General features: G+C 36.5%; 1 protein-coding gene across 4 annotated transcripts; it reads right to left on the bottom strand.

Moving 5' to 3' along the window:
- Nucleotides 1–2873: 2873 nt before the first annotated feature.
- NAA35 (N-alpha-acetyltransferase 35, NatC auxiliary subunit) lies at nt 2874–97622 on the bottom strand. Of its 4 annotated transcripts, none has more exons than XM_061200558.1 (23): nt 97390–97622; nt 96544–96672; nt 85391–85424; nt 79915–80029; nt 78964–79038; nt 76488–76655; nt 58889–58955; nt 58766–58809; nt 57234–57284; nt 56478–56561; nt 55531–55645; nt 35869–36047; nt 30168–30227; nt 26780–26886; nt 17591–17657; nt 16104–16202; nt 15311–15489; nt 11813–11949; nt 10021–10088; nt 7725–7865; nt 6897–7019; nt 4050–4130; nt 2874–3198 (listed from the first exon to the last, which is right to left on the bottom strand). In XM_061200558.1, the coding sequence occupies exons 2-23, from the start codon at nt 96665–96667 to the stop codon at nt 3139–3141; spliced, it is 2178 nt and encodes a 725-aa protein (XP_061056541.1). In that variant the 5' UTR covers nt 96668–96672; nt 97390–97622; the 3' UTR covers nt 2874–3138. The 4 variants fall into 4 exon arrangements, with proteins under 4 accessions (XP_061056541.1, XP_061056542.1, XP_061056543.1 ...); XM_061200559.1 differs by having other exon boundaries at nt 97521–97622; XM_061200560.1 differs by having other exon boundaries at nt 97525–97622.
- Between the last annotated feature and the right edge of the window lie 13582 nt (nt 97623–111204).

Here is a 111204-nt window from a genome sequence, read left to right as displayed (position 1 = left end):
CTTAGGCCTTTCAGTTGTCTGTGGCCCTGCATTGTTTATTTTCTGGCTAAATCTCCTTTGCAGGCTTTTGCATAGCCGGAGCGGAACTCCCTTAAACTTTGCTAAACAGGGTGCTCTTTGACCAATAACTGAGGTAATGTTTTAGAAAAGTCAAGAGTCTTATGAAAATAGTGACATAAAAACTTTGCCAGAAGGTGGCATGGCAGGATTTTAAGGTGTTCACTTATGTTTCATCTACCTGCTCCCCCCACCTCCGTTCCCTGGCCCACTCTTAGAACTTGGCTGTCCCAACTCTATTCCTTGGGACCAATCTCAGGCTCTTCTACATGCTCCCTGAGCAATTGCAACCCCCAGTCCAGGCTTTAGTTTACATCTTTGCAGCCACTTAGTCCTCAGTTCATGTCTACCCAAGAATGCACCTTTCAGCTCCACACCAGACTACTTGCTGTCTTCACTAGGATGTCTTTCAACGACATCTCAACAGGGACTTCCCTGGTGGTCCAGTGGTTAGGACTCCACGCTTCCACTGCTGGGGGGCCTGGGTTTAACCCCTGGTTGGGGAACTAAAATATCGCAAGCCACGCGGCCAAAAAAAGACATCTCAACATCTAAAACAATCTTTATCCCCAAACCTTGTCTCCTATTTTGCCTATATTAGCAAATGACACCACTCCATCTAGTTATCAAAGCCATAAAACCTACGAATCATCACCCTTGATTCCCACAAACTCACCCAATCATTACCAAGTCCTGTACCTCCTTTATCTTTTGATTCTATTCACTTTCCTCTATTCCCTCTGCCACTACCTTAAGATCAACCATCATTTCCTCTCACCCGAGGAGCTTCCCTGCCTGCAGCCTTGTCCCCTTTTGAACCAGCAGTCTTGAGCAAGCAGATCTGATTTGATCCTGTTGTTTCCCCGAATCAAACCTTTTAGTGCTATCCACCAACATGAGACAGTCAAATTTGTTCACCTGGCTTCCCAGGTTCTGGAGAACTGGCCTCCCCTCACTTCTCAAGCTCATCCCTCCGGCCCCTTGTCCCGCTCTACACTTTAGTCAAACGGCCACCTTCTCATCTCAGGCTTGTGCACATCTGTGTCCCTGTCTAGGACCCCTTTACCAGCTAATAATGCCTCTTTATTGATCTTTGGGACCCAGATGAGATGGAGACTTTCTCCATAAATCTTTTATGTGAGGTGGTTCTCCTACACCAGCATACTGCATTTTCCCCAGGATAAAGACCTGTCTGCTTTTCTGCATTCTTAAGGTTGTTAGATCTGTGAGGGGAGAGGTGGTCTTATTTCCCCCATCATTTTTTTTAGCACCTCGAATGGCAGATATTTTAAAAGTTCTAAAAAAATGTAACTTTCAGCTTTTCTGATTAGAAACCTGCAGTTAAAACTTAGGAACACTCTTTGCTCTTAAGAAGACCCACTCCTGAAAAAACAGCCTTAGGTGCTCTCTAATTACGCAGAACACTTGCTCAGTAACTTTCATTTACATTAGCTGACCTAATTAGACATCATTTAAAAAATGCCAGAGTGCCCTCTTAATCCAAGTTCCTGGTGGCCCTGACCTGCATTCTTCTAGCTTGCCTCAGGCTCTTGGCGGTTTGCAAAATCTTGCTGTTTTTTATCCTCCGTGCATTTTCTTTTGATTCTTTCTTCTACTGCCTCTTTTCTACCATTTCTTTGTCATTTTTGTTTGAAGTGTTCAGAAATTACCAGCCAGAAAGTGTTTCCTTCTCAAAAAACTAACCAAATAGCTAACAACAGGTATATTCTTTATCTCTTCATTGCTCAAGTTTCTACTGTACAGCCTACTTTATTTTTAAAGACTTCTGGATTCTGAGATTTCAGGATGCCTACTGGCTGTTCCTGGATGACACATGTGTCGCCAGTTTACTTCAACAGCCACAAAGGAGGGGGTCAGGAAAGTTCTTACTCTATAGCCGGCAAGATTCGCTCAGGTTAGCTGCTTGCAAATATTTCCAGAAATAAAGTTTCAATAATCACATTTGCAAGAAAGGTGTCAAATAAGAATTAGGATATTTGAAACTCAGAAACCACAGAGCAAATATAAAACGGGTGCTAGTCTTAAGCCAAGCCAAAAGTCAGTGTAAGTTATAGGCGCAGGGTAGCCCATTCTGCTAATAGTAGTGCTTCCTGTGGAGAAGGAAAGGCCCCCAGAGGCCGTGGCAGCTTGACACAGAACAGCAGAGCAGAGACAGGAAGAGGAACTGGCATCAAAGGAAGAAGGGTGAAGCCACTGGCGCTGGGCATTTGTAGGTATAGGTGATTTAAGTCAATTTTCAAAGCCAGAGGATGCTGGAAAGACCCTGATTGAAAATGTCTGATGGGTTAAACTGTGAAGTAGTAAACAAAAAGGAGTATGCCATGTTGAAACCTAACTCTAAAAATGAACAAATCTATACAGTCTTATCTTTTGAATAATGTCACTAGCAAACATGATGTGTAATCTTTTAAAAGTGCCAAATGTAACAGTTAAAGGATTTAAAAAAAAAATCTATATTCTGACAGGTATATAATTTAAGATACCATGACACATAAAATCACAATCCCCATGTAATTTAGTCTCCCTATGTAGCTAGGAGCCCCCCCCAGAATCCCTTTTAAATGTATTTTGCCCAAATCCCATGTGAGTGTTTAAAAAATCCCTTAATTTGAAACTTCTTTTGGATAATTTGTTTGAACTACTCAAACATTAAGAGTAATAAACACCTTCAATTCTTAACATGTATCAACAAAGTGCTATTGTTTTTCATCTCCAGTAGTACATTTTTTGTCAAGAAATTTATTAACCTTTACAAACACTATTTTCACTCAATCATTCATAAAAAATGATTTCTGAGTAAATCTGTAATAAAACCATATAACGTTCATCAATGCATTCAATAAGACCAGTTTCATCCATGGAACATAATAAACCACTTTAAAACAGCAGTTTTCATTCACGTCATGTAAGGCTGTCAAATTAAAAGTATTCCTTATAATGGGTTGTCACCCAAGAAATCCGTCTCACTGCATGTTATGTGGTAAGACTGATGGATAGATCCTCTAAGAGTAGAATCTGAAAGTAGACTCCACCTCTTTGGTCACCTTTTCAGCCTCTCTTTCAAACAAGTTTCACAACAGGAAAATATTTGTGAGCAGAGAAATCAAATTCAGGAGGAACCTGTAAAGAAAACAAAGTCAATTAATGTATCTTATACATATTCAAACAGTAAACAAAATAAAGACTATTATAATTTTAGAGTTTCTCATGTTTTTAGAGACAAGGCAGCTCAAAAGAGATTTAAAAGAAAATGATGTAGCTTATCTCTGGATTTATGAAGGTCATTAGAAAACATGCTGAGCAGCGGTTTTCTAACTTCAGAGAATAGTTAGCAAAGGAAAATGGACTTAAATTACAGGAAAAGGTCATGGGCCAGCAATTTTTTTTTTAGTTCCAGGGTCGCTGATACTCCTGAGCAATGAAATGAATCACTGCTAAAGCAAAGCAGGAGATAAGGAAGAGAGATCACAGAAAAGCAATGGAAGTAAACAAATAGACGTATGTATATAATGGGCAAATGCCACCAAAAATGCCTCGGTGGTTGGCCTCTTACTTCTGCACCGAATGTTGATACAGCACTAATGATACAACAGCATTACCAACGGAAGCTTACAGAATCTTCCATGTCCTGAGCCATTAAAGTCTCTAATTATTGAAGCATTCACTTTTCTAAAGGCAGATGACTTTTTAAATAACTCTCCCATAAATTTGTTTATACACATTTTCTTTTATTACCTTAAGTCATTCAGTAATTTACGTGGAAGCGCAGACTTTAGAGATTTTAAGTCAACAAAATCTTTAAGTTTCAAGGAAAAACGGCAAGCTCTAATTTATTTTCTGCCACTGAATCTCTTTTGAAATAGTTTTTATGAGCGTTTTGACTTTTTTGTAATATTTATTCATCTTACTGAAAAACAAAATGAAGTTTTACAATAAATTAAGACCATTTATTTTCCCTACAATATACTTACCTTAGATTCCTTCTTGTGTCCTCCTGCCAATAACTTCACAACCACAAAGTTGGGTTTGGCAACCTTTAAAATTCTATTGACCTAAATAATGAGCAACATTAAGCTATCAAAACATAAAATTCATAGTCAAAATGTATTGATTTATAGATAATAAGAGGAAATTGGCACGATGTAAGTGTTGATATTTTATTAAAATAAAGGCAATTTAAAAACATGAACACCATCATAAGTCTTTTAGTAACACAGAACTCTAGTAGTCAACCAGGAAAACTTGAAAGGGCTACTGTATTTCGTTTTCATTAAAACAAAAGAACATTACGTTGCAAAGTCCTACAAAGACAATACAATATAGTGTTTGGGGCATGGACTCTGGAGTTAAGCTGTCCGTTTTCAAATTCCAGCTTTGCCACTTACTAGCTATGAAACCTCTGGAAGTTTTCTAACCTCTCTGTTCCTTAGTTTCTTCATCTGTAAAAATAGGGATAATAATTTACCTATCCCACAAAGATGTGTTCTGAGGATTAAGTGAGTTAATACATATTATGAGCTGAGACCCACACCTGGCAGGTAATAAGTGTCCTTTAAGTGTTGACTGTTACTTCTGACAACCATTTGTCTAAAAGGCTTCACCTGAACACATGAATAACAATGAAATGGAATATTCACTTCTCTTAAGAGGAAGTAATGGGCAACTTGAAGGAAAACAAGTTCCCATTGCCCTCTTCTTAGTGACCTCACTTGACACATCACCACAAGTTCAGGAACTGCTTCTCCTCAGCTCCAGATCACACATCCACTTACCTACATGACTACTCCATTTGGACATCCAAAAGCCATGTCCAAAACTGAGCTCCTGACCTTCCCAGCCCTGCCTCCCCCGTGCTCCAGCCTGCAGTCTTCCCTACATGACTCAATCCACCCTGGTGGTGCTCAGGCCAAAAACCTCAAAACCATCCTTGACTCTCTTTCTCTTAACCCACATCCAATCCATCACCATCAATCAATCCCATTGGCTAGACCTTAAAATTCACAGAGGACGCAATCACTTCTGATCCACTGGCACCACCACCTTTCAACTGGATCATAGCTATGGCCTCTAACTGGCTCCCCTGCTTCCACCCTTGGTCCCACCACAGTCTCTTTTCAGCACAGTGGCCAGAGTGATCCTTTAGAACAAAAATCAGATCTGGTCACATCTCTGCTCAAAACTCCCCAACAGCTCACCCCCTTGTTCACCTCACTCCAACACAAAGCCCTTGGCTGTTCTTCAAATACAACAGGGCACACTCCTACCTCTGCACCTTTACACATAGTGGATCCCTCTGCCTATAAGGCTCCATCCCCAGATGGCCACGTGACTTGCTTCTTCACCTTCTTCCAGGACTTGCCCAGAGGCCAACTTATTTAAAAATGTCTAATCCCCTCCACCTGCCTCCTTCTTGTAGCATTCACTATCTCTATTCCCAGCTTGATTTTTCTTCATAGTACTTATGATCTTCTAATACACTATATAACTTATTTATTTACTGCCCCGAGGAGGGCCCAGATTTCTGTGTTTTTTCCCTGCTGGAACCTACCATAGTGCTTAGGACATAGTAGGCACTCAACAATATTTGTTGAGTTAAATAAATGAAGTCCACTAAAAGAAATATTCCATCTATTACAGGCACCTTCCTCTAATTTTTACACTTCCCCTTTTTATTTTCTTTCATTACATGACTATATATGATTTTTTTAAAAAGTCATCTCTCTCCTACCCCTCTTCCCTAAGGCACTTAGCAACCCTAAGAAGCAAACACTGTTATTAATTCTTATGTATCTTTCCAGAGATATGTTATATTCATATAATATTGGCACACATACATGTGGTCTTCCTTTGTTCCTCTTGACTGAAATGGCAGCATACTATACATACAGATTTTAAGCTTGCTTTTTAAACTTCTTATATTCTGAAGAACATTCCATTACAGTAAATAAATATCTTCCTTGTCCTTTTTAGGGCTGCACGGTACTCTACTGCATAATGAAAAATCATGTAACAGTTCCCTTTGATGGACACTAAAGTTTCCTCATTTTTTTACTATTACAAATCCTGCTGTAATAAATACTCTTGTATATTCATCATTTCCCACATGTGCACATGTTATCTATAAGATAAATCCCAAGAAGCAGAATTTCTGGTCCTAAGGACATGTGATTTTTGACAGATTGCTAAAATACCCTTCCATGGAGTTTGTACCAAGATATACTCCACAAAATGGTCTGTGTGTTACAGGTAACTCTAATTTACAGAAAAAATGCATTTCAATAAAATTAGGTATAAATTATGAAACTAACAAAAGGCTGAAACAGTATTTTATATTCTACAAGTTCTAAACTCTAGAATGATACTCAAAATAGTCTTCAAAAACAATAGTCTTTATTTTAAGTGGAATACAGTTGTTTTTACTTCCTGTGATAATTGACCAGATCATTTTTTAGATTTAAGATTTATATATTTTAATACAGTAAACTATAAATTAAAAATTTTTAATTTTAACAACTGAACTGTGGATCAATCTGGATCTTATTTCTATTCTTTCTGCTTACTTTATGGTTCTAAGTCTTAATTTCTCTTTGCATTGATTTCTAAATGTACACAAAGGAGATATTTACATCACTTCATCAAATAATTTTAAGTCTGACAAGGTTAGGTTAGCAAAGCTATTTGAAATCCTTAGCAGAAACATGACAGGCTTCATTTATTAATACTGTGAGGTTCGTTTTATAATTAAACTATCATCCAGTAGTAAGATAGGTACTTCCTGCCAAGCTTTTCCTCTAGAATTACTGTGACTGCAGTCTTACCTCATGGTCTGGGTTTGGGATATTTTCCAATATCATTTTTGCCTGCTGAAAGTGCTTACTAGCTGCTACATACAGTTCTGGAGACTGAGGAGGAGGGCTATATTTATTGAGGTCAGACATTTCCTAAAAAAAAGAAATACTATTATTTAAAACATGCTTAATATGAAAAAACTCTAAAATACCTTTCTTTTTTTAAAATTAATTAATTAATTTATTTATTTTTGGCTGTGTTGGGTCTTCGTTTCTGTGCGAGGGCTTTCGCTAGTTGTAGCAAGTGGGGGCCACTCTTCATCGCGGTGCGCGGGCCTCTCACTATCGCGGCCTCTCTTGTTGCAGAGCACAGGCTCCAGACGCGCAGGCTCAGTAGTTGCGGCTCACGGGCCTAGTTGCTCCGCGGCATGTGGGATCTTCCCAGACCAGGGCTCGAACCCGTGTCCCCTGCATTAGCAGGCAGATTCTCAACCACTGCGCCACCAGGGAAGCCCTAAAATACCTTTTTTAAATTAAAGAATTCTACATTGATTATCCATTCACATACGGACACTAAAGCAAACACCTGGCATGTCCCTATTTTTTTCCTATTCAATTTTCAACCTTCATATACCACACCTCATATTATTCTCATATTTAAATAACTGTTAATGTGATGAGTATATCCAAAGTCAAATAATTTTCATACTATTTAAAACTGCTATTTTATCACTTTATCCCATTGATCCAATAAAAGTTTGACTTGACTATTTTAACAAAATGGCTAGGTACGAACAGCCCATCTCCAGGGAGGTCTAAGGCTAAATATTTTACAATTATTTTAAGGAGCAGGTTCACCTTGAACTGCAGATAGTGCACTGGTGGTGGTGTCATTACACTGTTGAATGGAGCAAATCTGTGCTCATATCGAACTTGTTCACTATCGAGCTCAAACTTGGGTTTTCGTACTTTGCCATCCATGTCAAATGCTACCATGGTCTACAGGAAAAAAAGAACAGATGGTATTAATATGAAAATGTGAACATCCTCATTAATACAGAATAGAAAACAAGAAACAGCTATTTACACACAGTTAATCAAAACAAGGCTCAGAAATCAGAAACAGGAAGAGAAAAACTGGCTTTAGTATTCATTTTGATATCCTGAGCCACCTTTTATACAAAAAATGTTCAAGTTCCAGTGTCTAATATATTACTAATTTTCCTAGTGAAATGATACCACATGCACATTATTCTTCCTAATGCTTTTATAATAGCTTTGAAACCTTCAAGTAAAAGCTCCTGAAGAAAAAGTAGAATATAATTTTTATAAGAAAAGCATTGGTTCTGTTTTTCAAACAGAAGTCCATATTCTGTTTTATGTATTTTAATGTAAGTTGCCTTAAATCATTTCTTGAATTGCCAAGCACAACTTAAGAGTTACTAATTCCTGAAAATGCCTGCTTTGCTTAAACCATTTACTGTGGAGCTTGCCCCATTCCTAATACACTTCTAAAAAAAATCCAGACCCCATCTCTTCCAAGAAACCTTTCCTGATCATCAATCAGAAGTGAACTCTTCATTCTCTTAGTACCTATGACACATATATGTCACCTGGCCTGTCATTAACTAGGCATGTGACACAAGGATCACATCTGATTAGACTTGGTATGCTGCAATGTAGCCAGTACAAGATATCTGACACATGACAAGGGTTCAATATTTGTTAAACAAATTAATATAAACCACTAGACTTGGAAAAAAGGTAATTTTCAAGCAGATAGTAAAAATAAAGGTGAAATTAGAACCTGGAAAGAATCACAGAAGAGAGTTCATTTTATTGGGTTGGCCAAAAAGTGACTTCGGTTTTCAAGAAAAAATAAAAGACACATTCTTCATTTTCACCAAGAACTTCATTGAACAACATATTCACCCTTTTTGTTCCACTACCTTCTGCATTTTTCAGGCAACTTCATAATTCCATCTTCCCAAAACTTTTTATCTTTTTGAGCAAAGAACTGTTCCAGGTGCCTTTCACAGTCTTCCAGGGAATTGAAATTTTTTCCATTAAGAGAATTTTGTAAAGACCGAAATAAACAGAAATCCAAAGGTGCAATGTCTGGTGAATAAGGTGGATGAATCAGAACTTCCCAGCCAAGCTGTACCAGTTTTTGCCTGGTCATCAAAGAAACATGCAGTCTTGCGTTATCCTGATGGAAGATGTTGCGTTTTCTGTTGACTAATTCTGTATGCTTTTCGTTGAGTGCTGTTTTCAGTTGGTCTAACTGGGAGCAGTACTTGTTGAAATTAATCGTTTGGTTTTCCGGAAGGAGCTCATAATAGAGATCTCCCTTCCAATCCCACCGAATACACAACATCACCTTCTTTGGATGAAGACCGGCCTTTGGTGTGGTTGGTGGTGGTTCATTTCACTTGCCCCACGATCTCTTCTGTTCCACATTATTGTACAGTATCCACTTTTCACTGTCGGTCACCATTTGTTTTAAAAACGGAACGCTTTCATTACGTTTAAGTAGAGAATCGCATGCACAAATACGGTCAAGAAGGTTTTTTTCGCTAAACTTATGTGGAACCCAAACATCAAAGCGATTCATATAACCAAGCTGGTACAAATGATTTTCAGCGCTTGATTTGGATATTTTGAGTATGTCGGCTATCTCCCGCATGGTATAACATTGACTGTTCTCAATTAATGTCTCAATTTGATCGCTATCAACTCCAACTGGTCTACCCAACCGTGGAGCATCGTCCAGCGAGAAATCTCCAGCACAAAACTTCGCAAACCACTTTTGACATATTCGATCAGTCACAGCACCTTCTCCATACACTGCACAAATCTTTTTTTGCGCTTTGATTGTGTTTTTACCTTTCTTGAAATAATAAAGCATAATATGCCGAAAATGTTGCTTTTCTTCCATTTCAATATTAAAATGGTTACACAAAAATTCACCAATTTTGATGTCTTTTTTTAAATGCACACTGAATATGACAGCTGTCACATACAATCTAACAAAATTGTTTCGAATGAAGTTAAAGACAACTAAATGCTACCAGAGCCATCTTACAGAAAAAACTGAATGAACCTTTTGGCCAGCCCAAGAATTAAACAATGTAATAGCAATGTAGCAACTTACTTTAAACATTCCAGCACACATATTCTGATATGCCTGGCTCATTGTGATCTCTCGGCTCAATGGGCGAACTGTAATTAGAAAGAAAATCATCCAAACTCTTTCCCTCCTCCTCTTGCATTACTGCAGGAGAAATCTAAATTTAAAAAACCTTCTACCTTGTTTACTAAATTAAAATTTCAAACAGTTTGTTCCTACAGGCTAAATTTTATTTTATGGCCCAAATCTACAAATAATAAAATATAGCATAAAGTTTAAACAATAACTGTGTTCCCAAATAGTTAATACCATAAGATTTTAGTATGAATTGTAATTTCTTCTCAAGTCACAATACAGGGACTTCTTTTATAGGAAAGCCATGGATACAAGTCATTTAATGACCCACCCAAAGTGTTGAAATCTGAAGGCAACACAAAGCACTATTTTGTAACAATTGTAGCCTATCTGTACCCTCCCACGAGTGATTAACAGGGGAGTCCCTTTGAAACATTTCTTTCTCCTCATGGTCCTTGGGCAGTATGCCTAAGTGCTCTGTGATCATCTTTCTGTGCTGACTGTAACAACACACCTCCAGATTTCCTTCCTTCCTGAGCTGTCAGCCTTCTGTCAAAAGAGTATCAAAAGTCTCCTGCTGTCTTGTTCCTTAACCTATCTTATTCCATGTGGCTACTTCTTTTTGTCCTAAGGTCCTTTGACACATGAAATAGCAAAGTAGTAAAAGAAAAGCAAGAAAAGGAACCAAAAGGTTTGTACCAATATTGTGACTCAGTTTCTACCCTTATACCTTCTGAAGAGAAGATGGGCGAGAATTAAAATATAATGACTAATTCACCCATTAAAATGCACAGGTAGCTCACGCCAATGTTACTTATTTCTTAAGTTTAAAAATAATTCACAGTCTCATGCAGCTCAATATTAAAAAAAAGAAACCCAATCAAAAAATGGGCAGAAGACCTAAATAGACATTTCTCCAAAGAAGACATACAGATGGCCACGAAGCACATGACAAGCTGCTCAACATCACTAATTATTAGAGAAATGCAAATGAAAACTACAATGAGGTATCACCTCACACCAGTTAGAATGGGCATCATCAGAAAATCTACAAACAACAAATGCTGGAGAGGGTGTGGAGAAAAGGGAACCCTCTTGCACTGTTGGTGGGAATGTAAATTGATACAGCCACTATGGAGAACAGTATGGAGGTTCCTTAAAAAACTAAAAATAGAATTACCATATGACCCAGCAATCCCACTACTGGGCATATACCCAGAGAAAACCATAATTCAAAAAGACATATGCACCCCAATGTTCACTGCAGCACTATTTACAATAGCCAGGTCATGGAAGCAACCTAAATGCCCATCGACAGATGAATGGATAAAGAAGATGTGGTACATATATATACAATGGAATACTACTCAGCCATAAAAAGGAACAAAATTGGGTCATTTGTAGAGACGTGGATGGATCTAGAGACTGTCATACAGAGTGAAGTAAGTCAGAAAGAGAAAAACAAATATTGTATATTAACACATATTTATGGAATCTAGAAAAATGGTACAGGTGAACCGGTTTGCAAGGCAGAAACAGAGACACAGATGTAGAGAACAAACATATGGACACCAAGGGGGGAAACGGGGGGGGGGTGGTGGTGGGATGAACTGGGAGATTGGGATTGACATATATACACCAATATGTATAAAATAGATAACTAATAAGGACCTGCTGTATAAAAATAAATAAAATTCAAAAAAAATTCACAGCACCTTTCTAACTTTTTTTAATTTTTTACCTTTCTTCTTTTTTTTTGTTTTTTTACTACTACGGCCTTTCTGCTGCTCTTCCATTATCCTTTCCTCTGCCATCTGAGAGCCATCGGCACGACTTAATGTTGACATCAACCATGCATAAAGGAATTCAGAGAGATACCTTAATGGAAAGAAAATGTTAGTTAACGGCAGATGTCTAAATGAGATAGCTTGGTCAACGCAAGTACTAGTATAAATAAAGAGATATTTTTTATAATGCTTTAAAAGTTTTTTTCAAAAACAAAATTATTCAGTTAGATAATTGACAGATTAGATCTTACAAGAAATGGGCATTACAAATGATTAACTTTCCCTTACTTGTTGCCACACAATATGGAAAATTTTGTTTAATTTCCTACAATGATATGAGTTTTACAACTTTTCTAAAGATTTCTGGTGGGGAGGGACAAATTAGTGGTATGGGATTAACAGATACAAACTACTATATATAAAGTAAGATAAGCAACAAGGATTTACTGCATAGCACAGGGAATTATACTCATTATCTTGTAATAACCTATAATGGAATAGAATCTGCAAAAGTACTGAATCATTTTGCTGTACACCAGAAACTAACACAATATTGTAAATCAACTATACTTCAATTAAAGAGATTTCTTGATAATTATGTATATATATGTAAATCAAATGAATGGCCATTAAATTGTTTTTACTATATCAATATAGGTCACATTTCTCCTAAACCTATTAAGTTAATGTCTTATTTTGTTATTAATTACAAAAGGAAACAAATACAGAAAAAATAAAAAATTATAAACATGCAAGCATATAATTTACTTGAGTTTACTCAATAAGGAAATGTGATACAGATTATTCCACCAGATACTAAATTTTCATAAGTTTAAACTAACAAACAATACTTTCTCTTAAGCCAGAAAAGCAGTTTAAATCTAGGATATGAATATATGTTCTTTAAATAAAATTAAGGACCACTACTACATTAATGAAAATCAAAGATTTATAAGAAATTTTATTATGATCAAGTTTGAGTGTATGACACCTATTCCCCAAATTTTTCAAACAGTTATAAGGCAGGTTACAATATTAAAACACATAAAAAAAAATAAAACATAAAAAAAGAACATTTTAAAGCAAAACAAGGGAATTCCCTGGTGGTCCAGTGGTTAGGACCTGGCGCATTCACCGCAGTGGCCCGGGTTCAATCCCTGGTCGGGGACTAACATCCTGCAAGTCATGTGGCATGGGAAAAAAACAAAAAACAAAACAAATGAAAAGATACACCTGGAATGACTTAGGTACTGTATCTTAAAGCTAAACTGAGCACTACGCTTCCTGGCAGTTAAAGCAAACCAGTATATATATATATATATATATATATATATATATATATTTTTTTTTTTTTTTTAAAGTATATAATTTCACATGGAGAGAAAATCATTCCTGGCAATGAATTTAAGAAAAGCATTCAATATAGTATACTTTTATAGGATACAAATGAATTTTTTTCCCCCATCACACTACAAAATGAGGGTTTGTAACCTCTCTTAACTCAATGAGAAGACTTTTTTCTTTTTTCTTTTTTTTTTTTCTGCCGTGCCATGCAGCATGTGGGATCTTAGTTCCCCGACCAGGGATGGAAGGCAGTGCCCCCTGCAATGGAAGCGCAGAGTATTAACCAATGGACCACCAGGGAAGTCCCGAGAAGATTTCTATATGGAACTAATGATACCTTTTACCTTTTAACTATCTAACCGAAGGACAGACAAGGAAAGGGGATAGCTGGCACAATTCAGGACTTTCCTTTCAAATATGATATTTCAATGAGCTTTTATTAAGTGCTTTATCAAAATTAATACACAGTTATATCTAAGGAGAGTCAGAGTGCTAATATTCTATACCAATTCTCAGCTGTGATCTCAGGACCAGCAGCAGTCTCACCAGGAAAGCAGTCAGAAATGCAAATGATTCGGTGGGTCCTACCCTAGAACCTAGTAAACCAGGAACTCTAGGAACAGAGCCCCAGCAAGTTGCTTTCCGAGTGATTACCATGCACGCTAAATTTAAGAATCACTGTTTTCTACTGATTTTAAAAGGGTCCACATGCTTTAGGAATCACATTCATGAAGAACAACAAGTGTATATCTTGTGAAAATACTGGAGCCCAATCTGTAATTTTGAAACTAAAAAGCAGTTAAAACTAACATGAAAGTAGACCAGAAGGGTACTTACAAGCAGAACTAAAATTTCTTTTGTTAACGAGAAGAAATGAATCTGCTCAAGTATTCAGGTAAATTTCTAATGGAGTATTTATCGGAATATCATTTGCCAATCCATTGTGCAAAAAAACATATAAAAATTGTATCTTGAGAAATCAAGAGCACAAAAGCTTCCAATTAGCTCTCTCAAACCACAACACTTGAGCATGTTCCCCTATAAAATGCCTCGTTTGAATAGGGGTGTCTAGTATGAATTAATAATAAAAAAATTCCCAAGTAGCTATAACAACACCTGTTGGTAAGAGTTGTTATCTGTTTTTCATAACCAAGAATTACCTGTTAAGAGCCCTAGCAGCCATGACCACAAAACCATGTTAACAGCGTAGAAAATAATTACTTTCCTGCCTCCACAGCAGTGACTCCAGGGAATATACAATATCTTAAATACCAAGTTAAATAATTTAAATATGAATTAAAAAGATGAACTAAGATCTAATTAGTTATATTAGATATATCTTAGATATATTAAGATCTAATATATTAAACTTAGCTGTTTGTGATGGGCAATAATAGGTCATTACTATTTTAAAATTACCACAACTAAATTACCATACTTTACTAGACTAAGAAAAAGATGCAAGATAACTGAATTCATTAGCTCTCAATTTTCTTATTTTATTTCTGTGACAGCTTTTTCACGCCTAAAATATTCTCAAGCTTCCTCTTACTAGGTTTATCTCAGCTCCAACTGAAAGCAAAGAACTACTCTGCTGAAGATCACCTCTTATCAACTCCTTCAAAGCTCCTGAGACAAATCCTCAAGGCCACAGTTTGCAAGTTATACTCCTAATGATAATCTTAGCCATAATTTCTTCTCAGAAGAAAGATCTGGTTCAAATTTTGAAACTTTAATTCAGTTAAGTACATTCCACAGCTAGTACATAGCATCACTGAAGTCAGTGCAACATGTATGTTAATTTTTCTCTTTGGAAACAGACAAAAGCTCGTCAATTAATCCATTTACTTTGACGCCACTTTTATTAGTGAATTTTAAATAAATATTACAATGGCTAGAAAAAATATATTTGTACATTGTTATGACACTTAAGATGTTTAAGATGATCTAGCTCTAATTTTCAATAGATATTTTTCAATCATCCCACAACTAAATTTCAAATACAGTAAATAAAAAAGTACCTTAAAGTTACACTCTACTTTACAGATACTCTCTCAGATGTTACGTATCCCACCCACCACCAATTTTAACTCCAATCGTTCTCTTACCAATATATGTAATAGTACTCGTGCATGCTGTAGAGTTCCAATTCAAAGCCACTTAGAAGATACTGTATCATAATTCGAAGGTTATGGTAAAGGACCCAGGTACCTAAACAAGCCAAATGTTGCCTTTGGGGCTCCTGTTTCAACAGCATAGTGTGAAGGGCTGCATCAACCTTCTCTGCCTATCACAACAAAATGTCGTAACATTAACTTTCTTTTTAAGGTAATGAGAGAACTACAAAAAAAAAAAACAGCTAAAAATAGCACATGAGCAGAAAATGTAAATCTCACCACCTCAAGAATTCATACTTTCAAATGTACCTTTGGTTAGGTCTACACTCAAACTTCTCATTTCTCAAAGGATCACATTTATCTAAACATTTCCTAAATTAAAAAGATATCCATTTTATAGTACAAAAGTAAAAATAACTGACTTCATATCTTTAGTTATATTATTAATATGGTTCTGCTCACAAATTTACTTGAAGATTAATACATTTTTATTATAATGTAAACTTGCTCTAATTATAACTACAGCTCTACACATATTTTACAATTCATCCCGATTATCAAAAAAAGTAATTTAAGATGTTTCAAGGTTTGGATTATTGTTTTGTTTTGTTCTGTAAACCCTTTCTTTGGTATACGTAACTGTTACATTTTAAGTCAAAAGGAAATTCACCATATTGAAAAATTAAACAGCCAAATTATTGTTCCAAAGAATTGTTTTTGAAAATCTGGTCAAGGTATATGAATTGCTTAATTTTGGAAGGGAGGGCAACTTGTTGGCTCTTACCTCATCCTGCAAGGTGGCAAATTCCTCAAGAATATGACCGAGCTTATCTCTCTGTCGAGCCCTGTTATGTCCATGGATCTGAATAAGACTACAGAATGGCTGCAATACACATACAATTTGTTAACCGTCAATATGAAATACGCTTATACTAAAGAAAATTAACATTCAAAAGTTAACAAGTTTTCAAAATCTTGTTTAAGGGAAAAAAATGTATATAAGAATCATGCTATGCATACTTTTTACATAGATGTTTCTTTTTAAGAAACTCAATACTGGAATTTATCAATAGCTAGAGGAGTGGCTGTTTATGAAACTTGTTTTCATATGGCAAAAACATCTTCCTTCAATCTTTAGATATTTTCCCACAAATTAAAGAGGACAGTTTCTTTTTTGCTTATGTCAAGCCAAAAGCCAATGTCCAAGGCTGACACTTCTCTGCTGCTTTAAATATACCAGAATGTCTAATAATTAGATAATGGCTAATACCTACAAACCCTGAGGTTCTTTATTCCTATTCTTACCTACACAGTATTCTCATATAAAATATTGTAACATTTCATGAATCAGACAATAGATAGGAACAGAAGTTTGTTCTGATTTAAGAAGTATGCATTTTAAGATTCTTTAAGGATAATGTTGTACATTTGTATACTTTGACAGATATCTCATTTAATTGATTAAGTAGCCGATAAGAGGTATAGAGGCAGTATTAACATTTCACTTTTTAAAGATTGAGAAGTTTACAGAAAAGTAAAGTGATCTGCCTAATAACAATAAAATGTTAGTAATAAAAATAAAATCTGGTCTTTTATTGGTTTTCCTTTCATCAAACCATGCTGCCTTTATATCTATACAGATAGATAGATCTATATATATATATATATATATACACACACACACATATAAATATTTAGTAACTGGAATTAGGCAAGAAAGAGCTGTCTATAAAGAGCTTATAATTAAATAAGAATGATTTATAATTAATTTAATCACCTACAAGGTTTTTATTTTTCCAAATTATTTGAGATTTGAAAAAAGTTCATGCTCTCATACAAAAGTGATAATTTTAATTTTACTATAATCCTGTTCTCATTAAGGCAGTACAAAGATAAGTGACTGGGGATGTTACCCATATTCTTTGTTTATAAGGTCAAAAATAAATAAAGTTTTTGTGTCCATTTAAAAAACAAAAAAGTGAACTCCTTTCTTCCCAGATGGGGGTCATAGCTTATTCTGTTTCTGTGGTCCCCAAGGGTTACAGTGAAAGGGCATCAAAAGGTGCCTCAGTATCTAACAACCTTCCAGGAAGACTACAGGTTATGAAGCTATCCACTCGAGTGTAAGAAGAGACAGAAATTTCCTACGAATTTCAGGGAAGATGAATAAGAAATGTCAGATGAAAAAATAGCACAAATTAATGCTACTGAAGATACTGCACACCACGATTTTTAAGTGTCCACCGTAATGATCCAAATTGTAGTTCTTACCCGAACACAGTGAGTAACAAAGGAATCAATACAGTCCTTAGCCTGGTGATTATTATATAGGCAGCACCTGTAAGATAATATAATATTTTTGTTATTAAAATTAAACTATTTGGCCTACAAAAAGAAGTGGTGATTATTGTAGGTGCTACCAACACACAGGGAAAAGTGGAAAAATGAGAAAATGGAACCAAATACATTACTAAGTTGAAGACTGCTAACATTACAGTCTGGGAGGATCTGCTACCTGCCTGGCCCTGGAGGAAATACAGGGCTGAACAGTTGGAAAGATATTTTTTTTCTCTCCCTGAGGGGGGACTGACAGTAGCCTTTGCACCTAAGGAGATGAGAAAAAGTAAACACTTTTCCTGGTGCACTGAAAGGAGCTGACAACTTGGTACTCCTAAGTGTTTGCCATAACTGAGCAATCTGACCAGAACCTCAAAGATAAACAGAGTCATGGTCATGCAACAGATAATGATAGAGCATGCAGCAACCAGGAGAAAGAAAAGGCAGGACACCTGGAACAGGTGGCAGCAAAACAGAGGTGGAAGGCCACTTACTTTGGGTTGGAAGGCCCAAAGTAAGAAAATTACTTAAGATGACAAAAATAAAGCCCTTAAAAAAAAGACTTTCTGGATCTGAAAATTAGGATTTTCAAATTAAAAAATTTAGTAGGTGAAAGACACTCATAGTAGCCTTGAAGTTCTAGGGAATAACTTTCTTACAACACAGCAAAAATAAGAGATAAATGTCATGAGGAATACAGGGGGAAAAAATCTACAAGATAGAGTATATAAGGAGCTCTTTAAAAAAAAAGAAAAAGAAAAAGAAACAGATGAAGGTGAGGCAATAATTAAATAAATAATAAAATAGGAAAAATGATCTGATTTGAAGACTTGAGGCTTTAATGACTGATTTCCAGATAGGAATAGTTGAAAATCACACATGAACATTCTGGTAAAACTCCTGAACTCCTAAAATAAAGAGAAACTCTACAATCCTCCAGAAGAAAGTGTCAAGTCACTCACAAAGGAAAAAAACATTGTAACATCTGTAACATTGGAATTTTTAAAACAGCAGGATAACATCTATAGGTTACCATGCAATGAACTTTCCTATATACACAGTCGATTCTTGGTATTTGTGATAGTTATGGTCTATAAACTTGCTGTGGACCCTGAATAGAGAATACTGAAACACTGCTGCTAGGGTAAAATACAGGGTTAGGTTCCTGCCAGCCTCTGGTCCCAACATTTTAATCAACTGATCAATGTATAACCTTGGTTTACGTGTATTTCTTTTTAAAGACACTATACGTAATGTACATTGTTAATTGATTAGCAATGAACTCACACCTGAGCAAACCTTATCTAACACACATATAATCTCTCTGTAAGGCACACCACAGCCTTCTTGTGCCAGGAACACTAGACAGCACATCACTACACTTGGAGGCCATTAAACTACAAAATCACCAACAAAAAGCACAAAAACAGGGGTATCTAATGGAGTTTACAGTATAAGGCACAAGAAGACAGAGTTGCCTTGTTTGACCTCAGCGTTGGGCGACTTGAATATTTTGCCACTCTGCACGTGTCCATGAATACAGCAGGAGCAGAACGAATATTGATTTGAGGGTTAACAAATACATTTTAGCAAGTAGGCAAATTAACAAATACAGAATCTGCAAGTAATGAGGATCAAACTATAGTTAAATCTAAATGGATAATGATAAGTGTGACAATGTGGAATCTAAGTGTTAAAGATTGTTAAATAGAAAAGACAAAATGCAAATTAAGAGGATGTAGACACTATTTCATATACGTCATATTGTCAAAAATTGAAAAGTCTGATAATGCCTAGACTATGGGGAAACTGGAATCCTTATACACTGTTGGCTGGCATACAAATTGGTTCAATCATTTTGGAAAGCAATTTGGCAAAACTAGTAAAGCTGAAGATGCACATGCCTATGATTGGCAATTATATTTTTAAGTATACAGTCTATGTGCAAAAGGAGACATAATTCAAAGATGTTCACTACAGCACTGATTTCAACAGTGATAAATTAGAAACAAGGTAAATATCCAATTGTAGAGAAAAGCAAAGTAAACGGCAGTACAGTTAAAGGACAGATTTTAACGAATAAAATAAATTTGATGGATAAACTTGGTCAATTTCAAAACGCTAATGTTGAAGGAAAAAATCATGTGGCAAAAGGATATATATATAGTGACAAAATTTATGCAAAGTTTAAAAACATAAAATGAACTGATATTATTTATGGACACATATATTTGGGTAAAGTGTACAAGCATTCATAAAAGTGAAACACATAAACTGTAATGTAGTGGTTACCTCTAGGACCAAAGTAAGAGAAAAGGATGAGGTGAGGGAGGAGGATTTGAAATTATAGTCAGCAGTTCTCAAAATGTGCCCTAGGTTCACCTGGTGGTGATGGTAGGGGTGGCCCTTGAGGGGGTGGCTTTTGGGGAGAACACAAGGTCAAAACTATTTTCATAATAACATTAAGATGTTATTTGCCTTTTGCACTCATTCTCTCACAAGTGTACAGTTGGCTTTTCCAGAGGCTACATGGTGTGTAATATTACAACAGACTGAAAGTAGAAGCAGGTTAAAATAATCCAGCTATCTTCTACTAAGACAGACATGAAAGAGATTTGCAAAAAGGTAAAACAATTCCACTTTTCTTACTAATTTTTCTTAAAAAGTTATTTTCCATAAAAATGTTATTTATGTTAATATGCAATTTATGAATGTTACGTATGTATATTAACATGTAATAGATTTACTGTTTTTCAAAAAGAATAAATATTTTTAAAGTATTGTTTAATTTCTAAAATAGTAGGTATCAATAAACAGGACCCATATAAACAAAAGCTATTTGGGTCCTTAATATCTTTTAAGAATGAATTCATTAAAATTAGCCCACTCCTTGATACTTAAGCTCAGCCCTACTCTTGAGACCTTTCAGTTATTACTTACTGTCAGGAAGCTTCATCCCCTGATTTTGCATAGCTCACTCACTTCATCCCCTGATTTTGCATAGCTCACTCTCTGTTTATTTACATGTATCACCACTTCCAAGAGGCCTCCCATCTAAGAGAACCATCTTACCTTACCTTATCTTTCTATACAGTACTTATGACCTGACATTATATATTTGTCTACTGTTTAGTCTCTCCCACTGCAAGGCAAGCTCCTTGTCAGCAGGAGTGTCCTTTTCTCCAGAACCCAGAAAGATGTCCGGCAATAGTAGATACTAATTTATTATATTTATTAAATAAGGGAATTAATAAAATTTATTAATTCATATTAATATATTTAGTAGTTATAAAATTTTATCAATTTCCTTACCAGTAATGGAATTTATAAAAGCAAAATAAAAACTCTGCTTAAAATGGATGGCGGTACAGGTGTCTGTCAGTTCATACATCTGAATATACGATATATTTAATCACAGAAATTTAAAAATAATTTTTAATGATCTCTATTTGCAGATTACACAATATTACGTATTGAAAACCCTGAAGATTCCACCAAAACTGTTAGAACTAATAAATGAATTCAGTAAAGTTGTAGGATACAAACTCAATATAAAAAACTCTGTCACACTGAACTATCAGAAAGAGAAACTAAGAAAACAATCCCATTTACAATAGCATCAAACAGAATAAAATACCTAGGAATAAATTTAACCAAGGAGATGAAAGATCTGTACACTGAAAATTGTAAGACATTAATGAAAGACACTGAAGATGATACAAATAAATGGAAAGATATTCCAGACACACAGATTGGAAGAATTAATATTGTTAAAATGTCCATACTACTTAAAGTGATCTACAGATTCAATGTAATCCGTATCAAAATTCAAACAGCATTTTTCACATTTTGATGTGACAAAAAATTAAGGAAAAAAATAAATCTGCAATGCCTATCACAGATAAAGGATTAACCTCTCATAATATACAAAGAGTTACTACAAATTTTCTGAAAAAAGTAAACCACTTAATAAAAGTCAATGGGCACAGATGAATGGATAAAGAAGTTGTGGTACATATATACAATGGAATATTACTCAGCCATAAAAAGGAACGAAATTGAGTCATTTGCTGAGACGTGGATGGATCTAAAGACTGTCATACAGAGTGAGGAAGTCAGAAAAACAAATATCGTACATTAACGCATGTATGTGGAACCTAGAAAAATGGTACAGATGAACCAGTTTGCAGGGCAGAAGTTGAGATACAGATGTAGAGAACAAACGTGTGGACACCAAGGGGGGAAAACTGTGGTGGGGTAGGGATGGTGGTGTGCTGAATTGGGCGATTGGGATTGACATGTATACACTGATGTGTATGAAATTGATGACTAATAAGAACCTGCAGTATAAAAAAACAAACAAACAAAAAAAACCAACTAATACTAAACTTTGTTTGGGTTATTTGTATGGAAATATGTTAATATAAATGTTTCAGACATTACATGAAATTTCTAAAAATCTTATATGTTCTGGTATAATGTTATAAGTCATAGTTATTACTTTAAAATATATATCTCAGAAATAACTAAATTTCCTTGTCAATTGCATTATTATGAACTTTCATCAAATCTTTAACCGTGGTCATTTTTAAGTCTTGTCATTTACAGACAGTTCTGGGTGTACTCTGATGCTTTTGCAAAAATGTTCCTATAAAAGGGTTTCATCTTCAAGGAATTCATGGAAAAGACTCTGACAAGTACAGGTTTCCGGTAACTGACTATACTGCTGAACTGAATGAATAAGCATTTTCAGAACTCTAATGGAAAACTGATGAATTCATAAAAGTGCTAACAAAAGATCAAGATGAAAAAAAAGATTAATTACATGGGACTGAGTGAACTGATGAGGATGATTATAATTTTTGTGACTTTCTGTTTGAATAAAAAAAAAAAAATCCCACAAGGACTCAGAGGCAAAAAATATACAAATCAATTTTCACTGCAAAGTAAAGGAGCTGTTACAGTGGAGGATTACTGGACTGAATGTCAATATTATGACATAGTATGAGTGTGTTTTGTGTTTGGTAATTGCAATCATTGTTGCTTTTGTTGTGGTCATCCATTTACAATGCTTGGTGTCGGTTTATTTATCTCTTGTAAAAATAAAATAGTGTGTGAAAAAAAAAAATCCTACAGGAGTAGGAGAGGGGAAAGTCAGGGGAAAGGGAAACAAGTTGGGTCTTGAAATACTTGAAGTAGTAGTTTATCAAGCAAAGGGAAGAGGTCTTCCATTTACACTTTCTTATTTCAAAAACAAGAATACTTTAAAACTGGAAAATTTTTTTTGTAAACAAAAGAGAAAAAGACTATGCTCATTAGGTCTTCTATTTAAAATGTTCTACAGTACTATACTATGCCCTCAAAGAAAAAAAAAAAGTCAATGGGCAAAGGACATAAACAAGCAATTTATAGAAAAACCATTCTAAATGTCCAATGAATATCATATTAAGTGCTAAAATTAAACTAACAATGAGATATCACTTCTCACTCAACATACTGGAAAAAATTAAAGAATGAGGACCCCTACTGCTGGTCAGGATGCAGGGGAAGTGTACTCTCTTGTACTGTTAGTAGAAATATAAATTGTTGAAATCTTTCAGAATACAATCTGCTAATATATATTAAAATTAAAACTACACATGTCCTCCCACCCAGTAACCCCACCCTATAAAATACATTCATATTATGAAACATTTGGCAGCCATTAGAAAGAATTAACTAGGTACTTTGAGACATAAAGTCATGATGTATTTTTGAATGGAAAAAAGATAAAGAAATTTTAAAATAAAAATTTTTAATTTAAAAAAGCAATCCATAAAAAATAATTTAAAAGTTCATGATAAAAAGTTTAATGTGATCCCAAATATATATAAAGTCATAGATGTGTGTGTTCTTTATACACAAAGATATCCACGGTGATGGTCATTGAAATGTAGTTATCTCAGAGGTAAGATTTTGGCTGATTTTTACTGTTTTCCACATATTTTTCTACCATGTTTAAATTTTCAAGTGTGGCCATGTATTATTTATATAATCAGCTTCTGTTTCTTGTTTTAAATCAACTTACTTTCCCCCTGCCTTCCTTCCCCTATTAAATCAGCTTCCTGTTAAATTTTACTACTGAAATGTTTTTCAAATCTGTCTCCTCCTTTATATTCCCAGAGTTTAATCCTTCCTCATCTCTCACCTGTACAACAGAATTAGCCTAGCTAAACATTTTGCCTCCATTATTACTACCAATTTGCCTCCAGTTAAAGAATACATATTTTACTATGCCAATTCCCTCCTAAAAACTCAATCAGTTCTTCACTGACCATAAAATAAAAACCAAACTTTACCAAACCATTCAAAACTTTCTGGACTCTAACTCCAAACTATCCTAACCGTTCAACTTTTATTTGTTTATTCATTCATTCAACAAAGTGTGCTTACTGTGTGACAGACACTGTTCCAGCACCTACTACACAACAGTGAACAAACAGCCAAAACTATCAGCCCTGACCTTGTGGAATCTATACAGTTCTACATATATGGGGGTTGGGATGGGTGGAAATAAACATAAACATAATGAAGACTTATACAGGCTCTTATAGAAGTAAACATAATGAACAAGCAAATTATATAGTGCAATATGATTTATAATAAACATGTATTTTGTCATTCAGATATATATTTCTCAGATATATTTGGGTCTTCATCACAGTTCCTGGCTCACAGCTACAGAAACTCTTGGAATTTCCTAAGAGTTGAGAGTGATAAAGGTGTCTTTCCTTATGTTAATGAGGTGATTGGAGTGCACCTAAGAATGGGGGCTGGTTACCAGAACCTTGTGATTAGAGAGTTCGAACTTTTGGTCCCACCCCCTGATTTCTGGAAGGAGAGAGGGGCTTGAGGTTCAATCAATCACCAATCGCCAATGATTTAGTAATCATGCCCATCTAATGAAACCTCCATAAAAACCAGAAAAGAAAAGCTTTTTGGCCCTTTTCCAAGAGCTTCCACATTGGGGAACATGCTTCCATGTGCCATCATTCAGACTCTATGCATCTCTTCATCTGGCTGTTGATTTGTATCCTTTAATATCTTTTTATAATAAATTGGTAATCTAGTGAGCAAATGGCTTTTCCTGAGCTCTGTGAGTCATTTTCGCAAATTAACTGTACCAGAGGAGGGGTTGGTCAGAACCTCTAATTTGTAGCCAGTCAGTCAGTCAGAAGCACAGGTAACAACCTGGGAAGTAGAGGGTGGTCTTATGGGACCAAGCCCTTTACCTATGGAATCTGATTCTATCTCCAGGTAGACAAGTGTCAGAATTGAGTTGACTTCTTGGGCACCCTGCTGGCATCTGAGAATTGCTTGTTGTAGGGAAGCCTACACACACACACACACACACACACATTCTGGGCGTGGGTCTGGGAACCCCTCTACATATAGTATGTAAGAAGATAATTGTTATGAGAGAGAGAAATGGAGCGCTGGGCAGGTTGGGACAATGGGGAAGGTTTATACTTTTTAAATTGACTGATCAGGGCAGCCCTCACTGAGGTGACACTGAATAGACTTAAGGCAGTGAGAGAGTAAACCTGCGGAGTTTTGAGGAAAATACCCTCTACCCCAGATCGTATGTGAAGGCTGTAGGGTGAGAGAGGGAAAGTATGTTACAAGAATAGCAAGGAGGCCAGTGTGGCTGAAGCAAAGAAGGTGAGGGGACAATGGTAAGAGACGAGGTCAGAGAGGCACCAAGACAGGGGTCTAACCCAGAGCACATGGGGCCTCATGGGTTCAACAATAAGGACTTTGGCCTTTACTGTCAATGAAACTGGAAATGTAACCAACACTGAGGATGCCTCCCAGGGGCAGTCCTTAACTGACAGATGTGTAAATTCTCAAGCTCCCTTGTCCCTGGCCGGACAACTGTGAGGTATAATCCACACAAGTCTCCAGGGCTCCCTGACAGGACCAAACCAAAGTTACCAACTGTGAAGCACACCTTCAAGTGGCTTTCTTCCTCTTTATGTCCCACCTGCCTGCAACCCTGCAAGTTTTCCTGGAATTACTTTCTAAATTACGTTTACATGAATCTTTGTGTCAGGGTCAGCTTCTGGAGAACCAACCTAAGACAGGAAGCTAAAAGAGTTTTATGTGAAATGTGGCATTATTTATTCAACAAATTGAATGCTGAACCACTAACTTTTCTTAAAATATATAATTTCATACACCACGTCTTCACACATCCTGGTTTCTTTCCTAAGAAATAACATCTCCTTTCTTCCTTCCCTGAGGCAAATGCCAATAAAGTTGGCACTGTTTTCCAAAATGCCAACTCAAACGATCCTTTCCAGCATTTTATAGCAGCATGTTTTTGGGGAGGTGACTCTACCAGAATATAATTTAAGGATCGATTATCTACATTTTCTATTTCTATCTAGATCAGATTATTGAGAAGAAATCTTATCTTTTCATAATTATTTCCCCAAAGTGCCTACTTAGCACAGTGCTTTGCACACAGTAAGGGTGAATACAACTTGCTGAATTTCTGACCACTCCCTGTAAGCTTTTCTTCTCATACTGGACCCAATATCAACTTCACAAAAACCTCAACTTAAATCTAAATAATTGGGACTTCCCTGGTGGCACAGTGGTTAAGAATCCGCCTGCCAGTGCAGGGGACAAGGGTTCAAGCCCTGGTCCGGGAAGATCCCACATGCCGTGGAGCAGCTAAGCCCATGCACCACAACTACTACTAAGCTTGTGCTCTAGAGCCTGCGAGCCACAACTACTAAAGCCCGCGTGCCTAGAGCCCTTGCTCTGCAACAGGAGAAGCCACTGCAATGAGAAGCCCGCGCACCGCAACAAACAGTAGCCCCCACTCACCACAACTAGAGAAAGCCTGCGCGCAGCAACAAAGACCCAACGCAGCCAAAAATAAATAAATTTAAATAAATAAATTTTTTAAAAAATCTAAATAATATGTGGCAGAAATCAATTAATTTTAACATGATTGAGTTATTTTTTCATGTGGAGACTTGATTCCAACAGTTTTTACGTCTTTGCTATAAAGGAGCACAGAGAACTTGGGCTTTTAAGAAACACACATACTATACAATGTCTTATGACACTTACTTTGGGGAGAGCACCGGAGGACTGACAAAAGACCGAAGTGCATCTTTCACCATGTCTTGCATGAGATGGGTTCCAAAGACCTTTTTGTTATCCACCAGGAAAGTGGTCTTAAAACAAATGTTATATATATTAGTAATGCTGTCACAATCTTGACATATTGTACATGTAGCTGTCATTACTGTGACATGAACATACTTCTTATAAATGCCACAGAATACAAGAGATTAAAATGTAAAAAGTTGGTGGAAAATTTTTTTTTCCACAATGCCTCTACAATGGGTACTACTTATTAATCCCTATTTAAGGTGTATTCTGATGCAGGAGAACAAAAAATGTGCAGAAAAAAATCTCTCAGGTCAAGAGTAGTAATATTGAACTAGTGAAAATGAACTGATGGGTCTGAATATGTCAAATGAGCTAATATACAAGAAAGGGTTTCATAAATTATGAAATATTTAATGATTATAAATATCAAGTCAATCGATAACCTTATCTCTAATAAACACCTTAGAATACACACAAACTTTCTGAAATTGGAAAAAATATAGTTAAAATAATAAATTATTAAATTGAAATACACTACTATTTAATAATAATTTACATTTAATTTTCTTCCCTTAACAATCTCAATGTATCTGAATATTTACTATACTATACCTTACTTGATTTCCTAACACACTTGAGTTGTTTCCAGTTTTTGGTGATCACAAACCAAACAGCTTTAAACACTGGCATGCATACAGGTTTCTAGGAGAATGTCAGATTCCACTTCTCTTGGGTAAATAAGCAAGAGTAAAGTTTGTATATTTGTTTTTATAACAATCTGCCATCATTTTCCAAAGTGGCATAGCACTTCATATTCCTATCAGTAATACATCCTCTCCAGTGCTTGATATTTTCAGTTTTGTTCTTTTTTCTTGTTTTATTTTAAAGATATTCTGATAGGTGGATAGTGGTATTTCACTGTGGTTTTAATTTACATTTCCCTGTTTTCTTACTGTTACGTTTACAGAATTCTTTTTATGTTCTCGATACAAATCCCTTGTCAGACATGATTTGCAAATATTTTCTCCTACTCTGTAGTCTCTTTTCATTTTCTTAACGGTGTCTTCCACAGAATTAAAGTTTCAAATTTATCAACTTGCCATTTTTTTAAAATGGACTGTGCTTTTGATGTCATACCTAAGAATTCTCTACCTTTCCCAAAGTCACAAAAATTTTCTCCTATCCTTTCTTCTAACAGTTTTATGGTTTCACATATAGTACTACATAATAAAGGACTAATTAAGGAACAGAACTTCTCTGGCCTTTCCCCTTCGTTCCGCTGATCACAAGTCCATCATTCTGCCAACAGCACACCTGTCTCACAGTCAGGTAGTATTGAGTTCCCCAACTTTATCCTTTTTTTTCAAATTTGTTTTGGCTGTACTAGTTCCTATGCCTTTCCATATAAATTTTAGAAGCAGCTTGTTGACATCTACAAAAATTTCTGCTATGATTTTGGGATTGCTCTGAATCTGTAGATCAATTTTGGGGAGAACTGACATCTTAAAAAAATATCAATTCTTCCAATCCACAAACAAGATGTATCTCTCCATTTATTTAAGTCTCCTTTGATGTCTTTCATCAGTACTTTGTAGTTTTTCAGTATACAGGTTCTCCAAACAGGTGTTAGAGATTTATACCTACATATTCCATTCTTGATGTTATTATAAATAGTACTGCTTTAAATTTTTTGATTTGCATTGTTCATTGCAAGTATATAGAAATACAATTGCTTTTTGTAAATTGGCCTCATATCCTGTGAGACTGTTAAACTCATCCATCAGGTCTAGGAACTTCTTTGCAGATTCCTTGGTACTCTACATAGATAATCATGTTGTCTGTAAAGAAACATTATTTCTCAGTTTCTCAACTGTATGCCTTTTATTTCTTTTCCTGCCTTTTTCCACTGGCTAAGATTTCCAGTACTATGTTGAGTGAAAGTGGAGTGATGAGAGTGGACATCCTTGCTTTCCTCCCAGTAGGAAGAAAGAATTTAATCTTTTGTCATTAAGTATGATGTTAGCTATAGGTGTTTGGCACATGCCCTTTATCAGATTAAGGAAGTTACCTTCTATTCCTAGTTTTGCTGAGAGTTTTTATCATGAATGGACGTTGGTTTTGTCAAATGGTTTTCCTGAATCTATTGAGACTTTAGATTATATGGTAAATTACACTTTAAACACTGAACCAACCTTGCATTCCTGGGATAAAACCCACTTGGTCATGATGTATTCTTTTTTTATATATTGCTGGATTTGATCTGATAATACTTTAAGATTTTTATGTCTATGTTCATAAGGAATATAGGTCTATAGTTTTCTAAGCTTGAAATGTCTTTGTTTGGTTTTGGTACTGAGTTAATGCAGGCCTCATATGATGAGTGCCCTTGCCTCTTCTATTTTCTGAAAGAGACTGTGTATAGAACTGGCCTGGAGTTTTGTTGGAAGGCTTTTAACTATGAACACAATTTCTTTGATAGATACAGGATTATTCAAATTTTCTATTTCTTTTTGAGTGAGTTTTGGTAGTGTCCCTCACTGAATTGGTCCATCTCATTTAAGTTTTTGCATTTATGGACATACAGTTGTTTAGAATATTCCCATATTATCATTTTAATTTGTTTAGGGTCTGTAGCAATTCCTGATATTATTCATCTGTATCTTCTTTTTTTCTTGCTCCATCCAGTTAGAGGTTCATCAATTTTAGAACCCGCTTTTGGCTGCAATGATTTTCTCTATTGTTTGCCTCTTTCCTATTTTACTCATTTTTGCTTTTATCTTTGTTATTTCCTTCTGCTTGCTTCTAGTTTGATTTACTCTTCTTTTTCTATTTTTTTAAAATAGAAGCTTAAATTATAATTTCAGACCTTTCTTCCTTTTTTTCATATGAACATTTAATACTATAAATTTCTCTCTAAACGCTGCTTTAATTGTATCCCACAAATTCTGATATTTTCATTTTCATTCAGTTCAACGTATTTTCTGATTACCCTCAATACCTCCTCTTTGACCCATGGGTTCTTTAGAAGTGTGTTAATTTCCAAATATCTGGAGAATTTTCCAGATACTTCTGTTATTGATCCCTAATTTAATTCCAAATTAGTCAGAGAGCATACTTTGTATGATTTCAATTTTTTTTAATTATTAAGGTTTATTTTATGGCCCAGAATATGATCTTGATGAATGTCTAACACTGTAAGTCAATACTTCTATTACAAAAATATACCACTAACTGTGGAATATCCTTTAAAAGTATCTACCTTTTGTTCCATCAATCAATAAAACAATGTCAATACACAGTATTTGATGTTTAAAGACATATTTTGATACTAAGTGGAACTTACTTGTAATAGAGATCTTGAAAGAACACAAGGTGATTGTTCACTAAATTCACAGAAAAAATCCTAATAGATACACAGAAAAAAAGTGTCATTAATAGATTAAATAAAAGCTGAAAATGTTTGTATACAGAGTATAATTTTTACCAGACCTTCTGGGAATGATACACTACCAAAGTTAAAATAAGAAAGATAGCTAAAGATCATTTCTATAAGAATTGTCTAATTGTATGAAAGGAAAAATGGATAATTTTAGAGCCTAAAATTTTTTTTAACAAACTTATCAGTAACAGTATTATGTGGATACTGATATTAAATTTGTACATCATGAAAATAACAGTATCAATAATAATTTACTAACTAATGACAGAGATTTACTTCCTACTTCACAGAAATAAATACCAAGTAACCAGGCTAACTGAATTCACATTCTCTTTTTTTGTAATTAATTTTTACACCTTGCACACACTCCTCAAAGTGAATATTCTCCACCAGAGATTCTACTATTCCACATTACAAAGAAAATTAAAACAATTTACCCCACAGAAAATCCCTCAACTTCAGCCTCTAAACCTCTAGTTGTATCCACATCTGTACACAGATCCTTTCCTTGCCTACTTTAACAATAGATGTATTAAAGACTCCATTCCTTCTGGCTTTTTCACAAACATTACACACTGTCAATTATCCATACTTTGCTCTCCTAGACATTAAAATTCTTCCTCTCTACCAGATCGTTCCCATTTTCATTTAAACAGTCAGGTTTCTCTCATCTTTAAAAAGAAAAGAAGATCATCACATGATATCACATTTACCTCTCAACTGCTGCCTTCTTCTCAGCCAAACTTTCTGAAGAAGTTGGCTGCACCCACTGTCTCTACTCACTCAACTCTCACCCATCTTCAACACATGTAACCTGGCTCTTTGCTCTAGTCACCACTTGTCCCCCATTACTAAATCCAATGGACATTGATTTTGGACCTTATTCATCTCTTTCACTTGACCTCTCAGCAGCGTGACTTCCTTCTTGAAAAACCTTTTAAATGACTTTTCATACGTTTCTTTCTCTGGCTACTTCTCAGTTTATTCTGCAGGTTCAAAGTTTAGTTCCAGAAAACCTTCTTTTCTTAACCTATATATTTTTTCCTCGTAAATTTTGAAGCATAAACACTCATGCTTCGATTACTATCTATACTGTAATAATTATAAAATTTTAACTCTAAGCACAGACCTCTAAACTCTATACATATAGCCAATACTATCCAATATCTCTACTTAAATATATTAAAGGTACCTCAAACTTTACTTCACTAAGACCCTCAAAGGTCCTTTGAGAATATCCCCCTTTGAGTGAACAGCACCAAACGTGCATGTAGACTTACAAGGCAGAAGCCTAGAGACCTTCCTCAGAGCTCTCTCATGCCCCATATTTAATTCATCACCAGTATTCTATCAATTTTAGCTCACACATAGCTCTAACACTGACAACCTCACCATCTCCCTGCCATCCTTTTAGTCCAAGTTACCATCTTCTCCTTCCTTGGACTGCAGTACTGGTTTCCTAATTTATCACACTGTGTTTACTCTGGTCCCTTCCAATCCTTTCTCTACAATGCAGCCACATTTTTGCACATTCTTGATCCTATTATGTCACTGCGCCCCCCACACACTGATCTTTCTTGATAAAAATAATGGTTTTCCTTTGCTCTGTGATAAAGATCGAAATCCTTAATGTGGCTTAAATGGCCTTGTCTGGTCTGCCTACCTCTCTAGCCTCACCAAATCCCCCATTCCCATCACTCAATGTTCCACTCTGCTACTTTTCTTTTAGTTTCTCAAATGTATCATGTTCTTTCCCATCACATGGAGGAGCATTCAGCTTCCTGCACCTGGAACTGTCCCCCTACTGTCCCAAATGACGTTTACCTAACTGTTAGATCTTAGCTTTACCTTCACTTCTTTAAGAAAGACTTCTCTGATCATTTAGGTCAGTTCCTTCATTATATGCTATATGTTCTAGTTCCTTTGCTTCATACTCCCTACACTGGTTTGCAATTCTATAATCATTTTTATGATTATTTGATCGATTTCTATCTCATACTACACTGTAAGCCCCATGACAAGATGGATGATATGCTTTTGCTCATCACTGTATACCAGCCATAGCACAGCACCTAGCACAAAACAAGCATGTTGGCTGAACTGATGAATGTACATATACTGTACTCGCTATCACAGTTCGTCTGTACTCAATTTCTTATTGCTAGTATACACCCCTAACAGGATACAGTCTATAAAGTCCATTATTTACCTCATTTAAACTAGGTATATCTTCTTAATTAATCCACAGCTGTCAAAAGTATCATCTTATGGGTTCCTAAACTATGAGTTTCCCTTTACTAGTGTCACTACCTTCCCCCTTACCATTGGTTTTTGCCCTATATGCAAAATACCAAAAACTTTGAAAATGCAGAAAAATGCAAAAAACAAAACTATCATATAGCATTCCACTACCTATAAATAGTCATAATTAATATTTTAGTATTTGTTATTCTAATCTTTTGAGAAAGAATTTGGTTGAATTTGGCTTTCTCTCTGAATATCTTTTCTGTGTGCAACAACATATATAAAAAATATATTTTAAAACTTTCAACAGGGACTCCCCTGGTGGTGCAGTGGTTAAGAATCTGCCTACCAATGGAGGGGACATGGGTTCAAGCCCTGGTCCGGGAAAATCCCACATGCAACTAAGCCCATGCGCCACAACTACTGAGCCTGAGCTCTAGAGCCCATGAGCCACAACTACTGAGCCCGCGTGCCACAACTACTGAAGCCTGAGTGCCTAGAGCCTGTGCTCCACACAACAAGAGAAGCCACAGCAATGAGAAGCCTATGCACCACAACTAGAGAAAGCCCACGTGCAGCAATGAAGACCCACAAATAAATAAATTTATATTAAAAGAAAAGTTAAACATAACTTGACATTCACAAACATTTCCCAATGTCAATACTTCCCATGTCAATAGTTTTCTATAACATATTTTTTAATGGCTGTGTGACATATATTGTAAACATACCACAGTATGGATATTGTCACCATTCAGTATTTAAACTGTTACTAGTTTTTGAACATTACAAAGGATGATGCAACAAACACCTTTTTTCTTATTCTAAATGTCTAGAAGGAGAGTTTCTGGGCCAAGTATATACATTTTTAAGACTTTTGAGAGACAGCCACTGGAGTATAAGAGAATAACTACTTCCCTTTACCAACATTAAATATTATTATACTTTTCAATCTAGCTGTTATAAATTGCATTTCTTTAATTACTAGTAAGGTTAAGCATCTTTCATGTTTATTTCTTTTTAAATATGTATGCTCGTGTCCTTTCCCAATTTTTCATTGGGATGTTTATTTTTATCTTACTGATATGTAGAAGCACTCTCTAGAACCTGGCACTTTATCTTAATAATAACAGGTTTCCTATGCAGATCCACCAGACTATTTGGTCCCTTATCTTCCATAAAACTTTAATCTTTTTCCCTACTCGTGGTCCCTGCTGCACTCCCCCCCCACTACCACTCTGTCTCAAGTCTGTCAGAGATTCAAATTCTTCCATTACTATGCCTTCTCCATGTCCAGTGACAACAGTCCAGGCCTGGCTCCTCCAGCTCCCCTCTATTATGATGTGTCATTATGCATTCACCCCACCCCTGACAAGGCAATCCATAATCTTTTGCCAGAATATCAAGTTCCAACCGTTGCATTATACTTTCTTATTCCAATTCACATTGATCTTCTCCTTTTCTGAAATCCTACAATTAATCTAGTGAACACAAATATATATTCATATATCAATTAAGGATTAGAAAAGTAGATGCAGCAGAACAATAAAATCTCTATTCTAATTCTCTTATGACACTAACTAACCATCTAATTTGGTTATAAAGCCCTGAAAACCTTAGTTTGTTTAGCTGTACAATAAACTGCAAAATGAACTGGCTTGTGCGTATAATCATTTTTACTTTTAAGATTCTATGATTCTTATGACAGAATAAGGAAAATCTACTATAAAGAAAGGAAACACAAAAGGAGGTAATAAAGGCATAATCAGTGAAAGTTTCACTAAGGAACAAAGACTTAAGCTGGGCTTTAATGGTAAAGAATTAGTGGAGGGCTTCCCTGGTGGCGCAGTGGTTAAGAATCCGCCTGCCAATGCAGGGGACATGGGTTCGAGCCCTGGTCCAGGAAGATCCCACATGCCGCGGAGCAACCAAGCCCGTGCGCCACAACTACTGAGCCTGCACTCTAGAGCCCGCAAGCCACAACTACTGAAGCCCACGTGCCACAACTACTGAAGCCCATGCACCTAGAGCCCATGCTCCACAACAAGAGAAGCCACAGCAATGAGAAACCCGCACACTGCAATGAAGAGTATACCCTGCTCACCACAACTAGAGAAAGCCCACGTGCAGCAACAAAGACCCAACACAGCCAAAAATAAATGAATAAAAAAGAAATAAATGTAAAAAAGAAAAGAAAAAAAATATTTTTAAAAAGGAAAATAAAGTTACTGTAAGAAAGAGCATAACAGAAGCACAAATCTTTATTGACCATTTATCAATTATACCCCAGAGGCTGCTGCTAAATTCTAGGAATATAAACTAGATAATCTGTCATCTCAAGGAACACAGGTACAGAAGCAACCTGAAACCAAACGGGAAGACTTCACAGAGGAAATGACATGGGGCTAGAAATTATGTACCTCAACACTGAGGGGGAGCAACAGTCAAATGCATATATATGTATAGTCATGCAAAATAAATTAGTGTACTTATGTCTAAATAACACTATTATTTTGCCTGTTTTCTACCTTCCTAATTGAAGTATATGTCATTATAGCCTTACCAATTAATAAAACTCCAACTCTGAATGTTTTAACATTCCCCATATAAACCTTGTGTTTCTATATTTTAACCCATAAAAAAGATTAATCCAAAATATGCTAGCTTAAAAATGTACATACTCTTTTACCCAATAACTTCACTGTTTAGCAATTTATCTTAAGGGGTAAGGAAGCACATGATATAAAGATTTACCTACAAAGATGTTCATCTTAGTATTGTTTATAAGTGTAAAACACTGAAAATGACCTAAATGTAATTCAACGTGAATGGACTAAAAAAATCTGTGGTATATACTTACAATGCAATACCATGTAGCCATTAAAATAAGGTAGAAATATGTATATTTGTTGACATGAAAAGATGTTCATGGTATAGAGATTAGTGATGAAAAACCAAGTTACCAAATACCATGATCCAATTTTTGTATGAAAAAATATTTATACATATGCACATATATATGTACGTGTATATGTATACGTGCATGCATAAACACAAATATTTATTTATATAAAAGGTTCTGAACAGAGAATTGACGATTCAAAGCCCCATTCTTAAAACTTGGGTGAATTATCTAACTCCTCCACACTTTAGGTTCTTAATCTCTATAATGGATAGTATAAAATCCTTATGAGGATTAAATACAAAAAGTATATACACACACACACGACTTAATTCTCCAGATATCACAGATAATAGGTGAGCGGCATTATTTATCCTTGGGACAGTCAGTCTCTAAAAAGTAATAAACTATTCTGTTGTTAAATCAAAGTTACATTCCAGAATAGAGATTTGTACTTACCAGGATACAATGTAAATTTGTTAAATTGACCACCTCACAGACTGTTTTTATTCTATCTATTAATCTTGCAAAATAGTTGACCATTTCTTCCCTCTTTATTATTTTTGCGTATCGAGGGAAGGTGGGTGGAAGTAGTCTCTGGTTAACAAGAGGCTCAAAACCCATCATAATGGGATGATCTAAAAAGAAAAAAAGTAACATTTTCAACATTTCTCTGAATTTTAAACCTCAAATACTACTAAATATAAAAAGAAAAAGGCCAGTTTCAAAAGCATCTCTGAATTCTAATCACAATATTCTCTAAATGGATTTTATAATTTACAATTAATGTATCTATACACACACATTTTTAAAATGAGATAAGCAGATTTAATAACCTAAAATTGTACTTCCTCCCTACATGGTGGTGGTAGTGGTGACAGAGAGAGGTTTCTACCTCAAAATTAACTCCAAGCCAAGAATGGGATAAAACAGAGTTAACATATTCTCTCAGAATAAATAAACAAAAGGGCAATGCTGTATTAACCATGAGACTGTGAAGAAACGCTTCAAACGGGAACACAAACATGGGCTTGTCTTCCCTTCAATTTTTGAACTGCAGAATCAATTCACACTCAACTACATAGTAATGTAAAGCGGCAGAGGAAAACAGTCCCCATCCCATCCCCATGAGTTTGGAATGCATCTGGCACTGAGATGTAATTCCAGAAATTCACAATGAAAAGAACATATCACAAGAGACCTGAGGGTGAGTTCCTCTCTCCCATTCTTTGTCCTCTGGTGATCTCACTTTTCACACTAGTACAAAGCTCCAAACTAAGTCTTTCTCAACTTGAAATTTCCTGCCACTTTTATAGAAAAAAATTCTGTACTCCAATGAAGTATGCATTGTCAGACTGACTCTATGGGAGCTATTTTACAAATCTACAAATTGTGGGTAACTGATAAACATGAAATTCTGTTCTGTCTGGTAGAGATTCAACCGACTTCTTCTATACTCTATAGAAAAAAGTTTTGCCTCCATTTATAATTTATTTCAATATTCCACTACTCCATATAAATGTGTGTTTTAAAACTTTTCATGTCTGGTTGTGTCACTGAATGAGTTTAACAAAATCCTTAACACATGTTCACTTTTATATCTGTATAAGAGTCATGGTTTTACCTTTGTCTGAAAATCATCTTTTAATACTCCCTATTCCCTAAGTACTATAAGATATAAGCAAGCACAGTGACTTACAAATATCATATCCTTTTATGCCTCTTTGCTTATACAAACTATTCTCTCTACCAGTAAAACCTACCCCCTTGTTCTTAGCCTGAACTTGAAATAGCTTGAATTCTCTCTCATCACTGGTCCCCCCAATGATGTATATACAATGTTCTTTATATATACACTACTATACTGTCTGTGTGGGATTACATCATTTGTCTCTCTCTCTGAGTTCTTTTGAAAGCAAGAACAGGGTTGGATCCCAAACACCAAATTCCTGGCTCATAACATGCACTGGATACTTGTTTGCTGAATGACAAAATATGCATGCTCAAAATAAAATGAAAGACTGCCACCACTATAATAATTTGAATTTCTGATTTATAATACTTCATTTAGAACTAAGGTAAAAGTAGTAGTAACGATGCTGTAAGAAGCTTCTTTACCATATTAACATGAATACATTTCAGACTTTAATGATAAACGCACAGAATCCAAATACTTAAATAGTCCATTACACTGATTTTCTCTGAAAGTATTCTAATATGCACGGAAAATTATTACCCAGGAATATGCATTTACTCTTAATACATCTATTTTTAGGCTTTAAACCACAAGTAGAAGATAAATACATAATAAGACACTCATGAAAATTTATATTACCATGGAAAGAAGTAAATATTAATGGGAAATGGATAACAAACACAATATATTCTGGCTTCAATTTTATACAAACAAAAAAGTGCAATATAAAACAATATTAACTTTTGAAACTAACTCAGTTGTCCTGCACAGCTGATGTTTAGCAACATCCCTGACCTCGACCCACTACATATCAGTAGCAACCTCCTAATTGTAAAATAGATCCAGACATTGCCAGATGTCCCTGGGAAGCCCCAGTTGAGAAACACTGGTCTAGATGAACACAAGATGCAAGTATAATTCAGTGAGGATAAGCTCAGGATGTCAGAGGAGCGTCTTACCCATGTAAAAATTAGATGAAAGACTTCATAGAAGTGAAGTTTAAGAAAAGACCTAAATGGGGACCCCCCTGATGGCACAGTGGTTAAGAATCCACCTGCCAATGCAAGGGACACAGGTTCAATCCCTGGTCCGGGAAGATCCCACATGCCGTGGAGCAGCTAACCCCATGCGCCACAACTACTAAGGCTGTGCGCCACAACTACTGAAGCCCATGCGCCCTACAGCCCGCGCACCACAACTACTGAGCCCACATGCCACAACTACTGAAGACCATGCGCTCTAGGGCCCATGTGCTGCAACTACTGAGCCCATGTGCCTGCAACTACTGAAACCCGTGTGCCTACAGCCCGTGCTCTGCAACAAGAGAAGCCACCGCAATGAGAAGGCCACGCACTGTAATGAAGAGTAGCCCCTGCTCGCCGCAACTAGAGAAAGCCAGCACACAGCAACAAAGACCCAATGCAGCCAAAAATAATAAATAAAATTTTAAAAAAAAGACCTAAATGATAAGTTAGTTAAAGGACAAAATATTAGTCAGGACAAAGTATTCCAAGCATATCAAAGGCCTGGAAGACAGATAATATGGCTCTTTTTCTTTTTCCCTTAGGGAGCTGCAATTTTCCAAGTCATAACTTCTCTGAACTCAAAAGTAAAAATAGATGCATATAAACAGAGTGGGGACAAAATCCCTAGGCACAAAAGTTAGAAGTCATCTACATGCTTCTCTCTATTCTCTACACACATTTAAATTTTCCCCCTACATTTTTCTGGACATAGTCCTTGTAAATGGTTAAGTGCTAAAGTGGTTCCTAGTAGCTATTTTTAAGTCTCAGCTGTTCTTGAATCTCATGCCTAAGGACTTTGTAACCATCCTATACTAGACACAGTAACTTGCCTAACTAGAAAAGAGCATAAGAACTGAGATATAATAAGAGATCAAAGCCGTTATTCAGGATATAGAAGAGTTAAGGAAGAGTGGGGATAAAAGCCAGGCAGGAGTTTGCATTTGATTTCATGGCAACACAAACTACAAAAAGTTAAAGACAGCTTTACCACACAAGCCCTCCCAGAATAAACCGGTCTAACATTTTCCCACTAAATTTCAAATATCTCTATCACACAATTTATCTCAGACTGTCTTATATTAAAATAACCTGAATAGCCCTTACTAAATGAGCCCAGAAAAGACGCTAATTCACATCACTTTCTACCCACTGTGTGCTATGCTCACTAAAGATTTCCCGAATTAAACTGGATACAGATCAGACAACTTCTAGACTCTCTTCTGACTTTACAAGTCTGTAGGTGTACAAAAATTATCTTGGCTTTCCAGTTAAAAATGCATAAAATTCTTCAATGCCAAATAAAATGATTTTCCCTTCACACTAGCACTCTTTTAAGGATACAATAATAACATATAATTACTATATTCAAAATATTATGGGGCTTCCCTGGTGGTGCAGTGGTTGAGAATCTGCCTGCTAATGCAGGGGACACAGGCTCGCGCCCTGGTCTGGGAAGATCCCACATGCCGCGGAGCAACTAGGCCCGTGAGCCACAACTACTGAGCCTGCGCGTCTGGAGCCTGTGCTCCGCAACAAGAGAGGCCATGATAGTGAGAGGCCCGCGCACCGCGATGAAGAGTGGCCTCCGCTTGCCACAACTACAGAAAGCCCTAGCACAGAAACGAAGACCCAACATAGCAATCAATCAATCAATAAATAAATCTTAAAAAAAAAAAATATTATGGCACATTGGTTTAGAGTGTTTTAGTTACTAAAGTTCTTGCTAGATAACTGACCTTCATTATCAATAGCAGAAAAGTATTACAAACAGCACAAGGTCCTTGGATAAAAGATTTATAGTAACAAAGTGCTTTGATTTAACTTAACAAAGTAAGTTATTCTAAAATTAAATTAGATGCCAAAATTAAAGATTTGGAAGTGTGTAAGTCAAAAGAGATAGAGACATTATATCATTTTTGGACAATACATCTCTCCCAAGTTAGGCAGGCAATTTACAGTTAGACTTATTGAAATAAGTTTTAGATGCCCTGAAGTTGGAAGGAATTCTAGAAAACAATGCAGAAGCTGCTGAGGTTTTGTTATATTATACTACACTTCTTGGTTACTTGATTTCCCTTTATAAAATGATGCTACGTGAAAGAAGCCAGACACAAAAGGACAAATATTTTATGATCCTGCTTATATGAGGTACCTAGAATAGTCAAACTCACAGAGACAGAAAGTAGAATGGTGGTTGTCTGGGACTGGAGTAGGGGGAAATGGGGAGTTATTATTTAGTGAGTACAGAGTTTCAGTTTGGTAAGATGAAAACTTCTGGATATGGACAGTGGTGACAGTTTCACAACAATGTAAATGTACTTGATGCCACTGAATTCTACATTTAAAAATGGTTAAAATGGCAAATTTCATGTTATAAATATTTCAACACACACGCAAGTTACAAAAAGGTATTTAACCACAACTGTTAACCTCAAAAAGCATAGTCTCAATGAATATTCTATCCTAATCACTGGTCAGAGTAAGTTATATAAGCAATATAATATGCATATAAATGAGATTACAGACACATCTACAAATTTTGGAGTTTCTTTGGTGTGTATTTTTGAATAGGTATCCATGCAACAGATTTAAAAAGTTCCAAATGCAACAAAAGGAGGTACAAAGAAAAGCAAATCTCCTGCTCACTTGTGACTAGTTCATCTGTTAAGAACTAACCACTACTACAAGCTTCTTCCATGTGTGGTTATTTATATATATATATTTTTTCAACTTTATTGAGGTATACTATACATATTATACAATACAAATATTAAGTTTATAGTTCATTGTTTTGAAAAATATATAGAACCATGTAACTACCACCCCAATCAACGTATACAACATTTTCATCTCCCCAAAAGGTTCCCTGTGCCCCTTACCAGCCAGTCACTCCCATGCCCAGCAACCATGGCACTGTTTTCTCCATGAATAAATCAATTGTTCCTACTTTGATACAAAAAGAGTCACACAATTTGTACTCTTTTATATCTGACTCCTTTCAGCATAATGTTTCAATGATTTATCCATTATATGTTGCGTGCGTCAACGTTCTATCTTTTCTACTGCTGAAAACCATTTCATTGTATGGATATACCAGTTTGCCCATTCAAACAATGTTACTTTTGTAAACAAAACATCAACATTTTATACACGCTGATCTGCTTTTCTGCATTATTTTTTAAGGTGGATTTTTCTTTTGAAACAATTTCAAACTTATAGTAAAGTTGCAAGTGCAGTCAATACCGAATCACTCTCAAATACAATGAGAGTGTTATTCCTATAAAGACATACCCTTATATATTCACGATTCAACAATCAGAATTAGGGAACTAACAATGACCAATTACTACCATCTAATGTTCAGACCTCATTCAAGTTTTGCACACTGTACCAATAATATGCTTCAAATCGACATCAGAATCACAAGTTGTATTTATTTTCATTGTCTCTCAGTCTCCTTCAATCTGGAGCAGTTTTTCTGCTTGGCTTCTATGAATAACTTTGACAACTTTGAAGAATAACACGCCAATAATTTTGTATACTGCCCTTCAATGTGGTTTTCCTGTTTCCTTGTGATTAGATTCAAATTATTAACCTTTGGATTTTAAATGAAGTGACATTATATTGTTCTAATTGCAACCCATCAGCAAAGTGGAGATTTTAACTAACTACTAGTGGTGTTAACTTTGATCACTTGATTAAGTTGGTGTCTGCCAGGCTTCTTCACTATTGTTACCTTTTCCCTTTGTAGTTAATAAATATTTGGGGTGCAGGGGAAGGACACCTAAATATGCTCATTATCATCAAACTATCTACTCATTAATTCATTTATTTATATCAGTATGGAACCATGGCTTCTTCTTTTATTCAACTGGTTACGATCTATCAGAATTATTTATTTTGATGCTCAAGTTGTCCCCAACCTGGACTGTGTGAATGCCCGCTCAAGCTGTTTTCTGTGTTTAATTGACCTGTCCCATCATTCTTTGAACATTTACTCACTTCCAGCTAATAAGACATTCCAGGCTCATCTTGTTCTTTCCCTGCCCCAGACCTGGAATCACCCATTCCTCCAAGATGTACTAGTTCCCTGTATTTTTTATATTTTTTTACAGTTTTATTGAGGTATAATTGACCATAAAATTGTAAGATATTTAAAGTGTACAATGTGATGATTTGATATATGTATAATTCTGAAAGGATTCCCCCCACTGAGTTAATTTAACACATCCATCACCTCGCATATTTATTTTTTTCCTTTGATGAGAACATTTAAGTTCTACTCTTTGAGCAAATTTCAATTATACAGCTCAGTGTTATCAACTATAGTCACCATTTCATACAACATATCATCAGACCGTATTCATCTTCTAGCTGAAGGTTTGTACCCTTTTACCAACCTCTCCTTATTTCCCTCAGCCTCTGGCAACCATGTTTCTACTGCTTCTATGAGTTAAACTTTATCTCTTAAATTCCACATGTAAGTGATACCATGCAGTATTTGTTTTCCTCTGTCTGGCTTATTTCACTTAGCACAATGCCCTCCAGGTTCATCCATGTTGTCACAAATAAGAGGATTTCCCTCTGTTTTAAGGCTGATTAATATTCCATTGTATATATATTGTATTTTCGTTATCCATTCATCCATCAATAGACACTTAGGTTGTTTCCATACCTTAGCTATAGTGAATAAAGCTAGAAAAAGCATGCTAATGGAAACCAAAAGAAGCATAGAAGTAGCTAAACTTATACCAGACTAAATAGACTTTAAGCCAAAGAATATAACAAAAGACAAAGAAAGTTATTACATAATAAAGCAGTCAATTCATCAAGAGGATATAACAAATGTAAATATTTATGCATCCAACACAGGAGAACAAAAATAAAGCCAATATTCAGAGCTCTAAAAAGGGAAATAATAATTCAATAATACCAGGAGACTTCAATATCCCATTTTCAACAATGGATAGATCATCCAGACAGAAAATCAGTAAAAAAAAAAAAAAAATTGGAATTAAACTACACATTATACCAGATGGAGCTAACAGACATATACGGAATGTTTCATCCAAGAGCAACAGAATACACAGTCTTCTCAAAGGCACACTGAGGGACTTCCCTGGTGGCACAGTGGGTAAGAATTCGCCTGCCAATGCAGGGGACACGGGTTCAAGCCCTGGTCCAGGAAGATCCCACATGCCGTGGAGCAACTAAGCCCATGTGCCACAACTACTGAGCCTGCGCTCTAGAGCCCATGAGCCACAACTACTGGAGCCCGCACGCTAGAGCCCGTGCTCCGCAACAAGAGAAGCCACCGCAATGAGAAGCCCGTGCACCACAACGAAGAGCAGCCCCCGCTCACCGCAACTAGAGAAAGCCCACGCGCAGCAACAAAGACCCAACGCAGCCAAAGAATAATTTTTTTAAAAAGGCACATTGAACACTCTCCATGATAGAGCATATGATATGACACAAAACAACTCTTAACAAATTTAAGACTGAAAGCATACCAACTATCCCTTCTGACCACAGTGGTATGAAACTACAACACAAGAAGAGGAAAGCTGGAATATCTACAAGTATGTGGAAACTAAACAACACACTCCTGAACAACCAATGGGTCAAAGAAGAAAACAAAGGAGAAATTTTTCTTAAATCTTGAAACAAATGAAAATTTAAAATAAACAACATACAAAAAGCTATAGGATACTACAAATGCAGTTCTGAGAGGCAAGTTTATAGCAATAAATGCATATATTAAGAAATTAGATCTCAAATAACAACATAACTTTACACCTCAATGAATTAGAAAAAGAACAAATTAAGCTCAAGTTAGCAGAAGGAAGGAAATAAAAGATCAGAGTAGAAATAAATGAGATAGAAAAAGAATAGAAGAGCAACAAAACTAAGAGCTAATTTTTTGAAAAGATAAAATTGACAAACCTTTATCTACACTTTATGTCTTTTGATTGGAGAATTTAGCCCATTTACAATTAACATAAATATTGATAGGTATGGATTTACCATTTCCAGTCTGTTAATTGTTTTCTGGTTGTTTTGCACTTCCTTTGTTCCATTTTTCCTTCTCTTGCTCTCTTCCTTTATTATTTGATGATTTTCTGTACTGGTATGCTTCCTTTCCCTTTTACCTTTTGTATATCTACTATAGGCTTTTGCTTTGTGGTTGCCATGAGCCTTGCATAAAACATATTTATAACAGTCTATCTGAAGCTGATAATAACTTCAAATGCATACAAAAGCTCCCTCCTCCCACATTTTATGGTTTCGACCTCACCATTTGCATCTTTTTATGCTGTGTATCCAAAAACAAATGACTGTAGTTATGGTTTTTTAAATACTCTTTGTCTTTCAACATTCATACCAGAGATATAAATGGTCTACCTGCCACCATTACAACATTAGAATTATTTTGAATTTAGCTATAAATTTACCTTTACCAGTGAGTTTTATACTTGCACGTTTTCCTGTTACTAACTAGTGTCCTTTTGTTTCAAATGAAGAACTTCCTTTAACACTTCTTGTGAGGTCAGTCTAGTGGTGATGAACTCCTTCAGCTTGTCTGGAAATTTTTCCTCTCTTCCTTAATTCTTAAGGACAACTGCTGGATAGTCTTGGTTAGCAGCTTTTTTGTTTTGTTTTCCCTCAGTACTTTGAATATATGATCCCTCTCCCTTCCAGTCTGCAAGGTTTTTGTAGAAATAGCTACTGATAGTCTTATGGGGGTTCCCTTGTACACAACCAGTTGCTTTTCTTTTGCTGCTCTTAAGATCCTAACTTTTGACAATTGTCAAAAGCTTTTGTCTCTAACTTTTGACTAATTATAACATGTTTGAGTGTGGGTCTCTTAAGATTCAACTTCTTTCGAACTCTCTGAGCTTCCTGGATCTGGACATCTGTTTCTTTCCCCAGGTTAGGTAAGTTTTCAGCCATTATTTCTTTGAATATGCTTTCTGCCCTGTTCCTCTCTTCTCCTTCTGGAACCCCTATCATGCATATATTGATCTTCTTGATGTTGTCCCACAAATCCCATAATCTCTTTTTTTCCTACTCTGTTTGAATGAATTCCACTGCCCTGTCAAGTTTGCTGACTCTTTCTTCCACTTGATCTAGTCTGCTGTTGAACCTCTCGATTTAATTTTTCAGTTCGTTTTTTGAATTCTTCGGCTCTGTGATTTCTCTTGTGTACTTTTTAATATTTTCTATCTCCTTGTTGAAACTCTTATTTTGTTCATGCATTGCTTCCTAACCTTGGTGAGCATCTTTATAACTGTTGTTTTAAACTCTCAATCAGGTAAACCACTTATCTCCATGTCATTAAGATCTGTTTCTGGATATATACCTTATTCCTTTGTTTGGAATATATTCCACTGTTTCTTCATTTTTCTTGACTCTGTTGGTTTCCATGCATTAGATAAAACAGTCACATCTTCCAGTCTTGACAGAGTGGTCTTATGTAGGAGACGAATATTGTCATATAAGAGATGGACCTCGTCAATCAGCCCAGACCAAGACCTTAGTTTTCTCTCAAAGTTTTGTGCCCGTCCAAGCCTCCTCCTTTGCTCTTAGTGGCTCCCAGTAGTTGAGGGTGTGCCAAGACCCATCAGTGTCCGAAAGGGAAGGATCACAATCAGAACCTAGATGTACGCTGCTTAGAAGCTGGACCCTCAGGGAGCAGCTGGATAAGTATGTAGTTAAACTTCTTCCAGGGAGAAAGTGGGAAAAGGTTGTTTTTGCCTAATCCTTCTTTGCTGGACCTCGGTACATGGCCATGGGGAAGGGTTCTCCTGCATTCATTAACAACTATTTGTTTGATAAAGCCCTGTAAGACTCTTGAATGCAAATCCCATTGGCCACTAGAGCCAGATGACCTGGGGGCTCATCCCTCAGATGGCACCTGCAAAAGCTTGGGCACCAGATGTGTGTACAAGCTTTTTTTTTGCGAGACGCTGTCAACTGGGTTTTATTATTGGAGCAGGCTAATGGGGAGAAGGTGGGAGAGATGCCTGCTGGCTTCCCCTGTCTCTGGGGAAGATCTCAGGTGGCCCTTAGATGCCTGCTAAATTAGAAGCCCAGCATGCAGGCAGCAGCTTTTAAAGTACAGAGTTAAACTTATTTCAGGGAAAGACTGGAAGACGGGTGATTTCGTTTGCTCTCTGTGTGCTGAACCTTGGGGTGTAGAGCCAGTTAAGGAATGCTTCTTTGCTATAGTCTTCTGGAACTCGTGAGTGGAAGCCCCTTTGGCTATCACCGCCAGGAGATCTGGGTCCCATGCTTCAGGCAGCAGCCACAAAAGCTGGGGTGCAAATATATGTACAATCTTTTCCAAGCAGATGCCAGTGACTTGGAGTGGGCTGGAGGCAGAAGCCAGCCTTTTATGTATACAGATAAACCTCTTTCAAGGAAAGGCTAGGAGATGGGCAATTTTGCCTGCTTCCTCCGAGCTGATCCCTGTGGGGACAGTCATAGCAAGTGACTGCATTCCCAATAGGAACTGCTCCTCTGGTTGGCATAGTCTTATATGTCTCATGGACACAAGCCCCACTGGCTTTCAGAGCTAGGTGTTTTGGGAGCCTATCCCTCGGGAAGGAGTCAAAGTTGGGGTGCTAGATGTAGGCTCCAAATGCTTCACTCCTCAGATAGAACCTGAGAGTTGGGGGTCCTCTCCCAATTGTGTGGTGCTGTGTCAGGGGTGGGGTTTTTGACAAGTGTGTCTCAGCCTTTCCTACCCCCTTTGATGTGGGTATTTCCTCAACTGTCCAATGTGTATAAGTTGCTCAACTAGTTTCTGGATCATTTTTAGAGGGAAGCGTTCCATGTGTAGGTATACATTCAGTGTGCCCATGGGAGGAAGGGGCGCTTCCTATGTCACCATCTTGGTTGACTCCCACCCCCGGTTCCTTTTAGCAGACAATCGTCTTTAGGAAGCAAGATCTAGATGTTAAGTGTGCTCACTGCTATGTGGACATACAAGTAAGTATGTTTACATACACGCACATGCACATTCAAACATGCATATTTACATGTACATTTATTTCTATATCAACCTATATATATTAGAAACTATGTACTATACCCATATCTTTAATTTCAATCCAACACCACAGAGTTCAATCTAGTTTTCTCCCTTTCTAGAAATTACCGTAAGTCAGTACCTCAAGTCTGAAAAAAGTGGCAAAGCATAATTATCAATACATTTATATATATGATCAATTCCACTGTATGTAATCTATCTTTGTATTAGTTTCTAGGGCTGCTGTAACAAATTACCACAAATTGGGTGCTTTAAGACAGACATTTATTCTCTCACAGTTCTGGAGACCAGAAGTTTAACTTCAGTATCACTTAGTTGAAATGAAGGTATTGGCAGGGCTGCAATCCTGAAGGCTCTAAGGGAAAATCTGTTCCTTGCCTCTTCCAGTTTCCTGTGGCTACTGGAATTCCTTGGCTTCCAACTGCATCATGCCAACTTCTATCTCCGTCATCACATCATCTTCTCCTCTTCTGTGTGTGTCCAATCTCCCTCTGCCTCTCTTGTAAGGACACTTAGGATGATATTTAGGGCCCATTCAGATAATCCAAAATTATCTCATGGGAAGATTCTTACTTAATCACATCTGGAAAGATCTTTTTTTCCCAAATAAGGTAATAATTACAGGTTCTGAGAATTAGGACCTTAATATCTTTGGGGCTATCATTCAGCCCATTATAATCTCCTATCACTGACACCCACCTCCCCCTTAGTCCTGATCTCCACGTCCTTTACAATTTTTCAGCAATGCTTAGCATACTTTTTGCTATTTTTAATTAGGTCTTCACTTTCAGGATTTTTCTCTCCTTCTTTCCTGAACTCTGCCTGCTCACTTGTACTCTGTTATTCATTATTTCTCCCTTTGGTCCTAACATTTCTGTTTTGTGCTTTTGTTTCATAGAGGTTATTTTTTAATGAATTTTTTGAAATCTCGAAAAAGAATGTTTCTGATCTGTTTTTCATCTGCCTCTGCCTTTTGTTTTTGTTCATTAATTTCCTCGAATATTTGCGTGTAAATACTACTGTGCAGTTTCTTTTTTTATTATTAAATCATTCAGTGAATGCTTTCTGAGCCAGTTATTTGGGTGTGGTGTTAGAATAGCTTTCTAGACTATCAGGAAGCCTCACTGACTTGCAGTTAAGCCACCTGTGATATGCCTGTGTGAGTATGCAAGAGAAGTTACCTTTCTATTTCCTTTACTGACAAAGATTACCATTCACTAAGCTGCTAACATCTATAGCATCTCCTCTCTTATATGAGTAACAAAAACAGCATTTTTGCATGGTTTGTGAGAGAGCCCCACCTCCTCTGCCTCTCCAGGATATTAATCAGGTAGGTTCCCACAGCCAGCCTGTGTGCCCCAATCTTAGCTGTTATTCCAAAGAAATCCCTAGTTTTGTCCTTCAGATCATGCCAACTACTTTGGGGAACACTGTGCTTTTGATGGTTTACTTCTTCTGTTTATACCAGGAAAATCTTGGAATCCATTCTCAATGTTCTCCCTCATCTGGGTCCTACTGTTACAGTGTTTGGCTGCCTTTTTTTTTTTTTAAGGTTATAAAGGTTTCCTATTTTTTAAGAAGTTGAGAGGATTCTGTTTCTCATATTCCTTATAGTTTTCAATTGGTTGTAGACAAGAGAAGCAAGCAGCAGAAATATCTTTAACTCCAAAAACCAAAAGTCCTCTAGATTACACATATCCCTCACATGTGTGAGGATGTCTGTTTATTTTTTGTAAAAAGAAAATGTTTTAAAAGAGTAAAACCACCTCAAGTTCCTGGCACTAGTACATCATGACATAGGCCTCTCTAATGGGTGGTGATTTTAAAATGAAGTCAGTTCCCACCTCTTCTGTGCACTGCCAAACCAGCATATGAAGTCGACTAGGTTGAGGCAGCATAATTTCTGCTTTAGCACCAAGTACAGCCCTCAGGAGGTTAAAGGTGCAATACTACCAGACAATAAACCATCATAATTCTAAACTATATTTTAATCTACTTTTAATTCACATTAACTTTTAATTTAGTTTCTTTTACTCAGTCATAAATGCATACCACTTGAGAATCAAATAGCCAAACAAGGTTTTTATTAAAACTAACAATCTTCTGCCCACCCTCTCCCGCCAATTCCATTATTTCCTCTCTTCCCAGAGGCAATGTCTTCCACTTCTTCGTAGCTCTTTTGGTATTTACCTACACATCACCAAATAACAAGCTTATAGTGTTACTTACTTCATATTTTTTCAGTTTTACACGTTATCTGACTTAATCCAGCTTCAAAAGGAGAAGATATGTGTAAAAAGAGATAATGGAAAAAATATGAAGTAGCACTATAAGCACATATAAATTATATGCATATATACATTTCTGTCCTCTCACCTCCAACATAGTTAGATCAAAATTTTGATTATTATCAATGTTCAGCACCATTATGTTAAGCAAATTACATTCATATTTGGGCCATGGATAACTTTTGCAAACATGGAAATAAGTTTTACTTTCATATATATTCTGAAGTTAATCACTTCTTTTTGTTTGCTTTGTTTGTATGTACTTAACACTTTAATTCGACCCCAAATCCTTTGCCAATTCTCTAAATCTCTTTTTTCTATATTAAAGAGAACAGCTATTGTATCAGTTTCATTGGTGACAACAGATCTGAGCCATCTACCCTCAAGCCTTGTGACTTTCTTCAATCTGGACTTGTCCTCCATGTATTATGCTCAGATATATAGTATCTTATGATCTTGCTGCACTATCATCCTACGATTTCCTTCATTATTCTCTTATGCTGGATTCTTATATTCCTTAAACTCCATGCTTTCCTTTACCTTGATTTACTCCCTTGTTTTAATGGAGCACATTCCAGTAGCCTTGAAAAACTTTTGGGAAGATTAATTTTGTAAGATTTTCAATACCTGAAATTATCTTTCTTCACAATTAAATGATAGTTTTGGAAAAGGATTCAAGATTAGAAACCATTTCCCCCCCAAATTCTGAAAACACTGGTCCACTGCTTTTCTTTTAATCACAACTCTACTGAGATATAATTAACATACCATATAATTCATCTATTGAAAGTGTACAACATAATAGTTTAGTATATTCAGAGTTGTAAAACCACCACCACCATGAAAAACAGAACATTTTCATCACCCCAAGAAAAAACTCCATATACGTTAGCAGTCCTCCTTCTTCCCACCCTCCTCCAGCCCTAGGCAACCACTGATCTACTTTATGTCTCCCTGGATTTGCCTACTCTGGAGGTTTTATATAAATGAAAATCATATATGATCTTTTGTGACTGGCTTTTTCTACTTAGCATGTTTTCAAGGTCCATCCATGTTGTAGCAGATATTAGTACTTCATTTAATTGCCAAATGCTACTCCATTGCATGGATGCACAACATTTATCCGCTCATCTGCTGATGGACATCTGGGTTGTTTCCAACAACCTTTTGGCTATCATGAATAATAGAGCTGTTGAGCATTACTGTACAACATTTTGTGTAGACATGTTTCCATTTCTCTTGGGTGTATATATACTCCTAATATTAGAATGGCTGGGTCATGTGATAAATCTACATGATACCTTTTGAGACACTGCAAGATTGTTTTCCAAAGTAGTTGCATTATTTTATACTTCCACCAGCAGTGTATGAAGGTTCCACTTTCTCCATAACCTCACCAACACTTGTTACTATCTGTCTTTTTGATTACAGCCATCTAGTGGTTGGGAAGTGGTATCTTTTCATTTTGATTTGCATTTCCCATGGCACGTCTATTTTTTCACATGCTTATTGGCCATCTGTAAATCTTATTCAGAGAAATGTCTAATTTATATAGATCCCTTGCCTATTTTTTCATTGACTTAATTTTTCTTTTTATTGATTCTTAAGGTTTATGTCTAGGTTTTAGAGTTTCATATTTTTAGTTCTTACATTTATGTCACTGATCCATTTTGAGTTGATTTTTGTTTATGATGTGAAGAGGGGGTGGGGGAGGGTAACAAACTTTATTTTTTTGCATGTGGTTATCCAATTGTCCCAGTGTCATTTGTTGAAAATACTTTTCTTTTCCCATTGAATTGTCTTGGCACTCATGTCAAATATCATCTGACCACAAACATGAGGGATCATTTTTGGATTTTCAATTTTAGTCCACTAATCTATGTCTACCTTTATGCTAGTTCCAAACTCTCTTGATTAATGTAGCACTGTAGTAAGTTTTAAAATCAAGAAGTGTGACTACTTCAACTTTGTTCTTTGCTCCACTAATTTCTAGCTTCCATTCCTGTTGTTGAAAATTTTGATTACATTCTGTCTTGAGTCTGTGTGTGCAACTTGCTTTTCTCTTTCAAATCTCTTAGGATCTTCTACTTTTCCCCACTATTCTGAAATTTCATGATGATATGCCTTGATAGAAGTCTACTTTCATCCTAATTGTGCTGGGTAACTCTTTACTGGCCCTCTTAACCTGGGTATTTGCTTCATTTCCTTCCAGGAAATCTTCTTAAATGATCAAGTGATTTTTTTTTTTGCTTCTATTTTCTGATCTCTATTTCTGGAAAAACTTTTATTAATTTATCCTTCATTTATCTTGTTTATTTATTATTTATCTTTATTAGACAATGGACCTTCTGGACTGATCCTATTGTATTTTTACTTTTTTCCTCCTTATTTTTAACCTGTTCATTTTTATTCTACTTTCTCTAAGATTTCCTCAACTTTATGTTCTATATTTTCTATTTTTTTAATGATTTCTGCTCTTACATTGTGAACCTCAAATATATTCTTTTTTCCCTTTTTTTTTAATAACATCCTATTTTTGTTTTACATACGCATTGATTTTTTTTTTTCATTTTTTTCAAGGTTTTTGTTTGCTTGCCTGTTTTGGTCTTTTTTATAGGCTAGACATTTCCACCCATGACTATATACTCGGGCTTGAAACTAAAGGACCAAAAACCTCATTAAGAGCTCTATGAATTAGGTTAGGCTTTTCTACCAAACCATTTTATCAGGAGAACTGCTAATACCAATAAATTTAGATTTTGCTGATGTTTTTCTCCATCTCTTGGGTTTGCCAGATTTCCCTAAGAGTCTTCCAAATTCTTAGGTGAAGTGCAATAGCCAGGCTGCACTGTTTTGGAAGCTGAGTAGGGGGGGAAAAAACAGCTAGAGCTTGATGTGGTGTGCAGGAAAGGGGAGAACAGGTGTTACAATAAGTACTTAAATTATCACTTAGCTCTCCATAATGTGTACCATTCAACAGTGTCTGGTATCTTCTCAGTTCAGAATCTCTCTGCTCCCCTATTCCAGAGAATAAACTTTTAGTATTCTGAGGCTCAGGAATGTTACCATGGAGAAAATGGGGAGGAAATCTCTGTTTCTAGACAGTTTTCAACCAGTTCTCATCACCATAATTCTCATCCTCATTTTTAGAGGTACCTGGTATACTAAAAATGAGGCCCTTCAGAGGATCTGCAGTATAAACTGGACTGTATCTTGACTTTCCCTATCAGTGGCTAAGAACTCAGTTACTTGTGGACAGACAGCTCAATGTCCTTCTGTTTTCCAGCTTTTAAAATTCTGTTACTATTGTCTTCTTTTCCTTTTCCTCATTATTGATTATACCTATTTTTTTAAAAAATCCAAACACTTACCACTGTTTCATTAAGGTTTCAGAAGGTAAATGCATGTCTTTAATCTACCACTTGAATCAGACGCCTTTTAATTATGACAAGGCTCTTTTTGTTTTTGTTTTTGTTGTTTTGTCCGTGCCGCACAGCTTGTGGGATCTTAGCTCCCCAACCAGGGACTGAACCCGTGCCTTGAAGCAGTGAAAGCACAGAGTCCTAACCATTGGACTGCCAGGGAATTCTCCAAGGCCTCTTGAAACTGAACGTCAGATTTGGAGATACACTTCAAAAGTACCTACCAATTTCAGGCAACAGAAGTTTAATTAAATTTTTCATTTCCATTAGCAACTGTTAAAGATACCTGCATTCTAAAGAGTAAACCAAGCCTAATCCACAGATAACTATACAAGAATATGGGAAAGAGAAATAAATTTTGACAAGTAGAACATGGAAAATCTCACTGGAGGAAATGATCTGAACATTATTTTGAAGCATTCCACAGACATATAAAAAGAAGTATAGAATTCACAAGCAATACAACAGCATAAGCAAACACGAGGAGCAACATGTGCTTCACTGGATCCTCTTCTTGTTTTTTCAACAAAGTTCTAACTCAAGGTCCTGAACTCAGCAAGCCCTGAGCAACCATATCCACTCCTTCAATTTCAATTAGCACTTAACATGAAAATAACTCCATCCATTTTCCAGAGCAAAATATTTACTTTGCCGGTGGACTGTTCCATGTCACCGCGTCAAAAAATCCCATTCGTCATACCTGAGCTGCCTTCCTTAAGCATCTCCTGTTCCCAAACCATTTCTGCCTCCTTCATCTTCAACACATCACATCCACCGAGTAAACCCACCAGCAAGTAATCCTTGAATCAAGTTTGAGTCTTCCTACTTTCTCCCTTTATACCACTGTTTCCAAGTTCCCACTGATGAAGTAGCTTTTCAATGAGAAGCTAAAATTAATGCTCAGCAATTTCAAGCTTTACACAGTCATTTTGTCACTAGCTGGAGTTGTACTAATATTAAGAAGGCAAAATGAATAACCTGAGACCAAAACTAATCTACACTATTGCTTTATCACCATTTTCTTAGAATAAACAGTGCTGGGAAGGCATTCACTTTTTTTTTTATTATAGAACTGTTTAGCTTCATGCTTCAGTTGGATAATTACAAAGTTAAATTAAGTGAGCTTAAACAGTGTTTAACTAAGCACAGAGTACTCCCTAAATTTAAAACTTCACTTTCTTAGTTTATTCAAACCAACTTTATGCAAACCATCTTCCTAAAGCTTACTCACGAACAACCCATAAAACCAGAGAAACAGTTGAGAATATACACACAGGTTTGTTTGTTTGTTTATTTTTAAGTGCTGACTGATCTGAACTACAGGGAAGCCACAAACCACATGGGCAACTAATGCTCCCATGGCAATTATTATCCTCAGTTATATACAAGAACAGCCCACAGTAGTCAGGATACAGCAAAAGGAGCATCAGAATAGAGTCATCTGAAAGACTCGTGTTTTGCATCATAATACCCTACTGATACATAACCAACCAAACAAATTACTTGGAAGCAATGTATTTTACAGTGGTTTTCATAAAGTATTCTTGCACTAGATTTCAAAGTATTGACGAGTTGTAGGTATGTTTACCTCTCTGTAAACATGTACTAGATAGCTTGCTATGCATAAAAACCTTTTTCTTTTTAAGGTCCCATGGTTACAGAATGTCACCTAGTCAATCATCTAATAGTCACTTATCTTTCTCTCTCCTGGAGAAAAAGAAAATGGTAATGAATTAATAATGAATTTATAAGTTCAGTATAATTATTATCCATAAAGATAATACTGATTTCCTAAACCAAATTACCTTTTGGACTGCTCCACTACCTAACCTTTGAGTAAGAAAAAAAAATTCATGGGAAGGGGAATACCACAACTTCTGTCCCTAAAATGAGGGGAAAGGATGAAAAAGGAAAGGAGTGTGAATCAATAAAACTGGACTTCCTGGTCAGAGGACTAACAACTGTGAAAAACTAATTTTAAAATACAAATATCATCTCATTTTAATGGTTTTAAGGATAACCAAAATTGCTACACATTACTAAAATGTTAACTCAGTCGGAGCTTTTACAACAACGGTACACTATGCCTTTTATTTTTAAGGCTTAATTCATAAATAAAATCTACTGCCTGTCAACAACGTGCCAAGCACTGTAGAGACCACGCAAAGAAGAGACTCTGGCCTAACAGTACTAAAAATCTCATGGAAAGACGAAAGGTAAACTATAATATGATATACTAAAAAAATGTAACAAAGGCATGTATGAATGCAATGAGGCCACAGAGGGAATACCTAGGCCTGCCTGGTGGAGTCAGGGAAGACTGTGTAATGGAGCTGATGATCTCTCAAAGGAGTAAAGGGAAGAGGTGATTAAAAAAGAATGATTTACTGCTGACATCACTGCGTGATCACGAGACAGCGTAAAGATTCAGAACCCAAACAGTAAGATACAGGAGATGGCCAACTGGTCTAGAAAAAATTTAAAAAGAAGGTACCATAAACACTCTATATAAGTCTATGGAGCAAAACATTCCAAAGTCTACATAGACTGACTTAACGGATATTTTAGAACAAACCAAACACTATATATGCTGGAGGGGAAAGAACAAAAAAAGAGTAGGAGCAAAACAGACAATTACCTCCTTTTGTAGTATCATTCTGGGCCTGGATGCCATGATGCAATGAATTATGAATGGCAGAAAGAAGATCTGCTGCTTGAACCATCAATTTTTGAGCTTCTGCAACAGCACTGGTCTAGCAAATAAATCACCAAAAACATTCTTACATATTCTTTCACTGAAAGATATACATTAAATAGGAAAATCCTATAAACAATAATGAAATTAAATGCTTGCTGTAATGACATTGGTTTTCACAAACTATTCACTTAATATAGGATGCCCAGATCCTGTTAGGATAGAAATAATTTTTTTACCCATATCTATACATTATAGGAGCCATTAAAGAACAATAGGAAACATTTCTGGTTTATTCTACTAATCTCACGTTTTAAAAAAAAAAAAGAGAGAGATGCAATCAACTAGAAAATGGGAAATTGCAACATTCCTACTAAGTCACTCATCAAGGTGAAATTTAAAAAAAAGAACAGAATTACAGAAGTTAGTAAAGGTTGGATCTCTACTTACCACTTACTAACTATTCACAAATTAGTCTGTAATTTACTTAGAGTTAATGCAATATACACACAAAAATATTCACCATCTATTCCACACAAATCTAAGTTAATTATTTAACTGAATGAAAGAGGCCTACCTAAAATTCTCATATTTAATTTCTCCAATTCACAATAACTACCCAGAAGCAATTTCAGCTTCTATTATTTTATCCACTAATACATAATACGTTATTTTTATATCAACAACAGACATGGACATGTTATGGAACAGAATGTAAAATTCATGTGACTTTTGGAGAAAATCAGGGATACTCTGATGTAAACACACCAAATGCTGAGTGCTGTATATGTGTGCGTATACATTTCAATAAAAAGTCTCAGAACTACCAAAATAAAGCATTCCATCGAAAACAGAAACACTGAAATTTAGATTATAGTAAATACCCTTACCTCTTTCTTAGTGAAGGCTATAAGCACTGTCAATAACACTCGAGTAAATTTCACTCTGCTGAATACTGCTAAACATTGTTGGTGCTGAAAAAACAAGAAAGGACTAAAAGTTAAAAGATGCAAAGTCTGTCAAAGAAATTTCATTTTAAAATATAGTATTTTAAGTCCTAAATCTCAGTGTTAATAACTTACTATTGAATACATTACAAACACCTTCACTTATAGTCTCTTAAATGTCTGAAAAATGAGCTGCAGGAAACATAATAAAACAAAGCCTATTTTACTGAAATAGAAATACATAATAAAGCTTATGTATCAAGAGGACTGATTTTTCCCTAAGTCAGGAGTTACACTATTATTTCAAAACTGATTTAATTAGCATTTTTAAAAGGACTGATAAAAAGGTGCTTTAAGCAGAGTCAGAAAATTTAGGATCTTAACAAAGGTTTGACAACTTTTGATACTGTGTAAGTTCTTCAATTCTGCCAACTTTTGGTGGATCAACTGTAAAAAAAAAAAAAAAAAAATCATTTTTTTCTTCCTACCTCACAGGAATATTGAAGAGCTTTGAAATCATGTATTTGAAAGAGCTGTATTAAAATTCTATCAAAATAAATACAAGGGAAATAAACTCCCTTGCAATGTCCAATTTGTAAAGAAATACCTTAAAAAGGGCTTCCATAAATTATAACGTACTTCATAAAACTACAACATTAACTTCTCTGATATTATCTACCAGAAAATAAGTTCAATTACTTCTAGTTCAACTTCTGGATCTCTTTCTTCTCCCTGTCGACTTCGAGTACTCTAAAATTTTAAAAAAGGTATATTAAAACACACACAAACCTGTAAAAGCATTAGATTACAATTATACAAGGTAAAGCAATAAATTAATTTATTGAGTATATGCAAGAATCTATTTGAAGAAAAATATTTGGAAGAAAAAAGCTGTATCAATTATTTATTTTCCTATTAATACTATGTACAGAAAGTTCATTTTGATATAAATTATAAAGATCACACAAAAGAATACGGTATTAAAAACAGCAAAAGCAAAACAATGAAAAACATAAGCAGAAGCACATGGTACATAGTACTTCCTGCTTTTAAAAAATCTATTGGGGCTTCCCTGGTGGCGCAGTGATTGAGAATCTGCCTGCCAATGCAGGGGACACGGGTTCGAGCCCTGGTCTGGGAAGATCCCACATGCCGCGGAGCAACTGGGCCCGTGAGCCACAATTACTGAGACTGCGCGTCTGGAGCCTGTGCTCCGCAACAAGAGAGGCCGCAATAGTGAGAGGCCCCCGCTTGCCACAACTAGAGAAAGCCCTCGCACAGAAACGAAGACCCAACACAGCCATAAATAAATTAATTAATTTAAAAAAAAAATCTATTAACTGAAATTCCTGATGCTCTCCAAACTAACCCTGTTAGAAAAAAAACCTTTACAAAATCACATCATAAAGTCACATGGTAAATACTGATCAGTTCTACACTAAAATGCAAAACATCTTGTTAATACATGTGTTACATATGGTTGACTATTCTGACAAAATTCCAAGGCAGTACCACAGGAAGATCTGGTAGATCGGGGTTCTAGCCCTGGAGCTGCCACTTACTAATGGCATGCCCTTAATAAGACTCAAGACAGGTTACTTAACTCTTTTCAGCTGTATTTTCTTCATCTAAGAGTGCATTTTATTGCCTAATGCTCTGAATAACTGTAAATATCCAAGAAGACAATAATGCAAAATTGTTTTGACAACCATGCTGTGTTATACAGGTATAAAAAAACAGTAGAAATGTAACTTTTCTTCATTTTTAATTTCTATGAGAACAAATTCATCAGGATCATCTGGCCAAAGGATGTCATTCAAAGAAGGCTTTTATCAGATCTGAGGAACTTCCATTTACTGAGCTCTTCTGCTATGCTCTAGACACTGCCCTAACTATTAATGATACAAAGGTGAAGAAGGTAGTCCTTACCTTTGAGGAATTTAAAATTCTAGAATCTTACGCTATTCTTAAAATAGCATACTAAAATTTTAAAACACTGGCAAAAAATTGAAAAAATTTGAAAGGGTTAAATTTTCAACACTTGAAAGTAACACTAATTCACCAGAAACCCCTCTAGCAGTGTTCTAATTCATTACCCAAAAAAGGTACGGCATATATAAAGAAAGTTGGTGGTCCTACCTACACTAGCTATTTGTAATTAGCTAAAGTTAACCTGACATTTAGAAGAATATAAATATCCTATACCAAAGAAAAGAGAAAAAAATATATACCTTTACTCTTCTTTGCATGTCATCCTCCACATCTTTTAGCATGCCTAGAAAGAGAGACAATGATTTTAAAAGGAAACAAATCCAAATGTAAAATTTGTGAATTATATTTATAAATGGTTTTACCTGTAACTCGAAGATCTGTCACACTGTTGGCCATTTTAAATCCATAAGTCATTGACTGAAAATCTTCCTATACAGAAAAGCAATAATTAGGCCCTTGAATAGTAGCAAAACCTTTCATTATATTTCTCTTACAAAATCTCTATTTGCTAATAAGAAAACAGTAATGGAATGTCACCCTAAATATCGCTATCATACATCCAAGCTTTCTTTACAGGCATACCATTAAAACACCACATTCTAATGTTGTCTCTGTCCCCTTAATTTCAATTGCTGTTCTTAGGCTATTTAAGCATACTTGCATTTAATATGTTCATTTGCAAAATACTGCTTATGATAATATCACAAATAATTCCCACTTACAAAGAATTCTCACATTCACAGGTGAACAGTAAATATGTAATAATTACTATTTGCAAAATTTAAACAAGACTCTTCAAAACTTATTATATGTCATTTTACACACTGTTAGGCTAAAAGGTTAAGTCTTCTCAAACAGAATTACTCAGTGACAGCAAAACCACATTCCCGCTTCTGCCCATTGTAAAGAAAAAAAATGATTCATACATGGATTCCCACTCTCAAAATCATTTAAAACACTGCTGAGATATTAGCAAATTAAGTGGTTTAATGGATTCACTATGAAGAGTTTAATAGTATCTGGCTGATTTCAGCTAAGCAGTTAGAAGCTCTATTAAAGGAGTGTTTCTGCCATATTACGATTCTTATAAAAATGTATATAAAAGCCTAACATAATGAAATAACAGATATTCACAGCAGTGGCCAGAACTATAGTGAAATTTCTGGACTCAACAAAAACATCAGTAAGCATGCAATTCACGTCAGGTACTATATCTGACAAACAGAAGTACAAACAATGTCTCTAGTCTCAAAGAACTCAGGAGAATTGTATGCCTCACAGGATTGGGTCTTTCAAAAGTCTCAGGTTGTATTACAGAGCTATAAACTTACCCTCCAGATGAAGTTTATACTCTCTCTCTACTTGGACATCAAACAGGATTCTCAAATTATACATGTCTAAATAGGAACTCTCCTAGTGTTTACCACATTGCTAAAAGGCACCCCCATCCCTTTACTCAGGCTGAAAACCTGCATTTCAAGTCATCTTGTTTTCCCGAAACCCATATCAGATCCATCAGAAAACACTGTAGGATCTATCTTCAAATTCTAATCACCAAGTCTGACTCCTTTCACAGCTTTCTCCAGTTCAAGGATCCACCATCTCTCACTTCTATAACTGTCTCCAGACAGGTCCCCCACCTTCCACAACTGTCTGCTATATAATTTATTCACCACCAAAAGCCAAAGAGATTGTTTTAAGATAAGCCATTTCATGTCACTTTCTACTAAAAACCTTTCAGGAATTTCCCTCCTCACAGTAAAATCCCAAATTCCCCCATGGCCTCTAAGGCCCTCCATCATGTGGCCCTGGTCTCCCTCTCCAACCCCATTTCCTACCTACCACTCATCTCCATGTTCACTGCACTGCAATCACACAGGCCTTCTTGTTGTCCTTCAAGCATATCAAACACATACTCTTCTCAGGACCTCTGTACCCGCTGAACCCCCTCCCCAAACTGATTTTCTTCAAAAGATTTACAAAGCTCCATCCCTTACTATATTTCAGCCTCTGTTTCAATGTCAATTTCTCATACGACGGTTTACCCTGTGCGTTCTCTCTAAAATAGCACCCTCCACAACTTTATATCCCCTTCCCCTACTTTACTTTTCTTCACAGAACTTGTCACCACCTGACATTATATATGTAATTTGTTTACTTACACATTGACTATTTGTCCCAAGGAATGCATAATCTCTGAGCTCAGGGCTTTGTTGTATTCATGCTTTATCTCTAGGGCTTAGAATAGTGCTTGGCACAGAGTACTGTTCAAACCTATTTGTTGAAGGACTGATGAGCTACTTCAGGGCAGGGGCCATTTGGCCGTTAACCTTACTAAGAACATCAGGCTTGCTACAAGTTACACTGAGGAGTGGTGGAGACTGTGGCAAATGAGAGAACATACACGTCATCTAAAGGAAGTAGGCCGCTGCTTACCCTCTTGGGGCCATGAATGAATACAGCACTAGTTTGGTACGGTCTCCTAGGTTTTCAGAACAAAAACCTAATTTAATGTAAAATCATCAGATTTTTTAATGTTACCAAGTTTTAAAAAATTAAGTAGCCCAACACTGTGTAGAAAAAACAAAATGGGGAAAAAAAAAAAAACCAACCTGTAAGCCCTATCTGTGGACCCTTAAGTTTGCCAAGAAGAGTCTAAGGAAAAGCATTCATCTGGGAGACTATCACAGGTCTGTGTAATAAATACAAACCTCAGTAACAAGAACTTAATCTAAGTCATTGGAGGTCTGAAGCAGAAGAGTTATGTCAACAGATGCTGCCATTAAAATATCACTACTGAAACTCTGTGGACTTGAGGAGGACAAAAATCAAAGTAAACCCAGAGAGACCAGATACTGGATACCACCCAACAGTCCAAGCAGCAGCTGATGGTGAATGGGACTGATATGATAACCAGAAATGATGAGAAGTTGTTGAAATCAGGATATATTTAAAAGGTAAAGCCAACATGATGTGCTGAAGAACTGAATATGAGGTAAACTGTAGTACAATCAAGGGTTTTGCGGTCTGAGCAACTGGTAAATTATGATGCCATTTACTCAGATGGGGCAGTCTGGGAGGAGCAGGTTTAAGGGCAGGAATGGAGTACAATTTTAACTATATTAAGTTTGTAATTCCTTTGGTCATCCAAGGGAAGATTTCAGGAAGGCACCTGCTTGAGTCTGAAAGTCAGAGGAGGAAATCAGGATTAGAGATATCAATTTGGACTTCATCAGCTTATAGTTGGTATTAAAAGCCACAGAAGAGGAAATCAACCCAGGGAGAGCCCAAGAGAACTGGAGATCTACAGGAGCAAGCACAGGAAATGGACTAACCAGTGAGAAAGAAATCCAACAGACTGTCATAATAGGAAGAAGAAAGTATTTCAAAAAGTGGTCAGTTGAGTCTAATGAAGCCGACAGGCTGAAGAGGGAGGAGTGAGAACATTGGATTTAGCAAGATGGATATCATTAAGGAGCTTGCTAAGACCAGTTTCTGTGTAGTGGTAGAAGAATGTCCAATTGGTGTGGGTGAGAAGAGAACGAAAGAAAAAGTAAAATAAATCAATGTTAACAGCTCATTCAAGGAGTTTTTGGTACATATAGGGTAGCAGAGAAATGAGACTGTAGATATAAGGAGCCATGGGATCAAGGGAACTGCGGTGTTTTGGTTTTAAATTGAGTCATATAAAAACATGTTTATATGCCAGTAAGAATAATCTAGTAGTGAAGGATACAGCAGCAACACAATACAAAGGGTTACTAACTGCAGTAGGCTGGAGGGGATAGAATCTAGAACACAGTGGAGGGGTTGAGAGCTTAGAATGTCACAGGGATACTTTCATTTTAACAACAACAGAGTGTGTGGATACCGTAACAGGCTAGCATTTGTGATCATGAGAAGATGGGATACTTCTAATTACATCTGACTGTATCTAATGTCCCATTAAGGTAGAAAGCAAGCTGACAGTGAGGACTGGCACTGGAGGTCTGAGAAGTAACAGATGTGAAAAAGTCACCTTAGAGACTGGAAAAGCAAGTTTGCTACGGAAGTGTTGTAGGATAGGATTGTCTCTAGTGTTGAGTGCCCATCTGAGACTTGCAGTCCTAAAATTAAAGTGAGAACAGACACACAGATGTGAATTTTCCCTAGCTGCCTTCTGTTGTTTGGGTGCAAGCAGCAAGTAGGCAGGTGGCTGGGGTTTTGCCAGAGAAGTGACACATTATGAGATTAGAGGGGCAAGGGTGTTTGAAAAGCGATTTTAGCACTAACTGGGCCATGGAAATGAGAACATGAGGAAAGTAACAGAGAAAACTAAAGCGACAGCATCTATGAATTGGAGGTCTCTGTGGCACTAAAGGACAGAAGGAATAGGGGAATCCAAGTAAGTGGTATGGATCAAAGGATAGTATGCTTGATATCAAGATTTTAGAGGTGAGTAATTAGTAGGGAAAAAATTTTGTCCATTTCTGAGCAATGGACAAATCATTTTCTGAGCACCCTATGATGGCTGGTATGGGCTAAATACCAGGGATACAGTGGTAAAATACTATCACTGCAATTATAGAGCTTATTATCCAGGGACAGAAGTAAGATGTCTTGACAGATAAAGCCCATGTTCTTCGCTTGTACTCTACAATACTACCAAGATATAACTGCAGAAAATTATAAGGGATATTTAGCATTCTATAAAACACAGCATTTAAAACAATGCAGCCTTGCAAAGAAATTTAGAATAGTAAATATTTACAATCATAACTGTAACAGAACACCCAATATCAGAATTGAACGTGATTTCACCAAAGCAGTAATCTTGATTGTACTAATATTCTAATTAAGTAAAACTGTTTCAACCCCTTCTAAAACTTAATAGTCACAATGTATCAGTTGTGATTTATTACTGCTTTAAACATTCATTTCACAGATAAAATACTTTGCATAAATATTTCAGGGGCTCCTAAAATAATCTGATTCATTCAACTAAAATTTGAGTACCTACCACAGACCAGATACTGGGTAACCTAGTAAGGGTACAAGTAAGGGTAAAACATGCGCACAGATAATTCAGATTAGGACTTGAAACAACTTAAATGTCCATTAGTAAGTGGCTTGTAATTTATTGTGCATACAGTGGAATACTACTGCTGCTGCTGCTCCTACGACTACTAAGAGCAGTTAATGTTACTAAGTGCTTATCATGTGCCAGGCACTGTTCTAAACATTTTACTTGTATTAACTTTGTTAATCCTCACAATAATGCTCTAAGGTGGGTACTTTTATAAACTACATTTTATAAATGAGGAAACTGAGGCATAGAAAGGTTAAATTCCGAAAAACCACAGAGCTAGTAAGCGACAGAGTAAGAACACAAACTTATGTAGTCTCACTCCTCAGAGGCTTTTCTAACTTTTATTTTGAAAAAAATTCAGATTACAAAATAGTAAAGAGAAGTCCCATATTCCCTTCACCCATCCTCCCCAAATGATAACATTAAACCACATTTACATTATAATTCTCTATTTTTTTTCCCTGAAACCTTTGAGACTAGGTTGCAGACTATGATACCCCTTTATCTATAAATGCCAGTGTGATTTTATAAAAACAAAAATCATTCTCTTACAAAACCACAGTACAATTATCAAATCAGGAAACTGATGTCTCTTTAATCTGGAACATTTCTTTTGTCCTTGTCTTTCATGCCCTGACATTTTAGAACAGTACAAGCCTAAGTTATTTTGTGTATGTCCCTCAATATGGGTTTGTCTTATGTTTTTCCAAAATTCAAATCAATTTAATATTTGATAGGATATTTGACCGGAATACCATAGAAGTGATGTTGTGTCCTTCTTAGATCACTGAATCTGGAGACACATATGGTGTTGACTTATCCCATTACTGGTGGTTAATTCTGGCCACTTGGCTAAGATACTAAGTGTCTACACTGTAAACTTATCATTTTCCCTTTTGTAATTAATAAATGTCTTGTGGGATGATACACTGAGGCTAGGTACAAATCCTGTGTCTCATTATACTTTTGTCTACTAGTTTGAGCATCCTTTGATGATTCATACCAGAAATAGTTCTTCAAAATCTGTATTCTCAACACGATGCAATGCAAATAAAAACAATGAGGTAGATCTACCTACATGTGCTGGTATGTGCAGAAATCTATTCTCTATACTCTGTGGGAAAATGCAAGTTGCAAACAGTCTACATAATTCCATCATGTTAAGTAAAATACACATGGGTACATATCATAAAAAATACTTGGAAAGATATACATCAAATGGATAATAGTGTTTACTCTTTGCCAGACAAGCCAAGAACTTCTATAGTTTCATTTATTTACTGTTGTATTAGAAATATGCTTGGCTGCAAGTAAGAGAAAAATCCAACTACACTGACTTAAGTGATACAGATTTACAGCATGCCAAATAACATGAACATTAGAATATTAGAAAGTAATCTTTCTTTCGGCTCCACTATCCTAAGCTTTCAGATTTTTACATCTGTCACTTCATGTTCACAAAATGAAGCAGTACCTCCAAACATCACATCCATATTCAAGCTGTTATACTACTAAGGGTAAGAGGGGATGCTATAATAATTATACCAGGACAAAAGGTGTCAGGCAGGACTGTTCTATGCAAACCAGCATGTACAGACACTAGCTATGACAGAAGAACATGCTAAAGAACAACAGAGAACAAAACTGAAGTCTGGGGAAGTCAGGAGATTGGGATCCAAGTTTAAAGATAAGTAAGACTCTGCCCTAAAAGGGTAAGGAGAAGAGAAAAGGCCTAAGAGTCAGAAGGAACATCCTGTGCACAAGCATGGGATAATGAAAGAGAATAACATATAGGACCAGCTGAAGAATAAAATGCCAGGGGAGAAGAAAAAGGTATACAGGCATACCTTATTTTACTGTATTTTACTTTATTTCACTTTGCAGATACTGCATTTTTTTTAAAACAAATTGAAGGTTTGTGGCAACCCTGCATTGTCAGATGATGGTTAGCATTTTTTAGCAATAAAGTATTTTTTAATTAAGGTATGTACATTGTTTTTTTAGACATAATGCTGTTTCACTTAATAGAGTACACTATAGTAAATATAACTTTAACATGCACTGGGAAACCAAAAAATTCGTGTGACTCGTTTTATCGCAATATTTGCTTTATTGTGGTGGCCTGGAACCATACCTGCAATATCTCTGAGGTACGCCTGTAATACATACCACAATGAAGTATCACCCCACACCCATAAGAATGGTGATCATCAAAAAGACAAGGGATAACAAATGCTGGCTAGGATGTGGAGAAAAGGGAACCCTTGTGCACTGTTAGTGGGACTGTAAACTGGTTCAATCACTGTGGAGAACAGTATGTAGGTTACCCAAAAAATTAAAATTAGAACTACCACCCAATCCAGCAATCCCATTAATGGGTATATGTATCTCCAAAGGAAGTGAAAACAGGTAACCAAAGAGACATGCACTCTAATGTTTATTGCAGCATTATTCACAATAGCCAAGGTATGGAAACAACCTAAGTGTCCATCAATGAATGAATGGATAAAGAAGATGTACATTTATACAATGAATAATATGCAGCCATAAGAAAAAAAGGAAATTCTGCCATTTGCAGCAACATTAATGGACCCTGAGGACATTATGCTAAGTCAGACAGAGAAAGACAAATACTGTATGATCTCTCTCATACGTGGAATCTAAAAAAACCAAAATCGTAAAAGCAGAGAGTAAAATGGTGTTTACCAGGGGCTAGGGGTGGCGGAATTGGGGAGATGTTGTTTAAGGGCACAGACTTGCAACTAGTAGATTAGTAAGTTCTAGAAACCTAATATACAGTACAGTGATTACAGACAACAAAACTATTATAAACATTAAACTTGCTAAGAGACTCCATTTTAATTGTTCCCAACACTAGAAGAAATGACAATTATGTAACACAATAGAGGTGTTAGCTAATGCTACTACGGCAATCATTTTGCAATATAAATGCAGCAAATCAATATGCTATACTACTTAAACTTATACAATGTCGTATGCCGTATAACTCAATAAAAAAATTAAGAAGTAATAAAAAATGAGTAATAAAGTTGGGGCCAGATGATAAAAATAGATACTCTAAGGGTTTTGAATTTTATCATGTAGGCAGTAGAAACAATGGACTTTTGGTTAAATGTGGTATTTCCACTACACCTCTTGAAATCATACTATACATCAGTAAAGGAATGAAAAGTTTGAATTCCAAAGGACAAAGAAGACAAAGAGAATGGAAGACAACATTCAAGACACATAAGGCAATTTTTGGAAGATGCCAAGTAATTGGACAACAAGAGAAGCCACCGCAATGAGAAGCCTGCACACAGCAACGAAAAGTAGCCCCCGCTCGCCGCAACTAGAGAAAGCCCGCGCGCAGCAACAAAGACCCAACGCAGCCAAATATAAAATAAATAAATTAAAAAAAAAAAAAAAAGATGTGGGGCTAGAGGAATAAGAAGCTGCATGTCTAAGAAAGGAGCTCTTAGACTCCCATCCTCACTCTGCACAGCAAAGTGATATGCGTTATCATTTTATTCCCAGCACTTGCCACAATGTCCAGCATATGTTAATGAAATCAATAAATAGATAGTACAGATTAAGGATAGACAAATTTTTTCTTAAAGGGCCAGATTATATATATTTTATGCTTTGCAGACCAAGTGGCAAAACAGAGAATACTGAGTAGGCACTTACATAACTATATAAATGTAACCATTTAAAAGGAAAAAAAATATTCTTAGCTCAAGGACCATAAAAGACACAGGCAGCAGGGCTGGTCTGCAGGCTGTAGTTTGCCAAGGACTTCCTGAGGGTTTAGATGCAGGGTACGGGAGAAAGAGAAGAGTTAAGGATGATGCCCAGGTTTTTGGTCTGTGCAACTAGAAGAATGGAGTTCCATTTGCTGAGATTGAGAAGACTACAGAAGAAAAAAGTTGGAAGCAAGGGGAAAACCAGCAGCTTCATTTTGGAAATGTTATGTGTGACATCCTAGTGAGAATGTAGAATAGGCAGCAGCGTATATGAATATGACATTTAGGGAACAAGCCTAGGTTAAGAATATAAATTTGGCCTCATTAGCAGAGACAGAATTTAAAAATACGAAACTGCATGAGATCATCAAGAGTATAGATAAAGAAGTGTAAAGAGTGAGCCTGAGTCACACCAATGTTTAGAGCTGTGTGCCACATAACTACCGAGCACTTGAAATGAGACTAGTTCAAACTGGGATGTGCTCTAAGTGTAAAATACATACCAGATTGAGAATATTCAGTAGAAAAAAAAGAATTCAAAATATTTCATTAATATTTTTTCCCCAAAATATCTGGACCAATTTATTCTCTCTCCAACAGTGAAAAGAAGTATCCATTTTAGGGACTTCCCTGGTGGTCCAGTGGCTAAGACTCCACGCTCCCAAGGCAGGGGGCCCGGGTTTGATCCCTGGTCAGGGAAGTAGATCCTGCATGCCACAACTAAAAGATCCTGCGTGCCACAACTAAGACCCGGCACAGCCAAATAAATAAATAAAGATTAAAAAAAAAAGAACTGTCCATTTTATTGCTCTGTTGCAAGCTTCAGGTTGTCTCAAATTTATACCCATTTATTTCACAGGCCAAAAAAATGGTATCTAGTTTTAACATGCATTTTTGGATCATCAGTGAGTTGTTTAAAAAAATTCTTTTCCCATAATTTTGTAAGCCCATATGCATTTCCTGTTTTGTAAATTGTCTCTTCCCCCACTTCTAAGGTCCAGTGGCAGGCAGAGAATACCCTACAATTAGTGTCTTGCTCAGCTTTCCACAGAAGCGGGTAGTAATACTAAATAAAAAACAGATGTGATAGTACTATGGATTGGTATCCTCCACACAGGATACCCTATGCAGCTAGGGTCATTAATATTTTTAAACTGATTATATATTGAAGTATTATTTTAGATATATCGGGCTAAATAAATGTTATTAAAATTAATTTTACCCATGGTTACTAGAACATTTTAAATTATGTATGTGGCTTGCATTATATTCCTACTGGATACTGCTGGTTTAGAGAATGAGACGACAAACAAGAACAACCAGTGAGACGGGAAACCAGGGATAAAGGACATATTAAATGCCAAGAAAATAATCTGTTCCAAAGATGGAGTGATCAACTATGTCAAAATCTTCTGATAGGTCAAGTTTACGACCAAACATTAACCACTGGGTTTAGCAACACTGAGGTCTTTGATGACCATAATATCACAATTTTGGTGGAACATGTGTTCAAAGCCTGATTGGAGTGGATTCAACAGAGAAAAGAGGAGAGAACCAGAGACGGTGGGTATGAACACCTCTTAAGGATACTGGCTGAAAAGAAGAACTGAGATATGGGCAGAAGCTGAAGGACAAGACTATGCCATGAAATGGTATTTTTGAGATTGAGTAACATGAATAAAGCATGTTTGTATGCTGATAGGAATGATCCAGTAGAGCAGCATATTCATTACTCAAGGGATAAAGGTGAGAATTGGTAGACCACTGTCTTTGAATATAAGACTGAGTATGGAATCTAAGGCGCAAGCAGAAGGGATCACTCTTAGAAGCAGAGAAAGTTTATCTACATAACAGAAGGGCAGCAGAAAAGAGGTCACATATGCAAGTAGGTGGGAAGACTGCTTCTGTTTATTCAGTGCAATAGAAAGGTAGGTCATTTGCTTCAAGTGAGGATGGTCAAAGTGTTAGAAGTTTGAGGGGAGTGGCGTGAATGAACTAGGGAAATGTAATGATTGTTAGGGAGCACTGAGGGCCTATGTGCAGTTACTGGTGATGAAATGGTAGTAGGACCAATCAGTGGAAATGCATTTTTTTCCAGTCACACTGAGATGTGCAGGTTTAAGGGCAGAGTAGGCCACGGGTCAGATTCAACTAGAATTGAGGTATAACAAGGCAAGAGAGGAAGGGAGCTGAAAGTATATGCAATGGAATGACTGTAATAAAGGATGATGATACTTAAATTTGGAAAAGAGGGTCAAGAGGTTAATAACAATGAAACGATGATATAAATAAACTGAAGTCCAAGTAGGAGTGAAGAACTCTAGGAATCAGAACACAAGTAATTTAGAAACAGAGGTGGTGGTCTAAGAACGGGATGCTTTAAACTTCAAAGATCATTAAGGCGTTACAAAGACTAATCTAAGGTATGGTCATTAAAAAGAGAAATCCTAAATGCTTCTAAAGAGAAAACATGAGTCGCATATAAAGAATCAGGATGGTAACATTGGGATTACAAATCAGTGGAACAATGCCTTCAAAATGCTGAGGAAGTTATTTTCCAGCCTAGAAATCCATTACAGCCAAACTATCAATCAGGTGTGAGGGCAGGGAAGACATTTTCAGACATGCAAGGTCTCAAAGAAAAATTCCCTCCCTGTCTCCCCGAAGAAACTGGAGACACTGCACAAACAAAGTAATAAACTAAGAACAATAAAGGCACAAGATCCAGGTAACTAGGGATCTGACAAAAAGAGAGGGAAATGGAATTCCCAGGAGAATGGTGCAGAGAAACCTGGGATGACAGCTGTGCAGTGGGCCTAGAAAGCAACTGACCCAGCCTGAAGCTAGAGAACAAAGAAGTTCAAGAAGAGCATTTCAAAACAAAAATTATAAATTACCTGATATATATATATATATATAGATGTTTATATACATGATGAAATATACCGATTACCTGATGTGTTTAATAATGGGAAAAGAAGAATTAAGGAAAAGTACACATAAAACTAAGCAAACCAAAAAGAAGAGGTAGTTATTACCTTCAAGAAAAAAAAAATTTGTATGAGGAAAAAAAAGCATACACTACTCTGGCTCATCTGTCATTAATACATATACAATCACAATAATGTCAGAATTGAATGATTTAACCACAAAGTGAATTACTATTTGGAGTGAGGAGGAGGTAATGTATGAATGCTAAACATATGCTAAAAATGTGCTGCTATACTATAGCTAAAAACTGATAAACCCTTAAACCCAGAAACTAGAATATAAGCCTATTATACAGAAACATAGAAGTAGATAGTAGAAAAAGCTAAAAGAATTGAATATTATTATGAATGGATAAGGAAAGAGCAGAGCACTATAATTTTTTCATTATAAGTCTTGTGGGCTATTCGATTTTGTATACTATGTACAAGTATTATTACTTTTATTAAAATACACACCCTAGTGAAAACTTTCAAAGAGCAAAACTGAACATGACCAGATTACCTTTAAGAAACTGACGGTCAAGTGGAGAATGGACTAGAGGGAAAAGACTAGGCCAGAAAGTAGAGTTCAGAAACTCTCACAGGAGCCTAACCTAAAGCTGACAGAGGCATGAACTAAAGCAGGAACAATGAGAGGGAAGAAAAAACAGTGCCCAGATTCAAGACACTTGCAAGGTAAAAGGACCTGGATGTCGGAGGTTAAAAAAAGTAATCAAAGATAACACTAAAGACACCATTTTACAAGATACAGAATCCAAGAGGAAAACCCATCTGATGGGGGAACTGTGGTTCCCATTTGCACGTGAGCAAGATATTGAGAAAGAAACATCTTTAGGCAACTGAAAACATCTCCAGTTCAGGAGTAAAAACAAAGCAGAGGGGCTTCGCTGGTGGCGCAGTGATTAAGAATCTGCCTGCCAATGCAGGGGACACGGGTTCGAGCCCTGGTCTGGGAAGATCCCACATGCCGCGGAGCAACTGGGCCCGTGAGCCACAATTACTGAGCCTGCGCGTCTGGAGCCTGTGCTCTGCAACAGGAGAGGCCGCGATAGTGAGAGGCCCGCGCACCGCGATGAAGAGTGGCCCCCACTTGCCACAACTAGAGAAAGCCCTCGTACAGAAACGAAGACCCAACACAGCCATAAATAAATAAATAAATAAATAAATAAATAAAAATAAAATTTAAAGCAAGATAAATAGCATGACATTTCTTGGAAAAAAAAAAAAACAAAACAAAGCAGAGACAAAATACATAATCATCTAGGAACTTCTGAAGCATCCATTTCAAACAAGCAAATTATTTAAGTCGTTCTTATTTATTCATTACCAGGCCTCTTAAGGATTTTACTAGAAGATCTTTTTTTTTTTTTTAATTATTAAAACTGAGACAAATTTATCTGGAAAATCTGAAAAGTTTAGCAAAAGAGGAAAAATATCATCTTTCCAGCCTAGGAGCTAACTTTTATGTTTCTTTTCAGTTTTCTTTATTTTTACATAATTGATTACATTGTGTGCTGCCTTCTTAACCTTTTAAAGTATGCCTTTTTCCATGATATTAAATACTTTGTCATCAATATATATTCATTACACGTAATCAATTATGTGTAATAAATTAACCATAATTTATTTCAACCATAACCCTAATGGTGGCATTTTGATTAATACCAGTTTTCACTATTAAAAACACTGATTAATGTATTTGGGCATAAAGCAACCACATTTCTAATAATTTCTTTAAGGCTCAGTTCTAGAGGTGAACTAACTAGTTTAAATGGTGTCAATATGTTTAAGACTCTTGATATATACACTGCTAAACTGTTTTCCAAAACAGCTATGTTAATGCATACCCCCCACTAGTAAAAAAAAAAAAAAAAAAAAAAAAAAAAAAGTGCCAACATATTGCATCCTTACCAACATTGAATATTCTCATTTTAAAAACTTTGTAGATGAAAAGTGAACTAATTATTATTTTGTTTTTCTTGGATTACACTGAGCTTAAATTTTTAAAATATCATGGCCATTTGATAACCTTCCTCTATGAATGAGGTATTTATTTTACTGCACATTCATTCATTCCGGTTTTAGTGTTATGCTTTATTTGAATGGGATCTTAATACACAAAAATTGATTATTTTGTTATCTATATTTTTCCTAAGAATTTTTTCTATCAGTTTTCTTCCTATTAGTCCTTTCCTTTAGGATTTCTCCCATCTCTTAGTAAGTCCTTCATCCAGAGACTATATAGAAATTTGATTACTTCTATCATAAAAAAATATTTTTAGTTTATTTAAAAAGAAAGTAATACAGGCATATAATAAAAATTCCAGTAGTACAAACAAGAATATACCCTGACCCTCAAATACCCTAGTTATCTTCTTGTGTATGAAGATTTAACTACCTATCTCTTTAGAAAAAAGAAAACAAAAACAGTAGCAAGCTACACATGCTTTTCTACACCTGACTTATTTTACATTAATTTGGAGCTCTAATCTCATCTGTATAAGTAAGCCCACCTCCTCCTTTGTAAAGGTTACACAACACTTACTTGGCTGTATGAGTGTAGTGTCATTTAATGAGTCTCCTATTGATGGACATTAGTTTCCAGACTTTAGTTACTGCAAACAACACTACAATTAATGTCCTTGTATGCAGACCTTTGGGGATAAGCACAAATATATTTATAGGCTAAATTCCTAAAAGTGAAACTGCTGAAACAAGACATGCATTTTAAGTCATAGATATTACCAAACTGCTCTTTTAAAAAGTGGTATGAATTTACACTCCCATCAAAAAATGTATGAATCTTGCTTATAATGGAATCCTGTCCTAACTAATAAATGTGGAGGGAGTGCTAGAGTTCAAAATCATCATTTTGCAGCCAACACAGTCAAGATTAGTCCAAGCAAGTACCATGAATGGATACTAAATATATAGGGAGAGACTTCAATGAGCAGGATATTTATATGACCTTAAAGTGTTTCCCTAGAGATTGCTTATTATGTATGCAAGGTTAGATATAGTAACCATATGGGAATGTAAACTGGTGCAGCCACTATGGAAAACAGTATGGAGGTTCCTCAAAAAACTAGAGTTGCCATATGATCCTGCAATTCCACTCCTGAGCATATATCTAGACAAAACTATAATTTGAAAATATACACGCACCCCAATGTTCATTGCAGCACTATTTACAATAGCCAAGATATGGAAACAACCTAAATGTCCATCGACAGATGAATGCATAAAGAAGATATGGTATATATACAGTTGAATACTACTCAGCCATAAAAATGAAATAATGTCTTTTGCAACAACATGGATGGACCTAGAGATTATCATACTAAGTGAAGTAAGTCAGAAAGAGAAAGACAAATACCATATGGTATCACTTATATGTGGAATCTAAAATATGACACAAATGAACTTATCTATGAAAGAGAAACAGACTCACAGACATAGAGAACAGACTTGTGGTTGCCAAGGGGAAGAGGGGGTGGGTGAGGGATGGATTGGGAGTGTGGGATTAGCAGATGCAAACTATTATATATAGGATGGATAAACAACAAAGTCTTACTGTATAGCACAGGAACTATATTCAATATCCTGTGATAAACCATAATGGAAAGAAATATGAAAAAGAATATGTATATATGTATAACTGAATCACTATGATGTACAGTAACAATTAACACAACAATGTAAATCAACTATACTTCAGTAAAATAAATTTTTTTTAAAAAGTAACCACATAGCAATCAGAAAACACCTTGATGGGGTGATAAAATCACATCACCATTGAGGGGCAGATGGACACCGTATGCCTCAGATGTGATACCATAAGAAGGACACAACATCACTCACATCACATGCCAGCCAGGACTGCATAATATAAATCTAATCAGGAAGAAAGAGCAGACAAACCCCAAGTGAGGAACATTCTATTAAAAAAGGGAAAGCAGGAGAGGGCTGCATTTTCCAAAAATATCACTGTCATTAGAGACAAAAGGATAAGGAACTGTTATAGATTAAAGGACACTAAAGAGATATGCAGCTAAATGAAGGACATGATCCTAGACTGGATCCCATACCATAGGGAAAGATAAGAAGGACATTACTGAGTCAACTGATAGAAATGGAACATGGGTAATGGATTGGTATTATAGATTTATTGAGGTTGATAATTGTGCTGTAGTTGTGTATGAGAGTGCCCTTTTCCTTACAAGGTGCATACTGACGTGTCTCAGGGAAGAAGATCATAATGTACACAACTTACTCTGCAATGATTCAGAAAAAAAATACATATATACATACATGCATGAGAGAAAAACTGAAAAAACAAATGAGATAATAGGTTAATAGCACCTGAATCTGGGTGTTTTTTGTGCTGTTACTGTAACTGCTGTTATTTGGAAAATATTTCCAAATAAACTTTCTTTTCAAAGATTAAAAAGAGGGAAACAATGACTATTCATATCCTACACACACACACACACACACACACACACACACACACACACAGAGCATGTGAGTGCCTGTTACAGGTAGAACATGGTATCTCACAGTTTTAATTTGCATTTCTAAAGTGAGGTTAAGCATCTTATGTTTAATGGTCATTTTATTTCCGTAAACTGTCTTCCGATTTTTAAATAACTTTTTACACTTGAAATATTTTTTCTATTTACAATTTATTTTGATGTTGTTATAAACTGAATGTTTGTGTCCCCCCCTCACTCCCAAATTCGTATGTGAAATTCTAATGCCCAGTGCGATAGTATTTGGAGGTGGGGCCTTTGGGAGGAACCCACAGAGTTGTTTAACAAAAAGTCGCAAGGCTTAAAAAAATAAAAAAGAGGGGGAACCTATAGATCGAGACTTAAGACATATCAATCAACTGCAGTAAACAGACTGAATGTGTCCCGTCAAATTTTATATGTTGAAACCTAACCTTCAATGTGATGGTACTGGGAGATGGAGCCTTTAGGAGGTGATCAGGTCATGAGGCTGGGGCTCTCATACATGGGATTAGTGTCCTTATAAAAGAGACTCCAGAGAGCTCCCCACCCCTCCTTCTGCCATGTGAGGCCACAGTGCAAAGATGAACCAGGAAGCAGGCCCTCGCCAGGCACCAAATCTGCTGTTGCCTTGATCTTACACTTCTTAGCTTCCAGAACTATGGGAAATAAATTATTGTTTATAAGCTACCCAGTCTATGGTATGCTGTTATGGCAGCCCAAATGGACTAAGGAAGATGTAAAATGCTGATGAAGTAATTTTCAAGGGTACTAACTAATTGTTCCAGTACTATTTGGTAAAAAAATCCTTTCTCTGTCCCACTGATTTTTTATGTCTTTTGGGGTATACTTTGAGAATGTACTTAAAATAATTTGTATGACTCTTCTCACTTTTTAACTCAAACTAATCTTTTAAAAAATTCCATCCAAATGGATAAGACTTTCCATAATGACATCATATCAATTCAAATATGTAGCTAAAAAACCAATGAGTGTATAAGAAGTACACAGTATTTCATAAACAACTCATAAGCCACACATTCAAATGTGAAACTCACATTAGGCATATATTTCATTATTCTCATATACATAATATAAATTTAGAAAAGCTTTACACTGAACCATTGCTGGAGCCTAAGATATTTATTCTGTATCAGTAACAGTGTGAAAAAAAAAAAGTTTCAACAAAGTAGAGAATTAAACAAATATAATTACTTATCAAGAGTTTCAAATGCTATCACATCTCCCCTTAAAATATCAGTACCTGAAATCTTTTTTTTATGATAAAGAGAAAAAAATCTTTCTATGTCTAAAATGCACAACACTTCCTCAGGCTGAGGTACTTAGTACTAAGTGGAAGAAAACGTTTATATTCTAAATTATTCTTCATAACTTTGTTTTCCTTAGCTCCCTCTTATCTAAAGACTGAGATTGACAGAAGGAACACACATTAAGATGAAGGTCCTTTCTTGGAGAAAACTGGATTATTTTAGCCAATATATTTGTAAACATCAACAGCATATTACTTTAAAATCTTTTAACTATAAATGTTGACAAAAAAATACATATCACACAATCATTTAAATACTTCACACTGAATAAGGTGGTCAATGAGCTTCAGGAATTCTTATAATACAAAATCGTACCTCTTCAAAAACAGCAGCTTTATTTACTTTTTCCCTTGCAATGTCACAGATTTTCAAGATACCCAGAGCAAAAGCTTTCATGGCAGGATCTTCTATAAAGTCTGGATTATGAATGTAAAGGCACGTAAATACTGTCTGTGCCAAGGAATGGCCTTCTAACCATGTTATCTATAAAGAAATAAAAGAATGCACATGTTTAAGGTGATACACATAGTCTGAAAAGTCTGAGCCAACAGTCAAAGGCCAGAGTGCCACAGGCCCAAATAAATATGATTAATCACAAGATTTAAAAGATGATTAAAAGGAAGGTCAGAAAAGACAAAATACAGTTAGAATTCACTTTCATTAACTAAAGTCTTTCAAGAATTAAAAACATGATTACCTTAAAGTAATAGATATGGGAAGCATTCTTTTATATAATTCAGTTTGCGAATATTCGGAGATTAATGAAATTACAGGGCCTCCTTACATCACATCCAAAAGCTATCAATTCTACAATGTAGTCAATAAAAACCCATGAAATTAAGGAATTCACAACTTTAGAGCTAACCCGTTTCTTAGCCACTCATTCAACTCTTCTTTTTCAACCCAACTATTACTAACCCAGTCAAGTGCATCACATCTCACCTAGGTTACTACAAGAAACTATGCAACTGTTTCCCTGCCTCCCACCTCTACTTCAGTACCCCCATTCAGAGGGATCTTTCTAAAACACAAAAATAATCAGGCAACACTATTTTACTGAGTGACTACCATGAGCCAAGTACCATGTGCTAGAAGCTAGAAGAACAGCAGCCAAAACTGAGTAATTATGATATCTAAGTACTATGCTAGGTATTTTCATATATCTTATCTCATTTTTTCCTAACACTTTGAGGAAGGCGGTATTTTTCTCATCTTACATATAAAGAAATAGTCAGAGTGTAAATAATTTGCCCAAGTTTATTCAGTTGTAATTTACACTAAGTCCAAGAATTCTGCAATAGAGCAAAAAAAATGCTACATTACAAAATGAGAAAAGCACATGAAAACTGCTCTAATTAAGATGTGTATTTTGCGTTACTAGTGAGCAGAAGAGAGACTTTCCAGACTGAAAACCATCTGCCTATTAAAGTTCAAACTTACATACAGCCCCGAGTCTCACAGAATTGTTCCTCAACTTTGACAAAAATCCTCCTCCTTGCCTCCTTTTATCCTATTCCACTAGGACAGTAAATGGCTAAAGAGTAATAAAAACATCTCTGAGAGAAACAGACAGCTTTGGAGGAAGAAGAATCAGGATCAGGATTCTGGTTATGCCCCTTCCTAGCAAAGTAACCCTAGGCAAATAGATAAGAGTGACACCAGATAGCTCGCAGAGCTGATATAAGACCTAAGTGAGGGACTTCCCTGGTGGCACAGTGGTTAAGAATCCGCCTGCCAATGCAGGGGACACAGGTTCAAGCCCTGGTCTGGGAAGATCCCACATGCTGCGGAGCAACTAAGCCCGTGCGTCTCAACTACTGAGCCTGCCCTCTAGAGCCCGTGAGCCACAACTACTGAGCCTGCCCTCTAGAGCCTGCGAGCCACAACTACTGAGCATGCATGCCATAACTACTAACGCCCACACACCTAGAGCCCGTGCTCCGCAACAAGAGAAGCCACCGCAATGAGAAGAGCACGCACTGCAATGAAGAGCAGCCCTCGCTCGCCGTAACTAGAGAAAGCCCGCGCACAGTAACGAAGACCCAATGCAGCCAAAAATAAATAAATTAAATAAATTAAAAAAAAAAAAAAAAAAAAGACCTAAGTGAAAAATACACACAAAAAATACATAACAGAAGTACTTCATACACACTGGCAATCAATGAGTATTTTACTGGATGCACAAATGAAGAAATTTTATATTATTTCTAAGGACAATGATTTAATATCAAGTTTAAAAAAGAAAGGGACAGTCAGAAAGAAGGGAGCAGAAAAAAAGGGCTGTACAAATGAGAATTTTCCCACAATTAAACCACACGATCCAGGGAAGACAACCTATTCAGCATATATATAAAAATCACTAAAAAATTTTCTTCATAGTAGAAAATGGCCAGTTTACTTCAGTATACCTTAGATTAGGAAAAAAACTTATCCAAAGCCAATCCAAAATTCTCTTTGGTTCAATTTCATGCTTATTAATGGAACCTCCCAATTTCAGATTTGTCTCCCTGGGTAGCTTGAGAATAAAAAGGGTACTTTGGATAATGCCTATATATTATTATCTTCCTTGGAAAGAAAATATCCTTCCAGAAGATGAGAACCTAAAACCACCCAGATGAAAAGATAAAATGCTGTTTCCTACAGCATAACTTGGCCTGCTAATCTTATGTACATCTTACTAGGCCAAGCATTACATATATTTCATATTCAATGTTGATGTATATACTTCCAAACTGAAATTCAAGTTAAGTCATAGTTTTTAAACCAACCAACATGTTATCTTAACTCTTACCAAACAGCAAAAACATGTATCCATTATCCCTATCAATTCAGGCAAGGTGAGGTCTTTAATTTTAATGGTGCCATCCTAAAAAGAAGGGGAAATATGACATATAAGTTTTTAAAATATGTATGGCTACTATGTACAGTAAATATTTTAAAATATCAATTCTAAGGAAACTATCTCATCATCTGATAAAACTAAGGTGCCAAATTAACTCTGTATTCTTAAAAATAATGTATCTTAATGGGTCTTCAATATGAAAAATCAAAGCCTCTCAAATTTGAAACGGAATAAAGGCCTTTATAAACAATAGAGTCAAACCAACAAGCATTTTAAAAGCACAGTTCAAATTAGTTTTAAACATTAGTAAGTATGAAGCATTTTAAGGAATTGAAACTACTCACAAAGAAAATAAAACTACTTACAAAGAAAAAAAAATGTTTTAAACATTTCCCTTAAACTAATTAACTATACTACTCATAATTTTTTTTAACACTATCCACTTACTTAGCTAATCTTTCTTCACAAAATATGCAAAAATTAAACAAAATATGCAAAAATTAAACTCTGAGGCAACTATGAATGAACTTCTAAATCAATTCTCATTGAGTTAAACATCTAGTTCACTACCACAAGCATTTTACTTAATATATTAATACATAAAATTTAATCCCTAAGCCAATTACCCAGGTATGTGAATACATACTCAAATGCTTTCAAAAATTAACTTAAAAAATGCACACAGACACAAATTTAGAGCAAGCTTTTAATGGAGACCTTAAACAATTAAAATTTCAATGGAAAGAGAAAGATAACCAATGCTTGTTTACATACCTGAGAGGCATTTAAGAAAATTACACTTTAACATACTAAGTTTGATTTCCATTATTAATCAAAATGTTTTAACATATGAATAACAAACAACAAAAGAAAAAACACAAAAGGCACAATGGTGACTACCTTGATAGCTTGTTCAAAATTGAGAACTTTTCGATTAACTTGGTTTCCAATCATGCCAGCATCCATCTTGGGATCCATCATTTCAATGGCTGACATAGCTTCAAAAAGACCAAATCTGCAAATAAAAAAATTGACTCTACAAATTGTTTATGAACTAATAAGCTTACCCAGATTCCAACAATGGTACAAAAATTATTACAGTACTTTAAATAACTACCCTATTTTATGTATTTGGTCTTCCCAACTTGCTATCACTTCTACTTCAATTAGATAATCTTCCTTTAACATAAAAATTCTTCCATGTACTTGTCACTCAAATTATTTTACATGTACTATGAGGCAAGAAAAGAATTAAAACCAAAGTTGTTTTTGTTCTTCCTTCAAAAAGTTCACACATTAGAAGTTTTTGAAAAAAAAGAGATCAACTGATCTACAATGGATTTCATTTTGCCTTCTTTAAATAATTTTCTCTAACTATTTAACACTTAGAAAGTTATGTTTGGAATAATCATTATCAAATGTAACTTTTAGATTTTTTTCATTTTCTTTACACCTTGAAAGTCTAAAAACCTGGCATGTTACCATCTATAATGCCCAAAGTTTTGGCAATTACATAAGAAAAAAATAAAATCCAGAAATTTTGATGGTCTGGTGTTTGTAGCTTAGTAGCCATAGAAGCAGACAGTTGTGATGTAGTGTGGACTGATTAGTTAGTATATCTTTAATTGAGATATGAGAAAAGAAAAGCCTAAAAGAAAGTTTGACTGTCCATCAAGCTACTGACTTCCTATTTTGCTTAGTCTAAGCCATTAGATTACCAGGAAAATAAAGACATCTACCTTGTTACATTAAATCATTTCTCTCAGAAAAGCAGCAGCAGTAAGACTTCAAGAAAAATAAACAAATCGGACCTAATCAAACTTACAGGCTTTTGCACAGCAAAAGAAACCATAACCAAAATGAAAAGACAACCTACGGAATGGGAGAAAATATTTGTAAATGATGCAACCAACAAGGGCTTAATTTCCAAAATACATAAACAGCTCATGCAACTCAACAACAACAACAAAAAACAACCCAATTGAAAAATGGGCAGAAGACCTACATAGACGTTTCTCCAAAGAAGAAATACAAATGGCCAGCAGGCACATGAAAAGATGCTCAACATCTCTAATTATTAAAGAAATGCAAATCAAAACTACAATGAGGTACCACCTCTCACTGCTCAGAATGGCCATCATTAAAAACTCTACAAATAACAAATGCTAGAGACGATGTGGAGAGAACGGAACCCTCCTGCACTGTTGGTGGGAATGTAAGTTAGTACAGCCACTATGGAAAAGAGTACGGAGGTTCCTGAGAAAACTAAAAATAGAATTACCACATGATCCAGCAATCCCACTCCTGGGCATATATAGACAAAACTTTAATTCAAAAAGATACATGTACCCCTATGTTCACAGCAGCACTATTACACAACAGCCACGACATGGAAACAGCCTAAATGTCCACTGACAGATGAATGGATAAAGAAGGTGTGGTACATAAATACAATGGAATACTACTCAGCCATAAAAAAGAATGAAATAATGCCATTTGCAGCAAACTGGATGGACCTAGACATTACCATACTAAGTGAAGTCAGACAGAAAAAGACAAAAACCGTATGATATCACTTATATGTGAAATCTAAAATATGACACAAATGAACCTATCTACGAAACAGAAACAGACTCATGGACATAGAGAACACACTTGTGGTTGTCAAGGGGGAGGGGGTTGGGGGAAGGATGCAGTGGGAGGTTGGGGTTAGCGGATGTAAACTATTATATATAGAATGGATAAACAACAAGGTCCTACTGTATAGCACAGAGAACTATATTCAATGTCCTATGATGAACCATAATGGAAACGGATACATAAAAAAAATGTACATACGTATAACAATCATTTTGCTGTACAGCAGAAATTAACACGACATTGTAAATCAACTATAATTCAATTAAAAAAAAAAAGAAGAGCTTTAAGGAGACACTCCCTGAAATCCATCAAACCTCTTAATGCTTCAATTTAAGATACTCTGACAATATGAGCATACTGAAGAAAACTCTCATCTATAAATCTGATGCAATGTTGCGAATCAAAACCCAAATGGTATTTTTCAAAGAGCTTGTCAAGCCGAAAGAGAAAATATGCAAAAATGGAAAAGAACCTTTTCAATAAAACAACAGGGATTCACCAAATATCAAAGATACTATAAACCTGTAATAATTAAAAGCATTCTAGCATACACAAATGAAGAAAAAACAATCCAAAGCCATGTTTTTGTAGGAAGTACATATGATAAAGGTGGAATTTCAAATTAGTGGAAAAACAGTGTATTAGTCAATAAATACTATTAAGACAAATGGCTAACCATCCTGAAAAAGTGAAATCTTTGATTTACGCAATTTAATAAAACAAACCCCAGGCAGATCTAAGTTCTAAACCTAAAATAAGCAAACAAACAAACTCTTTTAATAATTTACAAAGCTACAAAGAAAAAAGCTGATAACTCCAACTGTGTAAAATATTAAAAATTTATATGCAACAATAAACCAGTCAGTTAAAACACTGACAATTATCTAGGGGAAATATTTTTAATATAGATAATTTTGAAAAAGTTAATATCCAGAATATGTAACTAACTCATACAAATAGGAAAAGGCAAATAATCCAAAGAAAAGTAGGCAAAGGACATGAATGGATAATTAAGAGACAATATAAACTATTAATAAAAAAGTAAAAAGCTATTCAAATTCTAATGTAATCAAGTAATGCAAAACAAAATGATGCTGGTTTTTGGCGGGGGGGCGGGGTAAGGAAACTTTTTTTTTTTTAAATTTGTACTCTCATATGCTGTTGGTATTAGTGTAAATTGATAAAGACTTTTGTGAGAGAAAAAATTTGGCTGAATCCATTAAAATCCAGTCATTTGATTTCTGGGCTTCTATCCTAAAAATCATTTGCACATGTATATGTATAAAGAGGCTTGTATAAATTAAATGTTTTCAATTTTCCCATGTTACCAAAAAATGTTGCAATCTGAATGTCCATCAATAGGGATACCATAAAACAAATTATGGTACAGTCATTTTATAAAATAAAAAGCAGCAGTTAAAATGAACAAGGTGGAGCTAACATGGAAAGATCTCCAGGATATACTGAAAGGGGGGGGTGGGGAATTTGCAGAATACACACAGTCGACCCTTGCTATACAGGGGGTTGGCTCCAGGAGCCTCCACAGATGCTCAAGTCCCTTACATAAAAAATGGCATAGCTGAATACTGTACTATATATCCCCATTTACAGTTAACTAGTTTTATAGATTTCATTCACGTATATAAGTATATATATTTTTTATAGGTCCAGGACATGTAACAATCTGATGACTTATAACAATGACTACCTCCAAGCAAAGAACAGAGATTGTGTTGGAGAGATGGTGTCATGGGAAGTTCTGCTTCATCTCTAATGTTTAAATTTGTTAAAAACAAAGTATCCGTTTATTACTTATATGAAAACAACTAAAGAAAAGTTGTTAATGGCACAATTAAAACCCTAGATCAATAAAGTCTACCATATGACCCAGCAATCCCACTACTGGGCATATACCCTGAGAAAACCATTCAAAAGGACACATGTACCCCAATGTTCATTGCAGCACTACTTACAATAGCCAGGACGTGGAAACAACCTAAATGTCCAAAAACAGATGAATGGATAAAGAAGATGTGGTACATATATACAATGGAATATTAGTCATAAAAAGGAACAAAATTGGGTCATTTGTAGAGATGTGGATGGACCTAGAGTCTGTCATACAGAGTGAAGTAAGCCAGAAAGAGAAAAACAAATATCGTATATTGATGCATATATGTGGAATCTAGAAAAATGGTACAGATGAACCTATTTGCAAGGCAGGAACAGAGACAAAGATGTACAGAATGGACATGTGGACACGGGCGGCAGGGAAGGGTGGGACAAACTGGGAGATTAGGATTGACATATATACACTACCATGCATAAAATAGCTAGTGGGAACATGCTATAAAGCACAGGAAGCTCAGCTCAGTGCTCTGTGATGACCTAGACAGGTGGGGTGGGGGGTGGGAGGGAGGCTCAAGAGGGAGGGGATATAAGTATACATATAGCTGATTCACTTCATTGTACAGCAGAAACTAACACAACAATGTAAAGCAGTTATACTCCAATAAAAAATTTTTTTAAAAATAAGGTATTTGCTTTATTAGTAAAATTGCTACAGAAACCAGGGTAGCAGTAAGTTAGCTATTCCATGCATTCAACAAATACTGAGTGCCTGCTTATGTGCTAGGCACTGTTCTAGGCACTTGAGATACATGAGTGAGCAAAAAAAATTTGCCTGTCTCATGGGGCTTACGTTCTAGTGGACGGAAACAAACAATAAAGATAAGTAAATGACATAGAAGGCTAGAAGACCATACATGCTAGGGGGAAAAGAAATGACAGTTAAAGAAGATATGGATTAAAAGGATACAAATTTAATAGACGGCCAGGGCAGGCTGCTGGCAATCATGATCCCTGGGCTCAGTGTCTAAAACCTTGGGGAAATGAAGAGGGCTATGTCCCTCTAGCGGCCCTCTCTCAAATGTTATTCCATAGTCAGGAGCCACATTCTTTCCTGCATTAGCTTATGGTTTGATTTCATTATATCCTTCCTATCACTGCCTGTGACATCAAAATGATGACCTACAGTGGTTCTCAAAGTGTGGTCCCTAGATCAGCAGCATCAATCTCACCTGAGAACTTGAGAAATGCAACTTCTGTGATCCCACACTAGACCTACTAAATAAGGAACTCTGGGTGTGGGTTCCAGAAATCTGTGTTTTAAAATCCTTCTGATGATTCTGATGTCACTAAAGTCTGAGAAGAACTAAACTTCAAGTTTCTACTTCCCCTAACAAATGTCCAATCTTGTCTACTTACTAATTTAAAATTTCATACTCCCAACCTTGAAAATTGAGTCTGGCCACAGCAGTATGGGAACTGAGGCTATCTATGGGAGTATAAATATAATCAAGAATTTCCTTTCATTTACCTTTCTAGGGATTCTCAATCTACTTTCATCTAGGCATCTAATCACCTACCTCTGGTCATCAACCAGCGTTATCACATACGACATGCAACCAATACCTTTTCTCAAGAAATTCCACATCCTGTACACCTACCCTCAAGGAATGACCATAAGTCACAGTTTCACTAGGTACAACCACTTCCTATCACGACTAAGGTCAGCTGCCCCAAAACAGCTGACCAAGGTTAAAAATATATAATTAGTGTTATTCTTACAGCTTTGAAATGTAAAATTACTCAGACTTCAAGGAATACTATTGCACAGGAGACAAAATAGATGGAAATATTACACTACACTATTTCAAAGGACACAAATACTTACAGCTTATCATGAAGCAGTTCTCCCAACTTTAATTCTAAAAGAAACAAAGAGAAAAATCTTTTGAATAATACCATATTTATATTTAACTGTGAATTCTAAGAAAAAAATGAAACAAAATATTAGCACCTGAAAAATGTGCTTGCAGTCCTTTAAAATTCATTTTCTAAGAAATGGTCATGTTATTTCTACTCAATTACTAATATAATGTCTTCTACACAGTGAATATTTAAACACTAACTACAAATTGAACTTCTGAGAATTAACAAGTGACCCATCACAGGCTACAATAATACAACCAGAATTATCAGCCTCATTTTAAAAAAACCACTAATACATTTCTCCCTAAGTAAACTTTTTCACAGAACTGTATGCTATTTCTCAAGTTGTTTTTAAACTACTTGGCATCATAATCTAATCTCTTTTTGTCCCAGGAACAGTGTAGAAACTATTTTTTTATTACATTTTATTTAAATAATGTAGAAAACACTTGCATAAACAGCTGATCAAAAGAGTGTTAATCCTCCATAAAGCAGCAGTTCTCAACCTTGGCTGCATATCACTATCAATTGGGGAGCTTTTGAAAACCCCAGTGTCCAATCAGCACCCCAAACCAATCAAATTCTAGGAGTGGGACCCATAGAGTGGTTTTAAAGTACTCCAGATGATTTCAATGTGCAAGTAAAGGGAGAACCACTACTGTATCATTTTTAAGTAGCTTAAATGTTGATGGTCAACTCCTGTGGAAGACATAAAGAAGCAGTTCTCAGAACATTACTAATCTCCCTAGCTAATAAGTTAAATGACATTCATTTTTTAAAGTTCCATGTACCAAAACAGATAAATCAATGAGAAGCATTTATCAAAATACTATAATGAAGCATAATAGAACATACAGTGGTTCTCAAAGATGGTTTGAGAACCCAGGAGCCTGTGATGTTAAAGTCATTTTGTAATAATACTAAAACTAAAATACTAAAATAATACTAATACATTTTGTAAATAATACTAAACTTTTTTTCATTGTGTTGACATTTACAACGATGATGCAAAAGCAATGGTGTAAAGAGGAAAAGGGCAAAACTCTGTAGCTTCAGCACAAATCAAGACAGTGGCCTCAAGCTAAACAGTGTATTCTTCACTTCCATGCACTTTCACTTAAGAAGTCCTTGATGGAACAGTAAGAATTATTAATCTCAGGGCCAGGACCAGAGTGCAGGTAAGGCATGTAGGGTGCAAAATTTAAGGAGGTACTTTCAAGTAGTGCCTTCTTAAATTTTGTGCCCTAATTGCCTCACTTACTTCATCCTAGGGCTGGTCCTGATATATGTAATTAAATTTCAATCTTTGAATACATGTTTTTAATATTCTATTTGACAAATGGGAAGTATACATAAACACTTCCTCTGCTTACCAAAGTAAGAGACTGTCTCAAGGAAAAGCTCTTGCACAACTATCATGGAACACCACTTTTACTAGAAAGAACAGTGACAAATTATAGTTATTCAGACTTGTCAATATGGCATTTTCTTGAAAATAAATGAGTTTGTCGCTTTAGGAAAATAACTGACAAGGTTTATTGCCAGTGATAAAATTTGAGCTTTCAAGAAAAAATGAGAATTTTGGAAAACATGTATCTGCCACTGTGAACTTGACAGTGTCCCAATACTTAAAAAGGCTTTCCTGAGGATACTGTGGCGATATTAACAAATGTGCTTTTTAATACTGTATAATGAAGTGTGTCAACACTTGGAAAATGTGCTTAACTCACTAAACCAATATTTTGCAAATAGCAATGCATGTTACAAAATTAGGCATGGATAAAAGATCCATTCAACGTTCTAGACAGACCAATATACTTTATGTAACACAGCATGAAAGGTCCACTGATATGCTTTCAGATTCCACATTGCAAACTTAATCTTTAAGAAACTACCACCTGCCAAGTTTTGGTATAGTAGCAAAGAATATCCACAATTACCTGAAAAGGTTCCACCATCTTTTAACTACATATTTGGTGAGGCCTGATATACTTCCTATACTTCTACCAAAACGACATGTGGCAACAGACTGAACACAGAAGCAGATAGGGAATTCAGGTGCCCTCTATTATGCCGACATCAAAGAGATTTTCAAAAGTATAAAATAATGCCACTCTTCAAAGTTGTTCTTTGTTTTGGAAAATACACTTTTCATTTTAAAAATGTTATGTTGACATGCAATGGGTTTATTACCATTTTCAAATGAACAAGTATTTTTAAAATTTGTTTTAAATTTTAATACCGTACACATCAATATACATATAATACACATAAACAATACTTTTTAAAAGCATAAGAGGGTATTTTTAAGAGTATAATGGGGTTCTGATACCAAAAAATTGAGAACTGCTGTAATAATTTACCATATACTTAGGGTAGATTTGGGTACCAAATAGCTTCACTGAACACTCCACAGACCCAGAAGCAAGTCGACCACTCTGGGCCCTTATTTTATCATCTGTAAAATGAAGGCTCATACTAGATGATTCTGTTAAAGTTCCTTAGGACATCCTCCCTTTTACCTTGGCAATGAACAATGAACTATAACTTGTAGCTGGAGTTTGGGTTTGCAGCAGTGCTAAGCACTTGAAGCATACGATCATTCTCCTGAAGAAAAGTAATCTAACGGGATGAGAAAAACATGGAACTATTTGACAACGCAAATACATTTTACCCTCTTATAAATGAGAAGATCATTTGAAAACTGGTGTTACAGATCTTTGAATATATTTCTACACGTAACATTGTACATGATGGTTAACTTCACTGCTAGGGTCGCTATGAAGGCCCTACTGAATCTATGATATAGCTGGAATCCAATACCGTTGTACAGTTATAATTAAACAGATGAATTAAAGTTTACCCCTGGGTAAAGGTGGCCAACTGAACACATGCAACAACCTTTAACTCCCTCCTGAAATCTCATTTAAACAATTAAAGGAAAAAAAAATTTTTTTTTTTTAAAGAAAGCTATGAACATAAAGGAAGAGGAAAAATAGGTGCAGAAATAATACAACAGAATTAGGGAAACTTGGAAACAGAAAGACAAGTCGTTTCCTAGCAAACCCAAGAAAAATAAAACCAGCAGTGGAGAAAGCCAAAACCAACCCGATTTACCACTTACCTCTGAAAGTGAGGATATAAAGATGGGCTAAAATATAGAGAACTGAGCCATCAGACAACCCAGAGCCCTGCCCTAATTTACAGAACAAGATAACTACCCCTCCCTCACCCTGGATAATACTGAAGGCTTTCTTTGAAAAGGGCAAACCAAAAAATCTCCAGGGACAGGTTATTTGAAGGGTAGGGTTCGGTACTGGAAAGAGGGGGCATTAAGTGAATATGTGAAAATTCCAGACCTCTTCCCCCACTTAACTGTTAAATCACAGGCAGACAATCAAGTCTTCAACCTCAAGCAGGAGATTAGATAAATTTTCTCTACGGAATAAAATCTTTCCAAGAGGAAGGAGCTAAATAACTGACACCAGAGGTTCTCCAACACAAAAGCCAAGTCAGATCACCTGATACTGGCGTTCATAGCAGAGGAGTCCTGCTCAAAAATTCGGAGCTTCCAGCTGGCTTTTTGGCAGCCCCCCCATTCGACAGGCAACAAAGGATTCTTAGATATCTGAAGTAATCCCCTAACATGAAAGATAGAAACCGAAGAAAACAAACTAAAAAAGGCAAGTTGGAGGAAAGACACTATGTTAGGAAACAAAATTTCAAAAGAACTATTATTATTCTTAGAGAGAAAAAATAGTGCAACCCTGAAACAAAAACACTCTACTTTTATTAAAAAAAGAAACAGAGGGAAAAAATCTTAGAAATTAAAAACATTACAGCAGAAAAGAAAAATTAAATTGAGAGTCTTAGTCCACTCAGGCAGCTATAACCAAAATACCATAAATTGGGTGGCCTATGAATAACAAACTTTTATTTCTCACAGTTCTGGAGGCTAGAAAGTCTGAGATCAAAGCACCACCAGATTCAGTGTCTGGAGAGGGCCCACTTCCTAGACAGCCATCTTTTTCACTATAACCTCACATGGCAAAAGGGACTAGGGAGGCTCTGTGGGGTTTCTTTCATAGGAACATCAATTCCAATCATGTGGGCTCCACTATGACGACCTAAGCACCTCCCAAAGGCCCCACCTCTTAATACCATCACATTGGGCATTAGGTTTCAATGTGTGATTTGGGGGGACACAAACATTCAGTCCATAGCGTTGAGGGAAAATACAAAGAGATGGAAAAGGGGAAAGAAAGCATAAGAAAAAAAACAGATAATCAGCCTAGATGTTTCAATATCCAAAAAGTAAACACTCCATAATGTGAATAGAGAAAAAAACAAAGAGGAAATAGAGTAATTCAAGAAAGTTCCCCACAGAATATATGAAACAGAAAAGTCCAAACGGAAGCAAAAACCTATCAGACTTGAATAGCAGATTCCACATATAATAGAAGACTCAAGATAAATGAACCCATCCATGTTTGTCACTCAGTGGTTACGTGCAGTGTTGAGAAGGCGTGTAAAGGATCTACAGTTGTCCTGTGAACAACATGGGTTTGAACTGCGTGGGTCCATTTATACACAGATTTTTTTCAATAAATATACAAAAATATATGTGTAGAACATCCTGTGCAAGACTTGTATTGAAGTGGAGAGCCTATCCTTACACAGACATAGGAATTACAGAGGGAAGGAAGAATGAAATGGGGTCATCGGCGTCTTCCCGCAGCTCCGTAAATCTGTTGACAACTGCCAAACTCAGAAAGCCACGTGAAAAGAGAGTCAGAGTAAGGAAGATCACAGGGTATCTTTGACTGCCATTTCTGTGATTCGTGATTAATAGTGGAATTTAAATATCCAACTGAAAAATTAATGTGTGAAATTCTGGATGAAAAACAAGTTTTAAAAAAGAATGCTGTGGGATTTCCCTGGTGGTGCAGTGGTTAAGAATCCGCCTGCCAATGCAAGGCACACAGGTTTGAGCCCTGGTCTGGGAAGATCACACATGCCACGGAGCAACTAAGCCCACACACCACAACTACTGAGCCTGCACTCTCGAGCCCTCGAGCCACAACTACTGAGCCCGTGTGCCACAACTACTGAAACCTGCAAGCCTAGAGCCTGTGCTCCGCAACAAGAGAAGCCACCGCAATGTGAAGCTCGCGCACCGCAATGAAGAGTAGCCCCTATTCGCCCCAACTAGAGAAAGCCCACATGCGGCAACGAAGACCAAACAGCCAAAAATAAATTAATTAATTAATTAAAAAAAAAAAAAAAAAAGAATGTTGTAGTTGTAATGGTAATGATCATGGTGGTGCTCATGTTTGGAAAAACTATACACAGAAGCAAGTTAAATCATTGATATATTTGGTATATACTTAATTAAGAAAGCGTTTAGTTTTTGTAAAAGTTTGGATTTAAACTAAAAATTCATTTGGATTTAAAATAAAACTATTTTTAAGAAAAAAAAAAAAAATTCCCCAGAACTGAAAGATCAAAGTGAAAGGGCTCCAGAGTCATCAACAAAGCAAACCATTGTGAAAGTTCTGGACATGGTGAACAAAGAGAAGATACTAAAAGGTTACATATGAAAGCTCAGTAATCAGAATGTCATCAGACACTTGAGCAATGCGCTCAAAATTCTCAACCATAGCCAAATGTATTATCAATAAAGTGGGAGGATACAATAAAGACATTTTCAGACACCCAGAGTCTCAAAAAACTGTATCTCCCATGTGTTTTACTCAGGAAGATAATAAAGATGTCTAATCAAAACAAGGGAGAAAAGTAAGAAACCCCAGGCTGATGATGAAGGAAGATCTCGGGATCACACCAGGTACAAAAGGCAAAAGTCCAGATCTGAACAAAGTAAGAGACTTGAAAAGAAATTTCTTTACGGAGATTAAAAACAATAGGATGTCTGATGTGCCTGAATGTCTTAAGAAGATTTAGACAACTGGTGAAGGGTGTAAGGTAGAATTAATGACAAGTACATGGTTTCTGAGTAAATATTTTTTGCATAAAACAGAAATGTGTAGGAAGGGAAAAACAACAACAGTTTTACTCTTTGGCTCAGCTATGAATGATATTTGCATAGCTCTAACTATGTGGGGGGAAGTCCATAGATAATGCCCAAATGGGAATGGGGGGAATCAAGAAACAGCAATAAAAGCCTGCGATATAGAATCATGATTACTAAAATAACCAAATAACAGGGGGAAAATGGTGACTTCTGAGGACACCTTTTCTATTGATCAAAGCTCCTAACATAGAGCAGGATAAACAATACAAGATTAAGGGGGAAATCTGGTAAGAAGAGCCTTCAAAATGCAACAAAGGTCCCATTCCCTTCCTACTGCATGTGCTATTTAATGCTAGTCGTTAGAGGTCTTATGACATCCATGTGTTCCTTTCCTTAAAAAAATCCAAGGTCAAAGAGGTTAAATGATAGCTGAACATTCTTAAAAGTAATCTAAATGGAGTGAACTAAGCAGCACTACTGCTATTTTGGGCAGAAAGCTTATTTTTTGTGGGGGCCATCCCGTGCATCAGATGATTAGCAGCATCCTCAATGTGCACCCACTAGACACCGGTAGCAAACCCCCACCCCCGAACGTGACAGCCAAACACGTCTCAAGACATTGGCAAATGTCCCTTGAGGGGCAAAATCACCCCTGGTGGAGAACAAGAATGATCCACAATTACCAGTGCTGCTCACCCCATCCATGCCCCACCACTAAAAATATTCCTGATAGTATGGAACAAGGAAAACATAATTTTCATTTCCAAAACCAAAATCACTTAAAAAAATGTTTTACAGGTTGCCCTGATCTTTCACCAGGACAATTTTTGTCCATCTTTTTCCTCTTAGAATAAAATGGTAACAAACAGCAAATGCATAGAACAATGATTCTCAAACTGGGGTTCATGAATTGAGGCGGTGGAGTGAAAGTCCATTAAAATTTTATCAAGAATCTATACTTCTTCTGTAATAATTGTTAAATACTATGCAATCAGTTCAATGATAACCTTTTTAAAAGATTACAGAAACATATTCTAGACCAAATGGATGATAACATTATAATCAAGTATTGCTACAGTGTCAGGGCCCAAGCTTGTGTTCATAATTATGCTGGTTCCTGGCAATCACCCACAATGACAGCATTTCATGTAATACAAGTTCTCATACTTCTGAAGTACAAGATCCAGATATTCTCTGGTTTGAAGAAACATGGCCTTAGAATATTCATTTATTCTTAAAAACAAATATATTGTTCTGGGTGAGAGAAGACAACAGGAAAGAAGAGAAATAAGAGGCTTAAGCATCCTGGATTTTAAATGAGGGAAGAGAAAACAACAAAAGGAGTTTTCTGAAAGTACTGGGCAAGACCTAAAGGAACTGGATGGCTTATGGGGGTCCTAAACAGTGATACCTGTTATAAAGATTGACTAAGGAAGAGTGAACTAAGCCATCAAAAGAGAGAAGAAAATAGGATGAGAGGATGGGCCCATATCCTCCTAAATTAGAGTTTAAAAAGAATGAAAGTAATTATAGCTGACCCTGGATTACCTCTGGGCTCCAGACACCTCATGGTGTCAACATCCTAGGAGAGGTTGTTGGCTATGCAGAGCAAGTGTGGAAGAAGGGAATCTAGCAGGCAGAAGCAGCAGCAGCAGTGTATCTTTTATGATCATTTATGTTTAAGTGTCTAAGTTGTAACTCTGTAATTCAGAAAGTACCTAAATATAGACAAACAAGTGGAATATAAAGAGCAGAGGCTTTACAGGTAACAAAATGAGATGGACTGAATTAGGCAAGGTTTCCCAGAGAAGGGAAGTTCAGAGGTGTAATTTAGACGAATGATATGTTACATATCAGGTAAAATAACAGTGATGGCACTACACATTCAAAATAATTTGGAAAAGAAAAAAAAAAAAAAAAAGCCTCAATGTCAGCTATAGGAAATGTGGCAGGAATGTGTGCCATCTGACCAATAAGAAATAAATGATGAAAGTTAGAATTTGATCTAGAAGATTTTGAAGAGCCACTAAAAGAATACGTAGAAATGTGCATGAAAAACACTGTCATCAGTATGCAGATTATTTTATAGTACTCCCCTCCCCAGAAATCACCAAAGTCTATCCAAATGCCATCACACTGTTACCAAAGAGAAACCACTGCGACAGTTAAGAAAAAGATGTAATGGTATGTGTATTAAATTTAGTTTTCAGAAAGGTGTTAGAAGTCTAACCTATAATCAAGGCTATGAATCTGATTATTTCAGGAGGGGAAAACAAATTATTAATACCATAAGCTCAAGAATGCTAACAGCCTTCAGTCCTAAAACATAAAGATTAATTCTTTATCAACTTTTTAGTTTCAAGAAGTATACCTCACATTTGAGCCACTTGAGACAGTACAAGGGCTAATTATGGAGGAGTATTTAATAGGATAGTCTGATGCTGGCAACAAAATGATATGCCACCCTCTCTCAATCCACACTGAAGCAGGTATTAAACCATATTTTCTACTCAAGATTCCTTCCCCAAAGAAGCAGAATTATTCACTGTTCATCAAACATAAAGGTCTCTGGGCTTCCCTGGTGGTGCAGTGGTTAAGAATCCACCTGCCAATGCAGGGGACACGGGTTGGAGCCCTGGTCCGGGAAGATCCTACATGCCGCGGAGCAGCTAAGCTGGTGCGCCACAACCACTAAGCCTGCGCTCTAGAGCCCGTGCGCCACAACTACTGAGCCTGCACTCTAGAGCCCGCAAGCCACAACGACTGAGCCTGCGTGCCACAACTACTGAAGCCCGGGCGCCTAGAGCCCGTGCTCCGCAACAAGAGAAGCCACCGCAATGAGAAGCCCGTGCACCACAACGAAGAGTAGCCCCCACTCGCCGCAACGAGAGGAAGCCCACGTGCAGCAACGAAGACCCAACGCAGCCAAAAATAAATAAATAAATAAATAAATTTATATTTTTTTTAAAAAACATAAAAGTCTCACTGAACTTTGGCTCTAATGGTTCATCTCAGTTTAGAGTAATTCCCTAACATTCACTTAACAGAAACTTGACCACTCCTTTACGGCCCAACTCAAGCCATATATACTTCATAAAACCTTTATAGGTCACTGAAAATCAATCCAAGATTATAGGTGTGATCCACTTAATAGTCTAAGAATACTGAGCACAAAAACTACACTGTAACTTACACTTCTTTCTCCCTTAGAGAGACATATTTGGGCAGTCACCCAATGCTCAGTCTAATGTTCTTTCCACTATCTCACCTAGGCATACTTCAACTGGACATGTATTTCAGAACAGTCAAAGGGTAAGCACATGAGTAATCGCTTTGCTTATACTCAGCTGGCTCCCTTTCCACCTGCAGCTGCTCCAGGTCTTTACTCCTCTCCTTAACAGCACTATTCTAAACACACGTCACCATCACTAAAAGCCCAACCCTCTGTTCACCAAGAAAATAGAAGCCATCGGGCTTCCCTGGTGGCGCAGTGGTTGAGAATCTGCCTGCCAATGCAGGGGACATGGGTTCGAGCCCTGGTCTGGGAAGATCCCACATGCCACGGAGCAAATGGGCCCGTGAGCCACAATTACTGAGCCTGCGCGTCTGGAGCCTGTGCTCCGCAACAAGAGAGGCCGCGATAGTGAGAGGCCCGCGCACCGCAATGAAGAGTGGCCTCCACTTGCCGCAACTAGAGAAAGCCCTCGCACAGAAACGAAGACCCAACACAGCCAAAAATAAATAAATAAATAAATAAATAAAATAAAATAAAAAAATTTTAAAAAAAGAAAAAAGGAAATAGAAGCCATCAAGGTGTGAATCCCTCCACCATTCCTCCCCACCCACTTAGAAATATACCTGTATCTTCATCATCTTAACCTTCATTCCTCCTGTCTCAGTAAGTCCCTATTCTTTTCCTGAGGTTAATTTCTCTACAGTGTTCTTGATCCCATCCTCTCTTAAAGTTCAAGCTCTCACTCTATCATTTGTTCCTTTCTCTTACCTTCATTCTCTCCCTCTCTAAGGCTCTTTCCTCTCAAACAACAAACATGCTTATTTCTCCAATCATTTATGCCCAAGCATCTACTGAACTTACTATGTGCCAGGCACTGTTCTGTGTGCTAGGGTTATCGACAGGATTTCTGCATTCACAGAGCTTATATTTCAGTGGGTGAGGCTAACAATAAAAGATAATTGAAAATGATGGTTTCTCACAGTAGATAAGTGCTATTAAGAAAATAAAGCAGGGTGATTCAACTGAGGTGAAGCTGGATAGAAGAGAATGAGGGGATAAATCTGCTTAGATTGGCTGTTAGACCTCACTGGGACGGTAACATTTTTTTTTTTTTTTAATATTTATTTATTTATTTGGCTGCACCGGGTCTTAGTTGCGGCATGCGGGATCTAGTTCCCTCACTAGGGATGGAACCTGGGCCCCCTGCATTGGGAGCACGGAGTCTCAACCGCTGGACCACCAGAGAAGTCCCTGGGACAGTAACATTTAAGTGGTCAGGAAGAAGCCAGCTATGTAAAGACCTGGGGACACGACCTTGGTGTGTTTAATGAGATAAGGATCTGATGACTAAACATAATGAGTCTAGTGAAGCAGTGGTAAAAAAAAGTCTGAGGCAGACACTAGATCACATAGGCCAAAGGGAAGAAGTTTGAATTTTATTCTACATGCAACAGGAAACCACTGGAGGATCTTAAGCAGGGAATGACATGATCCAATTATTTTCAAACCTCAAATATACAATAATACGCCCGTCTTTAGGGCAACAGAATTCGTATTTCCACAGTTTGAAATTATTGCTATGTGCTCTCTAACCTGTTACTTAAACGTTAGAAAATTTTACCCCAAGAAACTGCCTGAACATCTGTATTTAATGCTATATCCTATATAAACTGGCTTTAAATGAAAGTTAAAATCAGAGGATAGAGAATGAATAAGTGTGGTTAACAAACTCGATAAACCACACATGTTGATTTTTTAAACTTATTGAGATAGTTTAGAAATCACAATCCACATTTTTATTGCACCCTTTCCCAAATTTTGAACTTCTAATTCAAAAATTCAAACTCACCTCGACAAGCTTCTTCAAAATCTTGGGTTATGTCCACCCAGTTTGTATTGCTTTTTTCCATCTTTTCTGGTATACTGAGCTCCCATCCTGAATCATCATCGTCTACAGAAGCTTTCATAACCATTATTCCTATAAAATTAATATTGGTGTAAAAGAGAGGATGTAGCTTTCAGGGCAAGAGTATTTGCAAACCATGTGTGTTTAAGTATTGGATGAAAGTCTTACTAAACTCTTTAAGCAGAGCTCTTCTGAGTTTGAGGACCGCACTGTAAAAAACTACCTTACTGCAATTAAATCCTACGTCAATTAACACTGCTGCTGCTCATTTAATAAGAGCCCACCATCTACCAGGACTCAAACAGTTTGCCTATTTAGGAAGAAAGAATCACAAACCATCCCACCACTGGCCCAAAGAGAACCAACTCCAGAGCTTCCTACTTTCAACACTGGCCACAAATAACCAAGGCACTCTTCAGGGTCCCCTCTCGAAGCCCAAGACCCCAGCAACTACTCAAGTCAAGGTGGTCCTTCACCTGCCCGGAGCTCGCCGGGCCAACCTCTCCCGGCCCGGCCGGACCCCTACACAGCCTGTCCGGGGGGCATGGCGTGAGGGAGCGCACCACCGGGCCCCAGCCGCCGGGCCCAGGGCGGGGGCGCACCTGAGGAGGGGACCGCCCCACCCGGGTCAGCCCGGCCCGGCCCCAGCCCCACGGGCACGGAGGCAAGGACAGGGCTGTCGTCGCGCGGGAGAACTGGTACGCCCGGTGCCAGGTCGTCGTCCCGATAACACCGAGTAAGGCCAGGGCCCCGGCGGGCAGCGGGCACGGGGAAGCCCGCAGCTCCTACCTGAAGCGCGGCGGGTGGGTAGGGGCCGCAGGGTGACCTGGCGTCCCCAGGGTCCGCCACCCGCGCGGGGGGCTGCGGCTCTCTGACACGGGAGGGAAGAAGTCTCAATGGCTCCGCACGGCGGTCCCTACCTACTTCTCCCGTGGCCACCCGCGCCGCCACGCACCGTCCAGATCGCGGAAATACCGACGCCGCCTGGGCCGCCGCCGCCAACCCCTCCCCTCTCAGCCCAGCCCGACCGGCCGCGTGCGCGCATGCGTACGCCCGGTGCGCGCGACCCCGCCTCCTCTCCCTCACGCCTTGGGACTTCGCGCTCCCCGGCCACACCCGCTTCCTCGCTACCGACCGCCTTCGGCCGGGGCGGCTATCTTCTCTTCTCGCGGGATTAGAGCCAGTCGCGAGACCGGAAGCTACCTTCTTTCTCCAGCCTGCGGCCTTGTTCTGGGTAGTGGGTGGGTGCCGGTAAGGGGCGGAGCCTGGGGGCCCAGAGCCCGCCCAGCTTCGCGCCGCGCGGTTCCTTGGGAAATTCTTAGACAGGTGTTGGGGAGGCGCGAGGAAGCGGTGGAAGGACGCGCAGGCCTTAGATGTTGGGGCCTTGAATGAAGAGCCTGCCTGACACCGGTTTTATGTTTCCTAGAGAGCCTGGGGATTTCATGCGGAAAAATGGAAACAAAATATAAGCAGAATCAAGCCAGTTATTTTCTTTTAGACCCTTTACATGGTTTAGATTTTTCCTGAAATTAATAAAATGATCAGTTTTAAAGTGGGGTTACATAAGTAGACTAGTATGGGTAGGAAACGAAACGCATGCTTATCACTACATAGCCATTAAGATGGCCAGAATTTAAAAGACGGTATCAAATGTTGACAACATGGAGCAGCTGGACCTCTCATATGTTCCTGATGGGAATCCAAAATGGTCCAACCACTTTGGTAAACAGTTTGTCTTTTACTATAAAATTAATCATGCATTTACATGATCCAGCAATTACACTCCTAGGTATTTACTTAGGAATGAAAATGTGCACACACAAAAGCTTTTTTTTTTTTCTTGGTGAAGCCACATTAATTTCTTTTTTAAGTGAATTTGACTTTCAGTGCAGTTCCAATTCATGCTTTTAGAGATACATGATCTCCAAAATGTTAAAGTAATTTCAGTCAACTGAGCCTTCAATGGCAAAGCTTATAAATTATATTTATTAGTATGGTCAAGATAAGAAAGGAGTTTGGGCTTTGATTATAAAATGCAGCATCTTTCTCTGATTCTCTTGGCTAAACTTTTCCTCTTCTTTTTTCCATTCTTTTCTTTGCTGTCTTCCATCTTTCTGGCTCGAATTTCCCTCATTAAATCAAAAAATACCTTGTCAACATTAGCTCGTGTTTTAGCAGACGTTTCCACAGAGTTAACATTCCACTGATCGGCTCTGGTTTTTGCCTCTTCATAGCTTTATTTTTAATGATCAAAAACTGGAAACAACCATAATGTTCATCATCTGGTGAATGGATAAACAACTTGTGGCATATCCATACAATGATATGTAATTATTCATATAATGAATAGTAATTATCGACAAACAGGGATGACTACTTGACATGAAAAAACATGAATCTCATAAAACATTATTCTGAGCAAAGGAAATCAGAGTATGAGCAAAAGAGTATGATTCCATTTTTATGAAATTCTAAAAAAGACAAATCTAATCTATCATGACAAAACAGAACAGTGACTGACAGGAGACGAGGTGGGTGTCAAGGAAGGATTAATTGGAATAGGGCTAGGTGATTTGAGGGGATGGAAATGTTCTGTATCTTGATTACGGTGGTGGTTATATGGCCGAATTCATTTGTAAAAGTTCATTGAAGTACACACAACGTGTGCATTTTACTGTGTGCAAATCAAACCTCAGTAAAGTTGATTTTAAAAACAGAAAAATATACATCTTCATGTCTCATATAGAATAATGTTTCCTAAGGGCAGGAGCTTTAACTATTTTGATCAAAGTTGTATCCCTACCATAAAAAGCAGTGGTTGGCCTATAGTAGGTACTCACTAAATACACTGAAGATAAGAATATAGAAAAGAATGACAGTAAAACAGAAATTTATATTGTTTCTCCAAAAGCATTTGATGATCTTTTCAGAGGCCATAAGAAATGTAGAAAAGGTTCAACTGACTGCATCTGAGTTATTCAGTATTATGTGTAGATTGTGACAAAAACCAATACAGCACACAAAAAAACAAAGCAAAACACCAAATTTTTGAAATAAGACTGCTTCCAAAATAACTCAAAAAAAAAAGTTAGAAAGAAAAGAAAAAGAAAAATCACCAGAACAAAGTAGCCAAGTGAAACAGGATTTTCTTAATTTCTTTACTAAAACTGTAATTTATTTGAAATTCAAATTTATTTTCACAAGTTCTATGTATCTCGCTGCTTTAGAAACCATTTTCCCTGAGAAGGAGAGGTTTAACTTATGATGCCATCCATATGCTTCACAGTGTTGAAAAATGAGTGTTTTACACATTAGTTAGACTGCATATTGAATAAACGAATGCAAAGGAACTGATTGACAAATAGTTGGTCTACCTAAACAAGCCCATAGATGTCGAATAGATGGGCATTTTTGGAGAGCTGGAAACTAACTGCTATGAGTCTAAGTCTTGACTTGTAAAATCCTAAGTATTCCATGCTTAAACATTTGTGTTGAGAGGAAGTTTAGCTTGATGTCATCACATTGTACTGACACCAGGAACCAGTAAAACATGATTTTGATAAAAGAAGAGCTGCCAAAGTGAATTTTATGTTTGAATGTATTCAGTTTTACCACTACATAAAAGAAGCTAAGGATGTCCTAAAGTCTATAGGCAGTTCAGAGAAATGCTTTCAGAAAAGGAAATAGAGTGCAGCGAAGACTGCCACTGTGTCCTCCCTGCTGTCAGCTGCACACAGTGGGGTGTCACTCCAGAACCTTGCTTCAGACATGATTCCCCCCATCCATTAAACCATTGATGTCTCTTATTTAAAAAAAAGAAAAGAAAAGGAAATAGAAAGAGTAAAAATATCCTACTGTATCACCATGTTTCTGTGACAAAAAGAAAAATGGCATTATTTTTTACTAGGTATAGGTAATATCAGTTTAGTTAGTTCTATCATATTTACATTCTCCTTATTAAAAGTCTTATATTTTATGTATTTTAAGATACAGCAATCCAATAAAGAGTTATAAAAAAGTTAAAGTAAACTTCTGTATTAAGGGATAATGTATAAGTATCCTCTGTATGATGTTTCCAGTTATATTTTTCTCACACATTAAATAGTTGTTCCTACTACCAATTACTACTGTTCACCACTGTTAATTAGTCCTATTGTTTTGTTTTAAAAACGGCATTTAAGTAACAGAAAATTAAATACACATTATACAGTTTCAAATATCTATTTTTCATGAATTTATGTTTAAGACATATGTATATATTTATTATATATCTTTTTTCCTATGTGGCTGTGTCCTGGATTGACAATCTAAAAAGATAGTCACCCCACTTCATTGAGTGAACACACCATAACTTATTCAACCAGTTCTCTGTTGATGGACATTTAGGTTGTTTGCAGGGTTTTTCCATTATAAATAGTGCTACCATGAATAGCAGTGTACGTATGCCTTTTCATAATATTGCTGGTGTATCTTTGGGCTAAATTCCCGTAAGCAGCATTTGGGGTCTACGAATACATGCACGTGTAATTTTGCTATTGCCAAATTCCCCCATTAAGTGTTCCCTCCCCACAATTAGCAACCTATGAGATTGCTCCCTTTTCCATAACCTCATCAATACAGTATGTGGCCAAACTTTTGGAATTTTTCCAAACTGCTAAGTGATAAAAATGCTATCTCAGTATAGTTTTAAGTTGTATTCTCTTATCATGAGTGAGGTAGAAAATCTTTTTATCTTTTTAAGGACAATTTGCACCTTTCTCTGTGATCTGTCTGTCCTCATCTCTAGCCCATTTGTCTATGGGATTGATGATTTTCTTTTTTCTTTTAAGATGCTCTATATATTCACTTTTTATTTAAGTTGAAATTTTTTAAGCCAGTGTGTCATTTGTCTTTTTACTTTGTTTTTGGTTGTTTAGTTTTTGTTTTGGTTTATTTTTTTATTTGCTATTTGAAAATATTTTTTAGTCAAAGTTATTAATAAAGATGTCATTTAGAACCGTGGGAATTATTGAGATCACATAAGAAGATGCTATCAAGAGGGAAGTGGGCTCAAAATTGAGTCTGAGGAACCTCAACATTTAGAGATCAAGTAGAGGAAGAGGATCCAGGACTCTGAGAACAAAGGCTGAAGCAGGAGAAAAACCAGGAGAGTGGTTCGCTGAATCTGAAAGAGATGTTAACGCCGAATTATCCCTTTAATAACAACACACATACATAACTTATAACACTGCTTTCTTTATAAGAAAATCTTTTCAAAATTCCTTTTTATTGATGATTTTCAAGCAGTTTCCTGGGACCTATCAAGTCAATTTTTTACAAAAAAAATGATTAACTACATAGGTAGGTTACTTACAAGGCCGTCAATAAGTTGTCTAATGCATAAATATTGAAACTTAAACTTCTATCAAAATGGGAAATGAGCATAGAAGACATATAAACCAATTGCAGATAGAATATGAAATTAATGAATTAGAAGAGAAAAATGAGAGAAGAAATAGTGAAAAAGTATGAATTAGATAAACTTTAGATCCTAATTGAAATATTGTAAACAATTTGACTCTATTGAGCAAATTTGACGACTGACTGGATATTTGATATTACATTTTTAAAAATTTAGGTAGTATAATGGTATTGTAGTAATCTTTTAAAAACATCAGTCTTAATTTTTTTAAGAGATACATACTGAAATATTTATAAGTGAAAATATTTGATGCCTTGTATTTGCTTCAAAATCATCCAGTGGGTTTAGAGGTAAATGGATAGAGGGAATAAGATTTGTTGATAATTATGGAAGATGTTGATGGATATAAAAGTTCATTATACTATTCTCTCTACTTTTGTGTATGTTTAATTTTTTCATAATAAAAGTTTTCTTGAAGAAAGAAATTAGTAGCCAAATATCTGTCCCTAATGGCTTTATCTCATTGAAGGACAAAATGGTCTTTACTCTTCCGTATTACCATAGTCCTAGCAATATGAGTAACATGAAACATTGCAACAAGTATGTTCCTACAAAATAAAACATGTTGGTGTGGAAACTGCAAAGTAAATTGGTAAATTTAAAATTGTCTTCCCTTAAATGTTACACTAAACAGTTACTGTTCAGTGACCTAAATTCTTTAATGTTTATTAAAATTTTACTACCATAACCATTGGGTATTTTTCTTGTTATAAAACCAATATAAAAAATTACTCATGCAGGTAAGCCAGCATATAAAAATCACCCATAATCCCAGACTGAAAGATGACCTTTGTTTATACTGTTCATTCATTTTCCAGGCATATATATGCTTTTATTTTGTTTTGTTTATTAAAAGTGGGTTCTCACTGTACATATTGCTTTGTATTCTATTTAACTTACAAATGGATTATATCTTTCACATTAATAAAAATTATTGTGGAACACTCAGACACACAAGTATTTTTTCCCCTCATAGGATTCTTTTAAATCTCACTCATATCTGTGTTATTTCTCCTTTGTGATTTTCTGATCGTGACCATTTTTTTTTCCTTTTCAGGTTAGTAAGAAGTTTAACTCATATAATTTTTCTGTTTGTAGGTTTTTCCCAAAAAAAACAGCTTTTAATTTTTTGTCCTTTTTGTATGTTTTCTAACTAATTAATTTCTTATTTTTCCTCATTAATGCCATCTCAGGCTCTGTTGGTAGTCCTCTTCTAGTTTCATAAGATAAGTTTCATAGCAGCACTATTTACAATAGCCAAGACATGGAAGCAACCTAAATATCCATTGACAGATGAATGGATAAAGAAGATGTGGTATATACACACAATGGACTATTACTCAGCCATAAAAAAGAATGAAATGCCATTTGCAGCAACATAGATGGACCTAGAGGTTATCATACTAAGTAAGTCAAAGACAAATATCATATGATATCACTTATATATGGAATCTAAAATATGACACAAAAGAACTTATCCACAAAACAGAAACAGACTCACAGACATAGAGAACAGACTTGTGGTTACCAAGGGGGAGGGGGGTGGGGAGGGATGGATTGGAAGTGTGGGATTAGCAGATGAAAACTAGTATATATGGAATGGATAAAAAACAAGGTCCTACTATATAGCACAGGGAACTATGTTCAATATCCTGTGATAAACCATAATTATAAATAATATGAAAAATTATATTTATATATATGTATAACTGAATCACCTTACTGTACAGCAGAAACTAACACAGCATTGTACTTCAATAGCAACTGTACTTCAATAAAATAAATTTTAAAAATAAGATGAGTAGTTGGTTCCTTTAATTTTCATTCTTTGTATTTAATAATGAGAAAATGTCAGATGCTTTTCCAAGAGGTCCTTTTGGTTCCCTAAATGTTTCTTATAATACTGTCTTCCACATATGCATTATCTTCTGATAACAGATCTCTGATAACATAAATAATAATTTTCTCTTCTCCCTCCATACCTTATATTTTTCTAATTTTTTCAGTCTCTGTCTTTCATATGAGAAATTTCTTCAGTCTGGTGATTGTTGGCTAGAAGTTCGTATTGAAGCATGGTGTTTCAAAGAGTAGCTCTAAAGGTTTGTGCTTCCAGGAAGGGCTTGTCAAATGTTTTCTTCACTATGAGAAGACCTGGCTGGGCCATTCAGTTGGTGAATCTTTAACAGCATCAACTTTGGGTCTTGTGTCTTGGGCTGGTCTGATTTCTCAAAGGTGCTTCTGATCCAGGGCCTTCATGTGTGGCTGTGCAAGCCTGGGCACTGCACACCAGGGGTGTCTTTCACATAAACTGTGTGTATGAAAGGCTCCCCCAGAGCTCTGCAACTTAGCAGCTTTGCTCCAAAAATCTACTAGCTGAGTAGCCATTTGGAGTGGAGGAAGAAGGCTGGGAGATGAGGGAGGGAGAATCAATATCCATTATAATATTTTAACTTAATCTCCCTTTTTCATAAGCACCCCCTTTGCCAGAGATTCCTTTACCTTTTCCAATCTTCCACAGGGATTGAGGAGGGGCTGTCACAGCCTCCCCATTGGGGAGGAGATGTCAGGTCCTGGTACTTCTGAAACATATTCCCCTTCTTTTAGCCTCATCCTAACCTCCACCTTGGGAGGTAGCTGGTTTCATCTGTTCCTGGAAATTCTAGGTGTTTCTGTGGTACAAAATGTGTGGTTTCTTGGGTTTCCCCATCACTGGCTCATGATCCAACTCTCTTGGGTCTACTAAGTAAGTGCCCTCATCCATCTGCTTCATATCATCAAAGGCGTTGGTTTTTCTTCATCCATTTCTTTTGTCCTTGTGAGTGTGTGCCTTTTCATCTTCATTTTGTGGAAGTTGATACCTGTGCCCTGTCCTCCATATTTAACAGGAAGTCTGACGAAGGGATCTGGAGCAAGTTTCTTAAACATGCTAAATTCCAGTGTCCTCATTCGTAAAGCAATGACTTTACATTGCTTACAGAGTTGTGAGAATCAAAGTTTAGAGAACTGTAAAATTACATAATGTAATCCTTTTTCTCATTCCTCTATCTCAGTTATTTAGTGCTACTTGACTACATGGTCTAGAAAGCTATTTATCTAGTACTGAAAATAAAGTTCCAGGACTTCACTTTTGTCACACCCAGATTCATGTCTGCTTATTCCATTTTTAAACATCTTTGAGGAAAAGGATCTTTATTTTATATGCTCATCTGTTCAAAAATCCATTTCAGGGATTCCCTGGTGGCGCAGTGGTTAAGAATCTGCCTGCCAATGCAGGGGACATGGTTTCAAGCCCTGGTCTGGGAAGATCCCACATGCCACAGAGCAACTAAGCCCGTGCGCCACAACTACTGAGCCTGCACTCTAGAGCCTGTGAGCCACAACTACTGAGCCTGTGTGCCACAACTACTGAAGCCCGCGTGCCTAGAGCCTGTGCGCCTACAGCCTGTGCTCCACAACAAGAGAAGCCACCACAAGGAGAAGCCGGCGCACAACAATGAAGAGTAGCCTCCACTTGCAGCAACTAGAGAAAGCCTGTGCGCAGCAACAAAGACCCAACGCAGCCAAAAATAAATAAAATAAATTAATTTTTTTAAAAACTCCATTTCAGTGACTTGAGTTTATAAAACTATAAAGGCACTCATGCTTCAGTTTCAGCACTTTGCAGAAGTACTTTTTAGTTGCCTAAAAAGCAGCCTGTCAGAAGCTTGAAGATTTATATTAAGCCTCTTACGATTGTCAGCCCTGAGATAAAATGTAAAACCACCTTTATTCTAAACTAAATTGAACCAAAAACATAGATGCTTACGTGAGACATATAAATTTCTCCCTATCCTTTAGACATGACTTCTCTTTTTTTTAATATTTATGTTTTTAAATTGTTTATTTATGTATTTATTTTTGGCTGCGTTGAGTCTTCGTTGCTGCGCGCGGGCTTTCTCTAGTTGCGGCGAGCGGGGGCTACTCTCCGTTGCAGCGCACGGGCTTCTCATTTCAGTGGCTTACTCTTGTTGCCGAGCACGGGAGGTAAAAAAAACATGTTTGGGCAACCCAAATGTAGAAAATCATGAGAAGAATGTTGTTATTTATAGAATAGCAATATTTCCATCTTTGTGTGCCAGATACTCTTTAAAGTATACTTTAGTACAAACAAAAGAGATTTATATTCATTGGTATTATTAAGTAGGAATATAAAACATGAAGTTAATACTAATAATATGATTCATTCAAAACTGGAAGGCAAAGTAGCCAAAAAGAATGCAAAATGAAATCTACTCTAGCAATTTTTCTTACAAAATTATTACCAAAATTATTTGAAAATAATCCAGATAAAATATATTGGTAAGGGTGTAGGAAAAAAAAGATCTGTTACAAACTAAGATTGGCAATTTTGCAGTACTGTTCTATTCTTTTTCTCCTTAGAGATCTTCAAGAACTAGGAATGTCCTTAGGGACATTCAAGAACTAGTAATGTCCTTAGGGACATTCAAGAACTAGATAAAGCCAATATATGAAATTTAGAGTTATCATTATAATGTCAACACACGAGTGGTAGAATACCTGGAGTTGTACTAAAAGATTCAAAGGAGCATCATAACTTCAAGGTTCTTCAAGAATCTAAGGTATGAGATACACCGTTCTACACACATATATTACAACCAAACAGGTACAACTAAAAAATGTCTGCAAGCACTCCTCTTCTTTCATTATTTGCTCATCCTTCCTGGAAATTAAAGTAGACTGAGCAAGATAGGACATGCCTATTTCTTAGGATTTTTGAATACAATTTTCACTTCTGCACATCTTTTTTGTTCTGCTAACAGCGGACTGCATTCATGTTGCAGACTCTTTCTCCACAACACAGACCTATATGTTTCTTTACCTCTTCACATGGTGCTGGTCTCTCTTTACTCCATATGAGAAAAATGCAAAGAAGAAAAATTACCTCTTTTACCATCACTGCATTACAAACTCTTATTTTTTCAGTTCTGTAACTTTTTGATTACTTTATATAACACAAATACTCATTAAGCGTCTTCTTTTTGCACCATGTTCTCTTATATGCAGTGGTGATATCTCTGTATGTAAGACAAATAAGATCCCTGCTCTCACAGCAATTATAATTTATGAAGCTAAATTATTCTGGTGTTTTATTATAAAGCAATTTAGCAAATTAGAGGTAACTGAGAAGAAAGAAAAGCAGGAAACACTAATTCATGCCAAACACAATTATTGTTAGCATTTTAATCTCTTTGTTTCTATTTTTTTTTCTTCTGCCAGAATTTGTTGTTGTTGTTTTCCCTTTTGGGTGAATGGCTGCGGAGAGAGGGAGGTGTTGTTTAACATACCAGGTCCTACATTTTTGCACTTGTGAATATGTGTCCATGTAACTGCATAATTCTCATGGCCATCATTTTGATAGTCTATAATGCTCACATGTTTATTATTTCTTGGCACTGGCAATTGGGTAAGACCTCAGGTTCACATATCCCATCCTTAGGAATAACTGGTCTACCCTGGAGTTTGTGAGAAATGCGCCTTATAGCTCCAAATGATCTTTTAACTTCAGACTTGTTGATCAGAGGTCACTGGGTCTATAACAGACTCACGCAGAAAGGAGACCTGTATTTATGCTATTGACAAATGCTACGACACACTTTCCCATAGAAATAACATGATGAAAAATCTTCAATTCCTAGACCAATCCAGATCATGAGGATTATGGTTTTTTTGGTTTTTTCTTTAGTTGTTGTTGTTTGTTTGTTTTTTGCCTATGATGTACCTAGTGTACCCTTGGCATTATGCTTCTTCAAAAATTTAATTGGCTTCGAACACCAGAATCATAAACTAAACCATTGTTATCAAATTGGTACTAGGTGAAAATATGTTCAGCATTAGAAATAACTGCCATACAAATGAATTTTTGGAACATGACTTATTTATAAAGTGTTGACTGATATAGCAATGTTATTTTTCCTTGTTAAAGGGAATAATTGCCAATGGATAGAATCAACTGTGTTCATCTATTTATTTCATCCAGATACAATGCAGTTGGGTCATCTTTGCTTGAAAAACAATCTCTGGCTTTAGTGATATTATTTGAAATACTTCAGATAACAGGACCTAGAATTTAGTCCTCAAATCCCAAATGTGTGCAAATAATTATCTAGGTTTCTGAGGGTGTGCCAAAATAAAGGCATGACCCTCAACTAGCTTCTGGTTTCAAGGGAGAGAGTTGCATGTTAACAACTAAGTACAACTATGAGCCAGAATGAAGGAGAGTGCCACAACAGTGGTAGAAGCTTTGAAGAAAGTAAAAAGACCTCAAAGAATGGAAGAAAATTTTTGTAAGTCATATATCCAATATGGGACTTGTATACAGAGAATGTAAGAAACTGCTACAACTCAATAATAAAAAGACAAATGATTCAGTTTAAAGATAGGCAAAAGATCTGGACAGTTCTCCAAATAAGATACACAAATGGCCAATAAGCAAATGAAAACATAATATCATAAGCCATCAGGAAAATGCATATCAAAAACCACAATGATACCAATTCATACTAATAAAAGGGACCCATAATAACAAGTGTTAGTGAGGATGTGGAAAAATTAGAACACGCATACATTGCTGATGGGAATGTAAAATGGTGCAGCTGCTTTGGAAGCTGTCCAGCAGTTCTTCAAGAGGCTAAACATAAAGTGACAATATGACTCAGCTATTCCACTCCTAGGTAAATACCTAAGAGTAATGAAAATTTATAACCACACAAAAGCATGTACATGAATGTTTATAGCAGCATTATTCACAATAGCCAAAAAGTGGAAATAACCTGAATGTCCATCAACTGATGAACGGATAAATAAAATGTGGTATAACCATATAATGGAATATTATTCAGCAATAAAAAGAAATGAAGTACTGGCACATGCTACAACATGGATGGACCTTGAAAACAGGCTAAGTGAAAAAAGCCAGTCACAAAAGACCACATATTATATGATTCCATTTAAATGAAATATCCAGGGACTTCCCTGGCTGGCCAGCGGTTAAGACTCCACGCTTCCACCATATGGGCGTGGGTTTGATCCCTGGTCGGGGAACTAAGATCCTGTGTACCGCATGGTGCAGCCAAAAAGAAAAAAGAAAAAAGAAATATCCAGAATAGGAAAATCCACAGGGATAGAAAGTAGATTAGTGGTTGCCTTGGGCTAGGGTTAATGGATGATGCCTAAGGGGTACAGGATTTCTCTGAGGTAATGAAAATGATCTAAAATTGATTGTGGCAATGGTTGCTCTGAATATACTAAAAAGTCATTGAATTGTACACTATTTTTAAATGGGTGAATTTTATGGTATGTGAGATCTCTCAATAAAGCTGTTTTTAAAAAAGAATTTGGGATATTTGGGAGCAAGAATGGGAGTGACTGCAAATCGTCATGAGGAATTTTTTAGAGTGGTGAACATGTTCTAAAATTGGATCATCGTAATGGCTTCACAACTCTAAGTTTACTAAAAATCATTCAAGTACACTCTTAAAATGAGTGAAATTTATGGTATATAACTTAACTATCAATAAAACTTTTTTTAAAGTCAACTCTTAGAGGATTTGAGATTCCAGCTCAGAGAGGCAAGAAATATTTTTGGTCAGAACTCAAATTCCTGGAATAGACACTCTCCCTGAGGCAGAAGACAAGCTCCCTGTAAGACAGCGTTGTCTGTGGTCAGCCTGGTACCACTGAGATATCTGTGGCCACCCACAGGACCCAGAGGCAGAGCTGCTAGCGATAGTATCTCACAAATTCCAGCTCACTAGTCGTGTGTTGATTTTCAACTGGTTAGATGGCAGAAAATGGGCAACTTGTGAAGATGGGCGTTTCTGCATGGCCCCACCTGAACCTCTGGAGCACAGACCTCTATGTATAGTGGGATTCCCAGCAGAGCTTAATCATCCATCATGACTTCTTACACTGGAGTTATTCTTGAACAGTAGTTATCTGAGCCCCTGGGTTGGTTCCTGGTGGATGAAATGGCCTAAATACCCCTAGAGAATTCCATAGGTTAAATAAGTAGTGGAGGTGTGGTGGTGGTGGACATTGGGGGTGGATGGGGGAGGGTGCTGTTCATCTACATAACTCCAGGAGAAGTCAGAGTTCAGAGTTTTTAGACAGTGAGGGAGAAAGCAGAGAAGTAGAGCAGCACCTAGCTGGTACCTCTGTCCCCTCCCATGCCTGGCAGGCCAGAACACAACCATATGGTAGCCACCCATGCAGGCAGATCAGCACCATGACCCAGAGACAGGCATGTCTGACCCTGGACAGTGCTGACAGAGCTTCATCCGACTACCTGATTTCTCTGACAGTCAGGCATACCAGGATTCGTCTAAGACCACTTAGCAGGTAAATACTTGAAATCTAGTTTCTGGTCAAACTTGTAACACTGGTCACTATAAGCTTAACTACCTACTATGATATTCACATCAAACTCACTCCAGAGGGATCCCACCAAACCCTTCAAGGAGCACCTGGATGCAACGCTGTATATATCAGCCTTGGTCTTAAGCTAAGAGCTATCATCCACTGGGAACCCAACTAATGTGGCCCACTGAATGGTACCTCATCCAAGATTAACACCATACCAGGCGACAGAATACAGAAAACCATCGAAGGAGAAATTAAGTTGAAGGTTTACATACCAGGACAGCCCATCTAATCTGTGTGGGTTAAAGCTCTCAGGCTGGGCTAGAGACAAGTCCTTAAGGCAATAAAATCTCCAGGGGAAAAAAATCAGGGGAGCTGGAAATGTCACTGTGGGGGTGATCTGCAAAGAGTAAGCAGTAGAGATGGCATGGTCACTAGGTCTACATGACGCTGGGCTTAAATTCTTGCTCTGCCATTTACTAGCTAAGTATCTAAGGAGTGAAGTTACTTTTTCCGGCTAAACCTCAAGTTCATCATCTGTAAAGTCATCTTGTTTTTATCAGATGTGAAATTAGATTTTTTTTCTATACCCCTGAAGCCACAGAAATAAATGAGCTATTCTCCCTAACCCCTCAGGAAAAGCTACAGAATAAGAGGGAAAGGACAGAAAGATATAATTATACAAAAAATGGTAAACATTTAGATGAGGACAGATTTCATTATTT

This window comes from Eubalaena glacialis, chromosome 9 (genome assembly GCF_028564815.1).
Source record: "Eubalaena glacialis isolate mEubGla1 chromosome 9, mEubGla1.1.hap2.+ XY, whole genome shotgun sequence".
Taxonomy (NCBI): Eukaryota; Metazoa; Chordata; class Mammalia; order Artiodactyla; family Balaenidae; genus Eubalaena; species Eubalaena glacialis.
Note: the sequence above shows the minus strand (reverse complement) of the source record. Positions and strands in the feature narration are given on the sequence as shown.

Bases quoted from the DNA above. Each gene is read 5' to 3' on its own strand.
- NAA35 (XM_061200558.1), bottom strand. From the start codon at position 96,667: ATGGTTATGAAAGCTTCTGTAGACGATGATGATTCAGGATGGGAGCTC. The intron at 11,950-15,310 runs GTAAGAGAACGA...CTTTCCATTAAG, and splicing joins GAGTACTATTACATATATTG to GTATCTCTCTGAATTCCTTT. The intron at 7,020-7,724 runs GTGAACCTGCTC...TCTTTTTTTTAG, and splicing joins TGCACTATCTGCAGTTCAAG to GAAATGTCTGACCTCAATAA.